General features: G+C 40.0%; 2 protein-coding genes and 1 non-coding gene across 3 annotated transcripts in view; 2 read left to right on the top strand and 1 right to left on the bottom strand.

The window, feature by feature from the left end:
- TMIGD1 (transmembrane and immunoglobulin domain containing 1) overlaps positions 1-5,388 on the bottom strand; it is a 16,410-nt gene extending 11,022 nt beyond the window's left edge. Inside the window, exons 1-2 of the mRNA XM_009432468.5 lie at positions 5,168-5,388; positions 2,356-2,634 (exon numbers count right to left, since the gene is read on the bottom strand). Of these exons, the coding sequence (XP_009430743.1) occupies positions 2,356-2,634; positions 5,168-5,249 (361 nt within the window). The 5' untranslated portion in view covers positions 5,250-5,388. The remainder of the gene's footprint in view (positions 1-2,355; positions 2,635-5,167) is intronic.
- A 28,082-nt stretch (positions 5,389-33,470) lies between these two features.
- On the top strand, positions 33,471-33,574 carry LOC112206111 (U6 spliceosomal RNA). The gene has a single exon (XR_002940320.2). It is a non-coding gene; the product is annotated as a U6 spliceosomal RNA (small nuclear RNA).
- Positions 33,575-50,794: 17,220 nt separating this feature from the next.
- Positions 50,795-139,137, top strand: CPD (carboxypeptidase D). The gene is made up of 21 exons (XM_009432467.5): positions 50,795-52,705; positions 57,959-58,206; positions 93,709-93,851; positions 94,531-94,700; positions 95,541-95,890; positions 96,373-96,564; positions 100,262-100,429; positions 104,661-104,770; positions 112,188-112,290; positions 112,769-112,911; positions 114,272-114,441; positions 116,167-116,496; positions 120,034-120,229; positions 122,193-122,328; positions 125,814-125,945; positions 126,731-126,826; positions 126,937-127,001; positions 131,640-131,771; positions 132,337-132,522; positions 132,830-132,929; positions 135,046-139,137. The coding sequence occupies exons 1-21, from the start codon at positions 51,960-51,962 to the stop codon at positions 135,270-135,272; spliced, it is 4,143 nt and encodes a 1,380-aa protein (XP_009430742.4). The 5' UTR covers positions 50,795-51,959; the 3' UTR covers positions 135,273-139,137.
- Positions 139,138-144,179: the final 5,042 nt, after the last annotated feature.

The raw sequence follows: 144,179 nt of genomic DNA, 5'->3' as shown, positions 1-144,179 counted from the left end.
AGTGTATTGTCAAGCTTCCATTTAGTTCTTGATTCTGCTATTTATAACAATAATGGTCCTGCCTTTGAAGGGTACATAATATCCTTGTCACGTTTTATGAGCTCATTTTGATTTATTGGTTAATGACTTTGTGTCAGTACTGTCATTATGGATTACTAAGCAATTAACTATACACACACACACACACACACACACACTTAGCAACAATGATATTTAGGAGATTGTTATAAACAGAATTTAAACAGTGGATTGAGGCTAGAAAACTGAAAACAATTTCTTTAAGTCATCAAATCACATTGTTGGCATTTCTGCCATGTCTCCCTTAAGAGGGTTCCATCAGCCTGGGCAACATAGCAAAACCCCGTCTCTACAAAAAATACAAAAATCAGCTCGGCCTGGTGGTGCACGCCTGTAGTCCCAGCTACTTGGAAGGCTGAGGCAGGCAGATCACTTGAGCCTGGGAGGCAGAGGTTACAGTGAGCTGAGATTGTGCCACTGCACTCCAGTGTAGGTGACAGAGTGAGACCCTGTCTCAAAAAAAAAAAAAGTTTCATGGAATAAGCACTTAAGCACTAGGTTAGAAGCTTGGGAATTAGTGTTTTATTCTCAGCTGCACCTATGATTTGAGCCCCTAGTCCAGGCCTTAGTTTCCTTAGCTGTCTTTTTATTTTATTTTATTTTTGAGACAGGGTCTCACTCTGTTGCCCAGGTTGAAATGCAGTGGCGCAATCACAGCTCGCTGAAGCCTCAAACTTCTGGGCTCAGAAGATCCTGTAGCCTCAGCCTCCCGAGCAGCTGGGGCTACAGATGTGTGCTGCCATGCCCAGCTAATTAAAAACACACCTTATTATTTTTTTTTTTTTGGTAGAAATAGGGTCTCACTATGTTATGTTTGTAGAGATAGGGTCTTTCTACCAAATCATACTGCATCATTATACCTCACCCATTGCCATACCATCCACACCATTCTCATGCAGAACCAGCTTTTCACCCAACAACCCATGTGATCATCTACATTGTATCACTTGACAGTCCCCTAGGCCTATACAGTTCCACCAATGGGTTACCAATACCTGGAACCCAGTCATTGAAAAGCTTCACCTTTTTTGATTTTAAGGTGATGTTTAAAGATTCCCTAATGAAAATCTTTTTTTTTTTTTTTTTTTGAGATGGGTCTCACACTGTTGCCCAGGCTGGAGTGCAGTGGTGGCATCTCAGCTCATTGCAACCTCTGCTTCTTGAGTTCAAGCAATTCTCCTGCCTCAGCCTCCTGAGTAGCTGAGATTACAGGTGCCTGCCACCGCACCTGGCCAATTTTTGTATTTTTAGTAGAGGCCAGGTTTCACCATGTTGGTCAGGCTGGTCTCGAACTCCTGATCTTAAGTGATCCATTTGCCTCTGCCTCCCAAAGTGTTGGGATTACACACATGAGCCACTGTGCCAGGCCATGAGAATCTGTCCAAGCAGAACACAAAAGCTAAGCACTACAAAGGAAAAGACTTGAAGCTTTAAATATATAAACATTTAAAATTTCAATATGGCAAAAAAGAACAATAAAAATTTTCAAAAACAAATAGGAGAAATACTTACAATTCAAAATGACAAAGGACTAATTTCCTTAATCTACAAAGCCCTTGTACAGATTAATGAGAAAAAAGCATAAAACCCAACGGAAAAAAATGAGTTAAGGACACAAGCAGGCTTTTCATGGAAACAAACAAAAAAAAGACCATTATGTTTACACAAAGGTGAACACCCTCATTCTTAATTTAAAAAATGAAAACAGGCAGGGTGCAGTGGCTCACACCTGTAATCCCAGCAGTTTGAGAGGCTGAGGTAGGCGGTTCACTCGAGGTTAGGAGCTTGAGACCAGCCTGGCCAACATGGTGAACCCCCCGCCTCTACTAAAAATACAAAAATTAAAAATTAGCTGGGTGTGGTAGTGGGCGCCTGTAGTCCCAGCTACCCAGGAGGCTGAGGCAGGAGAATCGCTTGAACCCGGGAGGTGGAGGTTGCAGTGAGCCGAGATTGCGCCACTGAACTGCACTCCAGCCTGGGCAACAGAGCGAGACTCTGTCTCAAAAAAAAAAAAAGAAAAGAAAAAGAAAAAAGAAAATAAAAGAGAAAAGAAAAAAAAGAAAAGAAAAGGAAAAGAAAATTTCAAAGGAGGCTGGCAAATTCTCAGAGTTTGGCGATAGTCAGTGCTCATGAGGGTGAGGGGAAATCGGTACTCTCATACTTTGTGGTAGAGCATAAATTGGGCAATTTGGCAATACCAAGACCTAGATTTCAACTACCACTTCGTGTGTTGCAGACATTACAGACCCACTAGCTGTTTCTTTTCCCCTCACTCACAAGTAACATTCAGCACCACCGAAATGGACACGGACTGATCCCTCCCCAGCCTGCAGGTAAAGCTGATTCCGTTGTCATTTTCACTGATGGAAGAGACACAGACAGAGCTGGAATTGATTTTGTTTCCAGATTTCAAATCCACTCTCCCCTCCTCTCGGTACCAGAGCAGTTCTTCCTCTCTGGTGTGGTTTTGAACAGCACATATCAGAGATGCTTGGGAGCCAGGTGTAGTATCCAGGATATAGTTCTCAGTTTTACCATTCACAGTTAAAACAGAACCTGGGAGTACAGGGAGAAACTATTTAGATATACAGAGTAAACAACCTTAATGCTCATGAACAGGGGATTGGTTAAATAAGTTATGTTACATCAGTAGAACAAAATAAACTCTCAACGATTAAAAATAGTCATATTGATCTATATGATTTTATAATGAAAAATATTCATAATGTATTGTTAACTGAAAAAGAAAAAGATTAAAATGTGGTCATCAAATTTTGGTGCACATTGGAATCACCAGGGGATCTTTTAAAAAGTACTGATGTAGCTGGGTGCTGTGCCTATACTCCCAGGGCTTTGGGAGGTAGAGGCGGGAGGATCGCTTGAGCTCAGGAGTTCAAGATCAGCCTGGGTAACATAGTGAGACTCCGTCTCTACAAAAAATTAAAAAATTAAAAAAAAAACATTAGCCGGGCATGGTGGTGTGCACCCATACTTTTAGCTACTTGGGAGGATAAGGTGGGAGACTCGCTTGAGCCCAGGAGGTGGAGGTTGCAGTGAGCCAAGATCGCACCACTGAACTCCAGTCTGGGTGATAGAGCAAGACCTTGCCTCCAAAAAAAAGTACTGATGCCTGATTCTCATCCCAGACATCTGATTAGTTGACATGAGTGCAATCTGGGCATTGTGTTGTTTAAAGCACCCCACCCCCCGCCCCCCGGTGATTCTAATATGCAGTGAAGTTTGAGAAGCATCAGGTTAGAAATCAATACATACAGAATGATCATACACATATGTGTGTATGTGTGTATACATGGAAGTATTTTTTCATGGAAAAAAGACAGGAAAAAACCCATATATATTGAATACACACACACGCATGCATATATGTATATACATATACACATACCATATTTAATTTGTTTACTTGAAGGGATTGAAAGTGGGAAAACAAGGGAATGAAATGGAAAAATATTTAAGGTATAAACTTTAGGCAAAAAGGCAGAATATAAATTAAAGCTCTAATAATTACTACAAATGTATTAAAATTGCACATGCAGATGAGTAAGAACTGATTTGAAAACATTTTCTGCTTAAATGAAAGGATTATAGACAAATTGGGTCTTGCATCTGTAATGTTTTAATATTGTTTTGGCAGTGAAGAAAAATAAAAAGATGTTTAAGTAGTTGAGGTTTGTGTGGTAGACCAGTCTTCGTGGGTTGGGTGATCAGGATACATACCAGGTTTTTTTTGTTTTGTTTTGTTTTTCAGCTCTGACTTTTAGAAACCTATTCATTGCATAGTAATACACCTGAATTTCGGTTTTTATTTTTCTGATTCAGAAGCAAGTAACAAAAGCTAAAAAAGAACTTTATCTGTCATAAACCTGTACCCCAGATAACATTTGTTAATATGTTCTGTAAACACATTAACCTTCCTTTTAAAACACTTAAGCTGGCCGGGCACGGTGGCTCATGCCTGTAATCCCACACTTCGGGAGGCCGAGGCGGACGGATCACCTGAGGTCAAAAGTTTGAGACCAGCCTGGCCAACATAGTGAAACCCTGTCTCTACTAAAAATACAAAAAAATTAGCCAGGCATGGTGGCGGGCTCCTGTAATCCCAGCTACTCGGGAGGCTGAGGCAGGAGAATCACTTGAACCTGGGAGATGAAGGTTGCAGTGAGCCAAGATCATGCCACTGCACTCCAGCCTGGGCAACAAAGTGAGACTCCTTCTCAAAAAAGCAAAAAACTTAAGCTACTTGTAAAGATAATGGTATTGTTGTCTAGTATTTTATAAAAATATGGAATATTGAGTGGTTGTCATCTCTGGATGAAAGTATTTGGGGGGATTTGTACTTTTCTTTTTTTTAATAGATTGCTTCATTTATTTTACAATGACTATGCATTACTTTTAAAATCAGAAAAGAGTGGTAGGAGAGCAAATGCTGGAAAGATTTTCATGTGAAATGGTATGTTCAGATAAACAGATGATTATTTGGGGTAACATTAGTAATAAAATGCATTAAAATATAGGAGGATTCTGGTGGTGGCTCTGGAGAGAATAGAATACTTCACCTTGTCTTGTAATAATAAAACCCTAAAAACAATATTTTTCCATTTGATTTTTTTTTTTTTTTTGAGACGGAGTCTTGCCCTGTCGCCCAGGCTGGAGTACAGTGGCGTAATCTCGGCTCACTCACTGCAAGCTCCACCTCCTGGGTTCACGCCATTCTCCTGCCTCAGCCTCCCGAGTAGCTGGAACTACAGGCGCCTGCCAGCACACCAGGCTAATTTTTTGTATTTTTAGTAGAGATGGGGTTTCACCGTGTTAGCCAGGATGGTCTCGATCTCCTAACCTCGTGATCCACCTGGCTCGGCCTCCCAAAGTGTTGGGATTACAGGCGTGAGCCACCCGCCTGGCCTCCATTTGATTTTTTATTGTTAGTTGACTCCTGTACTGTGAGCCATGCTAACTGTGTAGTCATTCCAATTTGGAATTTAAGGATATATCCAATGCCCATTGATCATTTTTCTTAATCGGAAATTTTTCTTTATCTAAAAAGAGGCCAAAAAGAACTTTAACTTACTTGTCATCTCACGTGGCAGAAATAAAATTACTAAGAGAAGAAATCTTCCCATTTGCATTATGACACTGCTCTTCCATGCCATCTTTAATGAGTTAAACTCAGATCTACTAAGGGAAAAATAGTGCAGTTGGTTTTGTACTTTGGTCTGCAATGAGTTTGTGAACCTTCCTTCTGTCTATTATGCATTTAAAGTGAAGTCCCAGATGAATCATCCCAGCTATAACGGTACTACTTCTAGCTTTTAATTAAACAGCCCTGTCTGACTAAGTTCAAAGTACATTTAGTAGTAAGAAATTTTTTTTAAAAGCAACATAAAGAAAACCACAAGGAAATAGGCTATGACAGATAGAGCAGCGTCAGGGTGCCCTGGGGAAGATGAAACCAGTCTTCCCTAGAGAAACTGATAGAATTTCATTTTAGCAGAATGAAACTTGTCTCATTCTCAGACAGTCCCTACTGAACAAAGTAATTCTTGTCCTGAAAGTTTTTCTTGGGTCATTTTTGTAAAGATGTTCTCTGATAATAGAGAGTTTTTGAGACTACTCCAAATCCCATAGATTCAAATGGTGTGTACGTAGAAAAGCCTCAATTGAAACATGGCCTCTAGTTTAAACCATGTTAATCTTGTCTTTCTCCCTCTATTCTCTCTCTCTCTTCCCCTTGACCCAATGGACTAAAAATAATAAATAATAAAGGTGTCCTTTCTCCCTTCTTGCTTTTGCTTCAACTCTCCCTCTCCCTAAGATATTCTCCATTTCCATCTGGGAAAAAAACATATATTCATTACTTCCTTTCAAGAGTACTACTATAAATATAGCGAACCACATACGGAAAACTTTCTGTGCAACAGGGACAGTGCTAAACACTTTACATACATCATTTCAGTCACAATTAAGCCTCCTAACAACCCTCTTGAGGTCGTTTCTATAGATTTAAAGAGATTATGTAATTTGCCTGTGATCCCACAGACAGTAAATGTCAAGGTTGGGATTTGAACCCAGGACTCCCAAGGCCATGCTCTTAACCACCCTACTCTCAACCACCCTACTACCCAATCTACTGCCTAGATTAATATTCTTTTCCTTTAAGAAGCTGCTGTTAGGCTGGGTGCAGTGGCTCATGCCTGTAATCCCAGCACTTTAGGAGCTGAGGCAGGTGGATTACCTGAGGTCAGGAGTTTGAGACTAGCCTGACCAACATAGTGAAACCCCATCTCTACTAAAAATACAAAAAAAAAAAAAAAAAAAAAAATTAGCCAGGCATGGTGGCGGGCGCCTGTAATCCCAGCTACTTGGGAGGCTGAGGCAGGAGAATTGCTTGAACCTGGGAGGTGGAGGTTGCAGTGAGCCAAGATTATGCCACTGCACTCCAGCCTGGGCGACAGAGTGAGGCTCGGTCTCAAAAAATAAAAATAAAAAATAAAAAAATAAAAGGAAGCTGCTGTTAATCTTTTCCAGTCCCTGGCCACTGGGAGTTCTCTCCCCTTAACACCAGTATTAATTTACAAGAGCTGAAATATACCTATACCTACTCTACTCCTCCCCTGTCCCAGGCGTGTCCTGACAGGAGTAAGTTTCATTCATGCCAGGCTCACCCTTTCTGGCAGACAAGCCTGCATCAATCTTTTCGTAAGATGCAATTACTACTAATATTGATTCTTTTGTAATTTTAAATATTTGCCAGAAAGATTTCTATCACAGTGTTGTAACAGTGATTACTGCAGAATGTGGTCAATAGTAGAGTTTTCTCAAGCACTCTCCACTACAAGTACTCAATAAAAACTGAGAGTGCAGGCTTCTTGCCAGACCTCACCCCACCCTATTAAGGGGACAAATCTGTGTCTTCTCTTTCCCTCCACTCCACCGAGACAGCAACTTTTCAAAATGTATTCCCCTCACTTGGCTTGTTTTTAATCTGTATGACTCTCTACTTTCTATATAAGACAGTCTTACCACTTACCTCTTGAGCTCTGAGAAGCTGACTTCCTTGGCCAACTGTTCCTCTGCCTGAGAACCCTAAATGCTTTCCCTGTTACAATCCTTTATAATACTTGAATTTGAACGCTTTATGACAGCAGGGTCAAATAAATAAGATAACTTGGGTTCAAAGTCTGTTTTTCTTTATGGAGTCTTAGAGAAGATAGTAATTGGGAAAGACATCTTCTTAAGATCTAAGTTTCTATGTCTACCTCGGTTACTAGGTGGGGCCGGATATTACTAACAGGGATGTGTTGTTCCAAGAAAGCTTGAACTTGTGCAAAAATCTGTAGCGCATCTCACTGAATATTGTCATATTTAAGTAAGATGGCTGTGTTTTGATCATCTAGCCTGGGGATTGTGAAGGGACGAGTCCAAAGAGAAGTTTGACTTTCACAGAGGTCAAAACATTGGAAGATTCTACACAACTTAAATAATGCTGGAAAAGTCTTAGTTACCACTAGTAACCCAAGCCCAGTGCATAAGCTGTACCAAGCCAGGCATGGCAGGGAGCCATTTTTTTTTGTTGTTGTTGTTTGTTTTGTTTTTTGAGGCAGGGTTTCACTCTGTCACCCAGATTGGAATGCAATGGCACAATTGTGGCTGACTGAACCTCTGCTCCCAGCCTCCCAAGGAGCTAGGACTACTGGCGTGAGTCACCATGCCCAGCTAAACTTTGTTAATATATATATTTTTGGTAGAGATGAAATTTCGCCATGTTTCCTAGGCTGGTCTCGAACTCCCGGCCTTAAGCAATCTGCCCACCTTGGCCTAGGGAACAGTTTTATCCTCTTGAGGCTCTCACCTGATTGGGAGATCCTTGCATTACACTATGTTTATGGTATTGTTAACAATGCAAATTTTATCTGCCAAGTACTATTGTTCCCATTTACACAAAAATATAACAGAAGAATATTTATAGTTATCTACACATTTTAACACACTGCTGAAGCACACCAGCAATCTGCCTCTTACTAGCTATGTAACTTTGAAAAGTTATTTAACCTCCATGAGCCTCAGGGTCTTCATCAATACAATGGAAATAGTAATAGTACCCTCCCTACGGAGTCACTGTGAGGATTAAATGAAATGAAGCATGTGAATCTGCCGCACAGTAAGCTCTTGGTAAACAGTAGCTCTTATTACTATTATTATTAATATAGGCTGAGCAGGGCATCCTAAATCAACACAACCTCACTATAGCATTGTTCAAGCAAAAATCAGAGCTAAGAGCAGCTCCTGTTGGCTGGGTTGCAAGCACCACCCAAACAGGTTTTGAGTTTGCCTCTCCAGGGATCCAAGATTGTCATTTTAAAACGAATTTAGCAATGGAGTGATGTTTTGGTTCTTGGTGCCTCCAAAATAGACCCTGAGACAGAGCTTTGAGTGCCAATAGTTTATTTAAAGGTGATCTCGGCCGGGCACGGTGAGTGGCTCACTCCCTTAATCCCAGCACTTTGGGAGGCCGAGGAAGGTGGATCATTTGAGGTCAGGAGTTCGAGACCAGCCTGGCCAATGTGATGAAACCCCGTCTCTACTAAAAATAGAAAAATTAGCCAGGCATGGTGGCGGGCGCCTGTAATCCCAGCTACCTGGGAGGCTGAGGTGGAAGAATCCCTTGAGGCTGGGAGGTGGAGGTTGCGTTGAGCCAAGATTGGACCACTGCATTCCAATCTGGGCGAGAGAGTGAGACCCTTCCTCAAAAAAAAAAAAAAAAAAAGTGATCTCAGGAAGCATAGTAAGGAAGTAAGATAGGGAAGGGAGGAAACTAGTAAAGAATGTGTTAAAGGTTACTACCATGAGCAACTATATCCCTGGAGCTTTGGACAAGTTGTATTCTGCGCAGCGTACCTCAGGATCAACTACTGATAGGGAAGGAAGCAACTTCTCTCCATCTCCAGCTGAGGGACACTCTCAAGGTGTTGACTCTCCGGCACTTTCAGCCTGCCCTGTGAGGGCAAAGTGTACTCTCTCAAGCTGGCCAACATGTCCAGTAAAAGATGCTCAGGAAGTCACTGGCTATAGGGGAACTTTTTGCAGGTAACTTCTAGGTAGGCCAAGGATATGTGAGTAGAGCACCACCAGCAACTTCTACAATTGGATATTAGGTGATATTAGGAAATAATGATTAATTATTATTAGTTGCGATCATGGTATTGCAGTTATGTAGAGAATGTTCTAATTCTCAAGGGATGCCTGCTGAAATATTTATGGGTCAAGTGTCATGATAATTGCAACTACCTTTCAAATGATTCAGCAAGAAAAGTAAACACATAAACACACAGCAAATATAGCAAATGTTAACATTTATTCAACTAAATAGGGGTCTATAGATCTTCATTGTACTATTGTTTCAACTTTTCTGTATGACATTTTTGTCACCAGAATGTTGGGGAAGTGTATTCAGCAGATATTTATTGAGTATCTACCATGTGCTAAGTATTCTAAGTATTGAGGATGCCAGTTGCAGCCAAGCCAATATGGTGGCTTTGTCATGAATTAGGGAAAAGATGGCTTCTCTAGTCACTCTACTGCCATCTGTGGAAAATTGTTATAATAACTCTACAAAGCTATGATGTCTATAAGATGAATGATGCTTCCAGCTCTCCATAACATTAAGTGGTGATACATAGATGAATAAAACAAGCTCTGGGCTTTTGAAGGTCTTACATCGTAGAGCAGAACGTTAATGATGATCAGGAGCCATGCAGAGTGGCCTCAGGTGCTGAGCAGGGACTTCAGATAAGAAAAATGGTATAATGGTGCCCCTGCTGGAGAGTCAAAGAAGTCATATGACTCGTGCAAGGTCATATAAATCCCTGGAACAGTCCTCTTTACTAGAACTGACAGAGGGGAGAAATCATTTTTCTGTAAGTAGTTAAGCCCAGTAGTTAACCATTAAGCCTAAGTAGTTTGGCTGTTTGGAGTATTTACAGAGTCCAATACTCCACAGCTTCCACAGTGGCTTAGACCAAGAGGGAGAGAGGAAAAGCAGCCTCGAGTCTGAACATTCCTGGGAATAAAGACCAATCTGGCAGGGTGCAGTGGCTCATGCCTCTAATCTCAACACTTTGAAAGCTGAGGCGGGTGGATTGCTTGAGCCCAGGAGTTCGAGATCAGCCTGGGCAGCATGACGAAACTTCATCTCTACAAAAAATACAAAAAAAAAATTACAAAAATTAGCCAGGCATAGTGGCATGTAGTCCCAGCTACTTGGGAGGCTGAGGTGGGAAGATGGATTGAGCCCAGGAGGTTAAGGCTGCAGTGAGCGTGATCGCACCACTGCAGTCCAGCCTGGGTGAAAGAGCAAGACCCTGTCTCAAAAAAATAAAAAATTTTAAAAAGACAATCTGCTTCCCATTCCTAAGGCCCAGGTACTTCTAGAAGGGTAACAGACAAGGGAGTCCATGACTTTGATTAAGGCAAGTATTAGAATCACCTGGGGGAGGCTCTAGTACCTTTCCTTCCTCAGTCCTGATAAGACTTAGAAATTTCATCTTTAACAAGCCTTCCAAGGGACTCTACACAATGGTTTGTGAATCTCCTTTTGAGAACCATGGAGTCAAATTCAAGGTGCAAATTGGGTGCTCTGCCCTGGAAGGGGATGCGTGCACAGGGCTGCCTTATGGGAGGCTGGCTGGGTGGGTACACAGGCCTCACAGTACTTTCTCTGGTATGGGAATGAAGAACAGGAGAGAGAAACAACCAACCAGAATGTGAGAAAGGCCTGCAGGGCGGGGCAGTGATCACTGAGCACTGCCATCCCACAGCCTTTGAGCTGTGACCAAACTTGGTATGACAGAGACAGCAACTCAGGAAATGGCTAGAGGGCCCCAGGGCCAGCAGGGTCATCTGGCCAGGTCACTGGGAATGCCACTGATAGTTTTAAAGTGATAGAAAAACTAGAAATTTGGCAGGCATAGCCTAGCAATGATAGAGTGGTTCTTTTTCTCTTTTTTTTTTTTTTTTTGAGATGGAGTTTCGCTCTGTTGCCCAGGCTGAAGTGCAGTGGTGTGATCTCGGCTCACTGCAACCTCTGCCTCCTGGGTTCAAACCATTCTCTACCTCAGCCTCCCAAGTAGCTGGGATTACAGACGCCCGCCACCACGCCTGGCTAATTTTTGTATTTTTAGTAGAGATGGGGTTTCACCATCTTGGCCAGGCTGGTCTTGAGCTCCTGACCTTGTGATCCACCTGCCTCCCAAAGTGCTGGGATTACAGGCATGAGCCACTGCGCCTGGCCAATAGAGTGGTTCTTTAGCAACACAGGGACCCAGTGTGTAGCTGCTGCTGCTGCTGCTGCTTCTTGTCGTTGTCGTCTTCTTCTTCTTCTTCTTCTTCTTCTTCTTCTTCTTCTCCTCCTCCTCCTCCTCCTTCTCCTTCTTCCTCTTCCTCTTCCTCTTCTCTTCTCCTTCTCCTTCTCCTCCTTCTCCTTCTCCTTCTCCTTCTCCTTCTTCTTCTTATTCTTCTTCCTCTTCTTCTTCTTCCTCTTCTTTTTTTTTTGAGACAGAGTCTTACTCCATCACCCAGGCTGGAGTGCAATGGTGCAATCTCAGCCCACTGCAACATCTGCCTCCCGGGTTCAAGTGATTCTCCTTCCTCAGTCTCCTGAGTAACTGGGATTACAGGTGTGCACCACCATGCCCAGCTAATTTTTGTATTTTTGGTAGAGACAAGGTTTCTCCAGCCCAGGCTGGTCTTGAACTCCTGATCTCAAGTGATCCTCCCTCCTCGGCCTCCCAAATTACTAGGCTCACAAGTGTGAGCCACCGCACCTGGCCTGGTCGTAGCTTAAATGACAATCAGTGATTCTCCAACCTCTCATTCCCCATTATTAGGATTCCTCCATCACCAGAAATCTTAAACCTTAAAGCAATACCTGAAGGGCTATCTGAATAGGGTTGCCAGATTTAACAAATAAAAATACGGGGCACTCAGGTGAATTTGAATTTCTAGTAAATAACTAACAAATATCTTTTTAGTGTAAGTATGTCCTAGGTAACTACTATGTGCTAATTCATCACAAGCAAATATTTTAAGACTCATTTGTTAAAACATCATTGTTTCTCTGGAATTCAAATTTAACAAGGCATCCTGTCTTTTATCTGGCAGTTCTCCATCTGTCTTCTCCCTTTTTTAGTACATGAAGAAATGGGAAGTAAAGGGACTTGTCCAAAGTAACACAGCTATTTAGTGGCAGAGCATGGATTGGAATTCTTTCAAGACACTTGGCTGCCACATGGCATCTTTTTCCAAGTGTCTAACTTCAGAATTTTAAAATTTGGCTTCTTGAACTACTATGGATGAGCTTTAGAGTGTCAATGAAACCTCTGAAATTGTAGGCAAAACTGTGTGTGTGTGTGTGTGTGTGTGTGTGTGTGTGTGTGTGCATATGTGTATTTTTCTGGGGAGATGGTCTCCCATCTTAGCCTGAGTGGGCTAAGACATCATCCTATGCTCTGCAACCTACCTATATCAAAAACAAAAACTCCTCTGAGCTACCCTATATCCTCCTTTCTTCTTTGCCCTCCATGAATTTTTCATTTGAAGGGAGGAGTCGGAGAACTAAATTTATTTATTTATTTATTTATTTATTTATTTATTTTTGAGATGGAGTCTTGCTCTGTCACGCAGGCTGGAGTGCAGTGTGGTGCGATCTCGGCTCACTGCAACCTGTGCCTCCCAGGTTCAAGTGATTCTCCTGCCTCAGCCTCCCGAGTAGCTGGGATTACAGGTGCACGCCACCACGCCTGGATAATTTTTGTATTTTTAGTAGAGACGGGGTTTCGCCATGTTGGCCAGACTGGTCTTGAACTCCTGACTTCAGATGATCCACCCACCTCGGCCTCCCAAAGTGCTGGGATTACAGGCGTGAGTCACCACGCCCAGCCAGGAGAACCAACTTTAAACAGATACTTATTATACGCTTAGCCCTTTACACATGTTCTACCATTCAACCTTCACATCCACCTAGAAAGTGCCTATGATGATCCCCATTTTACAGGTGAGGAAACCAAGGTGTAGCCAGCTCTCAGGGTTAAGATGATAAAACTAATAAAAGAGTAACCCAAGTGAAAATGCTCCCACAACCAATGCCCTTTCCCCCAAAGCTTCCTGCCTCCAGACTGACAGCAAGCAGGAAACTATCTGTCGGTGTTTAATTCCTCCGCTTCCTCCACCTATTGGGACTGACCCAGAGTTGACAGCGGAAACACCTGTACAATAATAGGTAGAAGGTAGCAGAGATGTGACTTTTGCAATTGACCACTAGAGGTCCCTTTTCATACATAGTGATTTTGAAGTTAGCCTGCTAGGGGTTAGACAAGATATTTCCTTGGAGCAGGTCTCTGTCTGTTACAGACTTCACTGGTCTATCTCATACCAGGCAGTCCGGGAGTGGCCGTGTGACACAGCAGGAGCAATACAGAATAAAATGGCTCCCTCAGAAGAAGGCGGGTGATGTCCTCCAGGATCAGTCTTGAAGACAGGGTTTTCAAGTGGGAACACAGCAGGGTTCTAAAGCTTCCTCCTCATCTAAAAGGAAAAACACACAGGACATTCCACCACCCACCGTCATCAGGCAAACATCCAATTTCCTTTGGAGTGTAGTCTGGCTCCAGGGGCATATTTACTGGAAGCTAATGAAGCTTCGGCTTCAGGGACCCTCATTTGCATAGGCCTGTTCTAAAGGCCCTGACCTTAGTCACTTTATATTTGTAGTTTTGTATTTTTTTTTCCTTAAAGGAATTCCCCACCACCACCACCACCATCAACTGTAAAAACATCAGGCTGCATAGGGCTTGGATCTAGTCCTCTCTGGCTCTAGTTTACAGGATTTCAGAGAAGAGAAAAGAGAATGGGGAGAGTTTCAAAGGGAAGCCCCCCTCGAAACTAATAAGAGGGGATTTCCTGTGGGGTGAGAAAAAGCTCCGTACGTGGGCCAAAGAACAAGGCAGTCACTTGATCTCCAAAGAGCTGGAATTGTGGGGGCACCAGACGTGAAGCCCCCTCTTCTTGCCTGCTGGGAGCTTTCCTGAGCCAGCAGGAATTTGCCAAATCTTTAGAAGCGGGGTGGTTCACTGACAGCTCGTAGCATCCTGTTCACTGCTTTCTGAATAAACAAATGGTCTTGCCAACAATTGTGTAGATTTTGAGGGGGGAAACCACACTATAGTTCCAGAATTTTTTTTTTTTTTTTTTTTTTTTTTTTTTTTTTTTTTTTTTTTGAGACAGAGTCTGCTTTGAAGTGCAGTGGTGTGATCTTGGCTCACTGCAGCCTCCACCTCCCAGGTTCAAGGGATTCTTGTGCCTCAGCCTCCTGAGTAGCTGGGATTACAGGCACAAGTCACCATGCCCAGCTAATTTTTGTATTTTTAGTAGATATGGGTGGGGTTTCACCATATTGCCCAGGCTGTTCTCGAACTCCTGGCCTCAGGTGATCCACCCACCTTGGCCTCTCAAAGTGCAAGGATTACAGGTGTGAGCCACCACACCCGGCCTAGTTCCAGAATTTCTATGAGTTGTGATGAGCTACGAACTTTACAAAGGAGTAAATAACCAAGGTGGAAATAACAATTCTGTTTGGGAGATATGAATGGATTCTGGAATAAAAGCAAAAGCAATATCCACACCTTTAGAAGCAGATGCATGGAAGGAGCTGGGAGGTTTTCCATTTCTGAAAGAGGGCAGTGCTGGAAACTTGCAACCAGCAATCTTCTGGAACTGGCTTGCATCGACTGGTGGGAGCTGACTCTGTGTCTCTTCCCAGCTCTGCACTCAGTGACTTCAACTTGATAGCTTGAAATCAGCCACAGTGGGAGTATTTACACCATTGAAATTGGCAATTGGTAAAAATCAGGGCTCTCCGCCCTACTGGTTGTTAACCCTTTACTAGCACGTCGTTGCCTGAACCTCACCGCTAACATACACACACACACACACACACGCACACACACACACGCACACAGCACAGAACCTGCAAGCACTCATCCTGCATATTTATGTGTATGCGTAAACACAAAAAGAATCACATATGTACACTTTCCCTTTATAGCCAGCTTGGATCTCCCTGCTCTGTCGTGCTGACAGCTTTAGTGTTTTCCTACTATTTACATCCTGATCTCAGACAGTGATCTCTCTCTTTCTTGAATTCATAATTGTTCTTTCCCTTACATCATGAGACCCTCAGTGTTTCAGGGATGAAGTACCTAATTGTGAAACCTTCTGAGGCAATAATAGAGTCAGGCCAGCAGATTACCCTATATATCCCCAAGTGAACAGCAAAGACAATAATACAACAATTGAATGGTCTCCTCCAAATGGAAACCATGTTAAGACGTGGCCAGTGTTCTCTCAAGAAGTTCAAAGGCCTCCCTGAGTTCTCACCAACCTACACCTGTTCCTCTGGCATATGGAGAAACTTGAGATGAGCATCTTTGTGTCAGATGGACAGAAACAGGTCCCAAAAAGTCATGTGACTTGCTGAGGCCAGACCCAACAATGGATGTCACTTCTCAGCCTGAAAACCTTGAGCTGCAAAATATGAAATGAGAAACGTCAGGGAGGGACTGACGTTTGTGTGTCTACTTCAGTCTTTAGCCTTTTTTTTTTTTTTGAGATGGAGTCTCACTCTGTCACCTAGGCTGGAGTACAATGGCACGATCTCAGCTCACTGCAACCTCCACCTCCCAGGTTCAAGCAATTCTGATACCTCTGCCTCCCGAGTAACTGGGATTACAGGTGCACACCACCACGCCCGGCTAATTTTTGTATTTTTGGTAGAGATGGGATTTCACCATGTCGGCCAGGCTGGTCTCTAACTCCTGACCTCAAGCGATTCTCCTGCCTTGGCCTCCCAAAGTGCCTGGATTACAAGTGTGAGCCACTGCGCCCAGCCTATGAATAGTCTTTGAGCAAGAGATTATTATCCCCAATTTCCAGGGGAAAGAACTAAAGCCAAGGGAATTTCCATAATCTATTTAAGGATATACAGCTAGTAGGTAGTAGAATATCTTGTTAATAATTTAAATCAAATTTAAAAAATCAAATAGAATAACAGGGCTTGTTGGGAAAAACAATCCTTTGCCCTGTTTCTCTCTCCCTCTTCCTTCCCCTAAGTTTGTTCCCCAAGACAATTATTTTAAGACTTTTAACTAGTTCTTCTGTTAGTCACCTTAATAGTGTTATATTTCACTAATCAGCTTATTACTAGAATAAGGAGTTCAGCAACTTTGTTTTGTTTATTTTATGGCTATATCCTCAATGTCTAGAACAGTGCTTGGCACATCATAAATATTTGTTTTTAAAGAAAACTCATCATTTCTTTTTTTCTTTTTTTGAGACAGAGTCTCGCTCTGTCACCCAGGCTGGAGTACAGTGGCGCAATCTTGACTCACTGCAATGTCTGCCTTCCAGGTTGAGCGTTTCTCATGCCTCAGCCTCCCAAGTACCTGGGATTACAGGTGCATGCCACCACACCCAACTACTTTTTTATATTTTTAGTAGAGATGTGGTTTTGCCATGTTGGCCAGGCTGGTCTCAAACTCCTGGCTCCAAGTGATCTGCCCACCTCAGCCTCCCAAAGTACTGGGATTACAGGCATGAGCCACCATGCCCTGCCTGTATACCATCACTTATTGATATATTAATTGACCTCCTGCTATGAAAGATGAGGATCTAGTACCCTAACATTTTCCTTTTACCTCCCCAACTGCTTTCCATTAAGGTTTTATCAGTATTTTAAATTCCTCAGCTACACCTTTGTAACTATAAGTAACACACATACACCTTTGTTTTCTGTTCCACAACTACAAATATCTTTGGACTTCAGTGTGGAAGTCTTGACTTCATTACAGGGATGTCTAACTTGAGGGTCCACGACCTTCCACTCCATACTGATCCTCCCACACTGACCATTTCTGGGCCAGTGGGTGCCCTTCTGCCTAATATTGGCAAATACGGATTTTGAACTAGAAGCATTATTGGGCCTGCATCTACTAAAGGAAATTAGACTGAAGTTAATGGAGCGAGTCCTAGCTAGTGTGACAAATTAAAGCTAAATTTAGTTCAGAAGCGTTTGAAAAAATGTCCACAGTCCAGATTTTTTGCTGACAATTTCTTGTTCTCTAAGGTGAATTCCTGCCCTTTCCACAAGGCAGGGAATATATTTTACAATAGGAATACTTTGGGTCTAAGAAATTGGTGGATACCCTTGGTTCTCCACTGCTATAATTGGCTCAAAATACCTTGGAAATGCCCCTATGGGTGCCCTGAGGCAAGTGATTTTCTTGGCATGCTATGAAAAGGAGAGTGGGAGCTGAGCACAGCCCTGGTGTAAGCCTGGGTATGGGTTTCACTAGATAAAGTCACTGACACCACGGAGCAGAGGCAGTGAAAGAAAACAGTCATGGCCTTTGTTTTCCCAGGGCCTCTGGCTGGCGTTGCACACACAACGCAAACACTGTCCACGTTGGTGCTTTATACAGATTTTTTTAAGGCCAGTCAAGTGAATCAATGGGAATAGGGAAGGAACAAAGAAATCTGTAACTGGTAGTGATCGATTTGTTGTAAACACCACTGCACTTGCACCAGCCCATATAGATTTTTTTATTTGTGTCCATTCCCTGCCTACTTTCAGAACTCATTTGTCTTTTATCTGCACTTCCTCATCCCTGGCCACTCCTACTCCTTGTTTTTAAAGCTACCTGCTGGATCTGCAGATCTCAGTTAGACAGGGACTTAATGTACAGGTCTTGTAACTGTCAGGCCTTTGGACTTAGGCAGCACCCAGGGCAGATGGCAGGAGAACTTAGATCAGGGCCCCACAGCCTCTTGCTTGTCCTGTTACCTGAAGAGGAATCAGAGGACTAGTCCCTGCCCCACTCCAGGGCCAACCCTGTGGTTCAGCGGGAGCATACAGCTGTCTGCAAATTGCAACATACTCTGGACACAGTCCATCGACACATCCTGGTCCTTACCCATTATCAGTGGAAACCTGGCAATGTTTGCATAACTTTTGTCCTACACTTAGAGACAATACGTCCTCCACTAGAAGCAGCATCTAGGAGGAAGTAGTGGGGCAGCTCAGGACACAGCAAGACTAGATTTGAATTGCATAAGTTTAGGATTTGGACTTGAACAAAGCCACATCATTAGGTAGGATTACATTCAGTTAGGCATAGTAGAAAAATGTAGAAATGGCTTAAACAAAAATGAGAATGTATTTTCTCTCTTATACTTAAGAAGTCCAGAGATAGTCAGCCCAGGACTGGTATGGCAACATTTGTCCCTACCATGGAAGGAAGAACAAGCTTACAGCCATGCCAGCTGAAAAAGGCCGGGGGAAACCCACCAGCTCTGTAGTAGACGTGTACCTGAGGACACCAGCCTTTTAAGTCACAATCCAGCTTACTTAGGCCCTGTACCCATCTCTTTTATTTATTTTTTTTAATTTTTAACTTTTTAAAGACAGGATCTCACTCTGTCACCCAGGATGGAGTACAGTGTGTGATCATAGCTAATTGCAGCCTTCAATTCCTAGGTGTGAGTCATCCTCCTGCCTCAGCCTCCCAAAGTGCTGGGATTACAGGCATGAGCCATGGAGCCCAGCCCTTGCACTTATCACCTAACCCCTAACATGGCTGGTCAAGTTCTGCCTACTGGATCACTGAACACTGAGGATGCAGGCCATGCTGGATGGAGGGGCCTTTGAAAGCTTCGCTGACTAAGACCTGTTGTATCTTAGCTCACCTGGTTCACAGAAGTATATGGATACTGTGTGAGGCAGACTCTGAGAGAGCCCCAATGGTCCTTGCTTCCTAATATTCATGCCCTAGAGGTAAACTCCTCCCCTTATGTGTGGGCTGGACCTAGTGACTCATTTCTGACAAATAGAATGGGGCAGAAGTGATGGGCTATCAGTTCTGATATGAGGTTACAAGACTGTGTTTTCTCTTGCTCTCTGGCACACTTGCTCTGGGAGAAGTCAGCTGCCATGTTGTGAGGCCAAGTGGCAAGGAACGGACTTCTCCAGACAACATTGAGGAAAGACAGCAGATGGCCAACTGAGTGAGCTGGGAAATGGATCTTCCTCCTATCAAGCCTGAAATGATGCAGCTTCAGCTGATGGCTTGATCACAACCTCATGAGGAATCCTGAGCCAGAGTCACCCGACTAATAACTGGCACCCAGATTCCAAACCCACAAAAACCATGAGATGATAAATGTTTGCTTTAAGCGGCTAAGTTTTGGGATACTCTGTTATGCAGCAATACGTAACTAATACAGGTTTATATCTTCTTTAAAAAATTCTGCTAGTTTATTCTCATTCTTGACTTTTAAAATTCATTGCTCAATCAGTCCTGAAGTAATAGGTTCAGGTCATGCAGGAATGTGACTACAGAGCTGAGATAACTCATGTGAAAGTAGAGAAACATGTTTACAAGCATCATGAGCGTCTACAAAGAAATACTATAAATCACTTCCTTTATTGAAAAAATTTGTGAGAGTGTCCTGGTAACATGCTTCCAAGGGGAAAAGCAAAATTTTGTGCTCACTGCCTGTTTCCTCTCACAACATGCTGAAAAGTCATTTAATGGTTGTGTACTGATCATATTTGCAAACTTCAACCCTGGTTCAAGGTCAAGGTGCTTGCTCTCTGTGAATGAAGCAGTGTGTAATTGGCATTCAGGAGCAAACTTTTATTCCTAACTAGGAATGTTAGGGTTACTAACACCCTTCTTTGCTAGACACATGGCCAGAGTTCCATCAGTACTGACTCCAACATACATTTTAATTGTTACAGATGAAAAATCTCTTCTACCATAGCATGAGTCTGCAATGATAAATAGAGTGAAGCATTATTGCGTACTTTTCTCTCATATATGTGGGACACATATCGCAAAGGCTGACTTATGCTCAGCATATCAGCTGTTTCCTTCCCATGTGAAGGGAAATATCTTCTAGGATAGTAATTGCTCCTTGTGATATTATGAAATATATGGTCATCCCCTTTCCTGGCATACATCTCCTACAATCCTTGGACTCTCCAAAGTGATGTGTCTTCTTGCATGCTAATGAGATAGCTGGTGGCTGGCAGCCCCTTGGTAGCTTCAGGTTGGGGGCTCACCACCAGAAAGACCAAGGCAGCATTAGAGAGGGTTGGGACTTTTCAGTCCCACCTCCCAACCTGCAGGGAGGAGACAGGGTTGAAGGTTAAGTTGATTACCAATGGCCAATGATCTCATCAATCATGTCTACCTAATGAAGCTTCCATAAAAACCCCAAAGGACAGGGTTTGGAGGGCTTCTGCATAGCCGAACACGTGCAGTTTCCTAGAAGATGGTGCCCAGAGAGGGCATGGAAGCTCTGTACCCACTCCCCCAAACCTTACCCTATGCATCTTTTCATCTGGTGTTCATTAGTACCCTTGGTAATATCCTTTATATCAACCAGTAAACATAAATATTTCCCTGAGTTCTGTGAGCCACTCTAACACGGTATTCTAACCCCAGGAGAGGATGGTGGAAATCCTAATTTATAGGCAGTTTGTCAGAAGCACATATAAAACAATGTAAGGCTTGCAATTGGCATCTGAAATGGGGGACTGGCTTAGGGACTGAGCCCTCAATCTATGGGATCTGATGCTATCTCTCCAGGTTTGAATTGAATTAGAGGACACCCAGCTGGTGTCTGCTGCAGAATTGATTGCCTGCTTATTAGTGGGGAAGCCCTTCCCACATTTGGTCAGAGACGTCTTCTGTGTTGACTACTAAGTGAGAGTACAGGCGAAACGGAGTTTGGTTTTATCCTGTATGTTCTTAGACTCTTTCACGTTGTATGTTGTTGAATTTTTGCAACAGCTTAGACTGTCACCAGATAAAGGACTTCTGTTTGCTTTCTCTTCAAGCATAAAATGTGTCATTAGCTTTGTAAATAGATTAATACTTTTTTAGCACTAGAGTGATTTATAGCTTTGTTTTGCTAAAGAAATATAGATATCAATGATGTGGCTATACTTTTGGTCTTGTCTTTGCCTTTAGATATAAAATTTTCACTTTGAAAAGTATTATTTTGTTCTTATTCTAGGAAAAAAGTATCATTGCTTTTCGGAGAGGTCCCTGTATTTTGTTTGAAAATGACACTAAAAAAGGATGGGTGGCTTATGAACAAGTTCATTATAAACAATACACTGGGCCGGGCCCGGTGGCTCACGCCTGTAATCCCAGCACTTTGAGAGGCCGTGGCGGGCAGATCATGGGGTCAGGAGATCGAGACCATCCTGGCTAACAAGGTGAAACCCCGTCTCTACTAAAAATACAAAAAAAAAAAAAAAAAAAAAAAAAAATTAGCCGGCTGTGGTGGCGGGTGCCTGTAGTCCCAGCTACTCAGGAGGCTGAGGCAGGAGAATGGCGTGAACCCAGGAGGCAGAGCTTGCAGTGAGCCGAGACTGCCCCACCGCACTCCAGCCTGGGCGACAGAGTGAGACTCCATCTCAAAAAAAAAAAAAAAAAAAATACTGAGCAGCCAGGCGTGGTGGCTTTGTAATCCCAGCACTTTGGGAGGCTGAGGTGGGTGGATCACGAGGTCAGGAGTTCAAGACCAGCCTGGCCAACGTGGTGAAATCCCATCTCTACTAAAAATACAAAAATAGCCAGGCATGGTGTGGGGAGCCTGTAATCCCAGCTACTCTGGAGGCTGAGGCAGAGAATTGCTTGAACCTGGGAGGCGGAGGTTGCAATGAGCCCAGATCACACCATTGCACTCCAGCCTGGGCAACAGACCGAGACTCCATCTCAAAAAACAGAAAAGAAAAGAAAAGAAAAAAAAAGACACTAAAAAAGGATGGGTGGCTTATGAACAAGTTCATAATAAACAATACACTGAGCGGCCGGGCGCGGTGGCTCACACCTGTAATCCCAGCACTTTTGGAGGCGAGGCAGGCAGATCACTTGAGGCCAGGAGTTCAAGACCAGCCTGGCTAACAGAGTGAAACCCTGTCTCTACCACAAATGAAAAAATTAGCCACATGTGGTGGCACACACCTGTAATCCCAGCCACTCAGGAGGCTGAGGCAGGAGAATCCTTTCCACTTGGGAGGCAGAGGTTGCAGTGAGCTGAAATTGTGCCACTGCACTTCAGCCTAAGTGACAGAATGAATGATACTTCGTCTCAAACAAACAAACAAACAATACACTGAGAAGTAGAGATGAATACATTGCTAGCCCAGTGTATCAGTCAGGGTTCCAGAGAAACAGAACCAACAAGATCTCTCTCTCTCCCTGTCTCTGTCTCTATCTATGAATGAAGAGACTTATGGGAATTGGCTGATGTGATGATGGAGGCCAAAAAGTCCCATGATCTGTCATTTGGAGATCCAAGTTGGAGAATCAAGAAAGCTGGTAGTGTAATTCAGCCTGAGTCCAAAGTCCTAAAAATCAGGGAGCTGATGGTATAAAGTCCTGGTCCAAGTCCAAAGACCTGAGAACCATGAGTGCTGATATCCACAGAGAGGTGAGATGTACTTCCCAGCTCAAACAGAGAATTTGTCCTCCCTCCACCTTTTTGTTCTATTCCGGCTCTCAATGAGTTAGATGATACCCATGGAATTAGTGAGGACAGATCTTTACTCAGTCTACTGATTCAAATGCTAATCTCTTCCAGAAACACCTCACAGACACACCCAGAAATCATGTTTTACCAGCTATCTGGGCATTGGTTAGCCCAGTCAAGTTGACATGTAAAATTAACCATCACACACGGTAAAATCCAATTTTTGGACACTCATCAGCCCTTTTACTACTATACTGTTATTTTTGAACTATTTATGTAAAATAATCATATTTTCAGAGGCTTATCCTATCACATACAGGGTCACACTACAGTTTAAGTAGAGTCCTGTTTGTTCACTATTTGCCTTTTTTTTTTTTTTTTTTTTTTGGAGACAGAGTCTCACTCTGTAGCCCAGGCTGGAGTGCAATGGCGTGATCTCAGCTCACTGCAACCTCCACCTCCCAGGTTCAAGCGATTCTCATGCCTCAGCCCCCTGAGTGGCTGGGATTACAGAGCCATCAAACCCAGCTAATTTATGTATTTTTAGTAGAGGCGGGGTTTCACCATGTTGGCCAGGCTGGTCTTCCTGGCCTCAAGTGATCCACCCGCCTCCACCTCCCAAAGTGCTGGGATTACAGGCATGAGCCACTATGCCCGGCCAACTTTTGTTTTTTTGAGACAGGGTCTCACTCCATTGCCCAGGCTACAGTGCAGTGGCTTGATCATAGCTCAGTGCAGCCTGGAACCCTTGGGCTCAAGGGATTCTCCTGCCTCAGCCTCCTGAGGAGGTAGGACAACAGGCATGCAACACCATGCCCAGCTTTTTTTTTTTTTTTAAGAAGTCTTGCTGTGTTTCTCAGGCTGGTCTCAGACTCCTGGCCTCAAGTGATCCTCCTGCCATGGCCTCCCAAACTGTTGGCATTACAGGTGTTAGCCACTGAATCTGGTCACTATTTAACTTTATAATGCTGTTATGATTTGTGGTATTTATATTCCTATGTTCATGATTTTTAAAAAAACTTCAACGGATTTAATATACACAAAATGCACCCTTCTAAAGAATACAATTCTGTGGTTTCTAATATATTCACAGAATTGTGCAAGCATCCTGACTAGTGTTAGAACATTTTCATCCCCACAGAAAGAAACTCTGCATCCCTAAGCATTGACTCCCTATTTCTCCCTCTGCTGTACAGTCCCTGGCAATTACTAATCTACTTTCTGTTTCTATGGATTTGCTTATTCTGGACATTTCATTTAAATGTAGTCACACAATATGTGGTCTTTTCTATCTGACCTCTTTTTTTTTTTTTTTTTTTGAGACTGAGTCTCACTCTGTCGCCCAGGCTGGAGTGCAGTGGTGTGATCTGGGCTCACTGTAAGCTCCGCCTCCCGGGTTCACACTATTCTCCTGCCTCAGCCTCCCGAGTAGCTGGGACTATAGGCGCCTGCCACCACGCCCGGCTAATTTTTTTTATTTTTAGTAGAGACAGGGTTTCACCATGTTGGCCAGGCTGGTCTTGAACTCCTGACCTCGTGATCCACCCGCCTCGGCCTCCCAAAGTGCTGGGATTACAGGCGTGAGCCACCATGCCTGGCCGTTTTTTTTTTGGAGATGGAGTCTTGCTCTGTCGCCCAGGCTTGAGTGTAGTGGCGTGATCTTGGCTCACTGCAACCTCTGCCTCCTGAGTTCAAGCGATTCTCCTGCCTCAACCTCCTGAGTAGCTGGGACTACAGGTGTGCATCACCATGCCTGGCTAATTTTTGTATTTTTAGTAGAGACGGGGTTTCACCATATTGGCCAAGCTGGTCTCGAACTCCTGACCTTGTGATCTGCCCGCCTCAGACTCCCAAAGTGCAGGGATTACAGGCGAGAGCCACTGCTCCCGGCCTCTATCTGACCTCTTTAAGTTAGCATGATGATTTCAAAATTCATCCATATTGCAGTATGTGACTTCCTTCCTTTTTACGGCCTAGTATTGTTCAGTGTAGGGATATAACACATTTTTGTTAATTTGTGCATCCTGGATGTTTGTATTGCTTCCAGTTTTGGCTATCTTGAATAATGCTACTATGAACATTCAAGTACAAGTTTTTTTGTGGACATGTGTTTTCATTTCTCTTGGGTATATATCTATGAGTGCAATTGCTGGGTCATATAGTACCTCTATGTTTAACATTTTGAAGAACACCTAACTTGTTTTCCATAGTGACTGTACCATTAACAATTCCATCAGCAATGTACAAGGGTTACAATTTGTCCACATTTTCATCAACACTTGTTATTGTCTCTTTTCTATTTTAGCCATCCTTGTAAGTATAAAGTGTCATCTCACTGTGAGGGTTTTTTTTTTTTTTTTTGGTACAGCTTTATTGATATATAATTTACCTACATACTGAGATATAATTTACCCATTTAAAGTATACAATTAAATGGTTTTTACTACATTCACAGTTGTGCAACATCATTGCAATCAATTTTAGAACATTTTCATCATCCACAAGAGAAACGTCATACCCTTTAGCAATCTCGTTGAGGTTTTCATTTGCATTTCCCTAATATGTAATAACATTGAACATCTTTTCATGTGCTGCTTGGCCACTTGTATACCTTCTTTGGAAAAATGTCCATTCAAGTCTTTTGACCATTTTAAGTTTTTTTTTAAATTGTTGAGTTGTAAGACTCTTTATATATTTTAAATACAAATCCCTTAATAGATATATGATTTGCAAATGTTTTCTCTCATTTTGTGGGTTGTCTTTTCTTTTCACTTTCTTGATAGTGTCCTTTGAAACAGGTCTTGCTCTGTCACCCAGGCTGGAGTGTAGTGGTGTGATTATGACTCACTGCAGCCTTGACCTCCTGGGTTCAAATGACCCTCCCACCTCAGACAGCACCACCCAGCCCCCAACCCCCAGTAGCTGAGATCACAGACATGCACCACCATACCCAGCTAACTGTTAATTTGTTTTGGTTGAGATGGGGGTCCCCATATGTTGCTCAGGCTGTTCTGGAACTCTTGGGCTCAAGGAATCCTCTAGCCTGGCCCTCCCAAAGTGCTGGGATTACAGGCATGAACTACCTACCATGCCCAGCCTGATAGAGGCTTCACAGCACAATTTTTTTTTTTCTTTTTGAGACAGAGTCCTGCTCAGTCACTCAGGCTGAAGTGCATTGGCACAATCTTGGCTCACTGCAACCTCCACCTCCCAGGCTCAAACCATTCTCCTGCCTCAGCCTCCCGAATAGCTGGGATTACAGGTGCCCACCACCATGCCTGGCTAATTTTTGTGAGTGTGTGTGTGTGTGTTTTTTTTTTTAGTAGAGACGTGGTTTCACCATGTTGGCCAGGCTGGTCTTGAACTCCTGACCTTAGGCAATCCGCCCATCTCAGCCTCCCAAAGTGCTGAGATTACAGGCGTGAGCCACCACGTCTGGCCTGTAGCACAATTTTTAATTGTAAAAAAGCTTAACAGTTATTTTTCCTTTTGTCATGTATACTTCTGGTGTCATATCTAAAATACCATTGCCTAATCCAAGGTTATATTTTCTTCTAAGAATTTTATAGTTTTAACTCTTATATTTAGGACCAGATTTATTTATTTATTTTATTTTATTTTATTTATTTATTTTTTGCGACGAAGTCTCACTCTTGTGGCCCAGGCTGGAGTGCAATGGTGTGATCTCAGCTCACTGCAACCTCTGCCTCCTGGGTTCAAGTGATTCTCCTGCCTCATCCTCCTGAGTAGCTGGGATTACAGGCGCCTGCCATCATGCCCAGCTAATTTTTGTATTTTTAGTAGAGACGGAGTTTCACTATGTTGGCCAGGCTGGTCGCGAACTCCTGGCTTCAGGTGATCCACCTGCCTGGGCCCACTAAAGTGCTGGGATTACAGGTGTGAGCCACCATGCTTGACCCAGAATTTATTTTGAGTTAATTTTTGCCTGTGGTGTGAGATAGGAGTCCAAATCCATTTTTTTGCTTGTGGATATCCAGTTGACCCAGCACCATTTGTTAAAAAGGCTATTCTTTCCCCCATTGAATGGTCTTGGCACCCTTGCTGAAAATCAATTGACCAAAAATAGTAGGGTTTATATCTGAATGTTCAATTCCATTCCATTGATCTATATGTCTATCCCTATGCTATTAGCACCCTCTTGATTACTGTAACTTTATACAAGGTTTTGAAATCAGGAAACATGAATCCTTCAACTTTGTTCTTCTTTTTCAAGGTTGTTTTTGGCTTTTCTGAGTCTCTTGCATTTCCATATGGATATTAGGATTAGTATATCAACTTCCACAAGAAAAGATGCTAGTATTTTGATAGGAATTGCATTAAATATATAGATCAGTTTGAAGTATTGGCATCTTACAATATCAAGTCTTCTGATCCATGAACATGGGATGTCTAGGTTTTCTTTAATTTCTTTCAATAGTGTTTTGTAGTTTTCAGTGTACAAGTCTTGCACTTCTTTGGTTAAACTGATTCCTAAGTAGTTTATTTATTCTTTTTGATGCCATTATAAATGAAATTGTTTTCTTAATTTCATCTTTGGATTGTTGTTTGCTAGTGTATATAAATAAAATTAATTTTTGCATGTTGCTTTTGTATCTGGCAACCTTACTGAACTTGTTTATTAGTTTTAATAGGTTTATAATGGATTCCTTAAGGTTTTCTATACGTAAAAGTAAATCATGTCATCTACAAATAGAGATAGTCTTATTTCTCTCTTTCCTATCTGGATGTCTTTTTTTTTTTTCTTATCTAATTGACCTGACTGGAATATCCAGCACAATGTTTAATAGAAAGTGAACATTCTGGCCAGGCACGGTGGCTCACACCTGTAACCCCAGCACTTTGGGAGGCTAAGGCAGGTGGATCACGAGGTCAGGAGATCGAGACCATCCTGGGCAACATGGTAAAACCCTGTCTCTACTAAAAATACAAAAATTAGCCGAGCATGGTGGCGTGCACCTATAGTCCCAGCTACTCAGGAGGCTGAGGCAGGAGAATCGCTTGAACCTGGGAGGTGGTGGTTGCAGTGAGCTGAGGTTGCACCACTGCACTCCAGCCTGGGTGACAGAGCAAGACTCCATCTCAAATAAACAAACAAACCAAAGAAAAAAAAAAAAGGAAAGTGAACATTCTTGGTTGGTTCCTGATTTTAAGGGAGCTTTCAATCTTTCACTATTAAGCGTTATATTAACTGTGGGTTATATGAATATTTTAATGAACTACTTTTGAGCTACTAGTCCTTTTTTTAAAAATTGGAAATATGATGCACTGTGATAGTAATATTGAAAATGAAAATTTAATCATGGTCCAGTCAGAGGTTTTAGTTGGAAGTAACAGAAACTAACTCTAGCTTATTTAAGCATGAAGGAAGTTTACTGATGACATATTGTGGAGGAGGAGAAAGAAACAGGTTCAGTGAAGGATTGGAACAAGAAGGTCCCAGTAGCAACTAAGACCACAGGCTAAACATTGCCATAAACCCATCCAGGAAGACCATTACTGATGAACCACTAAATGCCACAGCTTGGAATGGGGGCCTCAAAACACTGAATACTGCCCCATTGCAGAAACTCAAGTTGCCCCTAGAAACAGATGTTTCTGCCACCACTGCCACCACTAGGCATCATAACCAATTCCTGATTCTTTGTGTCTCTTGCTCTCAATTGGAGTTTGAGGAAGAAGACTGCAGATGTATTTTCACCCTTGTCTTTCTTACCCTTTGATCTTCTCGTGATGAGGAGGTATAGAGATCCATCATTAAGAGCCCACCTTTGTAATAAGCCTAGGGCAGTTCAAGTATGCAGCAGTGTAGTTGGAAGGAGGTCTTGTGCTGAAGTTGTGTTTAAGAGTTACAACACTGCTTTTCCTTAAATTGCATATTTATTTAGGGTGGCTATACTAGTATGTTTTCATGCTGCTGATAAAGACATACTCGATACTGGGAAGAAAAAGAGATTTAATTGGACTTACAGTTCCACATAGCTGGGGAGGCTGCAGAATTATGATGGGAGGCAAAAGGCACTTCTTACATGGTGGCAGCAAGAGAAAATGAGAAGGAAGCAAAAGCAGAAACCCCTGATAAACCCATCAGATCTTGTGAGACTTATTCACTATTTCAAGAATATCACGGGAAAGACTGGCCCCCATGATTCAATTACCTCCCACTGGGCCCCTCCCCCAACACATGTGAATTCTGGGAGATACAATTCAAATTGAGGTTTGGGTGGGGGCACAGCCAAATCCTATCAGTGGCTTTGGACAAACTAATGGAAATCCTATAGAGGCTGATGACTGTAGCACCTTTCCACACCAAACATAATTCAGATCCTAGCGGAACCACTTGATTTGATTATGTGAGCTTAGGAAAATTAGTTAGATTTTCTGAGCTTCAGTTTCTTTTTCTTTTTCTTTCTTTCTTTTTTCTTTTTCTTTCTTTCTTTTTTCTTTTTCTTTTCTTTTTTTTTCTTTTTCTTTCTCTTTCTTTTTTTTTTTTTAGACAGAGTCTTGCTGTGTCACCCAGATTGGAGTGCAGTGGCGTGATCTCGGCTCACTGCAACCTCCGCCTCCCGGGCTCAAGTGATTCTCCTGCCTCAGCCTCCCGAGTAGCTGGGATTACAGGCACCTGCCACCATGCCCAGCTAATTTTTGTATTTTTAGTAGAGACAAGGTTTCACCATGTTGGCCAGGCTGGTCTCGCACTCCTGACCTCAAGTGATCCACCCGCCTCTGCCTCCCAAAGTGCCGGGATTACAGGCATGAGCCCATGCCTGGCTTCAGTTTCTTTGTCTAGAAAATGGTGACACACTTTCACAGGGTCATTGTGAGAGTGAAAGGGACAATGAACATAAGGCAAATAGGACAGTGTTTGGGACATAATAAGCATTAATAATTAGTGGCTAGTGTTCATATTCTCTGTCAGTCTACTTCTTGGCTACCAGGTCCTTTTCCTTGGAATCAGTCCCAGTGTCTCTTTTTCACTCTAACTTTTGAACCACCTATAGCTCCCAGTCATCTTTCATATGTCAGCTCCCAACCAGTGCCAGTGTTTTTTACCTTGAGTATCTGATCCACCCCAAAACGGCACTGCATCATATTGAACTTGGCCATGCTTTTGGCCAAAAGCTAGAAATACTGTTGGCTGAGAGGCTTAGAAATGCCTCTCCAGCCCTACCATAATCAGCCGTGGCAAGCTGACATGAGGCAGGCCAGAGCAGCCAGGTGTTACAGGCTCTAAAGTTAGGCTGCCTAGAGTCAAACCCACTCATCTCCGCCACTTATCGTTAGTGACTTTGGTGAAGTTATGTAACCTCTGTGTCTCAGTTTCATCTTCTGTAAAATGGGGATATTAATAGTATTATTTTGTAGAGTTATGAGGATTCAATAAATTGATATACGTAAAGCATTCAGAACAACGGTAGGCAAGTAAGCTCTCTAGTCTTTGCTATTATTATTATTATTATTATTATTATTATTATTATTATTCAGTCTGGTACTCAAACCCAAGCACTGGAGAATGAGGGTACAAGGCAGGAAACCCATAACTGGGAATTAAGTTGCTAAGATCAAACTGCACACAGCAGAAAGATTGACTGGCTCAGGTTCAACAGTGAGCTGCCAATGTTGGTCCCTCAAAGTTCAGAAGTGGGGCCAGTCTCCAAGCCTGAAGTGTAGCTGTTACAAAGGGCTCACCTGTGCCCGTGAGAAGGCAGCAGGGGGATGGGGGCAACCATGTTATTGAGAAAAAGAGAGCATGGGCTTTATCAATGGATAAATGGCCAATGGATAGATAAAGATGGTTTGCTGGCAAAAGAGTAAAAGGATCAGAGCGATGCTTTGTAACAGTGGTCTCCAAAGTGAGGTTTGTGCTAATTCCTGGAATTCATTAGGAGCTGGCTGCCCTGAGCCGCAGAAAAAATATTAGTATTTATATTTATTTTTCTTTAAAAGAATTAAACTTTACTGATGCCCTATATATCAACTGATGCTGGAAGCCACATTTGTCTGAACATGAGTCAAGTGTCATAAATCATAAGAGAGATCTCCCAAGAGGAATTTGTGTGCTGTAGGGTGTCATTAGGCTATTTTTATAAATAAAATAAAATAAAATAAACACAAGACCTTTAAACTTTAGATAGTAGAATCTTGGGTGGCAGGTTATCTCAGTTGGTTAGAGCCCAGTGTTAATAAATCACAGAGTCCTTCTAATACTGTAAAGTGAGTTGAAGAGTGACCATCAAAATCAATTGTATCAAATAGGATTATGGGCCATTGAGGGGTAAAGGACTTAAAAGAATTGTCAATTTAAAAAGATTGACAAAAAGACTAGTGTTCAAAAATTTCTGACCTTTTCTGTTATGACAAATGAATTTAAAAACTGGGCTACCAGGAGATATTACAATAATCAATCAACTAATTAATAATAAAACAATTAAAATAAGCACATTTAATTAGTATCTTTAAGAAAAAAATGGTGTTTAACAGTGAATGAAAAGTCACTGTTTTGGGGGGCCAAGGCAGGAGGATCGTTTGAGTCCAGGAGTTTCAGACCAGCCCCGGCAACATAGTAAGACCTCATCTCTACAAAAAAATTAAAGATTAGCTGGGTCTGGTGGTATGTGCCTGTAGTCCCAGCTACTTAGGAAGCTGAGGCAGGAGGATCACTTGAGCCCAGGAGTTTGAGGTTACAGTTTGAGTGCAGCAGCCGAGCTATGATCACACACAGCTCCAGCTATGATTGGGCTATTGCACTCCAGCCTGGGTGACAGAGAGAGTTTGTCTCAAAAAGCAAAGAAAAAGAATAGAAAAGTAACTGCTCTTGCAAAGAAACTCTTTTTTTAATTAAGAAAGCATTTTGAAAATGGATGTCTAGAAGTCAAACTGTCTGTGTTTGCAGATGACATGATTGTATATTTAGAAAACCCTGTTGTCTCAGCTCAAAATCTCCTTAAGCTGATAAGCAACCTCAGCAAAAATCACAAGCATTCCTATACACCAATAAGAGACAAACAGAGAGCTAAATCATGAGTGAGCTCCCATTCACAATTGCGACATTGTTTTTTTATTCCTGAAAATGATATAACTTTATCATTACCTATGAAACATTTATACCTGCATGCTTTACAAAAAACCTGGAAAGAGTCTTTTAATCTATTAATATTCCAGACATAGATTTACAATACTTTTCAATAGCTTGCAAAAATAACTCTTGGACATCAGTAGATTTATTGGCTGAATTTCAATTAAACTTTGTATAGCTGCTGGATAGAAATGAATATTAGGATTTAGCAATGTGTTTGTGGTGCATTTGGCATTGTGTAAATTTGAGACTATATTTCTCAGCTATGATGGCAATTAAAACATATTTTCAAAATAAAGTTAGAAACACACTTGTGAATCATTTCATCACAAATTGTTAAGCCAATTTTTTTTAAAACAGTGGAATTTACTCAATTATAGTGAGAACAAAAATGTTTTTGTACCTCAAATATATAATATAAAAATTTTAATTAAAAATGTTCATTTCTTCTTTATCTCCTTTTAATTTCTATACTTGTGTACATTTATAATATATATGTTATAGGTGGACATCATTTAGAAATAATATATAATATACATTTATATTAATATATTAATATGTAATACACATGTATATATGTAATATATAATACACATGTATATATGTAATATACAATACACATGTATATATGTAATATATAATACACATGTATATATGTAATATATAATACACATGTATATGTGTAATATACAATACACATGTATATATGTAATATATAATACACATGTATATATGTAATATATAATACACATGTATATATGTAATATATAATACACATGTATATATGTAATATATAATACACATGTATATATGTAATATATAATACACATGTATATATGTAATATATAATACACATGTATATATGTAATATATACATAGTCATAGGTGGACATCGTTTAGAAATAAATAAATTGGGCTGGGCACGGTGGCTCATGCCTGTGATCCCAGCACTTTGGGAGGCCAAGGTAGGCAGATCGCTTGTGCCTAAGAGTTTGAGACCAGCCTGGGAAACATGTCGAGACCCCATCTCTAAAAAAAATACAAAAATTAGCTGAGTGTGGTGGCACATGCCTGTAGTCTCAGCTACATAGAAGGCTAAGGCCGGAGGATAACCTGAGCATGGGGAGGTCAAGGCTGCAGTGAGCCATGATCGTGGTACTACACTCCAGCCTGGGTGACAGAGTAAGACTCAATCTCAAAAATACAATACAATACATTAGAATAAATTATGAATATACTAGAGATTCATGCTCAAGCATTTGTATTGATACGGAGTGTTTTCAAAAGGGTTTGGAACCACTGCTGTAGGAAGACAGGTCTGAGCCTATGTATGAGATAAAAGAACAGAAACGACAAAAAGATGAGAGGACAGAAGGCTAGTCAGTTACTTCTGCAATACAATATTCCAGGCTGGTGTTAATAAGAGGCTGAATTAAGGTGGTGACATTTTCAATGGAAAGGAACAGACTTAATGGAATGAGATAATGAGAAGACGGAAGTAATAAATGTTGACAACCAATGACACATAGAAAGCAGGGGAGAAGGAAGTTTCAGTAACTGAATTGAGAGAAAGACAAAGTTATTGAGGAATAAAACAATGAATTTTGTTTTAAATATGTTGAATTTTAGTGCCTTGGGAACATTAAGTGAAAGGACCTATGGACCAGTTGAAAAAAAGAAACTGGTGCTGGCTTCAGCAGCACATACACTAAAATTGGAATGATGCAGAAATTATCATGGCCCCTGTACAAGGATGACATGCAAATTCGTGAAGGCTTCTGTGTTTCTTTTTTTTTTTTTAAAGAAAAAACTGGATGACAACGGCTAACAATTACTTTTTAGAGAAGTTCATGTGTTTTGCAATCTAACGTACATTACTGTAAAGATAACATGACTTCGTGGAAACCAACAGCCTTGACTTCTTAAAATATGAACACCTTTTGGAGGCATCCACAACTTGTTTTTCCCCCCAGGACTTCCCACTGTAGCAGAAGACAAAAAGAGAGAGAATACAGTGGATTAATATGTGGCCATTGCTTTGGGAAACTCAGGTTCCGAACCCACTCTACCATTTTGTAGTAATGAAACTCTGGAGATTTATTTAACACTTCTAAGGTTTAGTCCCCTTATTGTTAAATAATGGCATAATAATACTTATTTTATATATTTATTGTGAGAATTAAATGAGCAAATATATGCAAAGTGCTTATGTCCTTGCCTTGTATAGTCAAGCATTAAATAAAAAATAGTTCTAATTATTATCTATTCACTATAGCTCTTGGAAAATAAATTGACTACTATATTGTCTCTGATCTTAGCCTACTATATCATATTCTACATATTCACATGTGTGTGCTCATACATACACCAAAAAATAAAGATCATTCGCAAAGTTTTTAGTATTTGAAACCTAGACTGAGAAAGAATGTTAAAATTCTCATATTTGGATCAAACCTATAATAATATGATCCTTACATCTACATAGAATTTTTCAGTCACAGAAATTATATACATTCATAAAGCAAAACAGAAATCCACCATATCTATACTTGGTGTCCTTTAGGCAGAGAGCAGAGCAAAGTGGAGAATAAAAATATTCAAAGAAAAAAGGTATACTTTCCTGAAATGAAGAACAGAAGCTACAAATTTAAAAGATACAGGCTGGGTGTGGTGGCTCACGCCTGTAATCCCAGCACTTTGGAGGGCCGAGGCGGGCGGATCACGAGGTCAGGAGATCAAGACCATCCTGGTTAACACAGTGAAACCCCGTCTCTACTAAATATACAAAAAAAATTAGCCGGGCATGGTGGTGGGCACCTGTAGTCCCAGCTACTAGGGAGGCTGAGGCAGGAGAATGGCATGAACCCGGGAGGTGGAGCTTGCGGTGAGCCGAGATCGCACCACTGCACTCCAGCCTGGGCAACAGAGCGAGACTCCGTCTCAAAAAAAAAAAAAAAGATACACTGTGTAGTAGAAAAAATTAGCATAGTGGAATAGAACTGTGACACAGCTACATGAAGTGACTAAACTTCATGAACTAAGTGCATAATCTTATGGGTATCTAGGTAGAAAACACAAGCCACTTGTAATAGGAAGATGTAAAGCTGAGCTCAAACTCATTCACAATAATCATCCATGCCAAAAGATTATAGAACAATGTTTACAGAGTTCTAAGGAAAAACCAGTGTGACCCAAGAATTTTATACCCAGCTAAATTTCCACTTGTGTATAAGGCCATCAAAAACTAGTCTCAAATGACAAAGGCTTACTTCAGGTAAAACACATATAAACACTGGTTGAAAAAGCTACCTGATGATAAAGTCTAGCCAATTAAGACATTTCTAGGCTTCGCACAGTGGCTCAAGACTGTAATCCTAGCACTTTGGGAGGCCGAGGTGGGCAGATCACCTGAGGCCAGGAGTTCGTGACCAGCCTGGCCAACATAGGTGAAACCATGTCTCTATTAAAATACAAAAATTAGCTGGGTGCAGTGGCACATGCCTGTAATCCCAACTACTTGGGAGGTTGAGGCAGGAGAATTGCTTGAGCCCAGGAGGTGGAGGTTGCAGTGAGCCAAGATCGCACCACTGCACTCCAGCCTGGGCAACAGAGCAAGACTCTGTCTCAAAAAAAAAAAAAAAAAAGACTTTTCCGAATGAAAAACTAGAAAATGGGAACTATTTAATAAGGCTAATCATGAAGTCTGAATCTATATAAATCTAGAAATAAGGTAAAACAACTATAGATATTACAAAATAGGACCTACATATGTGAATAAGAAAGCAGAGCTGCCGAGTGAAGAGGTGGACATCTGGGTGGTGGTGTGACCCAGTACAGGGTGTCAGAGCCTAAGAGTGCATCATCCACTCAGGGGTGCAGCCCAGCATAGGGTGCCAGAATCTAAGCAGGGTACCTATGTTGGAGGGCTGCTTGAGTGCAAGGAGTGCCTGCATAGGGTGAGACAGGTGTCCATGTAGGGTAGTAGTGGTGGCTCAGTGCAGAGTGTCAGAGTCTGAGCCAAATGAGGAAGGTATCCATGCATGAGGGCGACCTGTTGATGCTATCAGAGCTCAAGCAAGATAAGAAGGGCATCCACATGGGAGCATAGGCTGGCGCAGAGTAAAACCTTGAGCAGCATGTAGAGGGACTACCGATGCAGGGTAAAAAGGTTTTTCGTACTTATTTGCCATTTTTTTCTGAAAGTATGTGATTTTTCTTAAAAAGTGCCCTAACATAGATTTCCCCGATATTACAGATAATTACCTGTGGGGAAATGACATAGAAAATATATTTAAAGTATTATTTGATGTATATGTATACAGATACTAGGAGTATCACATTAATCACATGACACTGATTCCTTTCAACTATCTTGCTTTTCTAATACATAAATAATTTTGCATGTGTCATTAAGAAACTTTCTCATGCTGATTTATTAAAGCATTTTAATGCTACTTAAAGAATATGAAGTGTGGCTGGGCGTGGTGGCTCACGCCTGTAATCCCAGCACTTTGGCAGGCCAAGGCAGGTGGATCACAAGGTCAAGAGATCAAGTCCATCCTGACCAACATGGTGAAACCCCGTCTATGCTAAAAATACAAAAATTAGCTGGGTGTGGTGGTGCATGCCTGTAGCCCAGCTACTTGGGAGGCTGAGGCAGGAGAATCACTTGAACCCGGGAGGTTGAGGTTGCAGTGAGCTGAGATCGTGCCACTGCACTCCAGCCTGGAGACAGAGCGAGACTCCATCTAAAAAAAAAAAAAAGAATATGAAAGTGTGATGCTGAGTGCGGTGGTTCACACCTGTAATCCCAGCACTTTGAGAGGTGAAGGTAAGAGGATCACTTGAGCCAAGGAGTTTGAGGCTGCAGTGAGCTATAATCACAGCACTCCAGCCTGGATGACAGAGCAATACCTTGTCTCTTTCTCTTAATTTAGAAAAAAAAAAAAAAAAAGGAAGTGGGTAGACTGCAAGTAAACCCTGAGAACTCCTAGATCACCTCAGTTTGCAGCACCCATTCACCTCTTTCCTCACCGCTGCCTAAGAAGGCACATGAAGCTTAGTCACTGTGCAGACTCTCAAAACTTTCTGGAACTTCATGCAAAGGTTAAGCCTTGGAACCAACTCTGAATTTCCTTGTGGTTTCAAACTTGTCACATTTTCTTCTCACCTTGTCACCACCCACACAGACTCAGCCTCCTGGATGCATCACGCTTGGGTTGCTTCACTTCCTGGCTCCTGGTAAGCCACAATTGCAAGAGCTATTGCTGGTAAAACTGGTGACCCATTAAAGGCACACAAATAAGAACATAGGTGCAGGGGAGCCACAAGTGCACTATCTGAAGGTGTCAGGGTGAGAACATTATGTTTCCTCAGCTCTCACTCATCCTCTGGTGGAGAGGACTCTTTGGTCTTCAGTCTTCCAATAACTGTCTATAGAATATTTTTGCATGCTATTCATCTATACCTGAATGCAAGCATGCTTTCAGTACAGAAGAAATGTCATATAGGTCAGAATAATGTTTCAATGGGCTCAGGGTTTTTGTCCCCGGTTGTCCTATCAACCCATTTTGTACTATCTACTGGTAGTGGTTCCAAATTCTGGTCTCCAAACTGGTGATGACATGGAAATAATTTTTTCATTATTATTAATCTGTCATGAAATTTTAGAAATAAGAATAATGTGGGAGAACAGGTCTAAATTTCATTTGGTAAAAAAGGGACTTTTTCTTTTTTTTGAGACAGGGTCTCACTCTGTTGCCCAGACTGGAGTGCAGTGACACAATCATGGCTCACTGCAGCCTCAACTTCCTGGGCTCAGGTGATCCTCCCACTCCAGCCTCTCAGGTGGCTGGGACTGTAGGCATGGGCCACCATGCCTGGCTTATTTTATTTTATTTTATTTTATTTTATTTTATTTTATTTTGTATTTTTTTGTAGAGATGGTGTTTTGCCATGTTGCCCAGGCTGGTCTCAAGTTCCTGGGCTCAAGCAATCTGCCCACTTCCCTTGGCCTTGCAAAGTGTTTCTTTTCCTTTTTTTTTTTTTTTTTTTTTTTGAGACGGAGTCTTGCACTGTTGCCCAGGCTGGAGTGCAGTGGCGTGATCTCAGCTCACTGCAACCTCCACCTCCCGGGTTCAAGCGATTCTCCTATCTCAGCCTCCCAAGTAGCTGAGATTACAGGTGCCTGCTACCACACCCGGCTAATTTTTTGTATTTTTAGTAGAGACGGGGTTTCACTATGTTGGTCAGGCTGGTCTTGAACTCCTGACCTTGTGATTCGCCCACCTCAGACTCCCAAAGTGCTGGGATAACAGGTGTGAGCCACTGTGCCCGTCCCAAGAACTCTTCTTTATCCTGAGACTATGTCCTTGTATTTTTAGTTTCAAATATAGCTCTCCTTTCGGGGCCAGGTGCAGTGGCTCACGCCTGTAATCCTGTAATCACGCCTCTAATCCTAGCACTTTAGGAGGCCGAGGCAGGCGGATAACTTTTGTCCACCAATCTCAGCCTCCCAAAGTGCTAGGATTACAGGCATGAACCACCACGCCTGACTATTCTTCACATCTTGAAGAACAGCTACCACAGCTGACATAATAGTCCAACAATTTTGTCAGCAAATAGGTCAATCCTTTTTCAAGAATATCAATTCCTCCCCCTTTTGCCACTCAACAGCCTTCCATTCATTAACAACCACACTGGCTACCAGAAATTGGGAAAGAGAAGAGCAGCCACAGTAGCCAGAAAGTTAAGAATTGTCCTCCCCTGAGTCCTCACCTCTTGAAAGGCAGAGGAATGTTTATAGCTGGGTCATCCCTGAAGGCACTAGCAAAGCAGGAATACCAGGATGAGAGTGACAGTGAGAGAAACACTCATCTTTAATTAACGAAATCTGAATTTTGTAATCCCCAAATCTAGAAAGAAGCTATTTTAATGTTAGCATACATGTAAGGTTTATGTCATCTTGAAAAATCAAATTTAATTTTGAGTTTTCTTTTGGGACAGGGAGACCCTCATCTTTTTAGTGCTTAAGGTCTCTAAGGCTCTCTCTCTCTCTCTCTCCCTTTTTCTTTTTTTAATTGAGACACAGTCTTGGTCTGTCACCCAGGCTGGAGTGCACTGGCATGATCTCAGTTCACTGCAACCTCTGCCTCCCGGGCTCAAGTGATTGTCCTGCCTCAGCCACCTGAGTAGCTGGGACTACAGGCGTGTGTCACCATGCCCGGCTAATTTTTGCATTTTTAGTAGAGACAGGGTTTCTCCCTGTTGGCCAGGCTGGTCTCGAACTCCTGGCCTCAAGTTACCTGCTCGCCTCAGCCTCCCAAAGTGCTGGGATTACAGGCGTGAGCCACCGCACTCGGCAAGGCTCTTCTTTATCTGGCCTTAATTGTGTTTTCTTCACTTCTGCATGCCTGCAGCCTTGTACTGGCATAAAGACCATGCTTAATCAAGGTCTGTTGAATTAACTAATAAATGAACAAAAGATCTTGGAGAGTAGAACCAAGTACTGGGAAAGGGACAAAGATAGGGAATGGGGAGCAGGGTGGCATTGGAAAGCACCATAAAAGAACTTGCCTGGAACATCTGCTTCAGATTTGCTGTAATTTCTACCAGTTTTGTCTTATCTTTGGTTACATTAGTTCACCCTCTTTTATGTGGCTTCATTGTTCTTTCCTTTCCTTGAGTGTTTCCCTTGAGCTAGTAATTTTTTCTTATGAAGGTCTTTTGCAGACCTACTCTCCTCTTCTGTGTCCCTCCCACTTAGGATTTCCCAGGGAGCTTTGGTTCGTATGTGGGCTTGCAGTATTTGGGTAGCTGCTTTCTCCAGCACTATAATTTCCCTTGTACCATTTTTTTCACCTGGGCCTATAACAGAGAGATGGCTGCAGACTGTTCCCATGAATAGCATCAATCTCTTCACCTTCTGGAGCTTCAGCTTGTACTCTTAAGATGGAATCCAGCTGGCTGGGTGTAAATGTGCTTTGTTTGTGCCAATTCAGTCTCGGCAAGTGTTTTCATCAAAATTAGAGGCTGAAATTGCTGGCTGCCAGGGCATTCCTGGTAACTGAACACTTTTCTGCTTGAAGATGGGAGTCATGCCCTAGGCCCTTTATGCAAGAGTGCACCATCCCAATTTCTTGCTGTTTTTACTGGAGGATGTCTTCAGATCTGGCACACCATACTACATCTGAGCAAGACAGTATTTGGTCCCATTCAAATTTGTTGCTAGAATCTAGGGCCAGCCTTGGTCTAACCTGTAAAATAGGTATAAGGTAGAACCCTGGTGAAACTAAGCTATATTGCCCTGTCTCAGCCCAGATTCACATCCAAAAGAAATCAAAGACCAACTCCTATAAAAGCCTTGAAAAGTAAAGTATGTAAATCTTCACCATTCATTATTCACCTGAAGTGATCTTGAGGGCATCTAGGAGAAAGTTGCTGAGCTCATTATAGAGTACACCGTCACTCTACTAAAGTCGCACACTTCTCAAGAGCTGCTTCCACCCTCATATAAGCTCATTATTACCCTCTTCCCTCTCAGGGGATGCCAATATTTTTTTTATTTGAGGCAAAATTCACATAACATAAAATTAATCATTTTAAAGTGCACAATTGGGTGGGCATGGTGGCTTATGCCTATAATCCCCACACTTTGGGAGGCCCACATGGGTGGGCCGATGTCTTGAGCCTAGGAGTTTGAGACCAGCCACAGGCAACATGGCGAAAACCCATCTCCACAAAAAATACAAAAATTAGCCAGGCATATGGTGTGTGCCTGTAGTCCCAGCTACTTGGGAGGCTGAGGTGGGAGGATTGCTTGAGCCAGGGAGGTCAAGGATGCAGTGGCATTTAGTATATTCACAAGGTTGTACAACTATTGGTTCTATCTAGTTCCCTAATATTGTCATTACCCAAAAGGAAACCCTGTACCCATTAAGCAGCCATTCCCCCATTCCCCCCTGCACCAGTATATTTTGTTTTTTTAATATATTAAAAAAAAAACAACAAAACAGAGACAGGGTCTCGGGCTGGTCTTGAACTCCTGAGCTCAAAAAATCCTTTCACCTCAGCCTTCCAAGGTGCTGGGATTACAGGCGTGAGTCACCTCTCCTGGCCCTCTTCCAGTAATTTTAAATGTCCCCTAGGCTATTCAAAAGGGTAGCCAGGGCCAGGCACGATGGCTCATGCCTGTAATCCCAGTACTTTGGGAGGCCAAGACGGGCAGATCCCCTGAGGTCAGGAGTTCGAGATCAGCCTGATCAACATGGTGAAACACCATTTCTACTAAAAATACAAAAATTAGCTGGGGGTGTACTCCTGTAATCCCAGCTACTCAGGAGGCTGAGGCAGGAGAATCACTTGAATCTGGGAGGTGGAGGTTGCAGTGAGCCAAGATCATGCCACTGCACTCCAGCCTGCACGATGGAGCGAGACTTCATCTCAAAACAAAAAACAAAACAAGAAAAACAAAAGGGCAGCCAGGGCTGAGAACCGTTAGCGTCATGCGATCTCATTTCCCCTATGCCTCTCCCTACTTAGAACGCCACTGTTTATCCAGGTGGCCAAGCAGCTAAATCAAAGATTCTCTTTAGAAATGTGGGGGCAAGTTCTGTTTTTTTGCCCCAGTCACACAGGTACCATTGGCTTTGGCAACCCAACTCCTCCTCTTTCAGTATTTTTCTCCATCATCTGCACTTCATTCTCACTGGCCTTTGCTCTCCAAGAAGCCTGTTAAACAAATCCTCTCTAAGGTAAGAATTCCCACTGTTTCTCCCCATTCCTTAAGGGTCAGCTGATCTCAAGATTCCTTGATGTTTGCCTTTTAATTGACGGAAAAGCCTTTCAGACTCAGAGAACCCCTAATGGTGCATTTTAGGCACTAAACAGATGGGGAGAGGAAGGAAATGTTTTAGGAATGAAGGAAACTTTTCCAGTTACTCTTCACCTAAGAATGACACATATACTGAACAAAGGATGGGGTTTGCAGTTGGAAGATAGCGTGGTCTTGGGCACCAGTAACCTAATGTCTCAGAGCCTGTATCCTTACCTGTAAAATTATGATAATATTGACCCGGAAGAGTTATATTTCCATAAGTTGCAGCCATAGGTACTGAGTCTGGTTGAAAATGAATTTATTAAAAGGATATTGGTTGGTTCACAGAATTGCTAGGTGAGTTGGCAAATCAGGGGTTATAAACAGAAAGGAAGAATGCTGCAAAGCAAGCAGCAGAACTTAGGAGACCGCTCTACTGTCACCAAGTACCAGCTGCTGCAGCTCATCCTGCCAGCACCACTGGCGCTGGGGGCTGGGTGTTCTGTTTGCTCTGTCGCCCCAGAAGCTATACATTGCTGCCATTTCCCCCTCAACAGCTAGAAAGAATTATCCACAGCCTCTGCTTCTTTGTGTCACTAGCTCCCAATTCAAAGTCTGTCACAGGTTTGTTTGCTTGGTTAAAGCTAGACTATGTGTCTCATGTCCTGTGAGAGCAAGCACCTGGCATTTTCAGCCTGCAGAGTGGGAGAAGGCCCTGCCTTCCACCACGACTCCTAAGGTGGGGAGGGTTCCCCGGATGAAGGGAGGGAGTTCAGACACCGGGCATCCAAAAATAAAGACAAAGGTTCCTTTTCCAATTGTGGGGGTTAGTGAGACAAAGTGTATGAAAAGCATAAACGCTGAAGTGCCATGTTGGTATTGGTTAGCAACACTTTGTTCACACTGTCACGTATTGCACTGCATTTCCTTTTTTTCCTCCCTCTCTTCTTCTTTCTGTCTCATACGCAGTTATGTGCCCTCCAGCCCAGGACAGGGCACGCTCATAAATGCCGAATGAATACAATATTCTGCTGCCTTTGCTTGTTTGATGAAGCAGGTTGGTGTTTATTGGTTTGTCCCCTTTGCCAAAGGCCCTGATTTTCATTTGGGGATCCATGTAGTTCATGGGAATCAGATTCCATTCCCAGCACCAGCCATAGGGTTCATATACTAAACTAAGTCGATCAGCATATTCCATATCCCTGGCCATAGCAATTGGTTCAGGAGCAGGCAGGTGACCTAAGGAGTTCCAATCTGAGTTACGCTTGGCAATTTTGCAAAGACAAGAACATCCTCTGTTTTCTTGCTGAACTATGAATGAGAGTGCATGTAGCATTGGGAGTTTCTGGCAGCCCTCTTGGAATCACCAGGGGAGTCAGACTTAGAATGAAGTGAACATTGTAGAAGGCAGGGCCACAGGACAAAAAGAAACCAGGTGTTTTGTGCCCATTTAGCCAAAATGGACACAGGATAAAGCTATGCCTAAATCCAGACTTCTCCTTTGGAGTTCTCAGTTATATGAGCCAATAAATTCCATTTATTATTTAAGCTAGAATGAGTCAGGTTTTCTGATTCATACAACTGAAAGTATCTGATACCTGCTTTGCTCCTTCCCTGCCTCATGATAATAGAATTACTGTTTATTCAGTGCTGGCTAATAGAGAGTCTTTTGGAAATACAGATCAAAATTACTATCATGTTCTCACAATTGGGAAACAGCATAATCTATGCTCTAGAAACAGAACTAACTAAAATTTAAAATAGAATAGCCCTACCTAACCTCAGCCAAATTTTAAAAGAAATTTCAGTAAACATCTTTTATTATTCTTTGGCCTAGAAAGATGAAAACATCAAGGAAGTAAGAGAAAACTCTCTTAAACAAACAAAATTAAACAAAACAAGAACACTACACCAGGCCAAGCACAGTGGCTCATGCCTGTAATCCCAGCATTTAGGGAGGTAGAGACAGGAGGACTGTGTGAGCCCAGGAGTTTGAGAACAGTTGGGGCAACAAAGTGAGACCCAGTCTCCACAAAAAATTAAAAAAATTAGCCAGGCATGGTGGTGCACGCCTGTGGTCCCAGCTACAAGGGAGGCTGAGGCAGGAGGATTGCTTGAGCTCAGGAGGTTGAAGTTACAGTGAGTCGTGTTCATGCCACTGCACTCCAGCCTGGCTGATAAGAGTGAGACTTTGTCTGATTAAAAAAAAAAAGTCCACCCCCCACCCTAAATAACACCTCCCCACACCTAAACACCTAAACCAAAACAAACAACAAAACATAATGCAAAGAAAGCAAAATGTATTCTATCTAACCTATAGGGGGAAGTACTATGGAGTGATATCCTACCTGGCTGTCCTAAGGCAGGTTCCTAAAAGCATAGCCTGAGACAGGGATGCTTACGTAAGTGATTTATTGAAGAGTGCCCTTGGGAGAAACCTGAAAGGGATTAAGGGAAGCAGATCAGAAGAAGATGCTGAGCAAGAACGAAAAAAAGAACTCTTACCTCAGCCTGATTCTGCAGAAAGCTCTGCCTGGAGCATCAATTGCTCCAAAGTTTGTCTCATCCAGAGGCAAGGGGGCCTGTATACCAGTAGGATGACCCTGGAAGAGGTGGGGTGGAGGCAGTGTGTGTAATTTCTTAGGCATTTCTGGGCAAAGTACCTCCTGTCAGCCAAGGGAAATCTTCCCACGAAGATGCAGATGTAAGTAAGCATCAGCTAGGAGATGGGTGCACGAGCCTGGTAGAGAGAATCCGGGCAGACAACCAACAGCACTTGTAAGAACTGATAGGGCCAAAGGTTCTCTTGAAAATTACCTTAATTTGCCCATTTTGAGACTTTATTTTAAAAAAATTTCAGAAAATCATTCTTTTATTATTATTATTATTATTATTTTGCTGCTTGTAACACATTAGCAAATTTATGAAAATTCTAATTGCATGCCATTTCATGTTTCCATCATCCTTGTCTTCTAGGGACAGCTTCTTGTCAGTGCCTCTAATTCTCCTTTAAGTTTATGTGTCTCTGGCTGGGTGGTGGCTCACACCTGTAATCCCAGCACTTTGGGAGGCCAAGACAGGCGATCACTCAAGGCCAGGAGCTCGAGACCAGCCTGGCCAACATGGCGAAACCATGTCTCTACCAGAAAAATACAAAAAGTAGCCAGGTGTGGTGGCGTGTTCCTATAACCCCAGCTACTTGTGAGGCTGAGGTGGGAAAATTGCTTGAACCCAGGAGGTGGAGGTTGCAGTAAGCCAAGACTGTGCCACTGCACTCCAGCCTGGGTGACACAGCAAAACTCCATCTCGGGAAAAAAAAAAAAAAACCAGTTAATGTGTCTCTATGGCCCTCAGTTAATTCTTCAATTTCTTCCTCCGCAGGTACTAACCACATTACTGTTCACCTGCATATTGCATTTTATTTTTGTTAATGGTCAGTAAACCTTTAAAGTTACTTACACATCCTTTCTGCAGTTTTAAACCAACATGTACATCTGGTTTTGGTTTTGTTTTTTTGTTTTTGTTTTTGAGACAGAGTTTTGCTCATCACCCAGGTTGGAGTGCAACGGTGCGATCTCAGCTCACTGCAACCTCTGCCTCTTGGGTTCAAGCGATTCTCCTGCCTCAGCCTCCCGAGTAACTCGGATTACAAGCCCCAGCCAACATGCCCGACTAATTTTTTTGTATTTTTAGTAGAGACGGGGTTTCATCGTGTTGGCCAGGCTGGTCTTGAACACCTGACCTCACGTGATCCACCTGCCTTGGCCTCACAAAATGCTGGCATTACAGGCGTGAGCCACCATGCCAGGCCCTACATCTGTTTTAAGTTTAGTTGTTACTTTCATTCTCTCACTTTTTCTCACTGTTAGTTAGATGTGCGCACAATGTACATATACCCTAGAGTGAGTTAAGTGCACTGAACCCCAGCATGTGATGGCAGGAACTCTGGACAGGTTTTGCACACAGCTTAAGTTCCCAGCTGTTCCATGTCCTGCTATTTGACTTGCTTGAGCTGGTGGAGCTTAAAACCAGAATCTTTCTAGGCTGTCCTGATACTCTTCAGAGTTGTGAGCATTGTGTGAGATAACATACCGGAAGGCACACAGAAATATAAGGTGATAGTATTATGCACACTGTGATTGATATGATATTTATATTTCAAATTCCAAATTTGCTTTCAGTTGGTTGCCTTTTGGGTTCTGAGATGACTTCATCTCTTACCAATGTTTCCTGGGCTGTAAGTTGCTAGGATTTGACTTTCTCTTGCAGAGGTGACACACAGCGAGTAGTCACTTGTCAAGGTGAGTCAACACTAGGGGGAACCAGGCATTGAGCAAATTGAAGTGGAGGTTTTCAGTGATGCCATCTCTCTTCTTCCTTCTCTATGTTCATCTTCTCAGGAGCCTCCCATGCCCTCAGGGTGGCCGCTGGATTTTCAGAGCCCAATTCACTGGGCTGTAACTACATTTTCCATGAACTCAGACAGACAGCCTCATCAACAAATAAATGAACTAAACAAAGCCAAAAATCTTCTGTTCTATGTCCCATTAGCTTTCAGGTCTAGATGACATGTTAGAAAACTGCTGGGCTCTATTAAGTGTCAATGGCTGGAAACTGTTCTTACCCTCCATTTCTCTCTCCCACTCTTTGAGATGATTATTTCACACCTTCCTCTCTTTTCTCAAACCTCCAACACCTACTCCAACATCCTTACACTCAGCTAGTGGCCTTGCTTTCCATTTCATTAAGAAAATAAAAGCAATCAGCAGAGAACCTTCTCCCAAAACCTCACCTACCCACTTAATTGTACCTATGCCCATATATTCTGCCTTCCCATTTGTGACTACTGAAGTGTCTGTATTTCGACCTAAGACCCATCCCTCCACTGGTATATTAGATATACTATCCCTTCCCAATTACTCATACTCAAAGCCATGGCTCCAGCAATTCTCCCTTCTCTCTAATGGGTCATCACATTTTCCCTCTTTACTAGATCATTCCTATCAGTATACAACCAACCTGTAATTTCTCCCATGTTTAAAAAACAAAGACCTGGAGCGGTGGCTTGCACCTGTATTCCCAGCACTTTGGGAGGCTGAGGCAGGCAGATTGCTTGATCCCAGGAGTTTGAGACCAGCCTGGGCAACACAGCAAAACCCTGTTGTCAGATCCTGGGGTCTGGGTCCAGCCTATGCGGAATACAAGGGCAGTGGGTGGATGGGCAGAAAGAACACTTGGGGGGCTGTAGGCAGGTGAAAGATGATTTTATTCAGCAGCACCTCTCATCAACAGCTTTCTCATACTGTCCACCTTTATCTCGGCTGTCTGCTCTGGCTCTGCGGCTCCTGCCACCCTCACAATGCAGTTGCATGGCTGGCTCTCCCTTGCCTTCAGGGTCAGCAGCTTAACTTCTTCTCTCTCTGGGCTCCGGCGCGAGCCATGCTGTGGCTCCCATCTGTCTGTCTGCAGGATGGACAGCTCTGGTTCTCTCTCTCTTTCTCTGGGCACCAGTGTGCCCACCATGTTAAGCCATGTTGAGCCGAGCCGAGCCGAGCCCCAAGAGCCATGTCTGTCATGCACAGTGTCAACAGGGCAGTTATACCTTTTACAGACAACAGTGGCTCAGGGCCATGTATGAACTTACACAAACAGGTTACATAGCAAGTGGAGGGGTGCCCTTGCGAGCCAAACTCTCCAAGTCATGCAGGCCTGGATATCCGCCTTGGCCTATTCCTTGACCAAAGCACATCCATGTACCTTACACCTGTCTCTACAAAAAATACAAAAATTAGCCAGGTGTGGTAGCATGTCCCTGTAGTCCCAACTACTTGGGAGGCTGAGGCAAGAGGATCGCTTGAGCCTGAGAGGTCGAGGCTGCAGTGAGCTGTGATTGTGCCACTGCACTCCAGCCTGGGCAACAGAGTGAGACCTCGTCTTAAACACCAACAAACACGACAACAACAAAACTGTTCCCATTACCTAGACATACCTGCCGCTGGATTTCATACAGGCATCTCAAACCTAAAAGTTCCCAAAATCAACACCTAACCTCTTTTCCCACACACTCCAAGCCCCTCCATTTAGCATCTTTTCTCCTGCCTTCTTTGTCTTGGATAATGGCAAAGCCACCTACCTGGTCACCCTCACTAGCTCATGAAGTCATCTTTTACTTCTTCTTCCCTTTTACCCATGCAGTTGCTAAATCTTGTCAATCCAACAACCTAAACATCTCTAATTTATCTTCTTTTTATCCTCACTGAACTTGCCAGAATTAGCTCTTGCCTGGATAGCAGCTATCCCTTAGCCTTGCCCAGATGGTTCCTGGAATTTTCTTGCTAAAACACAGGTGCGATCCACACCATTCCTCCTCACAAACAGCTCTGTAAGTTTTCCATTTGCTTTGGAATAAAGCAAAACCCCATTCGTGTGGTATTCAAAGCCTTCATCTACTTCTAGTCTTTGCAGGCATGGCTTCTGCTGCTCCTCCTAACACATCTTGTATTCCAGCCACCAGTCACGAAATCCCTCTCTGTGCATCTATCCTTGCTGGTCTCTCTGCCTGGAGTGCTCTTTTCTCCATTTTTACCATTTGAGAATTTCTATTATTAAAAACAATAGAAATAATGGTGATTTCTGAACGCTTGTTATATGCCAAGTATTATATTAAATGTTATGTATGTATTATTTCTTTTAATTTTCAGAGAAATGAAGTAACTTGCCCTGGTTAAAACGGCTGAAAAGGGACTGATCCAGGATTTGAACTTGGTTCTGCTGTTGAAGAGCATGATCAAGCAGTATTGGTGACGTTTTCTCTGACTCTTCATTATTTTTATTTTTAATTTCTTTTATTTATTTATTTTGTATTTTTAGTAGAGACGGGGTTTCACCATGTTGACCGGGCTGGTCTTGAACTCCTGACCTCAGGTGACCTGCCCGCCTCGGCCTCCCAAAGTGCTGGGATTACAGGCTTGAGCCACCGAGGGAGGTGACTCTTCATTATAATGGCTTTTGTGTGTTCCAAAAACAGGTTTTTGTTTTTTGTTTTTTTAAGCTTACTATATAGAAACAGTTTTATTACAGAATTTAAGCACACAGACTCTGAAGTCACACTCCCCAGGTTTGAGTCTTGGATCTGTGGCTTGCCAGCTGTGTGACCTCATGTCTCCTCTCTTTATCTTTGAAATGGGAATGATAATAGCACCAGCCTCATAGGACTGCTGTGAAGATGAAATGAGTCAACCAATGTAAAGGGTTTTGCACAGTGCCTGTTATGTAACTCTTGTCCAACAGACACATCCAGTCCTGTGTTGTGTCTATGTTCTGTGTCTCTTCCTAGATTCTGTCCTCTGGGAGGGGAGAGACCCCCTTCATTCATTTTCCAATCCTCCTGTACCTGGCACAACAGACCTTTCGCCAGATTGGGTGCTCCACAAACATTTGTCAAATTGAATTTGTAAATCTGCGGGTGTTTGTGCTGGACAATGAAACACTTACAAGTTCCTGGTCTATGCTATGCTTTAATTACCTACGAATCTTGTAAAGAAAATGGTTCTTGAATCAGGCTGGTCATCTAAAAGCTTTTGCCCTGTTTTTAAAAAATCCACGTCAATTCTTTGTCATTTCTTGGTGCTAGAAACATTTCAAATCTCTTTGAGCTAAATGAGGTGATGGCTATCCAGAATGTCCTGGTTTGATCATAATATATTGTATGCATGTATCAAAATATCACATGTATCCCATAAATATGTACAATTATCATGTATCAAATACAAAAATTTAAAAAAAAAATCCAAGTCATTGCCACTCTGCTTCTGTGAACAGGAAGCCTTTTTACCTTCAAGCCTTTCCCAAGTCCCTTCCATTTGTAAGGCCACACCTTTTCCTTGGGGAAAGAGGAAAGAAACACCTGTCACAAGGTTCAAGACTTCTCAGACACAATTGGAGGTATTCAGCTGTAGGTAAACCCAAACCTGTAGGTAAACACAAAAGTGACTGAGGTCCAGAGCTTTGGGTTTCACTTATAACCATAAGCAACTGTGTACCTGCTAAGGAAGAAGGCTGCAGACCTGAAAGAGGCCTCGAAGGCACCACGGAAGGCCTGGGGATTTCTGAGAGGACACCGGCTCAAGTTACATTCCCATATTATTTCACCACCCTCATGCTTGTTTATTTACATTTCAGGCTGCCTCTCTAGGCGAGGCTGCAGGAGTGAAGGGGCTGGAAGAGGTTTCAAAGGAGAGTGAACGTGGTAGAAAAGGAAATATTTGATTAGAAGTTAACATGTCCTCTGGGGCTTCTTTGACTTGGATTACTGTAAAAGTGCATGGTGTAATAGTTGAGCACTCCTGGGGGGTGGTGGGCGGTCTCTCTGTACAGAGTTGTGGCTTTGTTTCTGATGAGTTGCAGCTGCTGTGCATAATGTAGACTAGATCAAATGGGGCATGGAGAAGAGCCATTCACAGGACCGGAGTGACGGTGCTCGCTCTCATGGCAGAATACTAAATTAATCATCTTCACCTAAACCTGTGCTTTCTCCTGGCCTGTACCTCAGTGAATACCTGCAAGTTGCTTAGGCTGTAACTTGAAGTCAGCCTACAATCCTCTTTGTCTCCAGATCCTGTCCACTTTCCTTTCCGAAGGTCTTTCAGATCCATTTCCTTCTTTCCACCTCCACTGGCACTGCCCTCATTCAGAGTCTCATCATGTCTTCCTGGATTGCAGCTTCCTTCCAGGTCTCTCAGCCTCAAGTCTTAGGCCTCCCATTCAATTTTCCGTGTTACTGTCAGAGGAATTTTTCTAAACTAGCTTAAAACCCGTCTGTGGTTCTCCATGGCCTTCCAGATCAAATGTGCTCCCTGAAGACTGGCCTGTGAGCCCCTTCACACCAGTAATCCTGACCCTGCATGCAATTCCCAGAACACAAGGCATTTGTTCTCAAATCCTGCGGCTTTCTTTGCTTGCTTCTCCTCCTGCCTGGGATCCTTCCCATCCTCCATGGTTTCTCTCCTCCTTTCCTCCTCCTCAAGTTCAGATATTTCCCTCACCTGTACCCCCTCTGTTGTAGCATTTATCACAAACTACACTGAATCTCTTGACTGGGCAGAAGAATGAATTGTTTCCCAGCATCTAGCTTTGACATAAAAGTTGCTCAATAAATACTTGACGAATGAATGACCTCTATTAAAGTAGCGTTCAGTCATAGTTCAGGGAAGGGGCCCTGAAATAGCTGGCTCTGAAAGAAGGAAATGCCGGTTATTGCGATTATGTTCTTAGATGGGTAGAATTTCGCATTCGATTAAGGGATAGTTTTGGGTTTCTTCAAGCTAAAGAAACTAGAGCCTATAAAAGCTGATTTAAAAGACCTCTTCTCTAGACTTGATGAAACGCTGTAATTGCCATCTTTGGCTAACACTGAGGAGTTCAGGAATGCCAAGCAAGTGTTTCCAGAAATGTCAAACCTGCTGTTTTAAAATATGTCATTCCAGGGCACAGTTAAATATACAACTTGCTCCGAAGAGGTGGGAGAAGTGGGCCGGTGAGCTGTGAAATGAAATCTGCCTAATGAGGGTCGAGGCCAGCACACACAGGGACCTATTTGCAGTAAAACAACGTGGGGTGACGCCTAAGAAATAGACAACATTAACACAAAGGGAGCCTACTACGTAGCACATTTCCGCTAGACATAAAAGAGACACCTTTCCAGGCAGCAACTCTAAAAATGAATGCACCGCCTAGTGAGGTGCGAGCCTTCCTCCCCACGAGGCGTCCCGCACAACCGCACGCGGACAGCGGGGCTCCAGCGGAGGCGGGGCGGATGCGGAGACAAGGCGCCTAGGAGACTGGGCTAAGGCTTTGACTGTCCGAACGAAGATTCTTTCGAACCTATTGATTTTTTCTAGTCTTATGATTCTTTCGAACCTTTTGATTCTTTCCATTCTCGGTTCTAAGCATTAAAGCGCAGCTGAGAAAGGCAGCAACAAAGATGGGAAGGGAACTAGCAGGAGTTCTCAGAGAAAAATGGGTGATAATTTAGGGGAGAAGCCATAAAGAAGAGACTAAGCGAGAAGCGGAGCACACGCAGAAGACGTGTGAGGAGGAGAAGAGAAGAAGAACCTTGGCGAAGGAAGAGAGTGACCAAACTCGTCCCGGACGGGAGGAGGGCAGGCCCGCCCAGAAGGAATCGGCTGCTTTAAGGGAAGCCCCGCCCCCTGGTGGTGACGCTCCAGCAGGCCCGTCCGCGATTGGCTGCGGCCAGAGGGCGGGATGGGGTTGCTAGGCGAGGAGGGGATCCGGCGGGCCCCCGCCGCCCGGAGCGCTGAGCCGCGGGAGCGGAGCCGGGGTTAGCGGCGCTGCTGGAAGATGGCGAGCGGCGGGGACGAGCGGCCGCCCTGGCGGCTAGGGCGGCTCCTGTTGCTCATGTGCCTGCTGCTGCTGGGGAGCTCGGCCCGGGCGGCTCACATCAAGAAGGCGGAGGCGACTACGACAACTACGAGCGCGGGCGCCGAGGCGGCCGAGGGCCAGTTCGACCGCTACTACCACGAAGAGGAGTTGGACTTGGCGCTGAGGGAGGCGGCGGCCGCGGGCCTCCCCGGCCTGGCCCGCCTCTTTAGCATCGGCCGCTCGGTGGAAGGCCGGCCGCTGTGGGTGCTTCGCCTCACCGCCGGCCTGGGGTCGCTAATCCCTGAGGGCGACGCGGGGCCTGACGCTGCCGGGCCCGACGCTGCGGGGCCGCTGCTGCCCGGCCGGCCCCAGGTGAAGCTGGTGGGCAACATGCACGGCGACGAGACCGTGTCGCGCCAGGTGTTGATCTACTTGGCCCGCGAGCTGGCGGCCGGCTACCGCCGCGGGGACCCGCGCCTGGTCCGCCTGCTCAACACCACCGACGTGTACCTGCTGCCCAGCCTCAACCCCGATGGCTTCGAGCGCGCCCGCGAGGGCGACTGTGGCTTCGGCGACGGCGGCCCGTCCGGGGCCAGCGGCCGCGACAATAGTCGCGGCCGCGACCTCAACCGCAGCTTTCCCGACCAGTTTAGCACCGGCGAACCCCCCGCCCTGGACGAGGTGCCCGAGGTGCGCGCCCTCATCGAGTGGATCCGCAGGAACAAGTGAGTGTTGCCTGCCCCCTCCCCGTCCGTGTGAGCCTCCAAGGGCCGAGGCTGGTTCCGGCACCCAGTAGGCGCTCAGACAATGCTGGCATAAGGGGTGGCGGTGGTGAAGGTGAAGGGAGACACCCTGTAACGGGGACAGGGCCCAGGCCGCGTAGCCTCCCGTCCTGCTAATCATCAAAGAATTGCCTCCTAGAGGCTGTCACTTGTTCAAGGGATGGCTGGAGGGGACACTCTTTTCTGACATTTCTGGTCCCTATTCTTACAGGGGCATAGAATATGAGCGAGAAGAGATCTTAAGGATAACCTAGGTCAGCTCACACATTTTATAGATAAGCTGTCAATGTTGTTATCTTATATCAAAAGTACCTAATGTTATAGGCGCTGTGCTAATTTTTTCTGTGACTGCAGTATCTCACTTTATTTTGGCCACAACCTGATGTCATAGACACCATCAGTTTTGCATACGGGGAAATTGAGGGTCAGATTGGTTAACTGATTTACATAGGAGTGTGGCTGGGACTTAGAATTAGGCAATCTGATTCTCGATAGTCCTCTTAGCCACGGAGGGACACTGGAGCCCAAAAATGGCAGATGATATTCCCAGGATCTTCCCCTTGCCTATTTGACAGAAGCTGATTTTTCTCCAATTTTTACCTCTGACTCAGCTTAAGAAGATATGGACTTAGCTGGAGAACTTGCACAGATCTGTGAGCCGCTTCATTTTAGACTCTGAAGGGTTTGTGATGTCATTTGTGCACCTTATTAGCCTGGGCAGAATGGCTAATGGTCACACTTTTAATACACACTTTAAGTGTTATTAAGCATTGCATGAGGTTTAAAAAATTACAAAGTAGAAGAAGGAGGACCTCAAGAAATTAGTATAAAACAAGAGAATGTTATAAATATTTATGAGGTATGTTGGTGTACCCAGTTAAACTTTACAGGAATTGTTCCCACTGGCAAGATGTGTGTGGGCTGCAATAACACGGACCATCTCTGTGGAAGAGGTAGAGCTTGAGCTATCTCCAGAGATGGGCAGGATTTTCAGCAAAAAGGAGAGGAATAAAATAAGAGGGAACTCACTCCAGATGGCATAGTGTCTGAAGTGAGCAGGCATCTCTTCCCCTTTTCTAGCATCAGCTTTTCCCCATTTTTGTATCTTCATAAGGCTTTTGAAGCAATAACTGATCATTCCATCTGGATTAAAAGAAGATTTCTGAGGGACTGCTAAGATAAAGAAGTTTCCCTGCGGGACTTGGAATCATTTCTTCTACAAGATTTCAGTCATATATAGAAGATCTAGAAAATTCTTGAGTGTTAGGACAGTTCCTGAGTCTTTTCGTCTTCTTTTACTTTACTCCTCTTGATAAGCTCTCTTGTAAGATATATAATTTCACATAGACTTTCTGGGAGGATTTTTTTTTCTTTTAAATACGATCGTGTCATCACCTCTGAACATCTGCATAAGAAATATGACTTTAACATACACTTATTGACAGAGCTGTGATGGCCGGGGCTTTTTGGAGATGATACAACAAATGCACCGTTTGCATTGCTTAAATGTTTAAAATGCTCTGTCCTTACACCTTTAAAATGCTGTGATCCTTGCAGGGATGTAAATTCTGTGCCTGGATTTTTCTTTTCAGTATTAGTTGTGCTGTGACCAAATATGAAAATAAGCTTTTTCTTGGTGCAAGTCGCCTTGAGGCTATACAGAGTCATTTTGGTCTGTGGCTGTGGACTACCCTAATCATATCTGTTCTTCAAATATGTAACTCTAATTAATCAAAAGGGAAAGTAGGTGATCATATATGGTAAAGAGTACATCCATCCTAACTCAGTCTTCAAGAATTCACTCAAAATGCGTACTCTGTGCTATTAACCAATAACAAAGGACACTGATATGTGAATAAAATTAAAAACACAAGCACACACACAATTTGATATTGATGCCTAAATATAGTGTCAACTTTATGGATGGGATGTTTTTAAATACTCAAACATTAGTCTGTATGGGAAAACTACCTTTTTCAGTGTATTTTGTGAGGTAAACCATTTGAGTAATTTCTTGATATCCTATTCACCCAGCTATATTCGAATTAGATTTTTGTTGTTATTTCGAATATGTAAAATTTTAAGGCTTAATTTCCTCCAGCTTGGGAAAATTAAGTTTATTTTCTTTGTTTCACTTTATACTTCATCCAATGGATGTTGAGACAAATACTTAAGAAAATATATTTAAAAATTATCATTCAAATGAAGATTTTATAGTTGACCCCTATTTTTTTATAGTTGACCCCTATGCTTCTTTAAGTGAATATACCTGCTTAAATTTTCGTAGGTAATTAGCATATAAATGATATTTGGATGTGTTTGTGAAAAGCATTATTACAGTGTTGAGAGTGGGTGCAGATGATTTTTTGGGGGGCTTATGTATACATATCTATGATTGTCTGAATCTTTGAAATTTAGTTTGTCAGATATCAAGTTATCTTAATTTTTTTCAAGTTATCTACAGGGTTACCTGGATAGCGTAATAGAGTTAATTTAGAGATTAACTGTTTAATATTTATAAACTCATTTGTAATATCTCTAATATATTTACCAGCTACTTTAAATCTTATGCAAGGAATGATATGTGATACTGAAGTCAAGTATGAGAAACATTTGAGAGAATTGATTTGAATGGAAACCATAAAGTACCTGTCAAATAAGATTGGAGTTGATTTGCAAAGTTGATTTGACAAAAACTCAAAGCATAATCTTAGAGCCATTGTAGTCACTTTCTCTTGAAATCTTCACTGTAAGAGTGACATTGGTACTTTCAAAACTGTGTAATTACAGTAAGGAAAATCGAAGTGAATTTTATTACTCAAGTAGATTGCAAATATTTCATTGTTCAAAAGTATTTGATTAGGCCATTTTGACAATATTTCTGAGAAGTGTTGGAAGAAATGTTGAACAAAATGAAAAACAGCATTTTGTAGAGAATCTTGGATTTTAAAGTTTTACTTAACATGTGTAATTAAAGTAGCATGCTTTACTTATTTAGAATATTTAATTATCCATTTTATTTTACTAGAATATGAATGCCCAGAGGGTATTTGTTTGTTTGTTTCGCTCACAGATGTATCTATCCCTGGAATGTCCTTTGGGATGTATCTGTCCCTGAAACGTCATTTGGCAAATAGTTGACACTCAAGAAATGTTTGTTGCCGAATGGATTACCTGACCTGCCCCAGCCTTCTTATAACTTTCCCAGAGTCAGTGGGGGAAAAATACTTAAAAATTGTTTTAGAATTACAAACCAGAGAGTAAATTGTTAATACCTTAGCTACAGGGGAGAGGTGGTTAGAGTGGAGTTAGAAAGTTAGAATATTTACTTAGTTTTTGTTTCTGTATCATTCTATTACCCAAGGACTGGCAGTGGAAGTGGGGAGTAGAATGATAGTTTGTAAGGCAGTGTTTCCTTAAACAGGATGCTAGATACCTCCAAAGAAATGAACATTTGTTGAGCAGGGGCTATAAAGTAGTCTTTATGCCAGATTATGTTTCATGTGTGTTATCTTAATTTTCATGACAACTCTGGGAAATGGGTAGCATTAATCCCCATTTTACAAATGAGAGGAAAACTGAGGTTCAGTGAATTTAAAGGCAGTAACTTCTCCTAATTATGTTATATTACTGGTGAGCAACAGATCTGGGAGACGGAATGTTCTTACCCAAATTTGTCTCCAAAGCCTGTGCCATTGCCACTACACCAAATGGCATTCTTCTCTGGTGTCTGGAAGGGTGCTAATTATAATTATATTAGTTTTTAGCTAGTTTCTTTTCATGGTCTATGCTAGTGTTTAATCAGTGTCCTTATTGGCAAAGATCTGTCTTCTGATGAACAGATTTTGTGTTACAAGTAATTTTCATTGTTTGATCTTCTCTGGGATAATACTACTCATCATGCTTAAAATAGTCTTTCAAATTAGACATGATAGGTTTACTTTTTTTTCAAGCATATAGAAAAATCTTATATATCAACCCCCTTTAGAATTTCTGTAGGTCAGTTAATTTCAACAACAGAAAGGCAGAAGCAAGAAAATCCAATTTAAAATGGAAAAAGAAAAGTATTTAATCTCTACTGATAGTAATGGTTTAAGCTGTTATATAAGGGAAAGATGCTTAAATAGGACTTTAGCATTTTTTTTGCCTTTAGGTTTTAGCTTTTACCATAAAAGGAATTCTTCAGTATTTCTATATAGATAAGTTTGACCAAATTGTAAATTGGTTCACTTAAAAGTAGAAGCATTAAAAAAAATGTTTCTTTTACAGGAGCAGCCTTGCCTCCATGTCAATTTATTTTTTTAATGGCCCAATCAGAAACATTGGGCCTTGAAAGAGCTGCTTCTACAGTGATGCAATGGAGGACTAGTCTTTGACATGGTGTATTGTTTTTCTCTGTAAGCAGCTCACTGAATCAGGTTGTTTTCTTTGTTTGTTTTTTTCCTGAATCTTCTCAACTATGGCTTCTCTCTTGAAAATGTGAATTTAGTATATTGTGAAACTGGAGTGAAACACAAAATATCCTTTTAAAAATTAGACTTCCTATCTTAAAAATTCTCTTTGGACGGTAAATGTAAAAAGCATAAAAGTTATTAACCTAACATATATGCAATGAATATTTATATATACCAGCCATATTTTCTGTGGAATTTACGTATTATGAAATACAAGTCGTAGACTGAACTATATGAAATTGTCATTTTTTTAGGTCAAAAAAATGGGTGAGGGCCAGGCATAGTGGCTCATGCCTCTAATCCCAGCATTTTGGGAGGCCTGGCAACATGGCGAGACCCCATCACTACCAAAAAGAAAAGGGTGAATATTGGCAAGTTCAAAGCTCATATAGTTCAACCTAATACATGAATTTGGAATTCCCTAAATAAGACATCTCCTGAAATATTAATTTATACTGTGTTATCCAGCTATTTTTTCAATGAAGGAAAACTCTTTAAAGTTAGTTTAGGTTAACCTGAATTGTTAAAGCTGTTTGAAATCTTAAATTGATAATACTTTCTTTCCATTTTCTTTTTTTGTTGTTGTTAGTCTCCTTATAACAGATAACAGCTGATAGAGTTGTTTTCTAGGTCTCCAAGAGAGATATTGGAGTTTATTTCTAAAAGATTTTGTGGAATTTTTTTAATGCATGGTGTTTTGTGTCCTTTTTTAGTGATACGTGATTTGGTTGTATTTTCAAAGGTTTGTGCTTTCTGGAAATCTGCATGGTGGCTCAGTGGTAGCAAGCTATCCTTTTGATGATTCTCCAGAACATAAGGCCACTGGAATCTATAGCAAAACCTCAGATGATGAAGTATTTAAATACTTGGCAAAAGCTTATGCTTCAAACCACCCCATAATGAAAACTGGTGAGCCTCATTGTCCAGGAGATGAAGACGAGACTTTCAAAGATGGAATCACAAACGGCGCACATTGGTATGATGTGGAAGGTATGCAAAGCATTGAGTTTGCTACATTTTCCCCCTTGTTCGTTGAATTTTGTTATGTGTATTCTGAGCAAAAAAGAAGAAACTTTGTAGAAATCTAACTTTAAAAGATATTTATTTTTATTTTGAAAATTTCAAACCTACAGCAAAATTGAAGGACTACATGAAGACCTATCTGTCCTTCATTTAAATTCACCACTGTTATCTTATCCCAGATGCCTTGCCTCTCCCTCTCTCACTTTTTCACTCTCTACATGCACGTGTATGTGCATGCACACACACACACACACACAATCACACAATTTTTTTGCCAAACCATCCAAAAGTAGGTTGCAGATTTCACAACACTTTACCTATAAGTTCCTCAGCATGTATTTCCCAAGTACAGGGACATTTTCCTGTTTAACTATATACTATTACCATAACTGAGAAATCAACGATAATTTAATATTATCATACCACATGCCATCCGTAACTCAGATTTCCCCCATTATGTCCAAAGTAGCCTTGGTAGCCCCTTTTTATCCAGATCTAGTATCCAATCAAAGTTCAAGCATTGCATTTGGCTCTTGTAAAGAGACCATGCTAATAGTCCTATGGAAAAATTCCATAATCTAGATTGTCACTTTCTTCATGGTAAGATTAGGTCAGGTTTCCCAGCAAGACTATTATATAGATCATGTTGTGCATCATATCAGGAGACCCAGACCCATAACGTCAAGCTGCAAGTGGCCAAGTTGGACAGCTTGATTAACATGATGACCACCAGCAACCAGGTCTCTCCATTTAAATTTAAAATGTATATATTTTTTAAGAGATAGGGTCTCACTCTGTTACCCAGGCTGCAGTGCAATAGTACAATCATAGCTCACTGTAATCACAAGCTCCTGGGCGCAAGCAATACTCCCGCCTCAATCTCCTGAGTAGCTGGAACTATAGATGTGTGCCACCATGCTAGCTAATTTTTAAATTTTTTGTAGAGATGGGGTATCGCTGTGTTGCCGAGGCTGATCTCAAACTCCTGACCTCAAGGGATCCTCCTACCTCAAACTCCCAAAGTGCTGGGATTATAGATGTGAGCCACTTCACCCAGCCCAGATCTCTCCATTTTACATAATGGCACATTTTCCTTTTGTATTTTAATCTGTGAGGTGATCGTGGAATGCTGTTTTTTTTATTTTTATTGTGGTAAAACATATATATATATATATATATATATATATATAACATGAAATTTGACAGTTTAACTGTTTAAACATTTTTAAGTGTAGAGCTCAGTGGTACTAATTTTCACAATGTTGTGCAACCATCACCACTATTTCTAAAACTTGTTCATCATCCCAAACAGAAACTCGGTAGGCATTAAATAATAATTCCCACTTCCATCTCTATCCCTTACCCCCAGCCATTGGTAACCTCTAATCTACTTTCTATCTCTGTGAATTTGCCCATTTTAGATATTTTATATAACTGGAGTTATACAATATTCTTCCTTTTGCATCTGGCTTATTTTTCTTAACATAACATTCTTAAGGGTGATCCATTTTGTAGCAGGTATCAGAACTTTATTCGTTTTTATGGCTGAATAATATTCCTTGAATGTATATGTTAGTAATACATTTTGTTTATCCATCTATTGATGAGCACTGGGTTGTTTCCACCTTGGCTACTAGGAATAATGCGTAATGAACGTTGGCGTTCAGGTATCTGTATGAGTCCTTATTTTCAATTCGTCTGGATATATACCCAGGAGTAGAATTGCTGGGTCAAATGGTAATTCTATGTTTAGCTTTGACAGACTCTTTTCCATAGTAGATATACCATTTACATTCCCACCAGCAATATATAAGAATTCCAATTTCTTATGAAATGTTATTTTTTAAAGAATTGTTTGTTGTTGTTGTTGTTGTTTTTCAGATGGAATTTTACTCTTGTTGCCCAGGCTGGAGTATAGTGGCATGATCTTGGCTCACTGTAACCTCCGCCTCCTGGCTTCAAGTGATTCTCCAGCCTCAGCCTCCCAAGTAGCTGGGATTACAGGTGCCTGCCACCATGCCCAGCTAATTTTTTGTATTTTTAGTAGAGATAGGGTTTCATCATGTTGGCCAGGCTGGTCTCGAACTCCTGACCTCGAGTGATCTACCCGTCTCAGCCTCCCAAAGTGCTGGAATTATGTATGAGCCACCGTGCCTGGCAAGAATTGTTAATACAAGCTTGAACTGTTTACCTTTTCTCTTTAAATGCTATGAAAACAGCTATTACTCTTTTTAAACTTTAGGTATGCTTTGAATAATAACGTTTTTGTTTTTATGCACAGATGTAGATGTAGAGGGAACTTAGAAGGAATAAGTCAACCAATGGAAATGTCATCAGTGTAAATTTTTTCTTTTCTAGGAGTCTGCCCATGATGAAATGCCTTAGGTCTTCCTTACCTTTTTATTGGCAGTCACATTATAAAGTGTCTTATGACATGTCTCTTAATGTATATTTAAACCTTTGAATTACTCTTTTACTTTTTATATCAAGCCATATGTACCCAAAATGGGTCATAAGTTTGAGAACTTAATACTTTCGTTACTGGATCTTTGGGGTATTGCTTTTCTGGCTGGAAACCTCTGTGCCTGGTGGTGCCTTTGCCCAAGTTCTTGTCCTGCATCCAGGAAGAATGAGGTATGCAGACAAGTGGAGGGTGAGCAAGACAAAGAGGAGCTTTATTGAGCTCAGAGGAGACCGGCAGTGGGCATCTCCTCTCTGTAGGCAGGTCACCCAGTCAAGTGTTCAGCCCTCAGCACAAAGGAGGCCCTGGAGTGGGTGGCCCCTCTCTACAGGCAGGTCATCCTGATGAGTGTTCAGCTTCAGCTTTCAGCAGAGAGGAGCTACCCTCTGGTTGTCCCATCATCTCTCCATCCTCTGCCTTGCTCTGACTGAGCCCAGGGCTTTTATGGACCTCAGAGGGGAGGAAGTGTATGCCGATTGGTTCATGGGCGCCGCGGGCAGCCTGGAAAAGGCACAAGTCCCCACTCCAGTCTATGGGACTGGCAGCCTGGCCCCCAGCCTTCAGGCCCTCCCTGGCCTGAAGGTGGGGCCTCACCAGGGACCCCCTTCCTTATACCCAGGAGCTAGTCTGCCTCTTGCTGCTTTCCATGGCACCCCGGCTGCTCATGCTAAGGGGCACCTGCAAGCCAGTGCTGAGTCGCCCTCAGTCCCCAACCCTGGTTCCCTCTTCCATGCTTGTCAGTGCCCAGTCCGGTGGGGGCCCAGGCAACAGGGCCCAAGCATGTGCGTACCCCTCCGGGCAGTGACAGTGCGCCGCCTCAGCTCCAACCCCAATCCCGGATAGGAGCAGACGCAAGAACGGGGAGAGGCCAGGCAGCAGGAGCAGGCATCTCCAAGCCTGCAAGGGTAAGGGGGGCCTAGGAGGTCGGGGGACGCAGCTGCTGCCAGCTCCCAGCTCCCGCCGACTCAGTGGAGCATGCAGCCCCAGCCGTGCCCCCTGGGAGCCTGTGGCGGGGTGGCTCCTAATCCTCGCTGGGCCTGGGCCAGTGTCTGGGCCAGGGGCGACATTGCCACAAGCTTCCCTGTTGCCCTGGGGCTAAGGAGTGGCCCGGAGCTGATTGCGGGCCTGGGGCCAGGCTGTCATGAGTGTCAGGCTGGGAGGTCACCCCACGTGTGGCGGACACTGGGGACTTGGCCCCAAGTGGCCCGCGCAGAGCCTCCTCCCGAGCCCAGGAACCCGGGACCCTCAGTGGGGTGGGCGCAGTGGCTGCACTTCTGGCCAGATCCCCAAAGCTGGAGCCGCTCCTGCTTTCCGCCCCGCCCCCGAAGCACAGCCCCAGCTCCGCATAGGGGTTCCTCTCTGCCTGACTACATTACTCCCCGGCTGTGCTGCTCTGGGCCTGACCCCATTACGACAGCCCCCAGGGCAGCGGGCTCTGGGGGGTGGCAGCGGGCTGTGGGGGGTGGCTGCAGAAGGGGTGGCTGTCCGCCTCTTTCCCGCACCTTCCGGCCTGCTGCTGCTATCACTTTCTAGAATTTTCTGATCCTCCTATAGTTTCTACCAGTGTTTCTTGTATATCAGAAGCATTCAAAAAGAGGTTTGACATACTATTTAGAAGTGAAACCTTCTCCCCATAACAATTAGAGGTGATTTGAAAATCATTAAAAATTTTTTTGTAGATAATGGACTTACTTTAATGTGTAATTTTTACATTTCAGTCCTTGGTAAATATATTTAATAAAACCTAACTTTGAACTGGCGGTTTTGTAATCTAGTCAAGTTGCTTCATTAATTTGAGATGATGTTACTTAAAATAATGGGGTAAATACTTAACTTTGCCTTTTTGGAAAAAGTTGTAAAAGGTTAGAAAGTAATTTCTAACTGACAATTAATTGAGGAAGGTAAATGTATCTCATACTACTTAAAAAATAAATATCCGGCCTCTACAAAACGTAGATGTACTTTGGTATTAAGGCCAGAGATTATTTGGTGAAGCTAGTTATCATCAGATTTTTCTGATTATTCAGACATCTGAAGAAGCTACATTATGCTGCCGTCATTTTTATTTTTATGAGCATCAACTTTTCTCTTGTTTCAGCTGAATGTCGGATATGTCCTATGTTATTTCTACAATAACTGGCTTATTTCTCTTCGTACCTCAGCAAATATTGAGCAGTTTCCCCTTGAAGAGGAGGCTGTGATGGTTTTAGTTTCAACAGGGTGAATTCATTGTGTTTAGTGAGTAAGATGTTGTGAAACCTTGTGACTAGGCATATATTCAAAAAACCCGAATGTCCTGGAGTAATTTTTTTTTTTTTTTTTGAGACAGAGTCTTGCTGTGTTGCCCAGGCTGGAGTGCAGGCGTGATCTCAGCTCACTGCAACCTCTGCCTCCTGGGTTCAGATGATTCCCGTGCCTCAGCCTCTTGAGCAGCTGGGATTGCAGGTGTGTGCCACCATGCTGGCTAATTTTTTGTATTTTAAGTAGAGACAGGGTTTTACCATGTTGACCAGGCTGGTCTTGAATTCCTGGCCTCAAGTGATCTGCCCACCTTGGCCTCCCAAAGTGCTGGGATTATAAACGGGAGCCACATGCTCAGCCGAGTAATTTTACTGATGTTCTATGTGATATATTTAGGAATTCTAGCTTAAAGAAGTATAGACCTTTAGAGCTGAAAGTGAATATATTGATTTAGTCCAACCGTTTTGTTTTAGAGAAAATCAAGGCCTGAGAGAGGAACTAACTTGTGCAATATAATGTATTCATATAGCAAATATTTACTGAGTTCCTGCCGTGCCACATATACTGTATTAGGTGATGTACCGGTATACAGTGAGAGCAAAACAGAAACAACTCCTGCTCTGAGGAATCAGACAGTATATTAGTAGTGTGGAATCTGGGGTGATTTGGGCCCTAGTGCCTTTGCCTTCATTGCCAGGGCTGGCCCAGCATATCTAGCTGCCTATGTGGGTGAGCCTTGCTTCACTCAACATGTCTCACAAACCTCCTCAGGATCCATTTAGGAAATGGCTATCCTAATAAGGCTGATGAATAGCCACATCCCCTTCCAAAGCCTCGTTATTGTGAGACCTACTCTGGACTTGTTCATGGAGTAAGATGCCTTTTTTTTTTTTTTTGAGACGGAGTTTCGCTCTTGTTGCCCAGGGTGGAGTGCAATGGCGCAATCTCAGCTCACTGCAACCTCTGCCTCTTGGGTTCAAGCGATTCTAGTGCCTCAGTCTCCTGAGTAGCTGAGGTTACGGGCATGTACCACCATGCCTGGCTAATTTTTGTATTTTTAGTAGAAACAGGGTTTTACCATGTTGGTCAAGCTGGTCTTGAATTCCAGACCTCAAGTGATCCACCTGCCTCGCCCTCCCAAAGTGCTGGGATTACAGGCCTGAGCTACCGTGCCCGGCCGCCTTTTTTTTTTTTTTTTTTTTTTTTTTTTTTAAATCACAGTGCGCTGATTTGTATGCCATTTGCCTACCGTTCTTTCTTCACAGTTTTGAAGACATTGTAAAAATCATATGATGTTTTGGTATGTTTATTCCAAAGCAGATTTAATAAAAACTGAACTGTAGTTTTAGGTCAACTTTTAAGCCATGGCGTGTGCTTGTAGTCGCAGATACTTGGGAGGCCAAGGTGGGAGGATCTTGAGTTCAAGCCCAGCCTGGGCAAAATAATGAGACCCTGTCTCCAAGAAAACAAACAGACAAAAAAGAATTGCCTTCTTTCAAATTATACAATTTAAGGAAGGGCAGGCAACGTATAGTTGAAATTATTTGATCAAAGATCATAGTTTTATGTAACTTTTAGAAGTTTTCTTGGGCAGAACATTGTTATATTTTATTTTCTTGCAGATAGAAGAACAGTAGAAGGCAGTGCAGTGTAGTGGCAAAGAGAGAGCTTTGGAATCCCGTTGCCTTAGGTTGGAATCACAACTCTGCCTTGACTAGCTGTGTGCGTGTGTGTGTGTGTGGTGTGGGTGAGAGACAAATTAATGAATTTCTCTAAGCCTCAATTCCCACTTATATAAAATTAAGATAAATACTATCTACTCACAAGATTAGGAGGCTCAAGTGAGAATGTGTGTAAAGCACTTTAGCCTAGCATCTGGTGCCATGGCTACTTATATCTACTAGAGTTTAAACTTACTCTTGAAGATAGGGACTTTGTTTTATTCCATTTTCTATTTCTAGCACACACAACCATGCCTGGTATATATAAGGTAAATAATAGTCTTTTTGGAATAAATGAATTTTTGCCATCCGAAACATAAATACATAGTTATTTGATCTTTGGATAATCTTTTTTTTTTTTTTTTTTGGAGACAAAAGTCTCACTCTGTCACCCAGGCCGGAGTGAGGTGGCGCAGTCTTGGCTCACTGCAGCCTCTGCCTCCCAGGTTCCAGCGATTCTCCTGCCTCAGCCTTCCAGTTAGCTGGTGTTACAGGCATGCACCACTACACCTGGCTAATTTTTGTATTTTTAGTAGAGACGGGGTTTCACCATGTTGACCAGGCTGGTCTCGAACTCCTGACCTCAGGTGATCTGCTCGCCTCGGCCTCCCAAAGTGCTAGGATTACAGGCATGAGCCACTGCGCCTGGCCTAAAATCTTAGATCTTTAGTTAATCTTATAACAATTTATAAAAATATTCTTCCTAGTTTTGCTCCTACTCTGAGTAAATAAGCTTGCCTTACTGGTAGATCCTAGATCAGTATTACTTGAACTTTTTTTTCTTACTTTTAACCTATAATATGAAATACCTTTTAGTTGTGTATGTACATTTCATATATATGTGTGTACATTAAAAAATTTCATGGAACAATACTTTTACTATACATTCTGGTATTATTTCTTTTAGTTTGTTCTATATCATTCTTTAAAAAATATGTCTGAACCCACTAATATATCTCACAACCCACTAATGCATGATGACCTGCAGTTTGAAAAAACACTATTCTTGATCACCCTGTGGTAGAATTCATTTATTTTCAAATTCTAAGTAGGAACAAAACACCTTACAAGTTGTGTGTGATAACTTATTATTTGGGTTTTTCCTCCCAACTTGTTTATATGTTTCAGTTATTTGCAGTGAGGACTGGGCCACAGATATTTATCTCAGATGTTCTACTTTTAGATTGCTTTCCCTAAAATACGAATGAGTGTTGAGTTAGGAAATTGGTCAGAAATATAGTTGTCAGGCCTATGTATTGCTCATGTGAGTCTATGGATTCTATTATTAATTAGGATAGCTGCCATAAAGCTTTATATTTGTCTTCTTAAGCCACTATAAACTTGAGGCTGAGCCTTTTCAAACTAGTAATTATGATTGTTTTCTCCTCTGGAAGAAGAATAAACTGTTCTTTGGATTTATCAAATTTTCTTCCCTCTCCTTTTATACAACGGACAGAGTTATGAAATGTGGCCAGAAAGCATATAATGTAACCAATTCAGTTTTTTGTGTGAATATCAACTCCTTTTATCATGCAGACAACTATTCTTTCCCCAAACTGGAGGTCAGACTGAGCAGTAGCAGTGTGCTTTAAATATTGAAGTATGTTTGGCTGGAAGTAGATTGTTGATGGAAAAGGAAGAGCATGGGGAAAATAATTACCCACCTGTTTTCAACAATGCTGTTGAAAGTTTAGATTTGGTCCAGAAATGGACCAGAAAGCTTATTTTTGAGGAGTATTTTCTGTGTCATTAAATAGGATATTATGAATTAACCCAATAACACCAGAAAATTGTAATCTAAAACAAAAAGGAATAAGATGAACAGTATGTAACTATAAAAATACAATATCTGATATTAAGAAACAGACAAATCCATAAATATAGTAGGAAGTTTAAAATAGGCCTCTTTCAGAACTAGTAGGTCATAGAGATCATAACTGTTAGATCACAAAAATGTGAGTAAGGATACAGTGGATTTGAATAACATAAATAAACCAATCTGACCTAATGAACGTGTACAGAATACTGTCATTATATCTAATTTTCCTGCAGAGTCTGTTTACTAATTTGAGGTGTGGATGACTAAGAAACCAGCTGTCACGCTTAGGGAAGATGCATCTGGTTCTGTTAGCGCTTGTGTTACTTTGTTTTTAAGATTATATATTAAAAACTAAACAACAAAGATACACAGGTAAAATAGGCCCAGGAGCAGTGGAGCACACTTGTAATCCCAGCACTTTGGGAGGCTGAAGTAGGAGGATTGCTTGAGGCCAGGAGTTTAAGACCTGGGCAACTGGTGAGACCTCATCTCTTAAAAAATACAAAAATTAGTGGGGGCATGGTGATGCACCCCTGTAGTCCCAGCTACTTGGGAGGCTGAGGGGCTGAGGCAGCAAGATAGTTTGAGCTCAGGAATGTGAGGCTGCAGTGAGCTATGATTGCACCACTGCACTCCAGCCTTTTTTTTTTTTTGACAGGGGAAGACCCGTGTCAAAAAAAAAGAAAAAAAAAAGCTTATAATACAGGGTTCATAGGATCAAGTCTAATACTTCTTAGCATGGGAGCGAAGATCCCACAGTCTGACGCAAGCCTATAAGTTTAGCCTCAGCTCCTACCTCTCCTCTGCCACCGGACTACTTGTCCTTCCCAAATGTGAACCTTCACATGTTAGGCTATCCTCTGTCTGAAATGCTTTTCACCAGTTTAGCTGTAACCTCTTCTGAAACCTCTCCTATAATAACTGTCACTATCCTACCTTCGAGAGCTTTTTGTTTATACAGTACCATCAGTATAATACTTATCCACTTATGTTGTTAATAGTTTTTTTGTTTCCTGTTAGTGTGTGACTTCTTTGATGATAAGGACAGTGTAGTGCTATTCGTTTTGGAGTTATCTTTGTGCAAAATGTATTGGCAGGGAAGAGTCCTAGAGGAGGGAAAACTAGAGAGGTGTTTACAGTCATCTGGGATGAGGTCTCTTTGGAGATAAGGGCTTTACCTAGAGGGCATGTAGGGGAATGAAAAGGGAGTATAAGATACATATATAAGAAATTATGCAAGAAGAACTGCAGAATTGACCATTGTTTAAATAGCAGAACAGAATGTCAAAGAGAGGATGTCAAAGATATGACTTTGAGGATTTTGAGCTTGGATTAGAAAAAATGGGAGTGGGAAAAACTAATTGGATGGTGGGGATTGGGAGACAGCAAGCAAGTGAGCGTGTGTGTGTGTGTGTGTGTGTGTGTGTTCGTTCAGGTGAAAGAGGAGTGAAAACTGGAAATATTAATAGTACTTGATGTACTAGTCACAAGTACCCAATGGGCAGTTAGGGTATAGGTTCTAGAGCTTGGGAGAGAGGTCAAGATGAGAAAGAGATTTAGAAGTTTTGAGACATTTGGAAAGCATATGGCAGTGTAGATGATTTTGAAAATTGAATTAATAGTGTTTTCTGGCATAATTTAATTGCGTGGAGCTAGAAGTTCAACCAGAACATATATATAAATGAACAGATGGGTGCTTTTTTTTTTTTTTTTTTTTTACCTCCAAAGTGAATGCATTTCGTACTGGGATGTTTTCCTTAAGGAATGCCAACAATTCAGATATTAATTCTCAGCCTGATCATATTTTAAAGGTACAGTTGATAATGTGCATTAGTAAAGTGCTTTTGGTCTTACCTGATCTTGCACATTAAAGACCTGGTTGAGGCTTTTTCTTCCCTTTATTTTCTCTTTTAAAATCTGAGTGCTGCCTAATTTAAAAGGAAAGCAAAAAGGTAAAACAATACTCCAAAACAGAATATTTGCTTGGAGTCATGAGTTGGCTTTAGTAAATTGAAGCATAACCTAGTATAAAGACTGACCTTTAGGAGCAGTGCAGTTGTGTACTTTGTAACGTGATAATAGGCCTAAATGAAGAGAACCTAACACTCCTTTAGGATTTGGCCCCCAGTCTTTAGATCTAATGTGTATAAATTGGATGTACTTTTTTCTTTTCCTTTTTTCCTGTTTAACTCAGGTGGTAGAGAATGGGAGAGTACATTTAAAAAAAAAAAAAAGGAAAATACAGTTCAAAGAGCTATGTGGGAGACAGTGTTAACCAAGTTAGACAAAAATGAGAACAGATGTAGGACTGTGTAATTTAGTTTAACTCTGTAGAATCATATCATTAGCAAATATATATTCAGTGGGAGTGGTGAAGGAAATAGATTTTCACAAGATAGGTTGCTCAGAATACAAAGACCAGGTTCAGTTAGTTAAGATTTGATCAATGTGAACTTGAATTTAAAAATTAGGAATTTGGGGAATTTTTTTAAGAGCAACCTCTGATTTTTCCATTCATTTGGCCCAGATTTTCCACCTAAAAATTTTTTACAAACGTTATGCTCATTAGCTTTTAAAAATATCTCAGAAAGTACAAAATTATCACTTAATAACTCACTTATTGCCTATAAAAAATTGTTCAGGAAATTCAAAGTCGTGAGAGAATTTCTCACTATCCTTCAAAGTAGTTTTAATAAAGTAATATCATTAAGCTCCAAGTTGAAATATAGGGTAGAAATTGTCTGTCTATATTCCTAGACTTTAAAATGCTTTTCCTATTTAAAAAAACACATTGTAGTTTCCTTGTAAAAGATTAATAGGGTTCTTGTGTAATGCAGTTTGACACTTTATAGTTGGCCTGCAGAGGCAAGTAAAAAAAAAAACAAAAAAAACTTGCTATGTTTCTTAACACTGAAGCATTGGCTATATTTTTTCTTTTGGCTTTCTGTTTGAGACAGAAGAGTGAATCTTTAGTATCTTTGAATGAAGGATTGAATTTATTAATCTCCCCTCCCCTTAAAAGCTAGATCTTTCTGTGGTGAAAAGAGTGATAAGAGACTTGTTTCCTAATCAAGATGGATTGAGTATCTTAAAACATATGAAGATTAGTTGTGCTACAAATCGATTGAAAGAGTTTAATGGGTATGAGTAGATCACTTGATCAGAAGATTTAGCTACCCATAACAATTAGCATTGGTATTGATCACAATTTGCAGTATTACTAGACAGATTCCTAATGGTTACACTTTGAGTCTTGTTCTTTGATACTGGTAAATGAATGGTAGATTTCTTTCTTTCCTTTCCTTTCCTCTTCCTTTCTTCCTTTCTTTCCTTCTTTCCTTCCTCTTTCTCTCTCTCTCTCTCTTAATTTTTAGATCTCAGTTTTCATACGTATTCTTTCCTAAAATTAATCTCCCTGAGAAAGATACTTGCTGTGGAGGTTCTATCTCATATTCTCTTCTCCCAATTGCCTGAAGACAGGCATACTTTTCTACCCACCTGAATCACGTTATGGTGTATTGCCTTGGAGTTTTACAAACTTCCAGGGCACTAAAACAAAAGGAACAATTTGGTGATTACTTTAATGGTTAAACAGTACCATAAGAGCATCACCCCCAATTTTTCTTTGAAAGATGTATTTTCAGTAATTATTTCTTATATTTACTATTTTATTATTTACCAAAATTTGTAAAAAAAACTATGCCTTTTTGATAAATTGTGTGCTAGTGACTATTGTAATAATTCAATTTAGAGGACACAGAATTAATACTTAGAGCATTACAGTCACTGGAAATTAAGAAAAATTTAAATACACTTACATACTATAGATTGAAGAATTATAGAATGATTGGTGAAAGACTTTCAAGCATGCAGGTATATCACATTCAAATAGCATTCTGTGGAGGAAGTAGAATGGAAAAAAAGTTCAAAGAGAAAAAGAGAAGATGTGGCTGGGTATGGTGGCTCAGGCCTATGATCCTGGCACTTTGGGAGGCCGATGCAGAAGGATTAGTTGAGCTGAGGACTTCAAGACCAGCCTGAGCAACATAGTGAGATATGTCTCTACAAAAAGTAAAAATAAAAAAATTAGCCAGGCGTGGTGGTGCACATCTGCAGTCCAGTCTACTCAGGAGGCTAAGGTGGGAGGATCACTTGAGCCTGGAGGGCAAGGCTGCAGTGAGCTGTGACTGCGCCACTGCACTGCAGCTTGGGTGACAGAGCAAGACTCCTGTCTCAAAAAAAAAAAAAAAAAAAAAGAAGTTATAAAATTCCTTAAAGAGGCATGTTCAGGCAACTTTTAAATAGATATTTCTAGAAATCAAATCTCTGGCATTTTTATTTGGATATATTTAAAATAATAATATAAAAGTTTTATTTAAAAAAAACTGGGCATGGTGCAGTGGTTCACACAGTATAATTCCAGCACTTTAAGAGGCCAAGGTGGGAGGATTGCTTGTGCCCAGGAGTTCGAGACCAGCCTGGGCAAAATAGTGAGACACTGTCTCTACAAAAAAAAAAAAAAGAGAAAAATTTACATTATGCAGGATATTCCTTTGTTTACAACTATTTAAACTTAAGATGAAAACTTGTGAATACCAACTTAAAAATTTGTGAAGTGTCGCATATTTTTTCAGTTATTTTAGTATTAACAAACAAATTGAAGATCATTGGTTTATATAACCCCCTGAGAGACTAATAGTAGAATAGAACAGAATAATAGAATAGAATAGAATAATAGAATAGAATAATAATAGAATAATAGAAACTCGCTTATTTATGATTGTTAATAAGTAGGATAAACTGCAGATCATTTATACTATTAAAGTGCTTTATTGCTTTGAGGTGTGCCTGTAACTGAATGTTTTACTTCCAAAATTAAAATTTTCTTTGGCTGAATAAAGATATTCTGAAACCTGACATTTCTCCTTTAATCTTTGTTGAGCCAAATGACATATCAACTTAAAAAGATAAGCAAATATATTAACTGAATCTGGCAGTAGCTGCAGCTGTTATTAATGTCAGGCCTATCTACAGATCAGTGGCTGCTCCCTGTTTGGGTGAACTCTAGCTTTGGGTAAGTAGGTTTTGTGTTGAGAAAAAAAAAATTAAGACAACAAACCTGAATCAGCTACTTAGTTAGGATTACTTATTATACAGTCTTTGACATTTGGTTTCAGAAAAATAAATGTTACGTTTAACATAGATGGCAAATAATGCCTATCTGTGACATCTCACAAAAAATTCTTGAATTATTCATAACTTAATGTCCCCATTTGGTTCCATGTTTTAAAATAATTAAAAAAATAAATTTAAAAATAATTTTAAAAATAAAAAAAATTTTTTTAATAATTAAAAAAAATTCCTAAACCAAAACTTGAAGTTGATGAATAAAGACGTTTTGATATTCTAATGCTAGGATAGTTTATCTTTTTTGTCTTATGAAATAAAAATTAGTTTGCTACTCTTCAGACATTTATGAGTTTGAAGAAGATAAAGGTAGACATCACAACTCATTAATTGCCTTCTGAAAACAGTTCATTATTATAGACTCAGAGGAAACGTGCTTTACTTTTATGAGATTGTATCAAGACAGAGATAAATATTTTATAATATATTTATGTTATTGATTTCAATATAATAACATCGTGGTCAGAGAACACCCTTTGTATGATTTAAGTTCTTTTAAATGTGTTAAGTTTGACCTAGGATATGGTCAGACTTGGTGCATGTTCCATTTGTACTTGAAAAGCATGTGTATTCTGCCATTGTTGGGTGGGGTATAGTATAAATATCATTTATAGATCTAGTTAGTTGATAGTATTATTACATTTTTCTCTATCCTTTGCTGATTGTCTTTTCTGCTGATTACTGAGAGAAGAATGTTGAAATGTGCAACCAAAATTGTGGATTTACCCATTTTTCCTTTTAGTTCTATAAATTTTTGTTTTATATATTTCAAAATTCTGATTGTTACATGCACATCTAGAATTATGTCGTTTTGGTGAATCTACCCTTTTATCATTATGTAATGTCCCTCTTTATCTCTGGCATTTTTCCTTGCTCTGAAGTCTATTTTACCTGATAGTCATATAGCTACTCCATCTTTTGATTTGTGTGTGTATGGTGTATTTTTTTCCTTTCTTTTAACTTACCTATACCATTATATTTAAAGTGAGTTTCTGACCTGGTGCGGTGGCTCATGCCTGTAATCCCAGCACTTTTGGAGGCTGAGGCAGGTGGATCACTTGAGGTCAGGAGTTCGAGACCAGCCTGGCCAAAATGGTGAAACCCCATCTCTAATAAAAATACAAAAATTAGCTGGGCGTGGTGGCAGGCACCTGTAATCCCAGCTACTCGAGAGGCTGAGGCAAGAGAATGCTTAGGAAACCGGGAGGCAGAGGTTACAGTGAGCCGAGATTGTACCACTGCACTCCAACCTGGGTAATAGAGCGAGACTCTGTCTCAAAAAAAAAAAAAATAATAAATAATAAGTAAATAAATTGTGTTTCTTGTAGTTGCATAGAGTTGGGTCTTGTTTTTTAATGAGTTTTACAATTCCTGTCTTTTAGTTGGTGTGTTTGCACCATTTACACTGAATATAATTATTGTTATGTTTGGATTTAGGTCTACTTTCTCATTTTTCAGTTTGCCTCTCTCATTTTAATCCCACTGCTTCCTTTTTCCTGCCTTCTATTGGATTGTGTTTTCAACGATATCTGTTTAGTTGCTCTAGTAAATACAAGTTACTACTTAACTTTTCACAGTTCTACCTAAAATTAATATTTTACTTCAAGAGGAATGTACGAACCTACCCACCATACCCTTTATCCTCCCCTTTTATGTTGTACTTAACTTATATATATATGCTGCACTGAAAACCCTACTAGACAATGTTATAATTTTTACTTTCAACTGTCATACACAGTCTAAGGGACTTAAGGGGAGAAAAATAGCTGATTGTATTTACCATTTCTGTTGCTTTTCATTCATTCCTGAAGTTCTAAGTTTCTCTGTGGTATAACTTCTCTTCTGCCTGAAGAGCCTTCTTTAGCATTTCTTTTAAAGCAAGTATGCTTATAATGGATTATCTTAGTTTTCCATCTCTGAGAATGTGTATTTTACCATCATTCTTTTTTTTTTTTTTTTTTGAGATAGAGTCTTACTCTGTTGCCCAGGCTGGAGTGCATGGCACGATCTCGGCTTACCGCAAGCTTTGCCTCCTGGGTTCACTCCATTCTCCTGCCTCAGCCTCCTGAGTAGCTGGGACTACAGGCGCCCGCCAGCACGCCCGGTTAATTTTTTTTTTTTTTTTGTATTTTGTATTTTTAGTGGAGATGGGGTTTCACCGTGTTAGCCAAGATAGTCTTGATCTCCTGGCCTCGTGATCCGCCCGTCTCGGCCTCCCAAAGTGCTGGGATTACAGGCGTGAGCCACTGCACCCGGCCTTGCCATCCTTCTTGAAGGACATTTTTATTGGGTATAAAACTCGGGGTTGTGGATTGTAGTTTGTTGTTTTTGCTGTTTGTTTTTTAGAGTGCTTTAATAATTTTGTGCCATTGCCTTCTGGCCTCCATGGCTTCTGCTGAGAAATTCAGTCATTTGAATTTTTCTTCCCCTTTATACGCACATCATTTTTCTATGGCCACTTTCAAGACTATTTTATTGCTGCTGCTGCTGCTTCTGCTGCTGCTTCTGCTGCTGCTTCTTCTGCTGCTTCTTCTCCTTCTCCTTCTCCTCTTTCTTCTTCCTTCTCCTCTTCTTTCTCCTCTTACTCCTCTTCCTCTTCCTCCTCTTCTTCTCTTCCTCTTCTTCCTCCTCTTCCTCTTCTTCTTCCTCCTCCTCTTCTTCCTCTTCCTCCTCTTCCTCTTCTTCTTCCTCATCTTCTTCTTCTTCCTCCTCTTCCTGTTATTATTATTGTGAGACAGAGTTTGGCTGTGTTTCCCAGGCTGGAGTGCAGTGGTGCAGTCGTGGTTCACTGCAACCTCTGCCTCCCAGGCTCAAGCTATTTTCTTGCCTCAGCCTCCTAAGCAGCCGGGACTACAGGCACGTGTCACAACACCTGGCTTATTTTTTTGTATTTTTTGTAGAGACAGGTTTTCAACATGTTGCCCCAGCTGGTCTCAAACTCCTGGGCTCAAGGGATCCGCCTGCCTCGGTCTCCCAAAATGTTGAGATTACAGGCATGAGCCATTGTGCCCAGCTGACTTTTTTTCTGTCTTTGGTTTTCAGCAGTTTGATTATAAAATACCCATGCATGGATTTTTTTGCACTTATAGTGTTTGAGATTTGCTGAGCTTCTTGAAATGTAAGTTTTTGTCTTTTGCCAAATTTATGGTGTTTCTAGCCATTATTTCACTTTTTTTTTTTTTTTTTAATAGCATGGCGCCATTTTTTTTTCTCTCCTGAGACTCCAGTGATAACAATGGTAGGCCTTTTGGTATTGTTCTTAAAATTTTTTCTTCTTTTTTTTCAGATCTTTTTTTCTTCTTTCTCTGTTATTCATAAGGCAATTTCTACTTACCCATCTTCAAGATAACTCACTTTTTCCTATCATTTCCATTCTTCCATTAAACCCATTCAGTTTATTTTTTAAATTTAGTTACTGTATTTTTCTGAAATTCTGAAATTTCTACTTTTTTCTATTTTGCGTGTTTGGTATATTTCTTTTACTTTAAGACTGTTTAATCTTACTTCCTTGGAAGGCTGGGCGTGGTGGTTCACACCTGTAATCTCAGCAATTCGGGAGGCCAAGGTGGGTGGATTACTTGAGGTCCGGAGTTTGAGACCAGCCTGGCCAACATGGTGAAACCCTGTCTCTACTAAAAATACAAAAATTAGCTGGACATGGTGGCACATGCCTGTAATCCCAGCTACTCAGAAGGCTGAGGGACGAGAATTGCTTGAACCTGAGAGGCAGAGGTTGCAGTGAACTGAGATCGTGCCACTGCACTCAAGCCTGAGTGACAGAGCGAGACGCTGTCTCAAAAAAACCAAAACAAAACAAAACGAAAACCTTAATTCCTTGTAACATGGTGATAATAACTGCTTTAAGGTTAGTCTGGTAATTCCAGCATCTGTGTCATCTTGGAGTTGGTGTCTGTTGACTTTTTTTCTTTATAATATATTGAGCTTTTACTGGTTATTTGAATGTCAAATAATTTTGGATTATATCCTGGACATTTTGAATCTTATGCTATGAGATCTGGGTCTTGTTTAAATCCTATTAAAACATAATACTTGTTGGCTGGGTGTGGTGGCTCACACCTATAATCCCAGCACTTTGAGAGGCCGAGGCGGGCAGATCACCTGAGGTCAAGAATTCAAGACCAGCCTAACCAACATGGAGAAACCCTGTCTCTACTAAAAACACAAAATTAGCTGGGCATGGTGGCACATGCCTGTAATCACAGCTACTCAGGAGGCTGAGGCAGGAGAATCGCTTTAACCTGGGAGGTGGAGGTTGCAGTGAGCAGAGATAGTGCCATTGCACTCCAGACTGGGCAACAAGAGTGAAACTCCATCTCAAATAAAATAAAATAAAAATAATAATACTTGTCTGTTTGTGCTATCAGGGAATGACCCAGTTAGGTTCAGCTGCAAGTTTTGACTCGCCTTATGTAAGCTGTAATTCCAATGTCAGTTCAGTTTTCAAAGCCTTTATAGTGCTATTCAGATCTGTACTGTATGTGCACCACTCAGGGGCCAGTCTGGGTGCTGGGCAGTAACCTGTTTTGTAGTTCAGTTCTCAGTGCTTTTGGTGTGCTGTTTAAGGTCAGACCTGTACATGCGCAGTTTAGAGATGATCCCAGGTGGTCACAGGCAATTTTATGAGATCCCTTTCTCACATTCCCTCATATCTGCCATCTCACTAAAGTCTCTGTCTTCCAGGGTCTCCAGTATAGAAGATAAATAAAGACATGAAAGATCTCCTTTCATGGGAAAGAAAGGATGTGCAATATCATTTGTTATCAGTGAAATACAAATTAAAACCACAATTAGATACCACTCGTCTTCCACTAGAATGCTTAAAATTTAAGAGACTTTCCAGTGGCATGAGCAACTTGTTAGGTGATGATGCAGAGTAACTAAAACATGGATACATTGCTGGTGGTAATATGAATATGGTACAACCACTTTAGAAAACAATTTCTTACAAAGTTAAACTTACTATAAGATCCCTCCATGCCACCTCTAGATATTTACCCAAAAGATAGGAAAACATATGCCCACATTAAGATCTATGCACAGCTTTAATCACCAAAAAACAAGAAACAACTGAAATAACCATCACATGATGAACAGATAAGCAAATTGAACTACTTTTATTCAATAGAATACTTAGTAATATAATGGACCATTTATATATGAAGAATATAGATGAGTCTCAAAAGCATTATGCTAAGTGAAAGTAGCCTAATACAAAAGGCTATATACTATATGATTTTATTTATATGACATTCTAGAGAAGGCAGAAATATAGGGAAAGAAATTAGATTAATGGTAACCCAGGGTCTGGGAACTTTCTGGGATATAGAAATGTTCTGTATTTTTATTGTGGTGGTAGTTATGTGACTGTATACATTGCACTGTACATGTAAATGGGATGAATTTTATAGCATATAAGTTATTATACCTCCATAAACTTGACTTTTAAAAAAGCTTTAAAGCACCGTGTTAACTAGATTGTCAAAATTCTTTTGAATCATTTACTTAATACTTAAGTGAAAGGAAATTATTTAAGAACCTCTGTATGCTTCAAAGAAGAATAAAATTCAAAGTATCATGCAAAAATATTTGCCTTGTATATGCCATTTTATAACCTTTTTTGATGCATGGTAAATATCGTGACAATAAATATATGTCTGCAGTAATTTAAATGGCTGCATAGTAGCCCATTTTATATCATAATTTACTAAACCGGTCTTTCATTTTTGAACATTTAGATTGCTTCCAGTTTTATGCTCTTTCAATTTGAATACTATAGTCCTCATCCTTATAGCTATTATCTTGGAATAAATTTCTAGAAAAGGAATTTCTGGTTGAGGTCATACCTATTTTAAAGATTTTATATTCATATTACTAAATTTTCACCCAGAAATGTTCTATAATCCTTTGTCATCTCTTTTTTTTCTTTCTTTTTAATGAAAGACACTTCATCTTTCATTTTCTTTAAAATTTCTTATGGCAGCTTTTTGGCCAACAGATATTTTACTAGCTTTTTGGTAGTTGAATCTGTTAGGTAGTTAAATCTTTTAGGTAGTTAAATCTATTCATCTATTATTCCTCTCATGGTTTTATACTACTTTGTTGTCATACTTAGAAGGGCTTTCCTCATTCTGAGAGAGTAAAAACATTTATGTTGGCTTCTGGTTTCGTTAATGGCTTCATTTTTATGTTAAATTCCATATGGATTAAAGAGTTTACTTGGTATGATACTGTAAACCAAAAAGTATCTATCTCTAAGATGGGTCTCAATCAATTTAGAAGTTTATTTTGCCAAGGTTAAGGACATGCCCGGAAGACATAAATACAGTCACAGAAACAGTCTGTGGTCTTTGCCTTTCTCCAGAGATGACTTTTGAGGGCTTCAATATTTAAAGGGGAAAAGTGAGCTGGAGGGGAAAGAATAAAGGTCATCCACATAGTGCAAGAGAAAAGGAGCAGTTGGGGGAATAGTCAATTATGTATTCATCTCATGCTCAGTAAATGGGCACTTTTCATGAGATAAGGTGAACATGAAAGAGCTACCTGTGGAGATATTTACCCCTTTATCTGTAGCTATCTGCTTAGGAACAAAAGGAAAGGCAGCTTCTTGCATGACTCAGCTTTCAGCTTAATTTTTTTCTTTTGGCCTAGTGAATTGAGTGAATTTGGCATACCTTTCACAATATGATGTAAAACTCCACCAGTATTTTTTGCCACCTAGTTAACCTAGTCAACCACTTTTATCCATGTAAGAGTTACTAATTTTTTCTCCCATTGGTTTTAAATACCTTGATCATATTCCAAATGCTTTTGTTTCAGTTACTGTGATTTCTATGTTGTTCCGTTGGTCTCTTTATTTTTATACCTGAAATGAACTGCTTTAGTAAGTATAGTTTTATTATATGTATTTTAGTAATATGGCAATGCAGGTCCCGTCTTAAACCACTCTTATTTTTTAATTTTTTGGGAGATATTCTCAGCCATTTCTCAGAAATTCTCACAAAGTTACTGGTACAGTTTAACTTCTAAATCATTATGTCCAGTTGCAACAAAAAAAATCTATGTTTTCATAATATTTATAAATTAATTTGGGGAAATTTGATATTTTTATAAGCCTCTTATCTAGAGGCATGATAACACTTTACTAAAATCTCCTACATCCCTCAGTAACATTTTATAATATTGATTTATATTATGCATTTTATTATACTTCATCCTATACATTTTGTGATTTCGTTGCTGGAAACTTTTTAAAAATTATATTTGCTGATTATTGCTGAAATACAGTAAAAAATATTGATTTTTATATTGTTTTTAAGTAGTCATCTTTTTATTTCCAGTGTCATTTTACCTGACTTTTTATTTAACTTAAATATAGTCTTATCAAAGAAAAATTTGGGGACTGTATGTCAGGATTCAACTAATATTTTCTATTTCCATTAGATTTTACACTGTGAAGCTAATATTAAAATCAGTCTATAAGACCTAAAATAAAAGAGGCTTGTCTCCATGAATCTGACTTTTAGTAATTGTTTGTAGAGATATATATTAAAAAGTCAATATTTATATTATATGCTCTGTCAGACTAAGGATGCTAAATGTATTTTCTTCTCTTGGAATTAAGTCTTATTTTAAAATGATTTCTGTCCTTCCTCCCTACTTGCTACCTGGGGGATATATTTGTATGTGTCATTAGATGGAATTCACAAGTTATGGTCTAATTAAAGTTACCTTTAAAAACCTGATTAGGTAACACTCTAAAATGTTACTGTAAACTTGATCTTCTTGCTGGGTCTTAGCTAGTATTTCTTAAATTGCTGCTAAAATAGGACAATTAAGGGATAGACAAAAGAATGCTAGGACTCAAGCCTAGGGATTATAGTGTTACTCTACGTCATTGCCTTCTAGCATAATGAAAGTGTGAGTTGGCCATGTTTGCAAATTAACACAGCTATTAAATTTTACATATGCAAAAAAACCCTTAGATTAGTTTACATTTATATGGCCCTGAAATTGTTATTATTATTTTTTCTTTTTTATTATACTTTAAGTTCTAGGGTACATGTGCACAATGTGCAGGTTTGTTACATAGGTATACATGTGTCATGTTGGTTTGCTGCACCCATCAGCTTATCATTTACATTAGGTATTTCTCCTAATGCTATCCCTCCCCCAGTACCCCACCCGCCTACAGGTCCTGGTGTATGATGTTCCCTGCCCTGTGTCCATGTGTTCTCATTGTTCAATTCCCACCTATGAGTGAGAACATACGGTGTTTGGTTTTCTGTCCTTGTGATAGTTTGCTGAGAATGTGGTAGTTTCCAGCTTCATCTATGTCCCTGCAAAGGACATGAACTCATTCTTTTTTATGGCTGCATTGTATTCCATGGTGTATATGTGCACATTTTCTTAATCCAGTCTATCATTGATGGACACTTGGGTTGGTTCCAAGTCTTTGCTATTGTGAATAGTGCCGCAATAAACATACATGTGCATGTGTCTTTATAGTAGCATGATTTATAATCCTTTGGGTATATACCCAGTAATAGGATCGCTGGGTCAAATGTTATTTCTAGTTCTAGATCCTTGAGGAATCGCCACACTGTCTTCCACAATGGTTGAACTAATTTACACTCCCACCAACAGTGTAAAAGCTTTCCAGTTTCTCTACATCGTCTCCAGTATCTATTGTTTCCTGACTTTTTAATGATTGCCATTCTAACTGGCATGAAATGGTATCTCATTGTGGTTTTGATTTGCGTTTCTCTGATGACCAGTGATGATGAGCATTTTTTCCTGTGTCTGTTGACTGCATAAATGTCTTCTTTTGAGAAGTGTCTGTTCCTTTCCTTTGCCCACTTTTTGATGGGGTTGTTTTTTTCTTGTAAATTTGTTTAAGTTCTTTATAGATTCTGGATATTAGCCCTTTGTCAGATGGGCAGATTGCAAAAATTTTCTCCCATTCTGTAGGTTGCCTGTTCACTCTGATGGTAGTTTCTTTTGCTGTGCAGAAGCTCTTTAGTTTAGTTAGATCCCATTTGTCTATTTTGGCTTTTGTTGCCATTGCTTTTGGTGTTTTAGTCATGAAGTCTTTGTCCATGCCTATGTCCTCAATGGTATTGCCTAGATTTTCTTCTAGGGTTTTTATGGTTTTAGGTCTTACGTTTAATTCTTTAAAACATCTTGAGTTAATTTTTGTATAAGGTGTAAGGAAGGGATCCAGTTTCAGCTTTCTACATATGGCTACCCAGTTTTCCCAGCACCATTTATTGAATAGGGAATCCTTTCCCCATTTCTTGTTTTTGTCAGGTTTGTCAAATATCAGATGGTTGTAGATGTGTGGTGTTATTTCTAAGGCCTCTGTTCTGTTCTGTATCTGTTTTGGTACCAGTACTATGCTATTTTGGTGACTGTAGCCTTGTAATATAGTTTGAAGTCAGGTAGCATGATGCCTCCAGCTTTGTTCTTTTTGCTTAGGATTGTCTTGGCTATGCAGGCTCTTATTTGGTTCCATATGAAGTTTAAAGTAGTTTTTTCCAATTCTGTGAAGAAAGTAATTGGTAGCTTGATGGGGATGGCATTGAATCTATAAATAACCTTGGGCAGTATGGCCATTTTCACGATATTGATTCTTCCTATCCATGAGCATGGAATGTTTTTCCATTTGTTTGTGTCCTCTTTTATTTCATTGAGCAGTGGTTTGTAGTTCTCCTTGAAAAGGTCTTTCACATCCCTTGTAAGTTGTATTCCTAGGTATTTTATTCTCTTTGTAGCAATTGTGAATGGGAGTTCACTCATGATTTGGCTCTCTGTATGTCTGTTATTGGTGTATAGGAATGCTTGTGATTTTTGCACATTGATTTTGTATCCTGAGACTTTGCTGAAGTTGCTTATCAGCTTAAGGAGATTTGGGGCTGAGACCATGGGGTTTTCTAAATATACAGTCATGCCATCTGCAAACAGGGACAATTTGAGTTCCTCTTTTCCTAGTTGAATACCCTTTATTTCTTTCTCTTGCCTGATTGCCCTGGCCAGAACTTCCAACACTATGTTGAACAGGAGTGGTGAGAGAGGGCATCCTTGTATTGTGTCAGTTTTCAAAGGGAATGCTTGCAGTATTCAAAAAAACTGGCACAGTATTCTTGTGCTAGTTTTCAAAGGGAATGCTTGCCCATTCAGTATGATACTGACTGTGGGTTTGTTATAAATAGCTCTTATTATTTTGAGATACATTCCATCAATACCTAGTTTATTGAGAGTTTTTAGCATGAAGGGCTGTTGAATTTTGTCAAAGGCCTTTTCAGTATCTATTGAGATAATCATGTGGTTTTTGTCATTGGTTGTGTTTATGTGATGGATTACATTTATTGATTTGCATATGCTGAAACAGCCTTGCATCCCAGGGATGAAGCTGACTTGATCGTGGTGGATAAGCTTTTTGATGTGCTTCTGGATTCGGTTTTCCATTATTTTATTAAGGATTTTTGCATCGACATTCATCAGGGATATTGGTCTAAAATTCTCTTTTTTTGTTGTGTCTCTGCCAGGCTTTGGTTATCAGGATAATGCTGGCCTCATAAAATGAGTTAGGGAGGATTCCCTCCTTTTCTACTGATTGGAATAGTTTCAGAAGGAATGGTACCAGCTCCTCTTTGTACCCCTGGTAGAATTCAGCTGTGAATCCCTCTGGTCCTGGACTCTATTTGGTTGGTAGGCTATTATTGCCTCAATTTCAAAACCTGTTATTGGTCTATTAAGAGATTCAACTTCCTCCTGGTTTAGTCTTGGGAGGGTGTATGTGTCCGGAAATTTATCCATTTCTTCTAGATTTTCTAGTTTATTTGTGTAGAGCGGTTTATAGTATTCTCTGATGGTAGTTTGTATTTCTGTGGGATCAGTGGTGATATCCCCTTTATCATTTTTTATTGCATCTATTTGATTCTTCTCTCTTTTCTTCTTTATTAGTCTTGCTAGCAGTCTATCAATTCTGTTGATCTTTTCAAAAAACCAGCTCCTGGATTCATTGATTTTTTTGAATGGTTTTTTATGTCTCTATCTCCTTCAGTTCTGCTCTGATTTTAGTTATTTCTTGCCTTCTGCTAGCTTTTGAATGTGTTTGCTCTTGCTTCTCTAGTTCTTTTAATTGTGATGTTAGGGTGTCAATTTTAGCTCTTTCCTGCTTTCTCTTGTGGGCATTTAGTGCTGTAAATTTCCCTCTACACACTGCTTTAAATGTGTCCTAGAGATTCTGGTATGTTGTGTATTTGATCTCATTGGTTTCAAAGAACATCTTTATTTATGCCTTCATTTCGTTATTTATCCAGTAGTCATTCAGGAGTAGGTTGTTCAGTTTCCATGTAGTTGTGTAGTTTTGAGTGAGTTTCTTAATCCTGAGTTCTAATTTGATTGTACTGTGGCCCGAGAGATAGTTTGTTGTGATTTCTGTTCTTTTACATTTGTTGAGGAGTGTTTTACTTCCAATTATGAGGTCAATTTTCGCATAAGTGTGATATGATGCTGAGAAGAATGTATATTCTGTTGATTTGGAGTGGAGAGTTCTGTAGATGTCTATTAGGTCCACTTGGTGCAGAGCTGAGTTCAATTCCTGGATATCCTTGTTAACCTTCTGTCTCGTTGATCTGTCTAATGTTGATAGTGGGGTGTTAAAGTCTCCCATTATCATTGTGTGGGAGTCTAAGTCTCTTTGTAGGTCTCTAAGGACTTGCTTTATGAATCTGGGTGCTCCTGTATTGCATGCATATGTATTTAGGATAGTTAGCTCTTCTTGTTGAATTGATCCCTTTACCATTATGTAATGGCCTTCTTTGTCTCTTTTGATCTTTGTTGGTTTAAAGTCTGTTTTATTAGAGACTAGGATTGCAACCCATGCATTTTTTTGCTTTCCATTTGCTTGGTAGATCTTCCTCCATCCCTTTATTTTGAGCCTATGTGTGTCTCTGCACGTGAGATGGGTTTCCTGAATACAGCACACTGATGGGTCTTGACTCTTTATCCAGTTTGTCAGTCTGTGTCTTTTAATTGGAGCATTTAGCCCATTTACATTTAAGGTTAATGTTGTTATGTGTGAATTTGATCCTGTCATTATGATGTTAGCTGGTTATTTTGCCCATTAATTGATGTAGTTTCTTCACAGCATGAATGGTCTTTGCAATTTGGCATGTTTTTGCGGTGGCTGGTACTGGTTGTTCTTTTCAATGTTTAGTGCTTCCTTTAGGAGCTCTTGTAAGGCAGGTCTGGTGGTGACAAAATCTCTCAGCATTTGCTTGTCTGTAAAGGATTTGATTTGCCCTTCACTTACGAAGCTTAGTTTGGCTGGATATGAAATTCTGGATTGAAAATTCTTTCTTTTAAGAATGTTGAATATTGGCCCCCACTCTCTTCTGGCTTGTAGGGTTTCTGACGAGAGATCTGCTGTTAGTCCGATGGGCTTCCCTTTGTAGGTAACCTGACCTTTCTCTCTGGCTGCCTTTAACATTTTTTCCTTCATTTCAACCTTGGTTAATCTGACAATTATGTGTCTTGGAGTTGCTCTTCTTGAGGAGTATCTTTGTGGTGGTCTCCATATTTCCTGAATTTGAATATTGGCCTGCCTTGCTAGGTTGGAGAAGTTCTCCTGGATAATATCCTGAAGAGTGTTTTCTAACTTGGTTCCATTCTCCCCGTCACTTTCAGGTACACCAATCAAATGTAGATTTGGTCTTTTTACATAGTCCCATATTTCTTGGAGGCTTTTTTCGTTTCTTTTTACTCTTTTTTCTCTAATCTTGTCTTCTCGTTTTATTTCATTAATTTGATCTTCAACCACGGATAGCCTTTCTTCCACTCAATCGAATTGGCTATTGAAGCTTGTGCATACGTCATGAAGTTCTTGTACTGTGGTTTTCAGCTCCATCAGGTCATTTAAGGTCTTCTCTACACTGTTTATTCTAGTTAGCCATTCGTCTAACCTTTTTTCAAGGTTTTTAGCTTCCTTGCGATGGGTTAGAACATGTTTCTTTAGCTCGGAGAAGTTTGTTATTACCAACCTTCGGAAGCCTACTTCTGTCAGCTTGTGAAAGTCATTCTCCATCCAGTTTTGTTCCGTTGCTGGCAAGGAGCTGCGATCCTTTTCAGGAGAAGAGGCACTCTGGTTTTTGGAATTTTCAGCTTTTCAGCCCTGGTTTCTCCCTATCTTTGTGGTTTTATCTACCTTTGGTCTTTGATGTTGGTGACCTACAGATGGGGTTTTGGTGTGGATGTCCTTTTTGCTGATGTTGATGCTATTCCTTCCTGTTTGTTAATTTTCCTTCTAACAGGCCCCTCAGCTGCAGGTCTGTTGGAGTTTGCTGGAGGTCCACTCCGGACCCTGTTTGCCTAGGTCTCACCAGTGGAGGCTGCAGAACAGCAAATATTGCTGCCTGATCCTTCCTCTGGAAGCATCATCCCAGAGGGGCACCTGCCTGTATGAGGTGTCTGTCGGCCCCTACTGGGAGGTGTCTCCCAGTCAGTCTACATGGGGATCAGGGACCCACTTGCAGAGGCAGTCTGTTCATTCTCAGAGCTTGAATGCCATGCTGGGAGAACCACTGCTCTCTTCAGAGCTGTCAGTCAGGGACGTTTAAGTTTGCAGAAGTTGTCTGCTGCCTTTTTTTCAGCTATGCCCTGCCCACAGAGGTGGAATCTATAGAGGCAGTAGGCCTTGCTGAGCTACGGTGGGCTCTGCCTAGTTCGAGCTTCCCAGCTGCTTTGTTTACCTACTCAAGCCTCAGCAATGGCAGACGCCCCTCCCGCCATGAGGCTGCAGCCTCGCAGGTTGATCTCAGACTGCTGCAGTAGCAGTGAATAAGGCTTCGTGGGTGTGGGACCCACCGAGCCAGGCACAGGAGGGAATCTTCTGGTCTGCTGGTTGCTAAGACCATGGGAAAAGCACAGTATTTGGGCAAAAGAGTACTGTTTTTCCAGGTACAGTCTGTCATGGCTTCCCTTGGCTAGGAAAGGGAAATCTCCCGACCCCTTGCACTTCCCAGTTGAGGTGACGCCCTGCCCTGCTTCGACTTGCCCTCCGTGGGCTGCACCCACTGTCCAACCAGTCCCAATGAGATGAACCAGGTATCTCAGTTGGAAATGCAGAAGTCTACCCCTCTTCTGTGTCAATCTTGTCGATCTTGCTGGGAGCTGCAGACCGGAGCTGTTCCTATTCGGCCATCTTGGAAGTGACTGAAATTGTTATTTTTATGTGTTCTCTGTTTTGCTTCCTCACCAAGACTCTAAACTCTGGATGGAAGTATATCTGTTGTTTATAATTCCCAATAGTCTTAGTATAATCCCTTACACACAATGACCATTGTATTGTGACCAATGTAGTAGTAAAAATTGGAAAAGATTTTCAATAAATATTATGACAATGAATGCACGTGTGTTTACGTGTATATGTACAAGTTAAAGTTACCAAAGATGATTATAGGTCAGCAATGACTAAAGGTGACTAATATCATAATGACTAAATATGGCTTGGTAGGGATAGGAAAATCAGCATCTTACCCATTTCCTGCCAGACTCAAGGTGAATAAGAGAAAGCTAAAAGATTGCCTTGCCCTAGGAGACAAGGTTAAGACCAAGTTACTAGGCTTATGGTGGTCATAAACCTGCAAATATTCTGAGAAGTCAAAGTCTGTTTGACATCCCCATATGGATATTCAATGGGCATTTCAAACTTAATGCTTTAAGAACAAACATCTTAATTTCCCATTGCTCCAACCTCCTTTTATTCATTTAACATATATTTATTGAAGGGCTACTATGTGGCAGGTAGTGTTTTAGTCTTGGAATGTCCATCAATGGGCATAACAAAGATCTCTGCCCTTGTGTTGTTTATAATCTGGCAGGGAGAAACAGGCAGTAGATAATAAACACAGTAGGTGAATTGTTAAGTGTTGTAGAAAAAGCAACAAGGTAGAAAAAGGGTAAGAGGAACTGGGAGTGCTGGTGGGATGGGCTTGGGGATAGTGATGGAGAGATGTAGGTAGCAACTTCAAATGGGGAGGTCAGGATGACCTGACTCCATTGTCAGGTTGAAATTGGAGCAGAGAGCTGGAGTTGAGGGAGTTAGTCAAGTAGTAAGGTTATCCGGGGGAAGAGCATTCCAGCAAAGGGAACAAGTAGAGCAAAGTCAGGAGGTACTTAGAGTATCCCGTGAACAGCAAGGAGGCCATGTGTCTGCTGCAGAGCCAGTGATGGAGAGAGTATAAAAGGAGGTTTAGGAAGGAAAGCTGGGTGATGGGGATCAAATCATACAGGGCCTTAGGCCACTGAAAAGACTTTGGCTTTTAGTCTGAGTGAAATACAGGGAGTCTCTGAACTGTTTTGAACAGAGAAATAACATCTGACTTGCATTTTAACAGAATTACTCTGGCATCTCTGTTGAGTAAAGAATATAAAACGGCAAGGGCAGGAACAGGGGAACCTGTTAAGAGCAATTGCAGAGGCTGGGCGCAGTGGCTCATGCCTGTAATCCCAGCACTTTGGGAGGCCGAGGCGGGTGGATCACGGGGTCAGGAGATCGAGACCATCCTGGCCAACATGGTGAAACCCCGTCTCTACTAAAAATACAAAAATACAAAAAATTAGCTGGGCATGGTGGCGGGCGCCTGTAGTCCCAGCTACTCGGGAAGCTGAGGCAGGAGAATGGCATGAATCCGGGAGGCAGAGCTTGCAGTGAGCTGAGATCACACCACTGCACTCCAGCCTGGATAACAGAGCGAGACTGTCTCGGGAAAAAAAAAAAAAAGAGTGATTGCAGAAATACATGCAGAGAAATGGCAGTGGCTTGTACAGGGCCACAGCAATGGAGATGAGGATGAATTTTTGGATTCTGAACATATTTTGAAGTTAGAGTCGGCATGGTTTTCTGACACTTTGGTTATAAAATGTGAATCCAAGGCTTTTTGCCTGAGCAACTATTTAATAGAAGAATGAAAGTGCCATTAACTGCAGTGGGAAAGACTGTGGGGGGAGCAGGTTTGGAGAAGATAAGTAGTTCAGTTTTGGATATGTTAAGTTTGTGATATCCAAGTAAAGATTTTGAATAGGCAGTTGGATGTACAAGTCTGGAGTCTGGGAAGAAATCTAGGCTGGGGCAGAAATTTGAGGGTTGTCACCCTGTAGATCATGTTTCAAACCACGGGACTGTATGAGTTTCATTATACCAAGGAAATAAGTAGTAAGAGAAGAGGACCAAAGGCAGAACCTTAGGGATGCCACCTCTGTTGCCTTTGTTCTCTTTCATCTTTTCAGTAAATGGCACTACTATCTCCCTGATTTCTCAAGCCTAAAATCTAGAAGTCGTCCTTGATTTCTTCCTTCTACATCCAGACCCGTCCTCTTTGTCTCCACTACCACCAACCTAGTCCAAGTCACCATTATCTTCTAATACATCTCCATGCTTCCCCATTTGTCCCCCTACAGTCATTTTCCATCCAGCAGTCAGAATGATCTTGACAGAATGAAGGTAATTCTAATTGTATCACACCTCTGTGCAAAGCCTGCCAGTGTTCTGCACAGCAAACATTGTGAATGTTCTGACTCACAAATCACTGTGAAATATTGTCCAACGTGAAACAGAGTGAAAAGGCAGCCTACAGAAAGGAAAAAAATATTTTTTTCTTAGAATAAAATATTCTAATAAAATATTAACCCCCTAAAAAGGGGTTAATATCCAGACTATACAAAGAACTCCTACAACATAACAATAAAAAACAAATAATCTAATTTAAAAATGGGCAAAGGACTTAAATGGACATTTCTCTAAAGAAGATATACACATGGCCAACAAACATTGAAAAGATGCTCTACATCATGAATCATCACATACCCATGTTCATTGCAGCATTATTCACAATTACCAAGAGGTGGAAGCAATTAAATGTCAATTGACAGATGAGTGGATAAAGAAAAGTTTGTATATACAAAAAATGGAATCTTATTCAGCCTTAAAAAAGAAGGGAATCCTATCATATGCTATAACATGGCTGAACCTTAGGGATATTACGCTAAGTGAAATAAGCCAAAAAGACAAAATACTGCATGATTTCACTTATATGAAGTATCTGAAGTAGTCAAACTCTTAGAAACAGAAAGTAGAAAGGTGGTTGCCAGGAGCTGGGGAGAGTGGCAAAAGGGGAGTTGTTTATAATGGATATGGAGCTTCATTTTTTGCGAGATGAAAATGTTCTAGGGCTGGGTGCGGTGGGTCACGCCTGTAATCCCAGCACTTTGGGAGGCCGAGGCGGGCGGATCACCTGAGGTCAGGAGTTCGAGACCAGCCTCAACATGGGGAAACCCTGTCTCTACTAAAAAAAATACAAAATTAGCCAGGCGTAGTGCTGCATGCCTGTAATCTCAGCTACTCAGGAGGCTGAGGCAGGAGAATTGCTTGAACCTGGGAGGCGGAGGTTGCGGTGAGCCGAGATTGAGCCATTGCACTCCAGCCTGGGCAACAAGAGCGAAAGTCCGTCTCAAAAAAAAGAAAATGTTCTAGAGCTCTATTGCACAGCAATGTGAATATAGTTAACACTATTGTACTGTACATGTAAAAATGGTTAATATGGTGAAATTTGTATTATGTGTTCTTTAGCACAATCAAACAAAAACCAAACCCCTCCTGTGGTTCCTACTGCACTTAGGATAAAATCCCCAACTTCTTGCCCTAGCTGCCAAAGCTGTTTATGATGTTGTTTTGCCAGAATCCCTCGACCTCAACTTGTGCCATTCTTCCCTTGTCTGTTATTGTCCAGCCACAGTAGCTTTCTTTCTATTCCTTACACTTACCAAACTTTTCCCCCTGCCTTTGAAATGTTCTTCCCACTGACTTTTACCAGGCTGGCTGCATCTTGTTTTTCAGATCTTGACTTAATATTACCTCCTCATGAAGGCTTTTTATAACTACCTAGTCTCTAGTTGCCACCAATCAGTAGCTGTATCACATCACTCTACTTAAATTTTCTAGGCCGGGCGTGGTGGCTCACGCCTGTAATCCCAGCACTTTGGGAGGCTGAGGCGGGTGGATCACGAGGTCAAGAGATGGAGACCAGCCTGGCCAACATGGTGAAACCCCGTCTCTACTAAAAATACAGAAAATTAGCTGGGTGTGGTGGCATGAGCCTGTAGTCCTAGCTACTCGGGAGGTTGAGTCAGGAGAATTGCTTGAACCTGGGAGGTGGAGGTTGCAGTGAGCCAAGATCGCGCCACTGCACTCCAGCCTGGCGACAGAGTGAGACTCAGTCTCCAAAAAAAAAAAAAAAATTCTGCATAGCACTTCTCACTATCTGATATTTTTCTTATTTATACTTGTTTACTGTCTGCTTCCCCTATGTAAGAATTCTATAAGTTTTTTATATTTTAGAATTTAAAGTTTTTAAATTTTAAAAGAATGTTATGAGAAAGCAGGGACCTTGTCTGTTTTGTTCATCACCATATCCCCAAGCACCTAGAATAGTGCCTGGCATATACTAGGTGCTCAATAAATATTTGCCAAAAGAAAACTGAACTTCCTAGTCTTAAATGATCATTTCTTGAAAAGGACTACTCTTCTCCCCAAGCTCCAGACCTGTCTTTTTGAATTCCTTCTTGGGTATTTCTGTCTAAATATTCTACAAATACCTCAAATTCAACATGCCCCTTTCTGCTCAGTTACTCTCACAGACCTTATTTTTTCTGTTAATGGCATCATCATTAGCCCAATTGATCAGGCCAGAGGTCCTCTTTGATTCCTTTCTTTCTCTCAACTCCCACTATCTATCAGATCCTGTCAGTATCTTATCTCACATCTTTCCCTTCTCTTCCACAGAGTTGCTACCACATCATTTTAGGCCTAATTACTTTTTACATGTATCATTGTAAGAAACTGCCTAACCGGGCTTTTTGCTTCCAATCCCCCACGCCTTTCCAGACCGTACTGTCTTCTATTCATCATACTACTTTTCTGTTCAAAACTAACAAATGAAATGCCATTTTTTTTTATGCTTTGGAAAGCCACGGAAAACTTTATCCTCAGCCTCCTTTAGACCCTACTTACCTTTCCAGCCTCACCATTCATGACATCCCTGCAGCTCTGTGCTGCTGCCCTCATTCTGTGGCCTTATCAGCCTCATAGCTGGTGGTCACATACACCAGCAGCCTCCACCTTTACAAAGCCATTTTCCCTGACTGCAGTGCTCCTGAACCCCCGCATCCTTTTGGCTGACTTACAGTTTTATCTTTAAGATATAACTAAAAAACTGCCTCCCCAAGAAGCCTTTATAGATCTTCCCTCAACTCCAAAATTGAAATTAGTGGCATAGACCCATAATATCTCTATTATTAATATCATTTTTTTCTTTTTTTTCCAAGATAGGTCTTACTTTGTTACCCAGACTGGAGTGCAGTGGCGCAATCTTGGCTCACTGCAGCCTTGAACTCCTGAGCTTAAGCAATCCTCCCACCTCAACCTCCTGAGTAGCTATGATGACAGGCATGTGCCACCATGCCCAGCTAATTTTTTTGTATTTTTTGTAGAGATGGGGTTTTGCTATGTTGCCTAGGCTGGTCTCAAACTCCTGAGCTCAAGCAGTCTGCCCAGGCTTCCAAAATATTTATTGAGCACCTACTGTATGCCAGGCACTATTCTAGGTACTGCCTTCAGCCTCCCAAAGTGTTAGGATTACAGGCATGAGCCACCTCTCCCAGCCTATTTCATTTTTTAAATTGCGGTAAAGTATACATAATATAAAATTTACCATTGTAACTTTTTAAGGGTACAATTCCCTTGCATTAAGTACATTTACATTGCTGTACAACATTCACCACTGTCCTCTGCTATCATATTTAATTATTTATGGATGTAGTTGTCCCCTCCTCTGATTGGAAACAAAACGCTTGGCGTTATTTGTAAGTGCTGAATTAACATGGATGAACATGAATATAATCAGATCATCTCCTGAGATGAGATGTCACATCACAAGTATCCTTGTGATCCTGCTTGGGTAACTTCAGGATTGTGTTCAGTTTTCTTCCTTGTACTTATTCAAAATGGCATTGGTTAGAGTTCACGGAGTCCTGGATTTTTAAAGGTTCTTTGCCTAATTTCTTCTTTACAAGTTTTTGGTGCGTACACTTAACCTAACTTTTTTGTCTTACCAATATCTATCCTATAAATATGCCAGTGAAATGGAGCATATTGCGTTAGGTAAGGTGTGCATATTTCAAGAACTAGATGTGTTTCAAAGCACATAATGAAACTTCAGCAAAAATGAGATTAAGAGTTTAGGCTCCAATAATATTGCTGCGATTTTATTTCTGTCAAAGTTTTGTTATTTTTGCTGTATTGTTTGCTTTTCTTCAATGTTTTATAAGCCCCGGTTCTTTGATGAACTCCTAATAAGCTGTGCTTAAAACTATGACATTGACCTTTCTCCAGAAACAGGTTTCAGAATTGTCTGTTTTTCATGTTCTCTCCCTGCCTTTTCTCTTGTAATCAAATCAGCATGTTTTTGTTTTTGTTTTGGAGACGGAGTCGCACTCTGTTGCCCAGGCTGGAGTGCAGTGGCACTATCTCTGCTAACTGCAACCTCTGCCTCCTGGGTTCAAGCGATTCTTCTGCCTCAGCCTCCCGAGTAGCTGGGACTACAGGCACGTGCCACCACACCCAGCTAATTTTTTGTATTTTTAGTAGAGACAGGGTTTCACCATGTTGCCCAGACTAGTCTCAAACTCCTGAGCTCAGGCAATCTGCCCGCCTCCACCTCACAAAGTGCTAGGATTACAGGCATGGGCCATTGCACCCAGCCTAAATCAGCATGTATTTTTAAACATCATAGAATGCGAGGGTTTGAAGTGTCTTTTGTGATCATCTAACATACACTTTGCATATAAATAAATAAATAAAGACCCATGTTAATGCCAAAGGGAGTGAGTGGCAGAAGAATCTATGACGGAAGCATATCTTTTGGTGCTGTCAATGAAAGGGAAACAAATGCTTGGCATTATTTGTAAGTGCTGAATTAACATGGATGAACATGAATATAATCAGATCATCAGTTATTCTCCCTCCTGATCTGAAGGATCCTGTGTGACATCATCTGAGATGCACTGGGGGTTGAGGAAAGATGACCCTTAAAATCCACATTTGTACTTTGCAAGAGCAAGGTGAGATCATAGAGAAGTTACACCTGCTCCTTTCTCCACTTTTTAGTCTTTATCCACTAAAAACAAGATGTGAGAAAATCAAGTGACAAGAATGATAGGGTAATAGGCTGTCAACAAAATGAGTGTGTGGGCTTATATAGGTATAAACATGGTGAAGGTGATAGACCATGGATGCTTAGTCCCTTTTAAGTTCCATCTTCCGTTTAACACATTTTGAAAGAATTTATTGTGTCTTATTTTCCCCTGATTTGTGTAGCTGTGCCACCCTAGATAACAGTTTTTCTTTTTGCTCTTGCCACCTTCTTGATAAAGGGAAGTACAGTTAGAATCGTAGGTACTTAATAATGCTTCGGCATGAATATCCTTCACAACTTTGAGATGTGTACCCTTTATTTTCTTTCTGTTATAAATCTTAATTTCTTTGTGCCCTACTTTTCATATCTGTAAAATGGATGAAATAGTAGTATCTGCCTCATATAATTGCTGTAAAGATTAAATGCTAATACACATAAAGCTCTTAGAACAGGTCTGGTGTATAGTAAACACACAAAGCTGCTATTATTATTGTTACTGGTATTAACTGATATATTCATACTTTTTATAACTGCTCATCCTATTAATTAAATGTATTTTTTCACTATATATTCTTTTTCAATGTAAATTCCTTTTAATCTTCCTTCTTAGCCTCCACTATAGTTCAGATGCCTTCTCCAATTTCAAACAATTTAATGAAAAGAAAAGAAAATTTATACATCCAGAGATGGCTGATTTAATTTCTTCAGTCTTTTGGAGGGTAGAATTATTTTCCTTCTGAGAGTAAACTTATTTTTTTTATGTTACAGGTGGTATGCAAGATTACAATTATGTGTGGGCCAACTGTTTTGAGATCACATTAGAACTGTCTTGTTGCAAGTACCCACCTGCTTCACAGCTTCGACAGGAATGGGAGAACAATCGTGAGTCTTTGATCACATTGATTGAAAAGGTAAAAGTAGATGACTGGAAGGTTGGGGTATAGAAACAGGATTAAATACGGGAGAAATTTGGATGCATGTGAATGATAATCTATACAGTATTAGATGTCGTTTATCTCTTTTTATTACTTAAGATTATAAATTATCTTTAAAGATTATTAGATTATAATCTATTAAAACATATTCTAGCTCTGCTTCCCCTGCCCCTTACCCCCAGCTCTCTGCTCCATAGGGCTTCCTTTTCCTATCTTGGAACACTTACTTATACAACTGAAATAATTAGCCAAATTTGTACTCTCAGGTTCTTACAATGTCATGTGATCATATTTGCTAGTGAGCCTTTACCACTATATGAACCATGGACATCAGTTTAATTTAAACATCACCCAGACTAATACAGCAATTGAATACACCAGCAATTACACCTTGTTGAGAAAATTAAAAATCTGGCTTTGAGGAGAGGGAATTTTAAAAGCACCTTACTAGTGTCAAGTTCAGACATATGACTTAAGTTTAAGGATTTAATACTTCTGTCTGTATTTTGTTTAAACTTCAAGGGATTGAAAATGTTTTGGGGGAGAGAGAAGAGTCACTTTATTTTTTAGAAATTGTAGTATCGGTGCAGAGAGAAATTATGCGCTCTTGCCTTCCAAATTCACCGTCTCTGAGCTTGGATTCTTGTCTTCTTAGGTTCACATTGGAGTGAAAGGATTTGTTAAAGATTCCATAACAGGATCTGGGTTAGAGAATGCAACCATCTCAGTGGCTGGTATTAATCATAATATCACAACAGGCAGATTTGGTGATTTCTACCGATTACTTGTTCCTGGAACTTACAACCTTACAGTAGTTTTAACTGGGTAAGAATTTAAACTATGTAGACTCTTAGTTAAAATGTCAAGTCTCTGTTTTATATCTGAGACAGAAATATAGTCTAGTACATGTTGTTTATTTTTTGTGGCTTTTATTTTTCCTTATTTTCTGATTTTTCTCGTTTTATAATAAGAAAATACTATTGTGGAGTTTTTTGTCACATAGTCTAATAGTACAATGGGATGTGAAGCATAGTTGTAGCATTAGAGGAAGGACAAGTTTTAAAACTTGAAAAGATATTCAGCTGTGTAAAGCATTGCCTTAAAGCTAACCGAATACCAGAGTAGAAGAAACCCATTGCTCTGTAAATGACATTTTGAAGAACTGTCTTATCAGCTTTCTAATATATTAAATGAATGGTTTCCCACCTCCCCTGGAAAGCTTTCTGGAAGCTCACTTTGATAAGGATTTAATTGATAACCTTTAATCTTGAGCTTTCCTACTTGAAAAAGAAGTTGGAATGTCAGTTTGATAAGACACTGCAAAGAATTGTGTAATTTATCCCTTCTTTGAGTACTGTAGCAGTGGTTACAATGGAGTAACAACCACATCTTTCAACATGTTCTTTCCTTTGAGTGTAATTTTTTTGGTATACATTCTAGTGTGTGGTACTTGAGAAGATTTGGTGAGAGAAATAGTTGTTCAATCTGGGGTTCTTTGTGAGATAATGTCCTAAAACTCTTAAATTTACACATCTCTCTTTATTTAGTTTGAGTTTTGATAGATCGCTAAGTGTAAGAGGATGAAAAGGCTACTGTGCTTTTATAATATTAAAGCATTGTATGTCTTAACTATAAACCATTTACTTTTTCAAATTTTTTTTTCAGGTATATGCCATTGACTGTTACTAATGTAGTGGTGAAAGAAGGACCAGCCACAGAGGTGGATTTTTCTCTTAGGCCAACTGTAACTTCAGTAATCCCTGACACGACAGAGGCTGTAGCAACTGCTAGCACAGTTGCTATACCTAATATTCTTTCTGGAACATCATCCTCCTACCAGCCAATTCAGCCAAAGGACTTTCACCACCACCATTTCCCTGATATGGAAATCTTCTTGAGAAGGTTTGCCAATGAATATCCTAACATTACCCGGCTTTATTCATTGGGAAAATCAGTAGAGTCAAGAGAACTTTATGTGATGGAGGTATCTGATAATCCAGGTGTCCATGAACCAGGTAATTGGTATGGTCTTACACATAATTTCAGTAGTGCCCCTCAAAGCCATGTTCAATATTGCTATGTTTCATTCAGAAAGGTCGCCTACAGTTTGTATAACTGGCATTAAGAAAACCTAACTAAAATTAAAAGAAAGCAAAAAAGAAAATGTAACCAATCTTTTCCCAGAAGAGAAGGAAATCCTTTTGCTAACCCATATTAGGCATGGTATTTAATAAGTGCATAGATTAGATTTATTCTGCTAATAGTGTTTTATTTATTTATATTATATAGCATATATATGCTTTGAGCCTGCTCAGACATATGTATTAGTAAGGAAGCTGCTTTATAAGATATTTCTGAAGGTTTTTTCTGCCTCCTTTGCCAAAATACATGTTTAAAAAATTTTTTAGTATAGGATTTATATATGTTGCGGAAAAAAACAGAGTCCATGATGATTAAGAAGGAAAAAAAGCCTTCCATGTAATTATTTTGTTTTCAGGTGAACCAGAATTTAAGTACATTGGAAATATGCATGGAAATGAAGTGGTTGGAAGAGAACTGCTGTTGAACCTCATAGAATACCTTTGTAAGAACTTTGGAACAGACCCTGAAGTCACAGATTTGGTTCATAACACTAGAATTCACCTTATGCCATCCATGAATCCTGATGGGTATGAAAAGTCCCAGGAAGGTAAAGAATAGCATTTAATTCTTAATCATTTGATCATCATATAGAATGATTATTTTGATGGAGAAGAGAATTTGAACTGGTTCTTTTGGAATTTCTTCCAATTTTTTTTCCTTTTAATTTATGATTGATTTTAGCTCTTGTATTCTTATATGATGATCTGGTCTGTTCAACAATTAGGTGATCAAATTTATATATTTACTGGTGTCTTCCACTTGGTAATGGTTCTTATTTACTAGAAATAGAGTATAAGACTTTTATAAATTTTTTTATTTTAGCAATAGTTCTGTTGGCAAAGAGTCAAACTCTGTAAAATATTTGAAGAGATTTATTCTGAGCCAAATATGAGTGACCATGGCCCATGACACAGCCCTCAGACCCAGAGGACATGTGTTTAGGGTAGTCAGGGTGCAGCTTGGTTTTAAACATTTTAAGAAGACATGAGACATCAGTCAGACACATTTAAGATATACATTGGCTTGGTCCAGAAATCGGGCGAGGGTTGAAAGATTTATTATCAATCGAAAGGAATGTCTGGGTTAGGATAAGAGGTTGTAGTTACCAAAGTTTGATCATGCAGATGAAGCCTCCAGGTAGCAGGCTTCACAGAGAATAGATTGTAAATGTTTCTTATCAGACTTAAGGTCTGTGTTGGTATTAATGCTGATTGACTTTTCCTGATTTCCAAAAGAGAGGAGGCATAATGAGGCATGTCCGACCCCCATTTCCCATCGTGGCCTGAACCAGTCTTTCAGGTTAACTTTGGAGTGCCCTGGTCAAGAGGAGGGAATCTGTTGAGATAGGCCCTGCCTATTGAGCGGGGCCTTAGAATTTTGTTTTGGGTTTACAGTTCTTATTAAATCATTATTTTGGGAACCTTATTTCATAAGTGAAAAACCAAACCAGATATCTGTCTGAGTCAGTGACTCTGTTTTGACTCTCAGTTCTACTGCCTGTGCATATTCCAGACTTGCTAATTTATTGACTTCTCATTTCTTTGCCTTCCCTGGGCAAGCCCATCTCTCCTGGGGCGTTATAGTGTGGGATGGGACAGCAGACCCTTATGCACAACACTAGGGGAGTAAGAATTCATCTTTTCCCAGCCCATGATTTCTTCCAGGCAATGATATCTATCAGGCACCATAGTATAATATGGAGTCTCATGACTTATTACTAGCACTGACCTGACCATTGGGAGGATCAGTTGGTCATTAGTTGGTCATTAGTACCCAGAAGTTGGTCATTAGTACCCCAGAAGCTCACTTGAACAAATAGGCACAAGATCTTACTTACATATGTATATATTTCAGATTTTTCCCCCTAAGGTTCTCATTCTTTGTCAGTGCCACAAGTCCCTTCTACATACTCCCCACACCTTTCTGAAAGGTGGAACTAATTACACTAGTGCGCCCTCCAGTTTTCTTTAGTCTCTTGCAATTTTTCTCATTATAATGACAATAGTAAGGCTCCCACTCCCTATTAAAATGGAATATGCACAGTTAAGCTTAAATTGAACTTTCTCCTCCATCAGGTTAAACTTCCAGCTGTGCTCTTGGCTAACTTTATCTTTTTGTGATCACTTTAATGTGAGCATATCACAATTTTCTTTTCATTTGCTCTATTTCTTACAGTGTCTTAGTGAGCTTTATACAAGTACAGAGAGGAGTATAGAGTTCCTGGCCAGGCGCGGTGGCTCACGCTTATAATCCCAGCACTTTGGGAGGTCGAGGTAGATGGATCATTTGAGGCCAGGAGTTCAAGAGCAGCCTGGCCAACATGGTGAAACCCTGTTTCTACTAAAAATACAAAAAATTAGCTGGACGTGGTGGTACACACCTGTAATTCCAGCTACTCGGGAGACTGAGGCACAAGAATTGCTTGAACCTGGGAGGTGGAGGTAGCAGTGAGCCGAGATGGCGCCACTGCACTACAGTCTAGGCCACAGAGTGAGACTCTGTCTCAAAAAAAAAAAAAAAAAAAATAGAGTTCCCCTCTGATCAGTAATTTCCACTCAACATTGTGATAATGTCATTATATGTGAATTATTGACACTTAAACAGTGCTTTAATATAATTTGTCTAATTGGAATATTTTTCCTCCCAGATTATGAGCAGAGGGCAAAAATAAAAAGATAATGGTTTTACCTCTCTGTTCAAAATATCTGGAAGAGATACAGTTTTTAAACACGCAATGTGAAAAAGATGTGTTTTAACTGTAATGCCTAGCCAGGCGCTGTGGCTCACTCCTGTAATCCCAGCACTTTGGGAGGCCAAGGTGGGTGGATCACGAGGTCAGGAGTTCGAGACCAGCCTGGCCAACATGGTGAAACCTCATCTCTACTAAAGATACAAAAAATTAGCTGGGCGTGGTGGCGCACACCTGTAATCCCAGCTACTCGGGAGGCTGAGGCAGGAGAATGGCGTGAACCCAGGAGGCAGAGGTTGCAGTAAGCCAAGATTGTGCCATTGCACTCCAGCCTGGGCGACAAGGCGAGGCTCCGTCTCAAAAAAAAAAAAAAAAAAAAAAAAAGAGGTAATGCCTGACAGGTTCTTCCTGCCTGCTGCACAGGCAAAACAGTTCATTGAGACCATGGTATCTCAGTAAAGAGTTTAATTAATGCAAGGCCAGCCACGCAGGAGAATTGGAGTTATCACTCAAATCAGTCTCCCTGAAGGCTCAGAGGTTAGGGTTTTTCAAAGATAGTTTGATGGACAAGGGACTAGAGAATGGGTTGATTGGTTGGGGATGAAATCATAGGGATGTGGAAAACAGTCCTCATGTGCTGAGTCAGCTTCTAGTTGGGAACCACAGGACCAGCTGAGTTACAACTCACTCACTGGTCCAGGTGACGTCAGCTGGTTGTCAGAAATGCAAAAGTCAGAATAACATCTCAGAAGGCCAATCTTAGGTTCTACAGTAGTGATGTTATCTACAGGAGTAGTTGAGGAAGTTACAAATCTTAACAACTTCCAAAACGATGACTGGTTATCCTTTAATTACACATACATGTTAGCCAAATTCAGGCCCCTCTTATAATCCCAACCTTGTGACCTTTCATTAGTTTTACAAAGGTGGTTTAGTTTTGGGAAAGGTTGTTATCATCCTTGCTTTAAGATTAAACTGTAAGCTAAATTTCTCCCAAAGTTAGCTTGGCCGATGCCCAGGAATGACCAAGGACAGCTTGGAGGTTAGAAGTAAGGTGGAGTCTGGCCGGGCGTGGTGGCTCACTCCTGTAATCCTAGCACTTTGGGAGGCTGAGGGGGGCGGGTCACCTGATGTCAGGAGTTCAAGACCAGCCTGGCCAACATAGTGAAACCCCATCTCTACTAATAAATACAAAAATTAGCTGGGCATGATGGCAGGTGCCTGTAATTCCAGCTACTTGGGAGGCTGAGATGGGAGAATCGCTTGAACCCGGGAGATGGGGGTTGCAGTGAGCTGAGATTGCGCCACTGCACTCCAGCCTGGGTGACTGAGTGAGACTCCATCTCAAAAAAAAAAAAAAAGGCGGAGTCAACCATGTCAGATTTCTTTTACTGTTATAATTTTGCAAAGACAGTTTCATAATCATAGGTGATTGATAATAGCGAAGCCTGATGTGTTCACATTTGCCTTGAGTTAAGGTATCTAAAGTAGTACGTGTTGGAATAAAATATAAGTGAACATGGCTTATATTCAAATCCTTTATCATATCATACAGGAGATTCAATAAGTGTAATTGGCAGAAACAACAGCAACAACTTTGACCTGAACCGAAATTTCCCAGACCAGTTTGTTCAGATCACAGATCCTACGCAACCAGAAACTATTGCTGTAATGAGCTGGATGAAGTCCTATCCATTTGTACTTTCAGCAAACCTGCATGGAGGTATGGCAACTTTATATTCTACTAATCAGTTCTTGTTGAGAGCATTTGGAAATCCTGGTGGAATTTTATCTGTTTGTAGTGTTATGCTTTCTTAAAATGAGTATCCTGTTACTGCTTTTATGGCAGACAAAAGTAAAGGTCTTTTCTCATTACTTTTTCAGCCAGTGTTCTGGCTGTTTCTTTCCTCCTCCTTCCTCTCTTTTTTCCTCCTCTTCTCTTCTCCTTTTACCCCCATCTCTTCTCTCCACCCCTTTCTCCTCTCTTTTCTCACCTACTACTTCTCTTTCCCTTCTCTTACCTCCTCTCCCCTTTCTTCTCTGTCTTGTCTTTTTTCTCTTCTCCTCTCCTTCTCCCCCGCCTGTCCCCCTACTCTGCTCTTCCTCCTCCTCTCCTCTTCCTCTCATAGTTCTTCAGGTATTTTGTATTTATCTCTCACATTGGGAACTTGGTAACATATTCTTTGTCATTCATAAAAATTGATCCAAATGTTTAGTTCTGTTTTCTCCCTGAAGTTTAATAAACTCTTTTATGTAAATTTAGATTTTGATATTCTCTTTTTTACTTGGTATATCCTTAATTGCAGCAGAATGACCACATTCTCATGTAGTAACTGAGCTCATATACCTCCATATAATTTAGCAGGATGGATCGGTTGAATAGGATGAGTGTCAAGATTAAAAATCGCCACAATGTCCAACTAAGGTTACGAATAAGAGTGAAGATATCAGTACCCAAGAGAACCAAAATGTGTCCACACATAAACTCACTTGAACAAAATGTTCACTCATTTAATGTACAGTGCTCATGTATATGAATGTTCAATGTACATGAACGTTCATTCAGGATTATTCACAATAACAAAAAAGTAGAAACAACCCAAACAACCATCATCTGATAAATAGATAAATAAAATGTGGTCTGTCCTTACAATGAATATTATTTGGCTCAAAAAGGAATCAAGTGCTGATACATGCTACAACATAGATCCTTGAAACCTTACACTAAGTGACAAAAGCCAGTCATAATAGACCACATAGTGCATGATTATTATTTTTTTCTTTATCAAGTTGATTATATTTTTATGAAATTTTTAGAATAGGCATATCCATAGAGACAGAAAGTAGATTAAAGATTGCATTGGGCTGGAGTGAATAGTGGTAAGAGGTGATAGGGGAGTGACTGCTAATGGATTTTGGGGCTTCTTTTTGGAGTTATAAAAATGTTCTATAACTGGATAGTGGTAGTGGTTGTACAACCCTGTGAATATAAACAACTTTAAATGGGTGAATTGCATGGTATTTGAATTACATCAGTAAAACTACTAAAAAAAAAAAAGTGACAAGTATTAGCACCAGGGGCAATGGGGAAGAAATTTAGTTTCAACATTTATTGGAATATCCAGAAGTACCATAGTGGAGACTTCATGTCATATAGAGTAGCCTGCCATTTTAGAATGACAGTACATACTGATGGATATTTAGATTTAGGAGATTAATTGAGATTCTCCAAAAATTGCTTTGAAAGATTGCCAATAGTAGAAAAAAGTACTTCTACAGTTGGTAATCATATATTGTTCTCAAAGAGTCAAATAAGAACTATGAAGTTATGCCCTGGTTGGCAAAATAAATTTTTTGTTTTCTTTTATTATATTTTATGTGTTTAATGCTATGTTTGATAGAATTCACTTATTTAGAGCTTTAAAAATATTCTCATAATAAATCACACATCATGTTGGCTAAATCTGGAAAGTTAATAATAGTTACATTCCAGTGAAAATAAGTCACAGATTTACAGATGTGGTATCCAGACCTTGGCATGGTGAGAGGTAGGAATCTTCAGTCATGCAGACATTTTTCTTTCCGTGACATATTTTGTTTTCTCATCTTAAAATCCTTATTTAAATGGAGTTTGAAATCTTGGCAAAGCAGTTTGAAGGAGAATTTCTTTGTTGCTGTACAGGAGTAAAAAATCCTCATAGAGTCCGCAGCTGGAGCTTGTGAATTAAGCTGACAAAAGACAGATTAAAAGAAAAAAGCATACAAATTTTATTTGATGTTTGTATGCGGCACAGGCAACAGGCAGTGGGGGAGTTCATAGGAAAGACGTGAAACCCTCAAAAAAGCAGTGTTAAGGACTTAGTGCTCTCATAACAAAGGGTAATACCTTGTGGAAAAGTGACTACACAAAGGAAGGGGTTTAGACTTCTAGGGGTAATACATTGTGGGAAAGTGACTAGGAAATATGCGGGGGAAACTAATGAAAGATGAGGGTTATTTTACTAAGGTTTGTTTGTGTCAACTCATCTTGACGTTGACTATCCCATCTCTGATGGTACCAGGAAGGTGCCTTTCTCACGGGAAATTTATGCCCTAATTTTAGGCAGAAAGAGGGAGGGTAGATAGCCTTTCCTGCATCTGCTCTTTCTCAGTTGCCTTCAGCTCTAAATAATTAATATGCTAAAGAGTTATATTCTGGGGCAGAATGTTCTGATTCCTTTCCCTGCCATCTTTATAATTTAGAAGGATCTTGAAAGAAGATAGGGGAAAGCAATATTCTTTTTCATAAAATTTCAAAAATTTTGATACTAATTTTTTTATTGAGGTGAAGTTTACATAATTCCACTGGCGTTTAGTGCATTCATAGTGTTTTGCAACCGCCCCCTCTATCTTGTTCCAAAACATTTTTATCTCCGCAAAAGGATACCCCACACCCATTTAACAGTGACTCCCCTTTCCCTTCTCCCCTCAACCTCTGGTAACCACCAATCTTTGTTCTGTCTCTAGGGATTTACCTATATATAGGGATTTATCTATATCTCCGGATATTTCATAGAAATGGAATCCTATAACATGTGACCTTTCGTGTCTGGCTTCTTTCATTTAGCATAGTGTTTTCAAGGTTCACTCATGTTGTGGCATATATCAGTACTTCATTCCTTTCTATGGTTGAATAATAGTACATTGTATATACATATGTATATATCAATATCACATTTGCTTTATCCATTTACGTACTGATGGACATTTGGGTTGTTTTGACTTTTTGACTACAATGAAAAATGCTTCTATGCCCATTGGCATTCAAATATCTATTTGAGTTCCTGTTTTCTTTTCCCCGTGCCCCCCTTGTTTTGAAAGAGTCTCACTCTGTTACCCAGGCTGGAGTGTAAGTGGTGTGATCATGGCTCACTGCAGCCTCAAACTCCTGAGCTCAGGCAATCCTCCCACCTCAGCCTCCCAAGTAGCTGGAACTGCAGGCATGCACCACCACACCTGGCTTATTTTTAATTTTTTGTAGAGACAGGGTCTCCCAGTGTTGCCCAGGCTGATCTTGAACTCTTGGGCTCAAGCAATCCACCTGCCTGCCTTGGCCTCCCAAAGTGCTGAGATTATAGGTGTGAACTACTGTACGCAGCCCCTGTATTCAGTTCTTTTGGGTGTACACTTAGGAGTGAAATTGTCATATGATAATTCCATGTTAAGCTTTTTGAGGAATTGCCAAACTGTTTTCCACAGAGGCTGGACTATTTTACATTCCCGCCAGCAATGTATGAGGTTCCAGTTTCTTCGTATCCTCACCACCACTTATTATTTTCTATTTTTATTATTATAGCTGTCCTAGTGGGTGAGAATTAGGACCTCATTTTGGTTTTGGTGTGCATTTCCCCAATAACTAATGATGCCGAGGATCTTTTCATGAGCTTGTTGGCCATTTATCTATCTTCTTTGGAGAAATATCTGTTCAAGTCCTTTGTCCAATTTTTAATTGAGTTTTTGTCTTTGTTGTTAAGTTGTAAGAGTTTTTAAATACTGGACACTGGACCCTTATCAGGCTTGCAAAACATTTTCCCCCATTCTATAGGTTGTCTTTTCTCTTTCTTATGTTCTTGATGCATAAAAGTTTTTGATTTTGATGGAATCCCGTATATCTGTTTTTTTCTTTTGTTGCTAGTCCTTTCTGTATTGATGCTAATTATTTTTTTGAGGTAGACTGTTTGGTAGAAGTACTATAAATCTTTTTTTGTGGCTTTAGAAAATTAGCCATTTGAAAGATATCTTCTCACTTATTCACTTTGAATTGAAGAAATTAGTGTAATTTTCATTTCTGTTGAGGAAATTCTGCTTGGCAAATTTTATTGTTTTCTCTTCTCTGGCAGTATTCTGAAAAGCTTTATGTTAATAATCCATCTTGAAACAGACAACATGATACATTTTCCTCATTTCCCTTATAGGTTCTTTGGTGGTTAACTACCCTTTTGATGATGATGAACAAGGACTTGCCACATATAGTAAATCACCAGATGATGCTGTGTTCCAACAAATAGCACTTTCTTATTCCAAGGTAGGCTTGTCTTTGAATATAAAATGTTACAAAATTAATTCTTTTATTTAAAAATATGCTTTAAAGTCCTGCAAGACTCAGGTCAAGTGCTTCCATAGTTAATAAAGCATGACTTTTTCAGCTGTTTCCGAAAAACAGCTTTTTCTCCTGTTTCCCACCTCACTTTTGAATACACTACATGTCTTTCTCCATTGGCCTTTTATCTATGGTTTTAACACAGTACCTGGAACATATACATGTCAATTTATTTCATTTGACAAATAAGTTATAAGCCCAGTAAAGTAGGCCAAGATAAGGGCTTAATGAATTATAGCTCTGGAGCCAAATCTTGCCCACCACCTGTTTTTGTAAATAAAATTGTATTGACACACAGCCACAGCTATATTTTTATATATTGTGTGTGGCTGCTTTCTCCTTCAACATTTCAAAGTAAGTCAGTATAATTTACTATATTAACAAACTAAAGAAGGAAAATCCAGTGATCAAAGGGCAAAGTTGAGTAGTTTCAACAAAGACTTTTGCATCTAAAAAGTCTGAAATATTTGCTGTCTGGTTTTTTACAAGAAAAAATTGCCAAACTTTAGTCTAAGGTATTTAAGATCCTGTAGTTACATATAGCAAGGAAAAGCAGGCAGAAATTTCTGTATTTTCCAAACTTCCTATGATAAACATGGATTACTCTTACAATCGGGAATGTTAAAATGTGTGTGTGTGTGAAAATTTAATTTAAAAATCGTTCTTAGGACCAGGCCTGGTGGCTCATGCCTGAAATCGTAGCACTTTGGTAGGGCAAGGCAGGAGAATTGCTTGAGCTCTCAGGAGTTTGAGACCAGACTGGGCAACATAGCAAGAGCTTGCCTCTACTAAAAAAAAAAAAAAAAAAAAAAAAAAAAAAAATTAGCCGGTTGTGGTGACAAGCATTTGTTGTTCCAGCTACTTAGGAGGCTGAGGTGGGAGGATCGCTCTATCCCAGGAGATTGAGGTTGAAGTGAGCTTGATCACAATACTATACTCTAGCCTGGGTGACAAAGCTGAGACCCTGTCTCAAAAAAATAAAAATTGTCTTAGAAAACATGTTAAAAGTTGAGGCTTGTAAACTAGGCTTGTTAGTTTCAATGTTTGGTGTTACTACTGACTTAGTATTGTTATTGGTTATATTGGTACTATTATTGGTTATAGGTAATGAATATTATTACTGTAACTCTGTACTCTCCAGTCACAGTCCTCCATCCTTCCACTTTTCCCATTCCCTCATCCTCTGCAAATGAATCTTGTGAGATTGTTCAGAGTTTCTACTAGAGGAGTACAGCTGTTCATTTCACCTTAGAGAATTATTGCTTTCTGTTTGGACATATATGTCTTTTTGAAGTACATATGTGGAGTAATAAGAGAATGTATAGTGTCCCAACCATCAAAATAAAAATTAAATGGCTGGATTTTGCATATTTTCTCATCACATTCTATGCTCATTCTCATGATTTCTGCTTTTCGCCTTCATTTTGGCTTCTAGTTCCTTATCTTCTCTTTGTTTTCTTAGACCATTAACCCTTTTGATTTGATTTACCTTTCTCTGTAGCGTAGACCCATGGACATACCTTTTCAATGATTCTCCTAAGGGTCTTGTACACCCCTTTGACATAACTGCTTTGCCCTCCAGTCCTCAGTAATTACCATTATCTCTTTTCTCCATACCAATATTACAAGTACAGCCTAGAGTGGTCACACTGTCACGGCAATTTGCTATAGTCCATATGTGTGCTCTCCAACTTCAGCTGAACCCTCAGTCCTACGTGGCAACATTTCCTGTTTAGCTACTTGACTCCCTGGCTCAGTTCCCACTATGGTGATTCAGAGCCTTTATCCTCTATCTGAGCCTCCTGTTCCAGCTCTATCCCTCTTATTCATAGTAGATCACTTTGCATTGAACTCAAGTAGAACTTTGAGTAATCTGATGTGAGTTCACTAAGATTCTGTCTTCTCAATTGTTTCTCATGTGTGTCTTAACAATATTCTCCTCCATTTCTTGATCCCACTGCATTCTGCCTCCTGGAATCTTGTGTCTTCATATCTTATTTTATAAATGAGGAAGGTGAGGCCGGGCGCGGTGGCTCACGCCTGTAATCCCAGCACTTTGGGAGGCCGAGGCGGGCGGATTACGAGGTCAGGAGATCGAGACCATCCTGGCTAACACGGTGAAACCCCGTCTCTACTAAAAATACAAAAAATTAGCCGGGCGTGGTAGCGGGCGCCTGTAGTCCCAGCTACTCGGGAGGCTGAGGCAGGAGAATGGCGGGAACCTGGGAGGCGGAGCTTGCAGTGAGCAGAGATCGCGCCACTGCACTCCAGCCTGGGCGACAGAGCGAGACTCCGTCTCAAAAAAAAAATAAATAAATAAATAAATAAATGAGGAAGGTGATAATTAAACTCCCCAGTCTTCACTCACAGCCTTTTTTCTCTTGGTCAATAAGCAGCTCCTCTAAAAATATTGTCTTCTGCTAACCTTAGTAAGCCCCCATGAAGCTACCATTCAAAGTTTCTTTATTTTTACTCTTCAAAACTTCTCAAAAGCAAATAGTCTTGGGAGACATCTGAGCAGCCAAAGACAGTGATGGCTATGTGATAACCTATCTCCCAGGGTTTTTCTTTAAACAATATAAAACGACTTAAAAACTACCAAATTTTACACAAAACCACACTGTTGGCATCACAAAAGATCCTGAAACTGCAAAATAACTGTAAATTTTTTAAAAATCAAGAAGTCTCAGCATGATCTATCATGCACCTACCCCACCTTCGCCCCACCACAAGGCTTTGTGGTGAGGTAAAGCAGACCAAGAAAACTTACGGAGAAGACAGAAGTGGGTGCCAGTGAAGGGCAGCTGTGAAGGTAATTTGGAATGACCACCATACATCACATATGCACTAAATCCAAAAATACTAAAAGAGTAACTGGGCAGATGAGAGCTCTGGAATACAGGGAAGAGATTTCAAAATGCACACAACTTAAAGGATCTGGTGTGATTTAACGGGATAAGTACAATTTAAAAGGAGAGGATGGTTACAGGGAGATCTTCCAAACTCATAGCTTCTGGAGAAGGAGAAAAAGAGGCAAAGATAGAAATGAAGAAGTGCTCCTTGGCAATTAGATGGTGAATGGGAAAAGGAAAAAGTGGGGAGAAATGTAAGGTTTTCCAAGACAGAAAAGAACTTTAAAATCAGAAGATTCTCAGCTCCACCCTTACCACCAAGACAAATAAATAACCACACTGAGGTACCTGGATTTTGCTAGACCAACAGAAAAGTGTACCATTAAGCTAGGAATAATATTAAATGCCCAATATCATAAAAATAAAGAGGAAAATAAAGTCCATGGAAAATGATTGCAGAAAATTAGGAAATGAAACTTCACATATAGACACTAAGGAGACCCTACCATTAGCAAAAAATAATCAAGAAGCAGAAGAAAACTGTTCAGTTGGCATTCTAAACAGATTAAGTATACCCAAATACACGTTGAGAATATGAGAAACTACCTCAACTCAGATAGTCAAAAAATAAAAACAGAGGCCAGGAAACAAAAAACAGGGATAAATAAAATAAAGTTTATAGGACTCAGGAAAAAAATGGAAGAAAAAGACAAAATTATCTCTGAAATGAAGAATAAATGACAAAAGTTAGGGAACTCATACATCCAATTTCAAACTTACTACAAAGCTACAGTAATTAAGACAGTGTGGTACTGGCATAAAGACAGACATATAGATCAATGAAATAGAACTGAGAACCCAGGAATAAATTCTTATGTTGATGGTCAGTTGATTTTTTTTTTTTAGAAAAGGATGCCAAGACAATTCAATAGGCAAAGAATAGATTTTTTAAATAAATGGTGCTGGGACAATTGGATATTTATATGCAAAAGAATAAACTAGATACCTTCCTCACACCACACCCCAAAATTAGCTTAAAATAGGTCATAAACCTAAATATAGGAACTAAAACTATAAAACTAAGAAAAAATAGGAATACATTTTTGTGATTTGGTCCTCCTCTAGATATGACATCAGAAGCACAAGTGACAAAAAAAGATTGATACATTGGACATAATCCAGATTTAAAACTTCTTTACTGCAAAAAACAACTGTATTTGTTTCCTAGTTCTGCTGTAACAAAATTCCACAAACTGGGTGGTCTAAGACAACAGGAATTTATTGTCTCATAGTTTTGGAGGCCAGAAGTCCAAAATCACAGTGTTGGCAGGGCCATTCTCCCTCTGAAACTGTGGAATAATCCTTCCTTGTTTCTCCCTAGTTTCTGGTGCTTTGCTGGCAACCATTGGCATTCCTTCACTTCTAGGTGCATCACTCCAACCCTTCATCATCACATGGCATTCTCCCTCTGTCTTCGTATCCCAGTTTCCCCTTTGTACAAGGACACCGTCATATTGGATTAGGGCCCATGCTAATCACCTTATTTTAACTTGATTACCTCTGTAAGGAACTTATTTCCAAATAAGATCACATTTTGAGGTACTGAGGGTTAGGACTTCAATATATTTTTGGAGGACACAACTCAATCCATAACATATAACATCCAGGAAGTAAAAAGACAACCCACAGAAGCTGGGCTTGGTGACACGTGCCTGTAGTCCCAGCTACTTGGGAGGCTGAGGCCGAAGGATTGCTTGAGCCCAAGAAGTAGAGGCTATCGTGAGCTATGATCATGCCACTGCACTCCAGCTTGGGTGACAGAAGGAGACCCCAGCCCCCAAAAAATAAATAAATAGATGACCCACAGAATAAGAGAAAATTTTTGTAAATCATATATTTTGATAAAGGTGTTATATCTAAAATATATAAAGAACTCTTATGGCTAAATAATAAAAAGACAAATCATCCAAGTGAAAAATAGGCAAAGGATCTGAATGGACATTTCTCTGAAGAAGAGAAAATGGCCAATAAGCACATGAAAAGATGCTCAATATTATTAGCCATTAGAGAAATGCAAGTCAATACCACAATGAGATACCTCTTGTTACCCACTAGAATGGCTGTAATTTTAAAAAATGGAAAATATGCATAGGCAAAGATGTGGAAAAATTGAAACCTTACATACATTGCTGGTGGGGTGTAAAATGGTATAACTGCTTTGAAAAACAGTCTGGCAGTGCTTTAAAACATTAAATATAGAATTGTAATATGACCCAGCATTCCACTGCTAGGTATATACCCAAGAGAAATGGAAACATGTATTCACACAAAAACTTGTACATGAATATTTGTAGCAGCATTATTCATAATAGCCCCAAATGGAAACAACCAAAATGTCCATCAACTGATGAATGGGTTAACAAACTGATAAGTAGACATACAAAATCATACAGTGGAATATTATTCAGCCATAAAAAGTAATGAAGTAATGATACACAGTACAACTTGAATGAACCTTAAAAACCTACTAAGTGAAAGAAGTCACAAGAGACTACATATTGTATGATTCAGTTTATATGTAATGTTCAGAGTAGGCAAACCCATAGAGACAGAAAGTAGATTGGTGGTTGCCTAGGGTTTGGAGTGGGGGTGGGGAGTAGGGGTTGGGGAAAAATGGAGAATGCTAATAGGTATAGAGTTTCTTTTTGGGGTGATGAAAATGTCCTAAAATTTATTATGGTGGGTGGTTATACAACTCTATGAATACTAAAAACCATTGAATTGTACACTTTAAATGGAGTCAATTGTGTGGAATGTGAATTATATCTCAATAAAGTGGATTTTGAAAATCTAAAGAAGACTGAGGGGTGGAGGATCCATTCTGTATTCGTATATAAGTTAAAAAAATGAGATGTAAAAGTTATATACCAAGCCCGGTGTGATGGCTCACACCTGTAATCTCAACACTTTGGGAAGCCGAGGTGGGCAGATTCGTTGAGCCCAGGAGTTCGAGACCAGCCTGGGCAACATAGTCAAACCCCATCCCTACAAAAAATACAAAAATTAGCCAGGTGTGTGGGTGCATGCCTATAGTCCCAGCTCCTCAGGAGGGTGAGGTGGAAGGATCACTTGAGCGTGGGGAGATTGAGGCTGCAGTGAGCTGTGTTTCCACTACTGCACTCTGAGCTGGGTGACAAACAAGACCCAGTTTCAAAACCAAAACAAAACCAAAGCAAAAGCGCATGCATATAATTATTACAGTAATCGAAAATTATGGTTTTTATTTGATAAGAGAGTGATGGGATGATAAGCCCATAATTGGCATATTAAGTTTCTAGATGGGGATCGTTTATTTTATTTTGTTTTTGTTAGGACAGAGTCTTGCTTTGTCACCCAGGCTGTAGTGCAGTGGTGCAGTTATGGTTTACTGCAGCCTCAACCTCCTGGGGTCAAGCTATTTTCCCGTCTCAGCCTCCCAAGGAGCTGGTTCTACAGGCATGTAGCACCATGTGTGGCTTTTTTTTTTTTTTTTTTTTTTTGTAGAGATGAGGTCTCACTGTATTGCCCAGGCTGGTCTTGAACTTCTGAGCTCAAGCAATTCTCCAACCTTGGCCTCCCAAAGTGTTGGGATTACAGGTGTGATCTTACCTGTCCCTGTTTATATATTTTAAATGGTTAATTCTCTGTGGTAGAAAAATGGGAAATTATTCTTTTTCTCTTCACACTTTCAGTACTTTTTTTCTGTTTCAAAAAGAGATAAATGAAGTTTTGACCATCTTTCAAAGCTCAATTTCTTCTAGGAAACTCCCCCTGCCACTCTCATCAGATGTAATCTTTCTCTCTTCTTGCTTTCAATGGCATGCATTTGTGTCTCCATGGCAGTTTTTCTTACCCTTCATTGAGTTATCAGTTGGACACCTACTGTATGCTAGATGCTGAGGACACAGAGACACAAACTGTTTCAAGGAATAGTGTATTGTCTTTAGGGAAGAGAAAGGTGCAACTAGTTGTAATAGGGTAAGATAATTGTACAGAGGGCAGTCAGAGCACAGAGGGGCCATCTTATTCCTGCTAGCAGTCAGGGAAAGCTGCTTGCTTTTATTGTGTGTGTATTATCTTTTTTGGACTTCAAGCTCCTTGAAAGCATGAAACCAAAGTATAAATATGAGCAGAAATTTTTTTTAGAGAGGGGTTCAGCTAGGTTTTATATTACTTGTAATTGCGAGTAATAAATGAAGTCAATATTTTCTTAAGGAGCACATTGTATTTTGATTTTTAAAAATAGATAAGTTCAGATAGTGAAAAATCAAAATGGCATAAAAAGCTATACACTGAAAAGTCTCACTGCTCATAGCCCCACCCCACTCCCACCTCCACCCCTCACACACCCTGTTGGAAGCCACTTTTATTATTTTCCTGTATCTTTCCAGTATTTTTTTTTTGATGGAGATACAAACAAATACAAGTAAAGATTCTTTTTGTTTTTCCAGGAAAATTCCCAGATGTTTCAAGGTAGACCTTGCAAGAATATGTATCCTAATGAATATTTTCCTCATGGAATAACAAATGGAGCTAGTTGGTATAATGTGCCAGGTAAAGATTCTTTTATATCAAGGCCTTACAACTTGATGGCCTTTCTGCTTTCCTAGATGGTGCTTCTTGTTATTATCTTTTAATTTTGAGGAATACTCATTATTTTTAAAACATGGTTTAAATAGTTTAAAATATTTAAATAATCTTTTCAACTACTTTTATGTTTGATGTACGTTGAGGGTTGAGTGAGAATAATGCACTAAAACTTGATTAAATGGTTACATTTTACTTCTGGCTATTAGAAAAGAATCTTACATGTGCTAATAGAAGAGTGTAAGCTATATTTGAATTCTTAAACATGAAGGTATAGGTGTTTTGCTTGTATCGCAAGCATCAAAGTGCCCTCACATGAACACGTTAGCTTATCAATGCTGATAAGAGATAAATTTGGCTTTTTACTAGGAATGTTGCTTACCTTTTGGGATCTGAGCTGTTTAGAACTTCTTCAGAGTGACTAATTTTAATTTTTATCTTTTAGGAGGAATGCAGGACTGGAACTATTTACAAACAAATTGCTTTGAAGTGACTATTGAACTAGGTTGTGTGAAATATCCACTTGAGAAAGAGCTGCCAAACTTTTGGGAACAGAATCGAAGATCACTAATCCAGTTTATGAAACAGGTGACTATTCAGGAGTGAAGTATGAAATTTCTCCCGAGGGTGAAAAGATTTTTGTGCGTACACGTGGTTTTTGTGCAGTGATTTTGGAATACACTCTTTAAAATTTCAATTCATTTTAGTATATTTAACCAGTTTGTATATTCCAAGGTGTTTAATATATTTATCTAGAAAATTCATGAATGGAAATGAGTTTATTTGTATATGTGAGGAAAAGTTGAAGAAAATGATTGAACAAGGTAGTGATATTTTGCTCTTAAGGGTTAGTGGTCACTTTTTACCCGTGTTTAAAAAAGACCAGCATAAATTGGATACACACCTAATCATTGGCCAAGTGATAGAAAGATGGGCTGTGGAGTGAATGTTTTTATTCTTTTTCTTATTGCCAGTGATTTACTGTGAAATGATTAATTTCCTTTTGTTTGGATATGTGTGGTGGCCAGTAGGTAAAGATTATAAGAAATATACTAATGTTAATTAGGATAATCAGACTAATACTTTGTGCCAGTACATTTCTGCATTTTTCTTTTTCCTGAGTGGTGTGACATAAAGTCTGTGAGTTTTTTTTACTATATTTAAAGACATTTTATTCTGAAAAATTTTAAATATACAGAAAAGTTATGACTAGCCAATAATTATTCCTATACCTAGATTTAACATTTTTAACATTTTGTTATATTTGCTTTATTTTAATGTAAATTTTATTTACACACTCACATACACATACATATTTTTGACTGAACTATTGTAATATAAATTGCAGGTATGGTATGGTATTTTACCCCTAAATATTTCAGCATCTGTCTCCTAAAAATAAGGAGCTACTACATACTATCTCTAAGTGCTACTGTCCTACCCAAGAAAATTAACAGTAATTCCCTAATATTACCTAATACTTAGTTTATATTTAAATGTCCATATTTGTCCCCAAAATGTAATTTTACAGCTGTATTTTATGACCAGGATCTAGTCAAGTTTCATGCATTGCATTGGATTATTATATCTCTTTACTATTCTTTGAGCTATAAGAGTCCTTCTGTTTTTAAAAAATGCCATTTCCTTTTGAAAAGGCCAGGTCTGTTTTCTTGTAGAATGTCATATATTCTGAAATCATCAGAATGTGCTAAAGTTTAAACAGTGTTATTTATATTCTTCATGATAAAGAGAAACAAAGCCTATGAAAAATTAGCCTTCAGAAATATTTTAATGAACATTTACATTGAACTTTACTCTGAACTCCTAAATTCCTGTTTGTTCCATTTATTTGTGTTGACAATCTGTTATTTTGAATATCACCTCCCAAGATAATTAGATGATGATGTTTATTATTGAAATCTGGTGTCCTTGTACTTACTTAATCCAGGTTCATCAGGGCGTCAAAGGATTTGTTCTAGATGCCACAGATGGCAGGGGTATATTAAATGCCACCATTAGTGTTGCTGAGATTAATCACCCAGTGACTACTTACAAAACTGGAGATTACTGGCGTCTCTTGGTTCCAGGAACTTATAAAATCACAGCATCTGCTCGAGGGTGAGTGACTGAATGCTTTGAAATAGAGTGCTTGGAGGACAAACATGGCTCCATTCTGGAGGATTATTACTAGAACGTTCTAGAGAGCCTGTTAAGCAACTTTGAATGGATTGCTGGGAAGTTTAGGGCTGGTTATACCTTTGACTCTCCTTTAGTGGCAGATAGAGTACATGAAAAAAAAAAAAAAAGGAAAGATTCCTGGGGTAAATATTCTAGTTATTGCTTAGTTGACTCATTGTGACATGCTTCCAACCTGGACATTAAACAAGACACTTTAGAATACACATCAAATCCTGATCCTCATGGCCTTAGGTTTTTTATTTAAAAGGAGAGTTAGGCTGAAGTAATTCTACAAAGTCAGTTCCAATTCATAGTAGAATTTATTGGAAATGTGTTCAAGATAGTTTTTCCTTTAAAGGAGTAACAAAAGTGTTAGTTGATGAAGCACAAAGAACATAGAAAATGCATAGAAAGAACATTTCTCGTTCTTTTAATTTGCTAAATACAGGCAAGCCCAAAGCAATGCAGTCTATTTAACATGCTAGTAACTTTTTTTTTTTTTTTTTTTTTTTTTTTTGAGACAGAGCTTCTCTCTATCGCCCAGGCTGGAGTGCATGGCACTATCTCAGCTGCCTGCAACTTCTGCCTCCTGGGTTCAAGGGATGCTTGTGCCTCAGCCTCCCAAGTAGTTGATATTACTGGTGTGTGCCACCACACCCGACTAATTTTTGTATTTTTAGTAGAGACAGGGTTTCTCTTGTAGTTTTCTTTTTTATCTTTTGATAAGTATAGATGTTACCACAGGATATTTTCCCTTCCTCCTGCTAGCTAACTTATTTCTGAAGAGTTAGTTTGAATACCCATTGAAGTAAGGGTAAAATATGAAAGCATTTTAGTCGTTGCCTTTGTTTTTTAATGGTTTTCAGATATCTAGTGGTCCATAAATGAATGGGTTAGAACCTCACACTAATGAGTAATGAGGTCTTTTCTGTGATTCTTCCATTTTTGGCAGAGTGTTAACTAAAGCAGCAGGGGATCCGAGAAACAGGGTGAGAAGGATGTGTTTGGCAGAGAATGTCATAACCTAGCACCTCTGCAACTTTTCCACCCATATACCCTGATAGAAGACAAGTGAATTTAAGTTCCAGGAGACATGGGAGTATCCACTACAAGCACTAAATTTCTTTTGAAGCCATATATTTAATCTTAAAAACGTAGGCCAGGTGCGGTGGCTCAGGTCTGTAATCCCAGCACTTTGGGAGGCAGAGGCAGGTGGATCACTTGAGGTCAGAAGTTTGAGACCAGCCTGGCCAACATGGTGAAATCCTATCTCTACTAAAAATACAAAAATTATCCAGGCATGGTGGTGGGCACCTGTAATCCCAGCTACTCAGGAGGCTGAGGCAGGAGAATCACTTGAACCCAGGAGGCGGAGGTTGCAGTGAACTGAGATGGTGCCACTGCACTCCAGCCTGGGTGACAGAGCAAGACTCCATCTTAAAAAAAATTATGAAAAAAAATCCATTCATATTTTGTAATATACCCATGTCTATTCTTTATTAATGTATTAAAAATAATAAATTACTCAACATTAAAATTTTGTCTCTTTAGGAAGCTGCACCACATTTATCCCAAGGATTCTCACGTTCTCTGCACACCTGCCTTCCCAGGGTTTGGGTACTCCAGCTGCAGGAGTGTGGTTCTGATCTGTCTCCTTTATCATAGGTATAATCCAGTTACCAAGAATGTGACTGTCAAGAGTGAAGGCGCTATTCAGGTCAACTTCACACTTGTTCGATCCTCAACAGATTCAAACAATGAATCAAAGAAAGGAAAAGGGGCTAGCAGCAGCACCAATGATGCCAGTGATCCAACTACTAAAGAGTTTGAAACTTTAATTAAAGACCTTTCAGCGGAGAATGGTTTGGAAAGCCTCATGTTACGCTCCTCCTCAAATCTGGCTCTGGCTCTTTATCGATACCATTCCTACAAAGACTTATCAGAGTTTCTGAGAGGACTTGTAATGAACTATCCACATATTACAAATCTTACCAAGTAAGTGTCACTTTCTATTGTCTTTTTTTTTTTTCAAGACAGTAAAATCAGCATTAGCCATGTTGAATAGTTGTAATTTATATAGAAATATTTGGGAACAGAATGTACAGAGAGTTGGAGTTTACTTATTTTGCAACATGTATTTGCTTGGAGATCTTTTTTTTTTAAATTATGCTTTAAGTTTTAGGGTACATGTGCACAACGTGCAGGTTTGTTACATATGTATACATGTGCCATGTTGGTGTGCTGCACCCGTTAACTCATCATTTACATTAGGTATATCTCCTAATGCTATCCCTCCCCCCTACCCCTACCCCACAACAGACCCCAGGGTGTGATGTTCCCCTTCCTGTGTCCAAGTGTTCTCATTGTTCAGTTCCCACCTATGAGTGAGAACATGCAGTGTTTGGTTTTTTGTCCTTGCGATAGTTTGCTGAGAATGATGGTTTCCAGCTTCATCCATGTCCCTACAAAGGACATGAACTCATAATTTTTTATGGTTGCATAGTATTCCATGGTGTATATGTGCCACATTTTCTTAATCCAGTCTATCATTGATGGACATTTGGGTTGGTTCCAAGTCTTTGCTATTGTGAATAGTGCCACAATAAACATACGTGTGCATGTGTCTTTATAGCAGCATGATTTATAGTCCTTTGGGTATATACCCAGTAATGGGATGGCTGGGTCAAATGGTATTTCCAGTTCTAGATACCTGAGGAATTGCCACACTGACTTCCACAATGGTTGAACTAGTTTACAGTCCCACCAACAGTGTAAAAGTGTTCCTATTTCTCCACATCCTCTCCAGCACCTGTTGTTTCCTGACTTTTTAATGATTGCCATTCTAACTGGTGTGAGATGGTATCTCACTGTGGTTTTGATTTGCATTTCTCTGATGGCCAGTGATGATAAGCATTTTTTTGTGTGTCTTTTGGCTGCATAAATGTCTTCTTTTGAGAAGTGTCTGTTCATATCCTTCGCCCACTTTTTGATGGGGTTGTTTGTATTTTTCTTGTAAATTTGTTTAAGTTCTTTGTAGATTCTGGATATTAGCCCTTTGTCAGATGAGTAGATTGCAAAAATTTTCTTCCATTCTGTAGGTTGCCTGTTCACTCTGATGGTGGTTTCTTTTGCTGTGCAGAAGCTCTTTAGTTTAATGAGATCCCATTTGTCAATTTTGGCTTTTGTTGCCATTGCTTTTGGTGTTTTAGACATAAAGTTCTTGCCCATGCCTATGTCCTGAATGGTATTGCCTAGGTTTTCTTCTAGGGTTTTTATGGTTTTAGGTCTAACATGTAAGTCTTTAATCCATCGTGAATTAATTTTTGTATAAGGTGTAAGGAAGGGGTGCTTGGAGATCTTTTTAATAGTGAATCTTGGGAACTTTAAGGAGAATTACTTGTTAGATTAGAAGTAGATAGCCTATGATTCCAGGAAATGTAAAATTGCTCTTCCTGATAATTATTTTGACTGATTGTAAAACCCTTTCCATCACTCAGCTACAGATCTATTAATATGTTCTGACTAAATATTGTTTAGTTTGTTTTATTTTGCTTGGGGCAAGGGAGGAATTTAGAACTGTAAGCTCACCTGTTAGGGATTATATGTAACTTTTTTTTTTTAATTAGAAAATGAAGCCTAGTTGCTGTCCTAATTCTAGTCTCTATTCACAGTCTCTTACTTGAAGCTTTAGGGACATGTGTGATCGTGGGTCCCAGGGAAAACATACAGTCCTGGCTTATGTAAAACTGATAGCTGAGATAGCCTTTACCTTCACTTTGTGGTGGTTGCTCTGCCTCACTTGCACTGCTTCATTTTAGATTTTGTTACAGTTACTCCAAAATTATTTCTATGATTTGTTGATTCCTATGGTTTGCCTGTTGTAGTTAAGGTCTTTACATTTTGCCTTGAGCATATAGTTCTCTGCTGCAAACCTCATGAACATTATTTAGCCTTTTACCTTTTTACTTTGTCTTTCTTCATGGGTCCTTTTAATTTCATCAGAAAACTTAGTTCCTCAAATTCTGATTTATAATATTCATAGATGCAGAGTGATACTTACTTTCTTTGGCAATACCAATTACTTTTCTTCCTTAACTGATTCTTGGATATTTCTGGCTATTTCAGGTTTTAATATCATACAATCTTAGTGCCATAGAGTTCATATACTTTTTTATTTTAATATAAAACCAGGCTAGGCACAGTGGCTCACACCTGTAATCCCAGCACTTTGGGAGGCCCAGGTGGGAGGATCGCTTGAGGCCAGGAGCTCCAGTTTACGTTGAACTATGATCACACCACTGTACTCCAGCCTAGGTGACAGTAAGATCCTGTCTCTAAAACAAACAAAAATTGGGCATTATTTTGCTGTCTGTTTACTTAGTTGATTTAATTTTTTTAACCTCCTAATTCAAGACACACTTTTTAGTTAAATATTTTCTCAAAATATGCCACACATGCCAGTGGTGGGGCACAAGAGAGTTTTAGGTGGTACACCAACAGGCACTAAGTACCATTGAATAGCGTCATGAGAAAGCAATAAGGTTTCTGTTAATTTTTCTCAATTTAATATGATTATATTTTTTCTGTCCAATTCTTGTAAATCTCCCTTTATGCTAAAGAAAGCAGACCTTAAGCTCAAAGCTCTTGGGCAAGCAGAGTATTTGACCATTGTTTAATTTTCATTGAATTAGTATTTTTTCCCCACTCAAATTATTTTTACTGTGAAACTGGTGTTGCATTTATAGTAAAATATAACATGACTTATTTACAAATATTAATTTTGATTAAAAAGGGAGGGCCAGGGTGGTGGCTCATGCTGTAATCCCAGCACTTTGGGAGGCTGAGGTGGGAGGATTGCTTGAGGCCAGAAGCACTTGAAACCAGCCTCAGCAATATAGCAAGACCCTGTCTCTACAAAATTTTTTTTAAAAAATTAGCTAGGCATGGTGGTGCAAACCTGTAGTACTACTCCCTTAGGAGACTGAGGCCAGAGGATCACTTGAGTCCTGGAATTCGAGGCTGCAGTGAGCTATGATCAAGCCATTGCATTCCAGCTTGGGTGACATAGTGAGACCCTGTCTCTTAAAAATATAATGACAATAATATAAATAAACAAATAAATAAATAAATAAATAAGGGAGGTTATCTATGTTCATACATACTTAAATATTTCTGTAATAAAAATTTAATTTGTGAGTTAGTACAAAACATATTAACTAAATAGTAGTGTAGATTAAAGATAGGGCAAATATTGTGATGATTGTATGAGAATGACTGAATTTGGAAGGATGGTAAACTAAATCATAATCTTTCCTAAATCTTTCCTAAATCTGATAATATCATCTATTTGATAAATGTTCTTTGGTCAAGGAAAACTAATTTTCTTAAGGTTTTCTGATGCAGTGATTCACTCTTTAAAGACTTTTTAAAACTTTTTGTGTTTTGTTTTCATTTCTATTTTTAAAGTCCATAAGTCAACATTAACATAGTGCTTGATTACTTGCTGATTTTTTTGTTTCTGGTTTTTGAAAGTTTGGGACAGAGCACTGAATATCGTCACATTTGGTCTCTTGAAATCTCCAATAAGCCCAATGTATCTGAGCCTGAAGAACCAAAGATTCGTTTTGTTGCTGGTATCCATGGAAATGCGCCAGTTGGAACTGAACTGCTTTTGGCTCTGGCAGAATTTCTCTGCCTGAACTACAAAAAGAACCCAGCTGTTACCCAAGTAAGAGAATAGCCGAGGTTGACATGCTTTAAAAGGAAAAAGCTCAACATTAATATCAGGGCACCATTTTTAAAATTTTTAATTTCTTGCTAGATTTTACAGAGTCACTTGTAGTACATTATGAACTTTACTCTTTAAAAATGAACCATCTTTGTAGTATATACCCTTTGTTAATAGTGTCTTTCTATTATATTTCCTTGTATGTCTTAAGAGGCATGCAGGAAAGAATACTAAAAATTTACATTCAATTTCCTACTCCGTCATTTAATAGCCACACTACCCTTCCAGTCTTTATTCATAGTTCTTTACTTTTTTTTTTTTTTTTTTGAGACAGAGTCCTGCTCTATCACCCAGGCTTGAGTGCAATGGCATGATCTCGGCTCACTGCAACCTCCACCTCCTGGATTCAAGCAATTATCCCGCCTCAGCTTCCTGAGTAGCTGGGACTACAGATGCCCACCACCATGCCCGGCTAATTTTTTTATATTTTTGGTAGAGACGGGGTTTTGCCATGTTGGCCACACTGGTCTCGAACTCCTGACCTCAGGTAATCCACCTGCCTTGGCCTCCCAAAATGCTGTGAGCCATGGCGTGAGCCATGGCGCCTGGCCAGTTTTTTACATTCTGACTTGAGGGACTTCCATTCTGAATTACTTATAACTAGGACACTATATTGAAAAATCTAGTGAAAGCCTAGTTTTTCAGTATAGTTTTCTTTTTCATGTAATACATAAAAAATTATTGGACATCTTGGCTGCTAAGAGATTTTAGAAAAAGCAATATGGTGTTATCTACTTTAGCAATCTGTGACTACAGAAAAGAACTTTGACTGGGGTGTGATGGCTCATGCCTGTAATCACAACACTTCAGGGGGCTGAAGAGAGAGGACCACTTGAGGCCAGGCGTTTGAGACCAGCCTGAGCAGCAGAGTGATACCTTGTCTCTACAAAAATTTAAAAAATTAGCTGGGCATTGTGGTGCACACCTGTAATCCTAGCTACTTGGGAGGCTAAAGTGGGAGGATCACTTGAGCCTAGTAGGTCAAGACTGCAGTGAGCTGTGATTGCACCACTGCATTCCAGCCTGGGTAACAGGCTGGAATCTCAAAAACAAACAAAACGAAACAAAACTTTGACCCAGAGGCTTGGGCACGTATGATTAAGCATCCTAGTTGTACGTTGCCTCAGAGAAGGGAAGGAAAGAGTGAAACACTCACTAATTGGCACTGTCCATAGTGGACTTAGGAAAGGGAAAAAGAACTGATATTTATTGAATACATATTATGTGCTGGGTAATATACCAGGTATTTTATATACGTCATTATATCCTCAACCATGTGATAATGATTATCTCCATTTTATAAATGTAGAAACTGAGGCAGTCCCACAGCTAGAAACTGGTAAAACTAGAATTTAAACCCAAGTATGTCTACTTTGAAGCCCAGTGCAGTTCTGCCTCCCCAAAACAAATTGGGAAAGAATTGATGTCATGATTAGGATCAGAAGGGACCTGTGTAATTAGGTGACATGAACTTAAATCAGACTGACCAAAAATTATGTTATCTTCCTTTGTGGGACAGGTGCTCTGTGTTGCGAACTTACTCAACTCTGCCATTAGAGCACAAAACAGTCATAATGTAAATGAATAGTCATGCTTATGTGTCAGTAAAACTTTATATACAATAGCAGGCACCAACTGGATTTGGCCTGCAGTTAGTGGTTTCTCACCCCTGTTCTAAGTCACTGGAAGGTCTCTGGGGACATTAGCTGTACAGTAGTTTTTTGCTTATTTTTAATATATTTGAAGCAAAAGGAAATTTAATTTTTTATTTTTTCATTCATTTTAGTTCTGTCTTTTAAATTAACTGTGTGTAGAATAAACAGACTTTCTGTTTGAGGCATGAGAGGGTACCCATTGATTCTACATGCAGCTAGTAACTCGTTAATTTCTGTTTCTGCTTCAGTTGGTTGACAGGACTAGGATTGTGATTGTCCCTTCTCTAAATCCAGATGGGCGAGAGAGAGCTCAAGAGAAAGACTGTACTTCAAAAATAGGACAAACAAATGCTCGTGGCAAAGATTTGGATACAGACTTCACAAGTAAGACTAATTTTTAGGCTACTAAAGTACTTAGGAGATAATTTTCTTTCTGCTAGAAGATTGATTGATCCATTTTGTCAGTGAATAATGGAGTACTTTCTTGTCTGGGTTATGAATATGAGGTATAAATGAATTCAGACATCTGGAAAAGTTTTTGAATTTTTCTCCATTATTATTTGCAAAAATAATTAAAGTTTTTCATAGAAATTCAATCCATTATATTGGGATGTTTGTTTCTTCACTAGTTGTGTAGAGATGTGTATTCTCTCTCCCCTCCTATGTATGTGTGTATGTGTATACACACACAACACACACGTATGTATATTGATTTGGAGAGCCCTATTTCTTATTTACTTAAATGGGACCTTTTTCATTGAATATGTATCATTGACATGGTTCAATTTCAGTACTTATAGATCTCTTAACATTCTTTTTTTTTTTTTGAGACAGAGTCTCACTCTGTTGCCCAGGCTGGGGTGCAATGGTACAATCTTGGCTCGCCTCCGCCTCTTGGGTTAAGCAATTATCCTGCCTCAGCCTCCTGAATAGCTGGGATTACAGGGACCCGCCACCATGCCTGGCCAATTTTTGTATTTTTAGTAGAGATGGGGTTTTATCATGTTGGCCAGGCTGGTCTTGAACTCCCGACCTCGGGTGATCCGCCTGCCCAGCCTCCCAAAGTGCTGGGATTATAGGCATTAGCCACTGTGCCAGGCCCAACATTCTTTTCTAATGGCATCTAGTATGCCATGAATCTATGACAGTACTCTTAATTTATTCAACCATTTTCTACTGATAGATACTTACTTTATTTCTGATTTTTTTGCTTTTGTAAACAGTGCTGCAGAGAACACCCGGCTTTCTGAAACTCTAATTTTCTTCCAAAGATAACGTATTTGTCCATTTTCACACTGCTGATAAAGGCATACCCAAGACTGGAAAGAAAAGGAGTTTTAATTTGACTTACAGCTCTACATGGCTGGGGAGGTTTCACAATCATGGTGCAGGATGAAAGCCACTTCTTACATGGTGGCAGCAAGAGAGTGTGAGAAGGAAGCAAAAGCAGATCTGATAAACCCATCAGATCTCGTAAGACTTATTCACTATCACAAGAATAATACGGAAAAGACCCGCCCCCATGATTCAGTTACCTCCCACCGGCTCCCTCCCACAACAAGTGGGAATTCTGGGAGATAAAATTCAAGTTGAGATTTGAGTGGGGACACAGCCAAACCATATCATTCTGCCACTGGCCCCTCCCAAATCTCATGTCCTCACATTTCAAAACCAATCATGCCTTCCCAACAGTCCCCCAAAGTCTTATTTCAGCATTAACTCAAAAGTCCACAGTCCAACATCTCATCTAAGACAGGTCCCTTCTGCCTCTGAGGCTGTAAAATCAAAAGCAAGTTAGTTACTTCCTAGATAAAATAGGGGTACAGGCATTGAGTAAATACAGCCATTCCAAATGGGAGAAATTGGCCAAAATGGAGGGGCTACAGGCCCCATGCAAGTTCAGAATCCAGCAGGGCAGTCAAATCTTAAAAGTTCAAAAATTTTCTCCTTTGACTCCATGTCTTGCATCTAGGTCATGCTGATGCAAGAAGTGGGTTCCCATGGTCTTGGGCAGCTCCACCCCTGTGGCTTTACAGGGTACAGGCTGTCTCCCAGCTGCTTTCACCAGCTGGCATTGAGTGTCTGCGGCTTTTCCAGGGGCATGGTGCAAGCTGTCGTGGATCTACCATTCTGGGGTCTGGAGGACAGTGGCCCTCTTCTCACAGCTCCACTAGGCAGTACCTCAGTAGGGACTCTGTGTGGGGGCTCTGATCCCACATTTCCCTTCTGCACTGCCCTAGCAGAGGTTCTCCATGAGGGGCCTGCCCCTGCAGCAAACTTTTGCCTGGACATCCAAGCTTTTCCATACATCTTCTGAAATCTAGGTGGAGGTTCCCAAACATCAATTCTTGACTTTTTTGCACCCGCGGGCTCAATGCCACATGGAAGCTGCCAGGTCTTGGGGCTTCCACCCATTGAAGCAACAGTCCGAGCTGTACCTTGGCCCCTTTTAGTCACAGCCGGCACAGCTGGGACACAGGGCACCAAGTCCCTAGATTGCCCCCAGCACGGGGACCCTGGGCCCAGCCCACAAAACCAGTTTTTCCTCCTGGGCCTCCAGGCCTTTGATGGGAGGGGCTGCCGAGAAGGTCTCTGACATGGCCTGGAGACATTTTCCCCATGGTCTTGGGGATTAACATTAGGCTCCTGGCTACTTATGCAAATTTCTGCAGCTGGGTTGAATTTCTCCCCAGAAAATGGGTTTTTCTTTTCTATTGCATAGTCAGGCTGCAAATTTTCCAAACTTTTATGCTTTGCTTCCCTTATAAAACTGAATGCCTTTAACAGCACCCGTGTCACCTCTTGAATGCTTTGCTGCTTAGAAATTTCTTCCGCCAGATACCCTAAATCATCTCTCTCAGATTCAAAGTTCCAAAAATCTCTAGGGCAGGGGCAAAATGCTGCCAGTCTCTTTGCTAAAACATAAGAAGAATCATCTTTGCTCCAGTTCCCAACAAGTTCATTATCTCCGTCTGAGACCACCTCAGCCTGGACCTTATTGGTCATATCACTATCAGCATTTTTGTCAAAGCCATTCAACAAGTCTCTAGGAAGTTCTATGCTTTCCCACATTTTCCCATCTTCTTCTGAGCCCTACAAACTGTTCCAACCTCTGCCTGTTACCCAGCTCCAAAGCTGCTTCCACATTTTTGGGTATCTTTTCAGCAACACCTGGCTCTATTGGTACCAATTTACTGTATTAGTCTGTTTTCAAACTGCTAATAAAGACATACTCGAGACTGGGAAGAAAAGGAGATTTAATTGGACTTACAGTCCCACATGGCTGGGGAGGTTTCAAAATCATAGCGGAGGATGAAAGGCACTTCTTACATGGCAGTGGCAAGAGAGAATGAGAAGGAAGTGAAAGTGGAATCCCCTGGTAAACCCATCAGATCTTGTGAGACTTATTCACTATCACAAGAATAGCATGGCAAAGACCCGCCCCCATGATTCAGTCACCTCCCACTGGGTACCTCCCACAACACGTGGGAATTCTGGGAGATACAATTCAAGTTGAGATTTGGGTGGGGGTACAGCCAAACCATATCAGATAGGTTATTTATATATTCCCTAAATTATTTTGTAAAGCTGGATATGCTTATTCTTTTTATTTTTTAATAAGATTTTTCTTTAACTTGCTTAGAGTCATTAGTATATACACATCCTGAAGTACATAATAAAACTCAGACTAACCTACCTTCTGTAATGTATCTTTCTTGCTTGAGATAGTGGCTTATGGAGAAATAAAATATTTATCTACAAATTTTTAAGTTAGCATTTTGATTGTATTCAAGTAGAGAATATTTTCTTAGATACTCATACTAAGATTTAAAATTTGATATTTTATATTTGACTTTTCTCTTTTTTAGATAATGCCTCCCAACCTGAGACTAAAGCCATCATTGAAAATTTGATTCAAAAACAGGACTTTAGTCTTTCTGTTGCCTTAGATGGTGGTTCCATGCTGGTCACATATCCTTATGACAAGCCAGTACAGACAGGTATGTAGAATGTCATTTTATATATATACTGTTTAAGCTTAGGTAGCAAATCCCAATTAAGTAATGTCCCTTCCACATTTTTATAAATAGTGAGCATTTGAGCACACTCTGTGAGCAAATTACCAACCAAAGAAGATTGTACATACATCAGCAGTTCAGTTACTTGGAGAGCTCAGATCTAATGGTAGCCCAGCTTTATTGAGTCTAGCTATCTTGTTCCATCTGTTCCATTTAGTCCACAGGCATTTACTGAGCAATTATTATGTCTGTAAATATTGAGAATATAAAAGTGAGTATGACACGGTTTCTGCCTCATGAAACTCCTATGTAACCAAATACTAACAGTACAGATTTGTCCTTCCCTGTTTTAAACTTTGACTAAGTGGTTGCACCTTATGGTGAGTTAAATAGTTGGTTGTTTAATCTCTGTGGGGTCGCAGTATATGGAGATAGTTTGGGTGGTTTTCAGTGCATCTTACAAAGAATATTGTTATTAGGCTACAGTTGTCCCAAAATGCAGTAAGACATACCAAAACAAGTTTGTATTTTAGTGTGATAGTCTGTTGTGAAAACTCACCATTAGAACCTTTTCATGTAAGGAGGATGTTTGTCTTCTATTATCTTGGGCTAAATAAAACCTTTTAGGGTTAATTATAGTAACAGTATACTTAAGTGGAGTGCAAAATTTATTAGGAGAAAAAGATGACTTATATCCATGAAGGTTAACTTGGGGGAAAAAAATCATTTGGATTTCTCCACTGACTTCTAAATTTTTCTTTCTATAGTGGAAAATAAAGAGACTCTGAAGCATTTGGCATCTCTTTATGCAAATAATCATCCATCCATGCACATGGGTCAGCCCAGTTGCCCAAACAAATCAGGTAGATGTTTTCCATACCTTTTGTTATTGCTGTTGTTGTTGTTGCTTTTGTGGGGAAAGGAGTTTCACCTTAAGGTCTTCCTGATTCCACATCTCTTAATGCTTTTATAGATGAGAATATTCCAGGAGGAGTAATGCGTGGAGCAGAATGGCATAGTCACCTGGGCAGCATGAAGGTAAGCTTTCTAGAACATGGTTAGAATGGAGTTATGGCCAGGCACAATGCCGTATGTGTAAACCCAGTGCTTTGGGAGGCCAAGGCAGGTGGATTTTCTGAGTTTGGGAGTTCAAGACCAGCCTGGCCAACATGGTGAAACCCCATTTCTACTAAAAATATAAAAATTAGCTGGGTGTGGTGGCAGACGCCTGTAATCCCAGCTACTTGGGAGGCTGAGTCAGGAGAATCGCTTGAACCTGGGAGGTGGAGGTTGCAGTGAGTCGAGCCGAGATCGCACTACTGCACTCCAGTCTGGGCAACAGAGCAAGATTCCATCTCAAAAAAAAAAAAAAAAAAAAAAGAATGGAGTTTATGAATATCAGCCATTGAGTACAAGAATAGGTGACTTTTCTGGTATTGTAAAGTGAATGGCATCTGCCTCATGGCTTTCTTGACATGTTTAGCCCTTACATTAACCCGACAGTACTTTTTTGGCCATTTTAACCATTTTTAATTGTACAGTTTAGTGACATTAATTAAATGTTGTGCCCCAAAAACCATATCTATTTCCAAAACTTCATTTGCCCCAGACAGAAACTCTGTACCCACTAAGCAATAACTCCCTATTCCCCTCTCCCACGGCTCGTGGAACCCCTGTCTACTTTCTGCCTCTATGAATTTGCCTATTGTAGGTATTTCATGTAAGTTGAATCATACAATATTTACCCTTTCACTTAGCAAAATGTTTTTAGGATTCATCCATTTTAGAGCATGTATCATTACTTCATTCATTTTTATGGCTGAATAATATTCTATTTATGTTTATACCACATTTTATTTGTTAATTCATGTGTCGATGGGCACTTGGATTTCTACTTTTTGGCTGTTGCAAATGATGTTGCCATGAAGATTGGTATTGCAGGTATCTGTTTGAACCCTGTGCTGCCATGAACATTGGTATTACAAGTATCTGTCACTTCTTTGGGGTAGATACCTAGGAGTGGAATTGCCTGGTTATATTGTAAGTCTATGTTTCACCTTTTGAGGAACCACCAAACTGTTTTCCACAGCAGCTGCACCATTTTACATTCCTTACCAGCAATGTTTGAGGTTTCCAATTTTCCCATATCCTCTCCTCACCAACACTTATTTGCTGGTTTTTTTTTTTTTTTTAAACAGAGTCTCACTTTGTTGCTCAGGCTGGAGTGCAGTGGCTATGGCTCCTTCGCAGCTTATTGCAGCCTGAACCTCCCAGGCCCAAGCCATCCCCCCACCTCAGCCTCCTGAGTAGCCAAGACCACCCGCATGCACCACCATGCGGAACCAATTATTTTTAATTCTTTGTAGAGACAGGTTCTCCCTTTGTTGCCTAGGCTGGAGTTCTTTATATATTAATATAAAAGGCTGAGCGTGGTGGTGGCTCATGCCTATAATCCCAGCACTTTGGGAGGCCGAGGTGGGAGGATCACCTGAGGTCAGTCAGGAGTTTGAGACCAGCCTGGCCAACATGGTGAAACCCATCTCTACTAAAAATACAAAAAAATTAGCTGGGCGTGGTGGCAGGCGCCTGTAATCCCAGCTACTTGGGAGGCTGAGGCAGGAGAATCGCTTGAACTTGGGAAGCAGAGGTTTCAGTGAGCCGAGATTACACCATTGCACTCCAGCCTGGGCAACAAGCACGAAACTCTGTCTCAAAAAAACGAATAAACAAACAAAACCCATTCTGGATGCTGTGTATTCTAGATAGGAAATTCTTATCAGATACATGATTTGCAAGTATTTTCTCCTATTCTTCAGGTTACCTTTTAAATTTCTTGATTATGTCCTTTGATACATGAGTTTTTAATTGTAATGAAATCCAGTGTACCTGTTTTTGTTGTTGTTGCTTTTGCAGTTGTTATCCTATCTAAGGATCTGTTGCTAAATCCAAGGTCATGAAGATGCCCCGCCCCACCCCATGTTTTCTTTTCTTTTTTTGGAGGGCAGATGTGGGATGAGTGGGAGGGGTGGGGTACATGGCCCCCCTGCCCACCTCCCTGCCGCCTATCCTTGTGTTTTCTTTGAAGAGTTTTATGGGCTTGGCACGGTGGCTCAGGCCTGTAATCTGAGCACTTTGGGAGGCCAAGGTGGGTGGATCATTTGATGTCAGGAGTTCAAGACCGGCCTGGCCAACATGTTGAAACCCCATATACTAAAAATACAAACATTAGCCAGGCTGTAGTGCTGCGCACCTGTAATCCCAGCTACCTGGGAGGCTGTGGCAGGAGAATTGCTTGAGCCTGGGATGGGAAGATTGCGAAGAGCCGAGATCTCGCCACTGCACTTGAGTCTGGGCAACAGAGTGAGACCCTGTCTCAAAAAAAAAAAAGAAAAAAAAGAGTTTTATGGATCAAGCTGTCATATTTCAGTCATTGATGCAGTTTATTTTTTATGGTATGAAGTAGGAGTTCAACTTCGTTTGTTTGTATGTAGAAATTCAGTTGTGTCAGCACTATTTGTTGAAAGACTATTCTTTCCCCACTGAATGGTTTTGGTATCCTTCCCAAAAATGAGTTTACCATAGATGTGTGGATTTATTTCTGGACTCTCAATTCTATTCCATTGGTCTATATGTTTGCCTTTATGCCAGTATCACTTTTTTTTTTTTTTTGGTTGTTGTTTTCCTTTTTTTAATTTATTTTTTATTTATTTTTATTTATTTTTTATTTTTTATTTTTTTATTATACTTTAAGTTTTAGGGTACATGTGCACAACGTGCAGGTTAGTTACATATGTATACATGTGCCATGTTGGTGTGCTGCACTCATCAACTCATCATTTAACATTAGGTATATCTCCTAATGCTATCCCTCCCCCCACCCCAAAACAGGCCCTGGTGTGTGATGTTCCCCTTCCTGTGTCCATGTGTTCTCATTGTTCAATCCCCACCTATGAGTGAGAACATGCGGTGTTTGGTTTTTTGTCCTTGCGATAGTTTGCTGAGAATGATGGTTTCCAGCTTCATCAGTATCACTGTTTTGATTAATGTAGGTTTGTTGTAGTAAGTTGTAAAATTGGAACGTGTGAGTCTTTCAGCTTTATTGTTCTTAAAGATTGTTTTGGCTATTCAGAGCCCCTTGTCATTCCATTTGAATTTGAGCATTGGCTTTTCTTTTTCTGAGAAAAGGGGTGTTGGAATTTTGTTAGAGGTTGTGTTAAAACCGTATATCACTTTGTGTAGTATTGACATCTCTACAATATTGTCCTCCTATCCATTATTTAGGTCTTCTTTAATTTCTGACAGCATTTTAATTCATTGTCCATCCACTTCAAATTAGGCAGGAGTTGTTAGCAGATGGGTGGTTGGCTGATCATTTTATTCACATGTGCAACCAGAAAATTGACTTTATTCCCATTTCTGCCTGTCTTCCCTCCTTTATTTACTAAGAACTTACTACTGGGAGGCATTTTGCTATATTAGTGATAAATAAAATATACTGCCTGGCCTATTGTACAAATTAACTGTGTTACATAATTAATTGATTTGATCTGGAAGAGAGCAACTCTCAGCAGGCCGTGAGAAATTAAAGACACAAAAAATTATATCTAGTCAGAGATACAGCCTTTTCTCTGTAGAGGAGATGGCATTTGGGCTGCAGAGATAGTGAAGCAGAACATTCCAGAAAGAGGAAGCAGTACATAGCAGAAGTCTAATTTAGTTAGAATATGGGGTGTAATGCAGAGCCACAGAAGTTTAAGAATGGAAAGAGTGCTTGTTGCTTTGAATGCTTTGTTTAAAAAAGAATGGGAAACTGAGGTTTTGAGCAGGGGTAACAATATTGACATGATCTGAGCTATGCTATGGGAAAACTAATCTCTAAATAATCAGTTAAGATAGTTTGGAGGAAGGAGAGACTGGTACAGGGAGACTGGTTTGGAATTATCTAGACAAAAAGTAATGAGGACCTAGGTTATGCTAGTGGCAACGAGAGTAGAGTCAAAGGATGACATTTTAGATATTCTATAGAGGTAGAATTGACAAGATTCAGCAAATTATGGATGATAGTGAGATAGAGAAGTCAAAGACAAGAGGTTTCATTGCTATGTAAGAAAGTGAGTTAATACCATTAACTGAGTTAGGAAAAAGAAGAGATTTTGGGAAAAGGTGGTAAGCTGGGTTTTTGAACCTGTCTGCACAGGCAGTTCCTGTACCTTGATAATATCAATGCCGTATTGCAGGGAGTGGATATTGTCACCAGCAGGGGTCCAGGTTGAGGGTATGAGAGAGCTAATGATCATTATCTCCATAGCTTCAAGTACAACTGTGACATTTCTGGGTTTTGAGGGAAGCTGACCCTCTTCTGCATGTACTCATTCATTCATTTCTTCAGCAAACCCGAATAAACCCCATCTACCTGGCACTACCAGGCACTGTGGGAAGCACTGAAGATAGGAAAATGAATTCGACATAGCCCCTGTCCTCAAGGGCTCTCATAGAGTTTGTGATTGATTATAATACAGAGAGGTTTATTTATATTTGTCATAAAATGCTTTACAGCTTCTTTGTTTACATCAGCTACGTTTTCTTTTCATTTACTCCATTTGTTGTATTACAAAGCCTCATTCTTTCTTTTACTTATTAATTTTCCCACATTTGATTTTGAACTTTATATTCTAGGATTATAGTGTCACCTATGGCCATTGTCCGGAAATCACAGTATACACAAGCTGCTGTTACTTTCCTAGTGCTGCACGACTCCCTTCCTTGTGGGCAGACAATAAGAGATCTCTTCTTAGTATGTTAGTGGAGGTGAGTCTTTTCCTTTTAACTGGAGGCAAACTCCCAGGAATATGTTCAGTGAAAACCTTTATCAAAACATTGTCTTTTACCAAAAATGTATATTATTTATTTTAAATTTATATAGAAAGAAGAGTTTTGGTCATTTTATGTTTCCTAAATAGATGCCATTTATTCACATCTCTGGAATCTGCTATAATTTAGGTAATTTGACCTTGCAAGATGCTGCAAGTTCTTTAATTTGAATATCACAGAGTTACTGGAGTCAGTATACCATGGTAGGAAGGAAATCACTCAAGGCATTAGAAGATTGGGTTCTAATGCTTTAGGCTATGACAATATCAGAGTTCTCTTTTATTTCCAGCTCTGTGAGCCTGAATATTGAATGAATAGCAAACAAGGTCAGAGTCAGTGGGGAGGGAAGAGAAGCAGCAGGCCATACAGAGTTTGATACTTGTTTGTGTGTGGTTTTTGTTTTGTTTGTTTGTTTGGTTGGTTTTGGTCATGCCTCAAGCTAGTGCCTCTACGATGTCTGGCATTATGACAACATAAATTTATATTTTAAACATTTTTTCAGGTTCACAAGGGAGTTCATGGATTTGTTAAAGATAAGACTGGAAAGCCAATCTCTAAAGCAGTCATTGTACTTAATGAAGGAATAAAGGTACAAACAAAAGAGGGAGGTTATTTCCATGTACTCTTAGCGCCAGGTGTCCATAACATTATTGCCATCGCTGATGGGTACCAGCAACAACATTCACAGGTAAGAAACTCAAATTGAGTAGCATCATGTAAATTTTTATTCTTAATAATACTTCTGTTTTATTTTGAAACTCTTGTTAGAAATCTTGAAGGGAATAAAGAAATTAAAAGTGTGACTGCCTCTTGATTATGATATCTTGTTATCCTTGTACCCCTTGCTAACAAAAGGGAAAATTTTCTAGCATTTTGTATACTTTAGATGGCAATGCATCATCTCCTTAGTTTGCTATATGGGGCCTAATAATATAGCAGGGATACAGTACACCTTAAGCAGAATTTGTCATGATTCTTACACTTTCTCCTTCTAGGTCTTTGTGCATCATGATGCAGCTAGTTCTGTGGTGATAGTCTTTGACACAGATAACCGGATATTTGGTTTGCCAAGGGAGCTTGTGGTAACTGTATCAGGTAAAGACATTTTGATTTTTAGTAGTAAAAGTTAAAAACAATCTTGACATTTCAATATGAGAGTGGGTCACCTCTCTCATATTGATCCTGAAACTAATCACTTGTCTTCTAATGTCTCCTTATCTAAATGTGATTTTCCTGGACCTCTGTTCTCGCATATGTTCTCCTGGCTTGCCTTTCTCTGCCGAGACCAGCTCCATCAAGGAGACCCTAACCCAGCGGTGCTAGAGAAATTAAAGACACACACAGAAATATAGAGGTGTCAAGTGGGAAATCAGGGGTCTCATAGCCTTCGGCGCTGAGAACCTCCAACAGAGATTTACTCAGGTGTTTATTAACAGCAAGCCAGTCATTAGCATTGTTTCTATAGATATTAGATTAGCTGAAAGTATCCCTTATGGGAAACGAAGGGATGGGCCGAAATAAAGGGATGGGTTGGGCTAGTTATCTGCAGCAGGAGCATGTCCTTAAGGCACAGATCACTCATGCTATTGTTTGTGCTTTAAGAACGCCTTTAAGCAGTTTTCCGCCCTGGGTGGGCCAGGTGTTCCTTGCCTTCATTCCGGTAAACCCACAACCTTCTAGTGTGGATGTCATGGCCATCATGAACATGTCACAGTGCTGCAGAGATTTTGTTTATGGCCAGTTTTGGGGCCAGTTTATGGCCAGATCTTGGGGGGCCTGTTCCCAACACTTCTCTTTCTTCAGGTCTATACTCAAACGTCACCTCCATGGAGAGGCTTTCCCTGATCACCCTAGCTACCCCTGTCACTATCTCTATCCTGCTTTTTTTCATTATAGCACTTTCATAACATTATATATTTGTTCATGTATTTGTCTATATTCAATCTCTCCCACTAAAACATAAGTTCTGAGAGAGGGAGGAATCTACCTGTATCCTCCAAGCCTAGAACGATGGTTAGCACGCAGTGGGTCTTAACGAAGAGTTGTTGAATGAATGAATGATTTGCTTTATATTAAAGTCATAAGTTCCTAGGACTTTGACTTATATTAGTTCTGCTTTTTCAAGATCCAGGAAAGAGGAAATGTTTGTTTATGCTGGAACTAATTCATGTCATTGCTTGGATTACTGAAAGGTTAGGAAGAAAAAAAATGTGGTAAAATGAATACTCTGCTGTACTTTATCTATTTGATACAAACAGCCTTAGTTTATTTCTAAGTGCAGCTTGGATGAGGCAGAATAACCAAGTTTTATCACAGGGTTCCTGTGGGAGAGACCCTTAGTTGAGAGAAAGTAGTATATTGGAAACATGGCCCAATCATAGATCCTGTGTGGTGTATTTAAAGGGTTCTTAGCTTGTCTCAGATAAAGTGTAAATAACTTAGTGGTTAAAAACACAGGAGGTAGAATTCAGCCATGGTTTAAATCTGGCTCTGTCACCCATTAGCTATTGTGAACTTAGTTTTTATTACTTTTAGTTTCTAACACTTTTATTTTGATAACCTCATACAAATTTAAAATAAACAAGGAGATTTGGATGAAATGAAAGTTTACTGGAAAGGAAAAGTATAATAGAAGTCATAAAAAGCATGTTGCAGAACAGTAGACACAGTATAATTTCATTATGGTAAAAGAAAAAAATACATGTACGTGCATATGCATAAAGAAAGATCTGGAGCCAGGCATGGTGGCTCACGCCTGTAATCCCAGCACTTTGGGAGGCCAAGGCAGGTGGATCACTTGAGGTCAGGAGTTCTAGACTAGCCTGGGCAACATGGCAAAACCCCATCTCTAGCAAAAATCAAAAAAAATTAGCCAGGTGTGGTGGCGTGCACCTGTGGTACTACTTGGGAGGCTGAGGTGGGAGGATTACACACACACACAAAAGATCTTATAACTAAAAATGATCTCTGGGTAATGGAAATGTAAATATAGGAGGTTTTTTGGTTTTGGCTTTGTTAGTTTGCTTATCTGTATTTTTAAACTTTGTATATTGTACATATACTGCTTCTATAATAATAAAGGTTGTTCTTAAGTGCATGAAATAGAAATAAAATAAATGAGGGGTATATTATTAAAAGTTCCATTGTAAGCGGCTGCTTATTAATATCCTTAAAGTATAATATCACCCACATGATGGTTTTTGTTTGTCAGGTGCTACTATGTCGGCATTGATCCTAACAGCTTGCATTATTTGGTGCATCTGCTCAATCAAGTCTAATAGACACAAGGATGGCTTTCATCGGCTCAGGCAGCATCATGATGAGTATGAAGATGAAATTCGCATGATGTCTACCGGCTCCAAGAAGTCCCTCCTAAGCCATGAGTTCCAGGATGAAACAGACACTGAAGAGGAAACATTATATTCTAGCAAACATTGAAAAACACATTTTGCATATCTCCCAGCATAAGTACCAAGCAAAATTACAGTTCCTCTTGGGAGAACACTGCATTAAGAAGAGAGACTCTCTTGCTTCTTCAAAGAGCTTTGGGAAATTAAATTGCTAAATTTGTATTCTCTGTGAATTTCACTGGCAGTTTTGAACTTCCCTTCCTTAAAGTACTCTAAACCTTTAAAAAAAAATCTGATTTATGCAGCAGAGATGGGACAGCCACTTTTTCTTTTTAATTTAAGATGAGCTATTTGGAGCTTATGTAATAATGGCATAAAGCCAACTAGAGGATGTTGTATTTTGCACATCAGGTGTTTACTAGTGGCTTTAGTATTTTTCTTTGTTTTAAATGGCCAAAAGAATCCAGAAACATTAAGGCAGGGACAGCAGTCAGAATCGACATAAAGCTTTAAAAACTCAAGGTTTTTTCAACCTACTGAGGAGTACTTTTCTCTAGTTGTTAAATAGCTGGAGTTTTTCTTATTCAGGTTTAATGGAGGTTGAATTGATTTTTAAACACATATAACAGTAGGAAATGAATAAATGGGCTTCTGCATTTGGCTTTCTACCTGTTCCAAGGCTAGATCGGAACTGGTAGACTACGCTGTAAGCAGGATTTCACTACCTCTCTTAAGGTTTAGCAAACTTCTAAATAGCCCATTTTAAGGGAGAACTTACTAACTTTGTTGTGAAAGGTCTAAATGCCCACTTGAATGAAGCTGAGAGAGAGATCTAGCAAAAGCTAAAACTCATGTTGTCTATCTTTGAACTTGGTAAAAACCCACAGGTGCTGCTGCTTATATCTGTGAAGCACTAGCTTATTCTAGGAATGCCTGATTCTTTAATATTGCCTAAATCGGAACCTTTTTCTATGTTGCACACATGGTTTTCAGATGACCCAGCCATCTACAAGATCTGAATTCTACTGAAAATATCTGGAAATGTGGAAGAGACCTACTTGCACATTCTTAACCTGTATTTGAACACAAAATATCTATACTTCATGCTCCAGCCCAAGCCTATACCCTGTAATAGCATACTATTATTGAAATCGCTTGAGCGGTCTTGTTCACATAGGCCTCTGGGAGTGATTTGGTTCTTTGCCCTAATGTTTCATTTGACGGTCTCTTTTTGATCAACCAATTTTGCTAAAAGTTCAGTCGAAAGCTTTTAAGTGTAGCTTCCTCCCTTGAAAAAAAATGTAAACTATGACTGCTGAGTGATAAAACACTGTGGTGTGAAAGTGTCATCTTCACTGCCAATCAGGCAAAGACCGGAAAGATTTGCATTTTATTATGTCTGTCTTATCATGCAATGGAAATGATGCTTTTTGTAAGTATGCATCTTACCAATGATGTAACGGTTTAATACCTTTGAATGTTTTAATAACCAAGTTGCTGCTGAACTTATACTAAATCAGGGGACCAAAAAACTTGCTCTTATCTTCTCAAATTGTATTCCATATCCATTAATGTATCAGTTATCCCAAAGCCTTCAGGTGGAGGGGTTTACCACCTTCCTAGGTCGTTCAACCAGGTTTTGTGAGGAATGCATTCAAAGTGGCTTTATAAAAGAAGATTTTGTTTAGCAAGAATAATGAGGTCATGTCATTTGTTAATAAGTATCTGTGATAAATCCGTGGTTCAAGGTTAAGCCATTCTGGTATTCTGGTATTAGCAACTGTAAATTCTGCCACCTCATACATGGAACAGAGCTTGTGGGATGCTAATAGTTAGTGAAGTATACATGATTTAATTTCTAATAATCTTTATGTTTTCTTTAAGGATGGTGGTGTATTGCTCTTTTTCAGCTTTATTTTTAAGAGTACAGTCAGGAAACCAACAAGGGGCCTAAGAGTGGCTGCCCCTGCTTGGGACATTACAGCAAGTGAAACAAAGTTAATGTGACAAGCTTTGCTTTGTTATCATTGGTCTTCACTAGAGGATACCTTTTACATGTACTTCTCTCTTGGATCAAATATGTCTTTAACTGTACATCTCAGTGGCTGGAGGCCATGCCTTTTAAGCATGTGTAAAATTTTTAAAGAAACGAACATACACATAGTTATTTTAGTAATATTTCCTGAAAGAAAAACCAAATTCTGCTATAAATCTTGATCTTCAATGAACTTTTAAATAATGCATTTAGCTGGAAAACAAGACTTTCCCAGCTTGTGTTACCTAGAAGCGTGAATGTATAGGATACCTGACTACTAAGACTATATTCTCAGCCCTGCCCTGTCTTTTATTTGCGGATCTAATCTAATATTAGAATATATTAACCACTTAAGGCATTGAAGCCATATGGGATGGGGAATGCATTTCTTCAGTGTTTCTCCGAGAGACTTCCCATTTCCTTGGAGTTATGGCGGCAAGTAAGTATCATAGTATCAAGAAATTTGCCTAAATCTGAGTTGTGCCTTTCTTTACTCACAAGGCATGGGCTTTGTCCTGGTGATCAGTTTGTAAGCCTTCTTCCTTCCCAGCTCCTTAATAAAAGCAAAGTGATTGAGTAGGTAATGTTCAAAGTGTCTGCCTGTGTACATGTACTTGTATTGATTATGTAGTTCAGTAAGATGTGCCCAAGTCATTTCAGAAAGAAAGACCCTTTGGTTTTGATGCATTTTGCTGAACACTTGGGTAGTGAGTGGGATCCTATCCAGTTGAGGAATGCTTGCAATGCTCATTGAAGGGATTTTCTTTGGGACTTTGTCATCTTCCAGGAAGGAAACATATTGTATATTTGGCCCAGTGTGATTGATTGCTTTATCTTTGGTAACTTTTACTTGAATGGGATTTGCTGAATTAATGACTATTGAATTTAAAACTAATTATGAGTTGACAAATAAATAAAAGATAGTGTTTATGTCTGAGCTTATTGTGTTTGAGCTAACACCAGGTTACTCAGTAACCATGACCTGCTCCTCCATTTCCATTTATTCTCAACATTAAATAGTTTTATCTTGTTGTTGCCAGAAATGCACTTGTGCCAGGTATTGTCCCTGCTGTATGAAAAGCTTCTTGGCAATGAATTCTGTAATAGTGCCCTACATTATGGTTTTCTGGTGGAATTGTTTTAACAGTGACAACCCAGGATTTCCAATATATTTTTGTTTTATTGTTATTACCAAAAATTCCACTATGATTGATGTTCAGTGATTTTCTATAGCAACTTTTTTGGTAACTCTTTGGGTTTCTGATTTGTTTTAGCTAAAATTTTGGGGATATGATTTGGGTCTTTGATTAATGTCAACTGAACTTGGATTTCTAGTTCATGAAGAAATCTCTCCCAATACCCATTTATCCTATTTTTAGCAATAATTCGTTAATGATTCCACTTGATTTTCAGAATATTGTCCTGGTTGATTTTGATTTGACAGCGTACATTATGAAATTTGAAAGTAGGTTACCATTTTGAGGCAGTTGGATATAAATTATGTAAATATGTATGATTATGATTTTTATAAATGGCATAACATGAGTGTACTAACTACCTTCTATGCTGGCCATGCTACAGATTTTCTGGAGGTATGACAATAGTATTTTTTTATGCTCAGATTAAAAATCAGCTTTTCACCTCTCCAGTTTTTCCAAGTGATACTCCCAGTTCTAGAGCAATCTACAGCTGTTTATATGAGGTGCCCAACACCCATTCATCTCAAGTGCTTCAGTCTTTGGTTTATTTCATGCACTGTGCCTTCAAAATGAAATTTTTAAAAGGGACTTTAAATGAAGTTGAATAGTAGTTTTTAAAAGTCAATTTGTAATTTATGTGAAATCTAACTGTAATGAGGTCCTTTCTGTTTTTTATATGTAAACAGATCTACTAATCCTGTATAAAAGTTATTTTACGATGTTTGTCTTTCTTTGTGTTTTGTCTCATAATCTTTTTTCAGATGCAATATGCCGGAAAAAGTTATAGGTCCAGTTTGAAAATTATTTAGTTTTTCTGCCTATGCTAGTGGAAAAATAGTACCAGGATCAGAATACAGGGTATCACCTATGGAATGTTTCTGTATTTATGAATTGACTCAAAAGAAAGCTTTGTTTCTGAAATTGCATTATGTAGTAGCCACGGTTTTCTGTTTGTAGCTCAGCTAGATTGTTATATATGTTCAATCATTTCACAATAACAACACAAAACTGGTCATTGAAAGGTTTTTATGTACGCATTTTAAACTTGTTCGTTAAAAATTTGGTCCTTTTTCCAGGTGAGGCCCAGTTAGAATAATGTGTCCCGGCACTTTTAGGCACAGCAAGGATGAATTCAATATCCCCTTTTCACTTAGCAACAATGTGTTACTTCTACCCTAATAGGAATTGGGAAAGCAAAGTTATATGAGAAAGACTCTGCTGATAAAGTACTCATAGTCCAGACCAGAGAAATATAAATGGAAATAAGTTATATTTCAGTAGTGATTGGTTCATCTAAAAGTCTCTGCTGTAAAGGAAATAAAGCATAGAGGTTTGAGCATGGACTTTGGAGTTGGACCAATCTGTGACTGATTCTTCGTTCTGCTACTTGCTTCCAATGTGACCTTGTACAAGTTTCTTGACATTCTCTGAGCCTCAGTTTCTCTACTGGTTAAAGAATAATCCTTGATAGGATTGCAGTGGAAAATTAAATGAAATAATGTTAGCAAAGGTCCCAACATAATATTTGACTTGGAATTGAATGCCCATGGTAACCAGCATCATTTTCCTTCATGTGATGTCTTCTTATGCCTTTGAAAGAAAGTTACTTTATCAAATGTATAAATAAAGATCTGTTTATAGGTGATCTTTTTAATTTAGAAGAAATTCTGAGACAAATACTAAAAAAAAAAAGAAATTTTTTATTATGTGGTTCAATAGATTGTCTAAAGCATGGCAGTAAAGTTTTAATTATGCCAAGATGCTTCATATTTGTTTTTAAATGAAATTAAGTTGTATTTATGCTTCTTTAGTGAAAACAGCCTTACTTAACTGCTACAGGAAGTGTGAATAGTGATAACAGTTCTTTTTCTCTCAGTGTTTGAAATATTTTCCTGAATTTTCTTAGTTTTCTCATACCTGAATCAAGAACCCTTTTGGTTTGTTTCATAAACAGTAATCTAGTTATTATGTTCAGCTTTTCAGATTTATAATAGCTGATTGTTCTCAGCAAATTAAACATGATGGTCAACGCTAATACTACTCAATTATGAATAAGTGCCATTGTGTGGGTCTTCATGTCTTAGTCTCACTTATAGTTAGAATACCAACTGGTTCTATGCTATTTATTGCAAACCTCAGATAAATACACCATTAATTATTACACACAACTTTAAAGCAATAAAATCAGTAGATAAAGCCCAATTTTACCTTTCTCTCTCTCTATATATGTATGTATATGTATATACATACATACATATATATATATATATATATATTTTTTTTTTTTTTTTTTTTTTTTTTTTTTTTTTGAGACAGAGTCTCACTCTGTCTCCCAGGCTGGAGTGCAGTGGCACGATCTCGGCTCACTGCAACCTCTGGCTCCCGGGTTCACGCGATTCTCCTGCCTCAGCCTCCCAAGTAGCTGGAATTACAGGCATGCGCCATCACACCCAGCTAATTTTTGTGTTTTTAGTAGAGACAGGGTTTCGCCATGTTGGCCAGGCTGGTCTGGAACTTCTGACCTCAAGTGATCCTCCCACCTTGGCCTCCCAAAGTGCTGGGATTACAGGCGTGAGCCACTGCGCCCGGCCCCAATTTTAACTTTAATATCACAATTTTCACCTACATTAGTAGAATATTAAAAGTAAACATGCTATTTCTTTGGCATTTTAGTTGAGGTCAAATAATCCTCTTCCCTAATTACTGTGTAAACAAATGTAGACAAGGTAAGCACGAATGAGACAGGATGGCCTATATGGAGTAGTAAGGTGTTGAAGTTTAGAGGCCAGCCTAGAAGACTGAGGAAAAAAGGGTGAGAATTACTTGATAAGATTGAAGGTATGATAATTGGAAGTGGGAGTATACTGAGATGGATATTTCAAATTCAGCAATATGAAGAGGCAGTGATCAAGTCAAAACTGTAGGTGGAAAATCAGCAAGTGGAGAAACTTAAGACGGAACACGGAGGAAATAGAGTGCAGATTAAATAGAAATTGCTATGTAACATGGATTATATTCTGTAATTGCCATTGAGGTGGAGCCAAAGTGAAGGAGTAATGGAGAAAGTCTAGATTGCTAATTTCAAATATTTGAGGTTATTCCAGTATTTATTATTGTTATTTATTATTTATTTATGTACATATGGTTCCTAGTAGAGTTTTTCAAGACTAAACAGGCTTTTGATCTACAGTCAAAAGCATTGATGCTATTGAGAGGGAATGGAACAGAAAGGGACTGGGCAAGTTACAGTAATGACTGAATTGCAGGACTGCTATATTTTTAAAAATAATAATTTTAGATTTATAGAAAAGTTGCAGAGATCATACAGAGTTGACTCCTGGGTTTTGATTTGGAAGATGTGTGTTGGGAGGACAAAAGAGGAAGGATTATACACAGTTTTCTATTTAGCAGAACGTGAATGGAACACATTGGAAAGAGGGCCTGGGCATAGGAAATAGGATGTCTAGAATCTAGGCAGCCATGCACAGTTTGGGTACTCCAGGTGTCAAGCCATGTGGCTCTGCTTCTAGGTGACCAAGTTCAATTGAAATCTCTAGTGGAAGGTGTGTCCCTCCTAGAGTTGGAGCAGACCTCACAATTTTTCACAAGTAAAAGAAGAGCAGAAAAACTTTTATACAGGTTTCAGATGTTTATATTATTGAACACTGTAAAATATAATTATTGTTTTCAAATGAATAAAAGATAAACCTGAGACTATCACAAAGATCTATAACATAATAGCAGAACTTCTGGAAATGAAAGTACAGAAACTAAAATGGATAGTTGGAGTGGCAGATTGGGCACAGAGAAGTAATTAACTAGAAGACAGATCTGTAGAAATTCTTACGTAGCATGGAGACAAAAAGGTAGAAAATACAAAGGAGAGGGTTAAAATGTGGATTTGGCATACAACTAATACCACATGTTTGATAACCACAGTTTTAGAAGAAAGAAAAGAAAGAGCATAGGAAACTAAGAGGCAATGAGAATTTTCCCCAAATTGATAAAGATAGCAACCCATAGATTAAAGAAACTCAATCCAAGCAAGAAAATGTAACATCCACACTTAGATCAGTGAAATTGCAGATCAACAAAGACAAAGACAAAAGAGATTAGCAATTAGACACTCTCAACAATAGAAGCCAAAGTACATTGAAATTATACTTTTAAAATGCTGGGGGAAACATTAAATAACTTCCAACATAGAATTCTGTATTGAACATACCTTTCAAGAATGAAAGCGAACTTCCCGGTCGCTGAAAACATTAGTGGCAGCCTAGCTACCTGTCTGCCGATATTTCATTGCAAAATAATGCAAGCACATGAAGGAAAAAGTATACAGAAATCACACTCTCAGCATAATTTGAAGTCAGAGAATTTTGAAACTTCAAACTGAGTAAGATGAGGAAAATCAGCAGATCGCAACATGGATTCTCACAGGCCCACCCCAGCAGCATCCCACAGGCTCTGTGGAGCGAAGCCAGATGGAGATAAACTGCAGGGAAGTCAGGAGAGGGACGCCAGAAAAAGAAAGTAATGTTCTAATCTTGGCCTAAAACTACTGCCAGAAAGACTAGGTCCACCTAACTCTCAATCTCAAAAACATGTCCAAGCAGATCCGGGCAGAAACCAGAGGCAAGAGGCTTCAGAGTGAGCACAATTTAAAGGGGGCAGGTGTGACTTAATGAGGCAGTCTTTGAAACACACAGCTTCAAAAGAAAAGAAGAGCTTCTAGTGAAGGGAAAAATGAAAAAAGGAGAAGCACCTTTGACAATTAGGTGATGAAAAGAAGCAAAAGAAAATTAGGTGATGAAAAGAAGAAAAGGAGGAAATTCGAGTCCTGCTAGTCAAATGAGAACTGCAAAATCAGAGCACTTACAACTCCTCCCCGAACATGCCAACAAAAATACCTACTAAAGTATTTAATACCTTAGCTTTGCTCTATTATCAGAACAGATCTCAGCCATGAAACATGAAAATATAAATAGCATATATGAATGAATATTGATAAGATGAATTTGTCATTATTAGCAGATGATATGCTTATATATATGGAAAATACAAAATAATCTACAGATAAATTAGAAATAATAAAATTTAGTTCCACTTCCAGCTATGAGTGGATTGGCTTGAAATGGAAAGACTTCTCGTCAAGAGCAATTAGAAAAGCTAAATTTTATTTTTTTAAAAAACTGTTTGAAGGATTGGATAACTACTAATGTAAGAAGGACTTATGGGATCAAGATTCCGGAACAAAAAGAGCTGAGAGGTGAGCATGATGGTAAAACTTTCACCTCCAGGTATGTTTCAATTCATAGGTGACAGAAGAGAGGCCAGGCAAGAGACAGAGAACTCAAACAGAAGTTTTAGGCAGTATCACTGGGTGGAGGAAAATATGAGGTTAGCACCTGTCAAGGAAGTGGCACTGGTAAACAGTCTTCCAGTTAGGAAACCTGAATGGCTAGACATTAGAATTAAGGGTTAACCAAAAATAGACCAATTTTAACAAACACAGAATCCCTCTTGGTATTAGTTCCACCCCATACTGGATTAAGCTGATCTGCCCCTACCTGAACTGCCTGCAAGAAGAGGCAGTAAATTCTTTCTGGAGAAAGACAACATCATCTAGATCCTCAAATGATTAATACAAAGTTGTATCTATAATATATAGCATCCAATCAAAAGTTCTTATTATCAAAAGACAAGATTAAATTGTGAATGATCAAGAAAAATAGAAACAATCCTATGGGAAGTACAGATT

The sequence above is a fragment of the Pan troglodytes genome, chromosome 19 (assembly GCF_028858775.2).
Source record: "Pan troglodytes isolate AG18354 chromosome 19, NHGRI_mPanTro3-v2.0_pri, whole genome shotgun sequence".
In the NCBI taxonomy this organism is placed as follows: Eukaryota; Metazoa; Chordata; class Mammalia; order Primates; family Hominidae; genus Pan; species Pan troglodytes.
This window is presented reverse-complemented; position numbering and strand designations above follow the sequence as displayed.

Coding starts and splice junctions, on each gene's coding strand:
- CPD (XM_009432467.5), top strand. CDS start 51,960: ATGGCGAGCGGCGGGGACGAGCGGCCGCCCTGGCGGCTAGGGCGGCTC. Junction 125,946..126,730: donor TGACAAGCCAGTACAGACAG/GTATGTAGAATG, acceptor TTCTTTCTATAG/TGGAAAATAAAGAGACTCTG. Junction 126,827..126,936: donor CAGTTGCCCAAACAAATCAG/GTAGATGTTTTC, acceptor ATGCTTTTATAG/ATGAGAATATTCCAGGAGGA.